The sequence below is a fragment of the Lissotriton helveticus genome, chromosome 2_1, assembly GCF_964261635.1.
Source record: "Lissotriton helveticus chromosome 2_1, aLisHel1.1, whole genome shotgun sequence".
Lineage (NCBI taxonomy): Eukaryota > Metazoa > Chordata > Amphibia > Caudata > Salamandridae > Lissotriton > Lissotriton helveticus.
Window position 1 is genome coordinate 131371868 of NC_136059.1, and position 144179 is coordinate 131516046.

The 144179-nt window shown below is 41.8% G+C and overlaps 1 protein-coding gene across 1 annotated transcript; it reads left to right on the plus strand.

Moving 5' to 3' along the window:
- Positions 1–34582: 34582 nt before the first annotated feature.
- On the plus strand, positions 34583–106652 carry LOC144820075 (uncharacterized). Its single transcript, XM_078677727.1, has 4 exons — positions 34583–34657; positions 63950–64043; positions 100088–100552; positions 106159–106652. Exons 1-4 carry the CDS (start codon positions 34583–34585, stop codon positions 106650–106652), a joined length of 1128 nt encoding a protein of 375 aa, XP_078533853.1.
- Positions 106653–144179: the final 37527 nt, after the last annotated feature.

The following is a 144179-nucleotide window of genomic DNA, read 5'->3' on the forward strand; positions in this document are numbered from 1 at the left end:
GAAGATGTGAAACACAAGTCAATCAATCAATCAATCATGGTATTTGTAAAGCACACTACTCACCCATGAGGGCTTCAAGGCGCTGAGAGGGGGGTTCGCTACTGCTCAAAGAGCCAGGTCTTGAGGAGTCTTCTGTCTGCTGTAAGTGGGTAGGTAGGGTGTTCCAGGTCTTGGCCACGAGGTAGGAGTAGGATCTGCTGCCGGAGGTTGTTCGTTGGATGCGGGGGACGGCGGCGAGGGCGAGGATGGCGGAGCGGAGCTGGCGGATGGGGTTGTGGAAGCTGAGTCTACTGTTCAGGTAGGCTGGTCCGGTGTTGTGGAGTGCTTTGTGTGCGTGGGTGAGGAGTTTGAAGGTGTTCCTCCTGTCGACGGGGAGCCAGTGTAGGTTTGTCAGGTGGGGGTGATGTGGCCGCGGCGGGGGACGTTGACGATCAGTTGGGCAGAGGCATTTTGGATGCGCTGTAGTTGGGCAGAGGCATTTTGGATGCGCTGTAGTCGTCGTAGCTGTTTGGCTGGGATTCCGGCATAGAGTGCGTTGCCGTAGTCCAGCCTGCTGCTGACAAGGGCATGTGTCACAGTTCTTCTTGTTTTGGTCGGGATCCACTTGTAGATCCTGCGAAACGTGCGGAGGGTGTTGTAGCAGGAGGAGGAGACGGCGTTGACCTGTTTGGACATGGATAGGGAGAAGTCGAGGATGAATCCTAGATTGAGTGCGTGGTCAGTGGATGTCGGTACTGTCCCGAGAGTGGTAGAGTGGTTGACCACCAGGAGTCGTCCAAGGCCGAGGGGTTGGGTCCGAGGATGAGGACCTCCGTCTTGTCCGAGTTCAGTTTCAGCTGGATGCTTCTCATCTAGTCGGTGATGGCCTTCATTCCGTCGTGGATGTTGGTTTTGGCGGTGCGTGGGTCCTTGGTGAGGGAGAGGATGAGCTGAGTGTCGTCGGCGAAGGAGATGATGTTGAGGTTGTGGTGGCGGGCCACTTGGGCGAGGGGGGCCATGTAGATGTTGAACAGCGTTGGGCTGAAGGGGGGGCACTGGGGGACGCCGCAGATGATGTCGGTGGCCTTGGATCAGAATGGTGGGAGGTGGACACTCTGTGATCTGCCACAGAGTAAGGATGTGGTCCAGTTGAGGGCCTTCTCTTGGATACCGGCTTCTTGGAGGCACGTTTTTAGAGTGCGATGGCAGACCATTTCGAAGGCTGCCGAGAGGTCCAGGAGGATGAGGGCTGATGTTTTGCCGTTGTCTAATTGGCGCCTGATGTCGTCCATGGCGGCGATGAGGGCAGTCTCGATGCTGCGGTTTCGCCTGAATCCGGATTGGGACGGGTCCGGGATGTTGAATTCTTTGAGGTGGCGGGTCAGTTGCATGTTGACGATTTTCTCGATGACCTTCACCTGAAACGGCAGCAGGGAGATGGGCCGGAAGTTCTTGAGGTCCTTGGGGTCCGCCTAGTGCTTCTTGAGGAGGGCGTTGATTTCGGTGTGCTTCCAGCTTTCCAGGAATGTCGCTGTTTTGAAGGAGATGTTGATGACCTTCTATAGTTGGGGGGCGATGGCTGCATCTGCCTTGTTGAATATGTGGTATGGGCATGGGTCAGTCGGAGATCCTGAGTGGATGGAATTCATAACCTTGCGTGTCTCGTCGTCGCTGACGTTGGACCAGGAGGTAAGGCGGTTGCCGTTGTTGGTGTTCGGAGGAGGGTTGGAGTCTGACGTGGTCGGGTCGGTCATGGTGTTGAAACTGTCATGGATGTCAGTGATCTTGCGGTGGAAGAAGATGGCCAGTGAGTCACACAGTTCCTGTGAGGGCGGGATGTCATTGGTGTTGGCGCTGGGGTTGGATAGTTCATTTACGATGCGTATAAGCTCTTTGCTGTCGTGTGCATTGTTATCCAGGCGGTCTTTGAAGGAGGACCACTTGGCTGATCTGCAGAGGTGGTGGTGTCTGCGGGTGGCATCCTTGTGGGCTGCGTGGTTGTTAGTTGTACGTTCGTGGAGCCATGTCTTCTCCAGTTTCCGGCATGCGTGCTTGGAGGCCAGGAGCTCATCGGTGAACCAGGTGGCTCTCTTGCTGGCGTGGCTGTTGAATGGTTTCTTCAGTGGGGCGAGGGTGTTGGCACAGGTGTCGATTCACTGTCTAAGGTTGTGGGCTGCGGCGTCTGGGTTGGTGGGGTCGGTGGGTGGGTTCTGGGAGAGGGTGGTTAGCAGCTGGTCTTTGGTGACTTTGCTCCAGCCGTGGCGCGGCAGCTGTTGGGTGCGGTGGTGCGTGGTTGGTTTTTTGAAGGTGAAGTGAATGCAGCGGTGGTAGGTCAAGTGGGGTTCGGTGGTGTGGTCGAAGGCAACGTGGGTTCTTGTGGAGAAGACGGCGTCCAGCGTGTGCCCAGCAGCGTGGGCGGGTGCAGTGATGAGTTGTCTGAGGCCGAGGTTGGCGAGGTTGGCGATCAGCGTGGTGGAGTTGACGTCGTTGTTCTCGAGGTGGAAAGTTCGGTCCCCGAGGAGGATGTAGTCCATGGAGGCGAGTGCGTGGGTGCTGGCAAGGTTGGCAATGGAGTCGATGAACAGGGCCCGGGGTCCGGGGGTCTGTAAATGAGCGTTCCTCTGAGGCTGGTGTTGGGGTCGGTGTGAATCTGGAAGTGCAGGTGTTCGGCATCGTTGAGGGTGTCGTATGCATGGGTCGTGACCTTGAGGGTGGGACTTGTGGACGATGGCAATTCCTCCTCCGATGCTGTTGGCGCGGTTCCTGTGGGTGATCTTGTAGCCAAAGTGTGCAGGTGGATAGAAGACTGCATGTATAGTGCATATAGGTTTGAAGCAGTCTATGTACCAAGGCCTACTATAATTCTAACTACTGCATTTTAGTGTACAACCCTAACTCATTTTGCAAATACATAAGCAATTTACAGCACTATTTGCTAGAACATTACATCAAAAAAGTGACACAATACAACCACAAAGAGGCGCAAGGGGCTTGTAAATCTGCCCCAGACAGTTTACAGCAGTGTATATATACTGACTGGGAATTGAAGATTTGAAACACACGTCTGATTCTAGACAAGCAACACTATTAATTACTGTGGAAGGGCTAAAATGACTGCACACATTCCAGAAATGTAAATACTGCATTTTAGTGTATAACTATAAATCATTTTCCAAATACAAACCAATAACTGGTTTCTAATTCTATCAAAACTTGAAAAAAGGAAAGCTTTTTAAGCAGTTATGTGTCTGCCATCACAAAACGTACAAAAATACTACTCTCAGAATAATTCCTAAATGCACACAGATGCACAGTGTGATTCTAGACAAAAAATATAAGACCTTGCATTTTACCAAAACACATTTACTAGTCTAGAAACGGTAAGGTGACTAAACACATCATATATATATGACTGCTGCATTTTACTATACAATCCTGATTCATTTTGCAAATACATAACAATTTGCTGAGTTATTGGCGCCAACATTACATCAAAAAAGTGACACAATAGAACAAAAAAGAGGCACAAGGGGCTTGTAAATCTGCCAAAATACCAAATTGTAGGGGGGTCTGAGTGGGTTAGTTTATTGACCGTAGTGCCTCACAACCCTAGGCATATCAATAAATACAAAAGGAGGCACCTAGTCAGAAAAAGTGTGTGCTGTCGTGGAATAAAGTTGTGTGGAATTACACTCGGCTGAAATTCCCATCAGACCACCATTGTGGCGGATCAATCGTCATCTGGGATACGGATGGTATAGTCCAAGTCTCACCCAACACATCAGTTTATGGTGTAGAGACAGGAAAATCGTGATTACCTTCTAGCCACAGTGTATTTCAGAGTGGTATTGATGAGTGTGCAGTGCTCAGTGAGAGAATGTGTGAAAGAAGTGTTTAAAAATAACTACCAGAACAGAAAATATGTTTATTAAGCACTGTTCTAGTGTCATAATTAAAACAAGCGCTGTACAGTTCGAAAATATAACTATAATATAGCGCTGTGCAGTGTGGTCGACATGTTTCAGCTGTCAAGGATATTACCCAGCTTTCGTCAGGACCATGATGTCAAAGAGAGGCAACTGCAATATAGAAAATAATAACAATTCAAATGATAAACAGTACTCCTACCAGGAACTTGGAGCCCCAATGTTAACTGGAGGAAACTATAAATGAATCGTCCTTTCCCAGCATTATGTGGGAAGTTGAGGCCCCGCTCTATGCGTCGATACCTCTGGCAAGCGTCCACCAAAATACCAAATTGTAGGGGGGTCTGAGTGGGATAGTTTATTGACCGTAGTGCCTCACAACCCTAGGACCAAAATACCAAATTGTAGGGGGGTCTGAGCGGGTTAGTTTATTGACCGTAGTGCCTCACAACCCTAGGACCAAAATACCAAATTGTAGGGGGGTCTGAGTGGGTTAGTTTATTGACCGTAGTGCCTCACAACCCTAAATCTGCCTCAGAGTGTATGCAGCAGTGTATGTATAAAGACTGGGAATTGAAGATTTGAAACGTAAGTCTGATTCTAGACAAGCAACGCTATTAATTACTCTTGAAGGGCTAATATGACTGCACACATTCTAGAAATATAAATACTGCATTTTACTGTACAACCATGAGTCATTTTGCAAATACAAAAGCAATAACTGGTTTCTAATTCTATCAAAAGTTGAAAAAGGATGGGTTTTTAAGCAGTTATGAGTCTGCAAACACAAAACATACAAATATTGCGTCTCTCAGAATAATTCCTAAATGCACACAGATGCACAGTGTGATTCTAGAAACATTTTTTAGACCTTGCATTTTACCTAAACACATTTACTAGTCTGGAACCAGTAAAGTGACTGCTCACATTCCATGTATATAACTACTATATTTCAGTGCACAACCCTGACTCATTTTGCAAAGACATAAGCAATATGTTGCATTATTTGTGCCAACATTGCATCAAAAAAGTGACGCAATGGCAGCACAAAGATGCGCATGAGGCTTGTAAATCTGCCCCAGTGAGTTTGCAGTAGTGTATTTATACTGACTGGAAAATTGTAGATTTGAAACACAAGTCTAATTCGAAACAAGCAACACTATTAACTACTCTAAAACTAGAAAACTGACTGCAAACATTCTACATTTTTTAGTACTGCTCTTTACAACACAAAGCTTACCAAACAAAGCTGACTCACCAAACACATTAACTTACCAAATGCTTTTATCACAATGGCTATCCAAATGCAGACAAACTCAGAATGCGATTCTACACAAATAAACTACTCCTTGCACTTTAGAAGGATAAACACATTACTCTTATTAAAAACAAAATGCACCACATACATCCCCTTACAAGTAAACAACTCACCTTTCAAATTGATTTGTAGATTAAGAAGAATGTCAGTCACACAGCAGATATTCTTATCATTCTTATACAGAATCTCTGTATGTCAAAACCAGAAAATGGCAAACTTTCCCTCTCATTCTACACATATACATGTAAATAACAAATCAAATTGCTTCCCACATTAATTCAAAAGCAAATACACATTTCTATTGGTTGAACATCTGAACCCATTCCAACTGACAAAATTTTGAACCCTTCCCCCAATTTGCTGTCTGCTGTTACCATAGTAACCGATCATGCAAAACTCAACGGACCATAGAGGTCAAAAGTTCAGCACACTGTAAAACACTCCTCCTCAACAAGTTTAGACTCTGCATAGGTACTTACTTATCAGTACCAATAAAGTGAAAGGCTCTTGTTAGAACAAACCAACATCTAAACACATAAGCTTGATCGATATCTGAAAAATATATATATATATTTTTTTCTTGCTTAGGTACTCATACCGGACGCCTTAGAAACCTCGCTGCATACGTGGTAAAGTCGCGCTTGGTACGCATGCCCTAATTTTACTGTAAAAAACAATAGCCCCTATCACTAATGTTTATTATCCCTGGGGACCCCATCCCCCGGAGCTCATATAAATCGTTGGGGACTCTGGGGGGAGCCCCAATGCCCCCACGGTCCCAGCCGGCTCCCCACATCCTTCGGGAGCCGGCAATGCCTTTCGTCAGGGAGAGCAGCTCCCACTGAGGAAAAGCAATCTGCTTTCCTATTTGGAAGCGAGAGAAGGTTAACATGCTCTCTCTTCCAAATAGGAAAGCAGTTTGCAATGACAGGGTGGGAGCCATGAGCCTCCTGCCCTCTCATTGCAAACGGCAGTGTCCCGGGGGTGGGCAGCCCGGGACACTGCAGGAGCCGGCCCTGGGGGATGGCGGTCCCCAGGGCCATCTTGGGCTCCAGGAGGGGGGCCATCAGCCCCCCTCCAACACTTTCAAGAAGCCCCGGGGATGGCTGTTCTCGAGGCTAAGGGGGCCTCAAAGCCCCCCTTAATTAATATTTTAAAGCCCAGGGGGGTGGTGGTCCCTGGGGCTGGGGGGCCCCTCTGGCCCCCCACTACAATAAACGCTTTGCCACCGGGACTTGTCTTCGCCGGGGGCTAATTACCATGAAAACAACCTTTGGTTTTTTTTATTCACTTGATATGCGTATCCTACACGCATCCTGCGATTTGAAAAATAAACAAAAACATTTTTGGCCTTTGGGGTTCTTATGGGACCCCCAGAGCAGGCCTATGGGGTCAGGAAGTCCTATGGCAAATAGCAAACTTCTCCTCTCAATCTACACACTCAATCTACACACGTATACATAAAAATAACAAATCACATTTGTTCCCACATTAATTCAAAAACAAACACACATTTCTATTGCTTGAACATTTGAACCCTTTCCAACTGACACAACTGTCAACCCTACCCCCATTCTGACTTCTGCCTGTTACCTTAGAAACACTTCATGGAAAACTTAACTGAGCATACAGGTCAAAAGTTCATCATACAATGTTGCAAATCAAAACAGCAAGTGTGCTTGACTTTTCAATATACTAGCTTATGTTATGTAACGTTCTTTTCTATCAGTTTTTGTTAACCAATAAAAATCAGGCTTTTAAAAAAAGGAAACATGCACCCTAGTTTTCTGTGTAGGATGTTGTCAAACAACCAATCATTTATTTTCTTTTTTCAAAACTGCATCTTATCCACCATTTCAGAACAATCCTACTTTTCAAACTGCCATTTCATTTACAGAGACCATCTGATTGAATTCAGACCTCCCTTCAAGATGCTGAGAGTGTGGATTGTTGGACCCAGCTATATTTTCTGGAGCCAAAGGTACGCAAAACAGAAAGGAATTCAAAAAGACCTATGTTTACCAAACGTAGACATTAAATGGTTTGGACAGAGAGGGTTAAAGTGGCACCAATTGATGCCATTGGTGAAATCCTTTTTACATCTCCAACACCCAGACATCATAATTGTGCATTGTGGTGGCACTGACCTAGGCACTTTGACTGGGGTAGGTCTGGAAATGCTTATAAAGGACACCTTTGCAGAACTGATGTCACTTTTCACCCAAACTGCCACTGTGTATTCTAACATATGCCAAAGACAGAAATGGAACTGGTCCAATCAATTTTGTCCACAGATTGCGAAAGCTAAGAAACATGTGAATAAATCTGTTTCTGCTTTTCTCCGAAACTATAGAATGGGGTCCATTTACAACAACAATCTGCGTTTCAATATGCATGGCATCTATAGGAGAGATGGTGTACATTTTACAGATGAAGGGAACAAAGTCTTCCTCATAAACTTTAGACTCTGCATCGGTACTTACTTGTAGGTACTGAAATCTTTCAATAAACAAAAGGGCTCTTTTTAGAGCTACCCAAAATGTAAAATAACATAAACTTGATAAATATCTGAAAAATATTTTTCTTTTCCTTGCTTAGATACACTTACCGGACGCCTTAGGTATCAGGCAGCATATGTTGCACGGTATGCATACCCAACATGTGCACACCAGAGGTTATAAAGATATGTGGAAGGGGGCTGCGTGGTCCCCCTCCTGAGGCTTCTTTTAGCCCCGGGGACCCCATCCCCTGGGGCTCTGCCTCTTTTTTTTTTAAAACAATTTTGGGTTAGGGGGACCGAGTGGCCTCATTTTTAATTTTTCATATATATACATTTTTTATTTGGGGAGGGGGGGCGCATGCCACTCCTCCCGGGCCACTTCTAGTCCCAGGGACCCCATCCCCCGGGGCTGACCCTCTCCGTTGAGGACCGTGGGGGGTCCCAAATCCACCCACGGTCCCTGCTGGCTCCCAGCGTCCTGCGGGAGCCGGCATTGCTTTTCTACATTAGGAGCAGCTAACATGCTGCTCCCCATGTAGAAAAGCAATAGGCTTTGGTTTTTGGAAAAGAGAGCAGGTTTCCTGCTTTCTCTTCCAAAAACCAAAGCAGTTTGCTATGATAGGGCAGGAGGCTCCAACCCTTCCATTGCAAACTACAGTGTCCTGGGGTAGGTACCCAGGGACACTGCAGGAGCCGGCCCTGGGGCGTGGCGGTCCCCAGGGCCACCACAAGGCCCCCCTCACAAAATTTAAATGCCCCGGCGGTTGGTGGCCCCCGGGGCTAGGGGGTCAGTCATGGACCCCCCAATTTAAAAATGTTGTGCCCCAGGGTGGTGGCGGTCACCAGGGCATGTAGGGGAGCTTGAGCTCCCACACAGGTTTTTTTATTTTTAAAAAACAAGAAGCCCCAGGGTAATGCTCCCCGGGACTGCAGAAGGGGCTGTCAGTCCCCCATACATAATGTTAAAGCCTTGGGGGGTGGCAGTCCCCAGGGCTGGGGGGGCCCTCTGGGCCCCCATTATTAAAAAAGGTGGCGGTCCCCGGGGCTGCAGGGGGCTGTGAGCCCCCTTCATACGTAACAAAAAAGCCCCAGGGGTGGCGGTCCCCAGGGCTGGGGGGCCCCTCTGGTCCCCCATCATAATTAAATACCTTGCCCCTGTTATTTGCCCCCGTTGGGCTAATTTAAAAAAAAGAAGGCTTTGTTTTTATTTTATCCACGTAATACACATATATAATACGTGCATCCCGCGATTTAAAAAAAATAAATAAAAAACATTTTTGGGCTTGGGGGTCCTTTTGGGACCCCCTGAGCAGGCCTAGGGGGTCAGGTTGTCCATGCCCCCTTTGCGTCTTTTGCACACTTGTTTTTCAGTTTTCTTGTGCCTTGGTTCTACCGAGACACAAGATGGCTGCCCACACTTCCCGGTTTGGAGTGTTGACAGACAGTTGATAGCCAATTAGCATGCAGCTCGTGCTCGTAAGGGTACCCGTATGATCCTCGGAAGATACGCGCACCCTACTTCGTCGATAGATATATCTATGATTTTATGATTGATTTTCTCAGGAACTACTGTACGATTTACACCAACAAAAAGCGTGATCTGCAAAACCAAACTCTACCTTTTTGCCAAATTTGGTGTAATTCCGTTCAGCAGTTCGGGCTGTAGCCGCGGCTAAAGGTCCCTTTAGAAAATTGCATAGGGAAAACATGTTTTGGGACCCCCAGTTTTTCTAATCCCCCCCTTGATGAATCACCCCCAAACTTTCAGGATAGGAGCGGAGCGTCCCATCTTCTTGGAGAACTTCGCGAAGATTCGTCGACCGGCGCCTAAGTTATTCCAAATAGAATGTTGCGGATTTCCTACGGAAACTAGGTCCTAACTATAACTACCTACTGGCGACCGCCAGTAGGTAATATATGTATATATATATATATTCACTGAAAAAACCATAGGTTATAGACCATATATAGTTAGGAATTAGCATTTAGAAAACCTTATTTTACTCACACAAAACCATTGAAATTCCATATATAGTTAGTTGCACTAACTATATATCGCGCACCCGCAATCCACTGCTGATGATGTCACATATTACATCATTCATGACATGGTCAGTGACATCACTGATGACATCACTGATGACATCTCAAATGACATCACTGATGACATCACTGATGACGTCTCATTTGGATTCATTCTTGTGCTAATACGATAAACCTCTTCAGACTCTAATATAACCTTAGATACACTCAGTGTATACAGACACTCACACACTGCCACTCATCCATGGAGTTACTCACACACCCAGTCAGTCATGCAAAGAAACAATCTCACCTCCATTTCTTCAACTATACAGTTATACACACCTTACTTATTGAAACATATACTAACACATATTTACTCTCTTATACAATCCCTGATACAAGTTCACAATGATCGATACAACCACTCACTCAGTGGCTCTCATGCACAGTTATTTATATATGCCAACTCTCACATGTACTGTGTTTTACATATGTACTTACTATGACATGTAGCATTGAGATATCCATTCACTCATCAATACACTCATGCACACAGTCAACTGCCCATGTAGCTGTTTCCACATGCACTCTTGAACTCATACACCTAGTGAATAAACTGCTCACACATCTATGCACAGAGTCACACACCTTCCAGCCACCCCCACACAAACTCAATCTCCCATAGAAATACTTGGGCAACCAATTAATAACACATATAGCCTCTCGTATAGCTAATGATCAACACATGCAGCAGTTTACATCACAACAGACATAATGATGCACAAATTAAGACAGTTTAGTCACTAACCCATGCATTCAGTGAGACACATTTAATCACTCACTCATACAGTCAGTCACGCACCTACTAAATCCTTCATCCAGACACTTATACATCCACTCATTCTTCAATATCTAAGACATATTTTAACTTTACAGAAACATACAGTCACTGGATGTTGTCATCAGTGATGTCATTTGAGATGTCATCAGTGATGTCATCAGTGATGTCACTGACCATGTCATGAATGATGTAATATGTGACATCATCAGCAGTGGATTGCGGGTGCGCGATATATAGTTAGTGCAACTAACTATATATGGAATTTCAATGGTTTTGTGTGAGTAAAATAAGGTTTTCTAAATGCTGATTCCTAACTATATATGGTCTATAACCTATGGTTTTTTCAGTGAATTTTCAAGGTTTTGTAAATGCTAATTCCTAACTATATATGGTCTATAACCTATGGTTTTTTCTGTGAATTTCATTGGTTTTTTAACAGCTAATATCTGTAGCTGTAAAATGTATTCTTCTTTAAATCCAAAAATATATTTTATATGTTTATGAATAATTTTTTTTTTAAATATTTTTTTTTCTTCGTTCCCGCTTCGCGAATCGGGAAGCTTCCCGTTAGCTGACCTTGATGCCGCGAAATAGACCGCGAGCCGGTAAACGTTTCTTTACCGCAAGTGCCGCGTTAGAAAACAACATCGTGACGCCTCCCGTCCGCATGACGTTTCACGTTGTCGCGTGATACGTCATATGACATGCTACGTTAGCGAACTGGTACGCGAAGCGAGTCGCAAAGCGCAGGTTTCTGGAAGCAAACCGGGAGGCCCTGCAAAGCGCTTAACGTAAACACAGCAAGTCATGTGACTTGGTAATAACACTTTTCATTGGTTCATTTCACTTTTGGTTTCCTAATGATGTAAGACTAGGTCATATAATCTAAAATGAACACTTTTGATTGGTTGAGAACTCTTGTTTTTCCCAAATGATGAAAATCCCTCCTTCTTTCCTCACTCTGACTTTCATCATTGTGAGAGAAAGACCCTTTGTGATCACTGAGCAATGGCTTCTTTAGTAGCTTCAGCTGGTGCTTCCCCACCACCTCCACCACATCCAAGGAAGAGTGGACCACCTGCTCAAGTTGTAATTCAACAAGAATAAGAAGAAGAGGAACAGGAGGACGAGCACGAAGAGAGGCAGTTTTTGCCTGAGCAGCCCAGGACGTCTCACCGGAAAGAAAACTTCATTTGGCAATTTTTTAAAATTCCCAAAGGTCAGAAAAAAGTAAATGCAAGATACGTAACTTGCCTTATATGTCAAGATAGACTGTCCAGAGGGACCGACAAAAAATACAGTTTCGGAAACTACACAATGCATCGCCATATGACTAGGTGGCATCCTAACAACTACAGTGCTGCACAGTTTCGGAACGACCTAGATAATCTCCCTATTATGGCCAGAAGATCTGTTGTACCGGAAGTAACGGGACCAGAGAGCAGGGAGATGGTGCCAAATATACAAATGAGATTTGGTGATGTAAAACACATCTGCGCATTTTGCGATGGATTCATTTCCTACGGAGAAAAAGCATCACTCTGATCAACAGAGCTATTGACTATCATATGCAAGTTTGTCCGAAACGCCCAAAATAATAAATACTTCTTTTTTTTGTTTTGTTGCTCCTGTTGAGCCCTTTACAATGAATCGTTTTCATTGCCCCCTCCAAGAAAAACCCCAAAAAATATAAAACTGTTCCGAAAAATTCAAAAACAGTAAAAAAATGTTCAGAAAAATAAAAAAAAAAGTTATTTTCAGAACTACCTCCCCGTTATTAAAAAATTGGTACAATATTTGGAACTGTGCCAACCTCTATTTCTCTTAGTTCGCTTCCCAGTTCGCTCGCGGGTACGCGAACCGGAAGCGACCCAAAAACAGTAAGTATAAGGGAAGGAAACAGACACTTATGTTAAAAGAAAGACAGCTATAAGGGAGTAAACTAGAGATACCATTACCCGTAATCCACTGCTGATGATGTCACATATTACATCATTCATGACATGCTCAGTGACATCATCAGCAGAGGATTGCGGGTTTTTTGGCAACATGCCTTATCCACGGTTTAATAACGCTGCCTTTTGCTTTATATAAGTTTTCAAATTGTATGAAATATATACCAATAGGTCGTTATGAACCTTTAGGTAGTGCTTTTCTTCATGAGGTCTGGTCGCTTCCATACACATACAGATGTTTCAAAGATGATCAAGAAGTTTATCTGAATGGAGAGGAATGCACTGAGACGCCAGATCATTCACTAATGTGTAGGCACATACAGTTACACGGTTCATGCAACAAACACCGACCAAATATGGCTTGCGTGTTGCAAGGCACGCCAGTTCCTGCTATCATCCCCACGTTCAAGTTGTTGGAAAATGGTAGTTATTTGATGCTCAATAATGAAGATTGTTCTGAGTTAATTAAAAGTATTCCTTTTATCGTAACAGTAAGTGAACGGGTTATTTGCTGCAGAAATGTTCTATTTCCTCCCACACATGAACATAGGGAGTTTTCAATCTGGCCACAAATACCAACCTTGAGACACGTTTCAACGGCATGGCAAGAATAAGAGCTCTTTTGTCTCAGAGAGAGGTGGCCTTGAGTTCGGCCCGTGAAACTTTCGTACTTCACATAGCGAACACCCATACAGAGGTGCAAAACCTTTTTCAATTAACATTTGCCTTTCAATTTCAGCAACATGTTTCCGACTATCTTTAACGCATCCTCCACAAAGTCCCTGGTGCACTTTTTGAAAGTTGTTACCAGTGGTCTCGTGACTTCATTTGAGAAAATCTTTGGAGTCATCCCTGCTTCCTTTCATTGTATTTTCTGCACTCTGGTTCGTGGATTGGCATTTTTACTTGCATTACCAGCGGACGCTCTTGTGCTTTTTTACATTTTTAAATATGGATGTCCCTCCTATGCAACCTCCGACCCTGCAGCTGCTGACACTGTTCCGCAATCGCATGCTAGAATATTATGGCACAATGCCGTTGGTGATATTAAGCACGGCATATGGATTATCTTTTCGGTTCTCCTACTTCACCTGTGTCCAGCCTGTATTTCACTGCCTGACCTGTGATTTCGATTGGGCCATTGATTTGTGTCTCTGCGGACCGGTTTCTCCTGACGTCGACTTTAATCAGCTGATGACTCCTATCATTACTCACGAGTTGGTTTGTCCTGGCGAAAGGATTATGGCTGTGGCATTGATGCATGGACTACTTGGTCCCTGGAATTTACTGGCGGCAGCACAGTCTTTCTTGGAAGAGAGCTTTCTTGAAAACCCACGAGCTGTCCTCTGATGGTGATAGAGGATCCGGTGCTGGGAGAGCACGTATGTTCTTTTCCGCTTTTAAATTGGATGGCTGAACTGTTTTCGGATGAAGACGGTGACTTCCTATTGGAGGCTGTTGCAGCTTATTTTGCATACACAGTTATGTCATAGACCTTTTTCATGTTTGATATGCTGAGTACTAGCATTTCATTGACAATTCATTGACTTATTTGTCAAGTTTTTATTATTTACCTTGCCTATTGGCTTAAGACTCGATAAAGTACTTGGCTGTTTTATTTTTCTTTAGCATTAAATTTTCCTAGTTTTTAATGCTTTACCTTGCGGACCGTCCACATATAAACTTGCAATCTGCTCTCATGAGATGGCACTTCTATTATCTTATTCAGTTCGTTTCCGGATCATGATGAGGTGTCATCTAGGTCCTGGATATCTTTACACCGTGTTAAGTTAGCATGGGCTCATTACCGGTTTAAACGCCATTTTTCCTTTTTTGCAACTTCTGCACACAACACTTAGTTGTTGCTTTAGCTTTCCACCTAGTAGTTCATCGTGGTTTACATGAGAATAATATGTTATTGGTCTACTATCTGCTTTACTTGTTAAACTATATCTGTACAGCGAGTGCTAAAGTTTCAAGAACAACACGATACAGAATTGTTATGAGGTCTGATCTCCACGACTTCATACTCATAACATAAGTGCAACTTCTGCCAATTCTGGGCATGAGGCGGGTTTTATATTGCTTTGCCGAACACACATACACAACAGTTGATGCGGTTCACATGAAGAGAGAGCTGGTGTATGCTGATGTGATTCCTTCAAATCTAAGACACTAAAGTATGGGCACGCCCTAAACCAACACAAAGAGACCTTCTTAGCAAATAATATAATATGTGTATTAGGGAGGGTGAGATATAAGCAGCCGCGGGCCGTGGAGGGAGTTACGATGGGGCAGGGAGGCGGGGAGGGGGAGAAGCAGGGTGGAGCCCTCTCTACCTTGCCCCTCCCCCTCCCCGCCTCCCTGCCCCACCGTAACTCCCTCCACGGCCCGCGGCTGCTTATAAGTGTTGCTAACTCTTATTCATTTACAGCATGTTAACATACTGTCACCATTCGCTTTTTAAGTACTAGTAACTATGCTGGTAATTTTGCTACTGATAATATGTGTACTTGTATTCTCCACCCTGCTTCTCCCCCTCCCCGCCTCCCTGCCTCACCGTAACTCCCTCCACGGCCCGCGGCTGCTTATAAGTGTTGCTAACTCTTATTCATTTACAGCATGTTAACATACTATCACCATTCACTTTTTATGTACTAGTAACTATGCTGGTAATTTTGCTACTGATAATATGTGTACTTTTATTATCTAAGGTACTACGCCTGAGAAGACGGCATTAGTAAATAAACATTTCAAATACACATCTGTTCTTCTTAACTCCATGTTCTGGTTTCTAAGAAATCTATAACGACCGACTGTTCATGAGTTCCACGTATCCTGAGGTACTATAAGTTCATATTCTGGATTGTCTAAACATTGAGAGTTTGTTATATCCAATGTGACACTGTACCTAGCTTGCTAAGGAGTTTTTGATTACTAACGTGAGTTTTGGGACACCCTAATTCGCCGAGGTTCCAATCCTCTGTCCACAGTTCTGTGTGAGAACAGAAACCCTGCGACAGGGGCACCCCCGACCCTTGCTGGAGCTTCATCACACTTGCGATACAACTCCAGCAATGCGCCACCTTTACGGCACAGATACATCACGCATCTGTGCTGTTTTTGCCCCATGATGCGCCGCATTGTAAATGCAGCACACCATAGGTGACGGAACAGCGGCACAGAATGACTAACACATCCCTGGTGATGCGCCAGTCATCATAAATGTATCCCTATGCTTCTTATCTTGTTAGAGATGAACCGCCATATATATCATCAAAGTTTTTTGCATTTCCTAAATAGCGAACTTTAAGGAATAAATAGCGATTCTTTACCATTCCTAGTTTGCGATGAGCTATTTGCTAATTAGCCGAATGTAGCCCAATGAAGCCCAATGTAGCCCAATGTAGCCCAAAGATGGCCGCCAGACACACAAAAAAACAAATGTAGCCCAAATATCAGCCAGATGTAGCCCAACTATAGCCCAGTGACAGAATGACCAATCAGCTTCGCAAACCTCCGTTACGCGAAGCGGAGCGCTGTTACAGATATATATCTTTTTTTGAACGTTAATTTCTCAAAATCCACTGGAGCACATATATTGAGACCTAGCAAAGGCACATCGGGCTACCAGTCCCTAATATTTTGCCAAGTTTCGTGCAAATCCATTCAGCCGTTCAATTATTATTATTATTTATTTTTTTTGCCCCGCGGGGCCCTTTTAAAACCTCCACATCAAACCTAGGGGGTCAGCGAGGATCTACTATGCCCCCTTATAGTTATTTCCCCCTTTGTTTTGACCTCCTCTTGTCTCTCGATCCTACCGAGAGACAAGATGGCGGCCGCTACGGACTGTTTGGAATGTTGACAGACGCCGGAGAACCAATCAGCTTCGCTTCACAAAGCTCCGTTGCGCGAAAAGTCCGCGAACCAGAGCGCTGCCCGGTCCGCTGTTACAGATATATATCTTTTTTTAAACGTTAATTTCTCAAAATCCACTGGAGCACATATATTGAGACCTACAAAAGGCACATCGGGCTACCAGTCCCTACAATTTTGCCAAGTTTCGTGCAAATCCATTCAGCCGTTCGGGCTAAAAGTGAGGCCAACCGCCCTATGGAAAACTCAATGTTAAAAACACGTTTTGGGACCCCCCTTTTTTCTCGGCCCCCACTGGACGAACCCCCCCCAAATTTTCAAGGGCTGCTCAGAAACAAAATGTGCCATTTTCCTGAAAATTTCAGCCAATTCCGTCCACAAACGCCAAAGTTATTAGACATAGAATTTTCAAAAAACCCATAGAGAAAAAATCCTAACTATATATACCTACTGGCGACCGCCAGTAGGTAATATATATATTCCACTCCAAGAAAATATTCCGTCACTCCGCTTGGTAAATTAGGTTTCAGTTTATTAAACACACTGTGATTGCCAACGCGTTTCGAACATAAAGTTCCTTCTCACGGCGGTGTCAAACAGTAGTCCCTTTTCACTTTCTAAATTTATGCAGTTTCGTTATTGGTGATGCATGCTGGGGTATGTAGTTTATACATTCATTTGAATAAAAACTTTATTCAAAGATCACTATTTACTGTTCATATTTTTTGTTTTTTAAAAACATTAGGACATTTTCACATTGTTTTCCGCTGGCGTTATGTATGTCGCTATCATTTAACCATTGATTAAATGAACAATTTGGGACTAAGTGCCCTGTTATGCGATATATGCCGAGCAAGTATGATTCAATTTACATAAACTCCTCAAGCTTATAATTGACATTTTTATACGTCAAATGCGACTAAGCAGTGTATAACTGTGCACTTATGGGTAAACTTTAAACCTTTAACATTGTTGTTATGTTTCAACAAGATTGCGAATGCGGACAGTTTCAGTCTATATCTAGGGCTGAGTGCCCTTGCCACTGCTGTAATATAGTCGCTATTCAAGCACCAATAACTTTGATTTAACAACCTCTGTTATCTATTGTACATTAATCATCCTAGACCAGCCCACCTTTTTCGTGCCTCATGTTACAGGTTGATTCATTTACTCCCACAAGAGTTAGTGGGTTCATTTTGAGAGATGCTCCAAATTAAAGATGAAAATAAAGTTCCTCGTCCCCATTCAATCCTGTGGGCTGTTTCGTTTTGAATCTCATGATCAGTTTAGATTCCAACCGTCGTAGTTTCAATTTTCTGTCTCCTCCTCGTTCATGTTGATAAATTGTCGCTAGACCAGAGTATTGGATATCCATCCAAGTTTTGTTTGTGTGGGTTGAGATATGTTTTGCCATGGCATAAGTGTGGTCCCCATTTTGTATAGCACGTATGTGTTCTAAAATTCTCTTTTTCAAAGTACATGTGGTGCTGCCAATATATCTCTTCCCGCAATTACATTGAAGCATATACATCACATGTGTGGTTTCACATGTGATGCGGTCCTTTATTATGAAACTTTTTCCTGCTGGATCTTTGAGATTTTTCAAATTCCTACCTATTTTACAAGCCTTACAAACATGACATTTGGTAAATCCTTTGTTCTTGTCCTTAAGCCAATTGTCAGTTGTTTTTAGTTCAAAATGGCTATGCACCAGATGTGTAGAAAGATTGGGCGCTCTCCTATAAGTCATTAATGGACAGTCACCTATGCTTTTGCCTATATCTGGATCCTTTTGGATTACATGCCAGTATTTTGTAAGGATCATTTGGATCTTGTAACTTTCTTTGTTGTAAGTTATGATCATACGTGGTGATTCCTCTTTCTTTCTTGTCTCTGCATTGTTCAATTTGCTAATCTTCTCTCCTTTCGTTAATAGGGTTTCTGTCCTTGTTTTCTTTTTTGCTTCCATTTCTCCTCTTAAGATATCGGACTGTTTATAACCCCGTTGTGCAAATCGTGTTTTTGTTTCCATGAATTTCTTCTCCATCTCACTGTTTTCAGAACAGTTTCTCGTCATTCTGAGAAGTTCTTCATACGGAATGCTTTTTTTGAGTTTCTCAGGATGAAAACTTTGCCCATGAAGTAGACTGTTGGTGGCAGTTTGCTTTGTGTACAGTGGTTTGTATTTTATTGTCTTTAACATACACTTTGGTGTCCAAAAATTCCACCTCCTTGTTCCTTAATGAGTACGTGAATTTTAAGCCCACCTCATTGTCATTCAGTGTATTGAAAAAAGTCAGAAATTCTGATTCCGTCCCCTTCCATAACAGGAAGAGGTCATCAATGAAGCATAGCCATAGCGCTACTTTCTCCATGTGATGGTCATTTTCTTCTCTCCAAGCTATGCTCCTCTCCCACCACCCCATCATGAGGTTAGCATAGCTTGGAGAGAAGGAAACTCCCATCGCTGTTCCACACTTTTGCACATATACTTTTTTGTTGAAGATGAATACATGGTTGTAAAGACACAGTTTGATCATATCTATCAACATTTTTGAATGTTCAAATTCATTGATGGGACGTTGTTGCAAAAAGTATTGGATAGCTTTTATGCCTGTCTCATGTTCAATTGAGGTATATAATGAGATGACATCTATTGTCACTAATAGGTAAGTGGGCTGCCATTGTGTGTCCATCAATATGCGAAAAAAATCCCCCGTATCCTTCAGATATGAGCTTAGTGTTGGTACAATTGGGGATAGGAAGTGGTCGACATATACAGAAATATGTTCATACAGACTGCCACAGCTGGATATAATGGGTCGTCCAGGGGGTTTGTTGAGTGTCTTGTGTATTTTCGGGAGGAAATAAATTGTGGGGGTAATTGGATATTCCACCATCAAAAACTTCCTTTCCTCTTCCGATATTAGGCCTCCTTCTTTCCACGATTTCAATTTTTTGCCAAGTTCTGACATGAATTCTAGTGTTGAATTTTTTTGGAGACGTTCATAATTTTTTATGTTGTTTAGTTGGCGCATTGCTTCTTTTATTTTTTTTTTTATTTTTTTTATTGAAACACGACAAAAACAGATCAAATAATTCATATTGACATATACATATATCACAAGATACACTTAGTAATATATAAGGGCATTTGACAGAAATCAGAAAACTGAATAATATGCCATTAAGCAAAGGAACACATGACTATACACTTAAAATAACATTTTCTCTTTTATCTTTTCCACCCTTCAAGCCTCGTAGAACTTTTAGTCCTAATTTCTTTCTCCGCCTTGATGCGGAGATCGAAAAAAGACTCGACTCTAACTTATAAAGTTTGTACAATCGTGCTTGCCACTGTTGGAATATAGGCGGCTTTTCTTGAAGCCACTCTGTGGCAATACAAAGACGAGCCACAGTCATTGTGAAAAAAATAAAATATCGAAAACGATGAAATTCATTAGTTCTACAATCCTTAGGGATCTTCCCTAACATCATCATAGAGGGGGTAATCTTTAGATTAACCTTAAAAATTAAAGACAAAAAATTTTCAATATCCTGAATAAATCTTCCTAATGTGGGGCAAGAAAAAAAAATATGTACACTGTCTGCATTATCAGCTTGGCAACAAAAGCATTTGCCATCAAAACCTCCTCTCCATTTTAACATTCGAGCAGGTGTATAATACAAATCAAATAAACTTTTAAAAAATTGAGCTTTCAGGTTTGCAGACATCAAGACCTCTTTAGAGAGCAAAATCAAATTCTCAACAACAATCTCATTATCTCCCAATAATTCCGCCCACTTTGCCTGTATTTTCTCCAGATCATCAGGCTTCACTAGAATGAACATATGATAAAGAATGCCGATTTTAACTTGTCGTGCAACTCCCTCAACAATAATAATCTTTTTTAAACATAATTTATGTCTTATAAAGTAATCCCGTATTTGTAAAAATTTAAAAAAATAACTTCTAGACAAGTCAAACTCTTCGGACATTTCAGTAAATGATTTGCATTTGCCTTCATTTGATAAAAAATCCCCCAAACATGTCACCCCTTTTTTTTGCCAGTTCCTGGCAGATCCATCCGAAAATATAAAAGGTAATGATCTAACAAAAAAATACGGGGTATAGTATGATAGTTTCCCTATATCACAGGTACGGGCCACCCATTTCCAAATTTTATGAGCACTAATGAGCACCTTGAATCGGGTCCTCTTGTAGTAATTACCATCGATTTCAGTAAAACAGATTTGTCTTGCATGTGTTCCTATCAAGATCTCGAATATAGAAGGATGATTATGTACATACTCTGTAGAATCTCTTATTAACAAAATTTTCATTTTTAACAAAAAGCATACTATATAATAGAAGAAAAAATCGGGTACCCCTAATCCGCCCCTTTCCACGGGCAAAGTAAGATGCTTCATCGCCCGCCTAGGTTTACCAGGACTCCAAATAAATTTCCCACAGAGTGACTGTAGAGCCTGCAATTTAGATTTTGGAAACTCTAAGGGAATGGACCGGAACAGATAAAGAATTTTGGGGAGGACATTCATTTTTATAATATTAGTCCTACCTATGATGGTAAGGTATAACCGATCCCATTTCTCCAGAGAACTCTTGATTTTCTGAAAAACATTGCTCCAATTTACATTGACCAATTCATCCATGTCTGATTTAATCTGTATCCCTAAATAGGTAACCTCTCCGACCACCCTCTCATCTTCCCAAGTTATGGCATCTGAACAAAGAATCTGAGTTTTGGCTGCATTAAGTTTATACCCAGTTGTCATCCCGAAGTCTTTAGCCAGCCTCTCAATCTCTGGGCTGGCGGTTTCAGGTGTGTCTGTTACTCCTGCTATGTCATCCGCATATGCGAATACTGAAAAAGAAAAGTCAGAAATAAGAAAGGGTGGAATTAAAGGGTTTCGACTTAATAGTTCAATAAAAGGGTTAATATATAATGAAAACAATAACGGGGAACAAGGGCAGCCTTGACGTGTCCCTCTAGTGATACACAGTGAGTCAGAGAGTCCTCCCGAAACAGATATTTTTGCTGTGGGATTAAAATAAAGTGTTTTTATGGCTTTAACGTATTTTTGACCAAAACCCATTTTATCCATTAAAGTCCAGAGATACTCCCATGACACTCGATCAAACGCTTTTTCCGCGTCTAATAGAAAAAGCGCTAATTTCCGTTTGTTCACCGCAGCCAGATCGAACAACGTGATAATTTTGTTAATGTGGTCAACAGTACTTCTTTTAGGAATGAACCCATGTTGATGTCTGGATACTAATAATGCCACAACCCCGGATAACCTATTGGCTAATATCTTCGAATATATCTTGTTATCCACATTTAACAGTGAAATAGGTCTGTATGATCCTACGGAGTCAGTGGGCTTTTCTTTTTTGCAGAACACAACTATCGTTGCTTCAGACCATGTAGCAGGGGAATTACCATCCTGAGCAGCTAGTATTACCTGATATAAATCATCCTTTAAGATGTGAAAAAAGCGTTTATAGATTTCAGCGGGCATTCTATCTGGCCCCGCAGCTTTACCTACTGCAAGTCCGTTCACTGCGTTCTCTACTTCTATCATAGTTATAGGTAGATCTAATTCCCCAGCTACTTCAGGGTCTAACGTCTTCAACTCTATCAGCATTCTATCGTACCATTGTTCATCCCTATGTACACCATCCTCCCTGGCATAAAGATTTGCATAAAAAGTTTTAAATATTTCTAGGATACGTTCTGGGTCAGAATGAGAGTCACCCCGGGAATCCTTCATTGAATTTATGTTTTGGGCGGACTGCTTCATTCGAAGCCTAGTAGCCAAGATTTTACCAATTCTCTCCCCGAATTCATAAGTCGTCAATTTAAAAGATAAAAATTTCCTGGCGATTTCCTTATCCCAGAATCCCAAGATTTTTGTCCTAGCCTTAATTACATCATTTTCCTCTTTAAATAACCCTGTATTGCCCAATGCAACCTTTCTAGTTAAATGAGTCTCAGCTTTAATCAAAAGTTCGTATAGATTATCCAGCTCTTTCCTTGAGTTCTTACGTTGCCTGGCTACAAAGCTGATACATTCTCCCCTGAACCCTGCTTTAAATGTATCCCATACTACGGGAATGCTGGCAGTACCACGGTTTTCATCAAAAAAGATTTGAATCCAGCCCTGCATATGTTTAATGAATTCAGAATTTAACCCTAACTTCCTATCATATGAAAAGCTGGATTGTATCTTTCGTTTAACTAAGTGATGGATATCTACCACAATAGGAGAATGATCCGAAGATACCCTAGGATAAATTCTAATGTTAGTACCTTCTAATAAATTTCGGGGTAAGAAAAAATAATCTAATCTCACAAGCTTTTTATGAGGATGAGAATAAAAAGTAAATCCACTATCCCTCTCTCGCAGCATACCCCAGGCATCCACCAATGCATGATCTTGTAAAAGATTCACTAGTGCCTTATACACCCTAGGCTTGCGACCCTTATAAATTGCATGCGAATCCCTTAGAGCACTATTAGTCAGATTTATGTTGATATCGCCACAAATCACTATGGGATGTTGAAAATTGACTAATTTCGTGTTGATCTCTACTAATGGATCAGGGTCATCTAAATTAGCCCCATATACCGAGACTAATGTAAGTTGACTATTTCCAGTTTTTAATTCCACAATGACCCATCTGCGTTTTTATCTTCTAATTTACGACCTACTGTTATTAAATTGTCTTTGATTAATATAGCCACCCCACGTGTCATACTAGATTGTTTCGAAGCAGATACCAACGCAAATCCTAAGTCTTTTAGAATCTACCATTTAACCCATGGAATATGCGTTTCTTGTACACAAACGACATCAGGTTGTATGTATTTTAACTCTGCAGCGACTTTGTGTCTTTTTATTAGATTATTTAAACCACCAACATTCAAAGAACATATTCTCAAACTATTTCCCGCCATTTCAACTCAAAATCATAGTTCCCAATTTTGCAGTTGCTGACTCATAACAATAAGCATAATATCCAGAATTCATCCTTTCATGAGAAACAGAATACTCTTCAATGTGACGCCCTTTTTTCTTTTTAGTCGTATCTTTTCCGTGTATTTCCACCATGTCTTTGTCGTGATCAATTTTTTTTCCCCCTTTTTTTCACCCCCCCGTGCCCCAATACCACCCCAAAAACCAGTCCACCCACTCACCCCCCCTGTCCCCCCCTGTCCCCCACCCTTCATAGAGGCTTTAGGACTTATGGTCCTGTGATGAAGTTTGCCGCTCCCCCTACCGCCCCCCAACAGAGTTTACTGGACTTCATATTTAACAACCCCTTAAATCCATCACTAAAGGTGAGAAGTTAACAACTTAAAACATCAGATTGAATTTTTAGGCATACATCCGGATTTATAGAGACAGCAAGAATTCTCTAGCAGCAGTTTCGGTCATAAAAAACCTGGTGCTTTCTTTGTGAATAACCTTGAGCTTTGCAGGAAACATTAAATAAGCCTGCACACCTTTACCTTGAAACTGTGTGATAAGCTGTCGAAACTGCCATCTTAGCTCTACAGACTGCTTACACAAATCCGGTCTAACAAAAAATTCGCAACCAAGACCCTTACATTTTTTGTCCGGGCGAGCTTTTATGAATATCGCCTCCCTTGCTTGAAAACTATTAAAGGCTACTAATATTGCACGTGGTTTTTTGTCTCTCAGATTGGCCCTAAATGGAAATCGGTGGGCCCTCTCCACCTCTCGGTCCCAGTCCCATCTCTCAGACTCTGGTATAGCCGCCTTCAAAAGAGACACTATAAAGCCATGTGCATCTGACCCCTCCTTTCCCTCCTCAATTTGCAAAAACCTCAGATTGTTCCTACGTGATCTGTTTTCAATGTCAGTAAGCTTCCAAGTAACATCTTGCTTCGTCGCCATATGTAGCTCGATATTTTTTCGCTGCTGGGCCATCTCATCTTCTAATGAGGATATACGTGCTTCTGCCTCAGTTGCTCTTGCGACGAATTCAGTATGAGACTTGACTAGTCTTCTCACAGAGCTCTGAAGCTTCTTACATGAATTCTGTACCTTAATGCTGTCCTCGCGGTTTTCTTGTCTATGCTGCATCATAGTCTGATAAATCAAGTCTAGTGAAATATCCTCTGTGTCCTCAGTGACCAAGCCCGTATTGGTATGCCCAGTGTTGCTGATAATGATAGTGCCATCTTGTTCTTGCTCTTTACCACTCATGTCCAATCTAAGTCTACGAACGGTGCTTTGATCAGGATATTCTCTATCAGGATATTCTCTCTCTGTGTTTTCATCTAAGCTGCTATGAGCACTATAGCCACTCTCCGCCTCTAAACCACCATCTTCCATACTCATCCTTGTGGCATATAGCTCTACCAAACTTTCCGAAGAGGACATAGAGTGATCTGACAATGAGAAAAAGTCCGCTGAGTCAGTATCCCCTACAGAAGGAACACCCATATCCGAGTTTACCGCTGTTACGTTCTGCTTCTGAAGAGATGCAGGGAGGGAACTCACATCGGTACAATCTGTGACCGTATGTATGGTCAAATCCTCTGAAGCCCTGAGAGTACCTCCATTAGCACTTTTATTCAGCACTCTCTGCGTATCTTTCTCCTTATCCATTGTGATTATTTCAGAGCCGGAGATTAAACTGGGTGCCTGCAGGATCTCAGGAGCACTCCCTTGGTCATTAGCAGCTCCCTGCACCTCTACCGCAGCTCCCTGCACCTCTATCGCTTCAGCCAGCGGTTGCTTTTTCTTTAAGGTCGGATTTTCCACTTCTTTGTTTTTCAAGGAGTTGAACATGCCAGGAATCTTTCTACGAACGACAGCCTCCCCCTCTCTCCCTGTTAAATTCTCCACTGAGCTCGCTAACAATATTCCGTCCGTACTCACTGTGGGAGGAGGGGGGGTTGAATCTCCAACTGATACCGCTGGTCCTTTACTCGACGCAGTCTCGACAAGGTCATTCAGCTCTGTGCCGGCACCCTGGCCTCGCGCTCTCCTCCCCTTCAGCCGCATGCCTTTACGCGAAGTGTCCGGAGCAGCGTTTGCGCTCTGCTCACTGTTCTCCTCGCCACTCTCCACACTGCCCTCCTCAGTTCTGCCTTGCTTCTTCGAACGAGGGCGGGTCTTCCACCAGGTGAACTGTGTTAGCCGATCAGCCAACAACTGCCAAGGCGGCGTATAGCGTGTCCTAAGCGGATGCCGACGCCAGATCCAAAACCAAGTCGACCCCAGCCAGGACATGAGAGAATTTCCAATAATATGTCAAAATATTTTTTCAAAGGTCCCGTTTCCTTAGCATTTTCGTCCACCGTTTAATTTTCACCTTTCTTCTCCGCTTCTCACGATTAAGAAAGTCCGCTCTGCGGGGTCCGGCAGGAGCCACAAACTATGCGTCCGACTCATCTTGGCGCATTGCTTCTTCTATGTAATCAGATTTCTCCATGATTACTATATTTCCGCCCTTGTCGGCCGGCTTGATCTCTATTGCTGCATTCGTCTTACTCAGATTTTCTCTTTTTCGATTATCGTTTTGTTTCATCTTTTCCAAGTCTCCTAACACTAGTTCGTAAAAAATTTCAATTTTATTACCTGGATACAACACCGGGCAAAATTTCTATTTATTTTTGAAATCTGTCGATCTTCTTTTTCCCGTTGTGACATTCATGTCTTCCAGTATCTGGGTGTCAGTTGTTTGTGATGTTGTTGTTTCATTGGCTAACTCATAGGCTGTACAAAGGCATAGTATTTCCCCTATGTTATATACACTTGAAACTGGACTATTTTCATGATTGCTCAAATCCGGGCTGATGTCTTTTTTTGGTGGGGAATTTTGAGAAATGTTTTTTAAGCTTAAGTTTTCTTATATACTTGTAGATGTCGATTTTTGTATCCACAGTGTCCTGATGGATCTCAGGACAAAATGACAGTCCTTTATTGAGAAGTTTTCTTTCGCTTTCAGTTAGAGTGTATCTCGATAGATTGATTATCAGGTCAGGTGGTGTCCTGTTACTGGAGTGTAGTTTATTAGTTATTTCTTCAGTATCGTACGGTTCCTCAGATTGTAACCGCTTCCTTTTACACCTTCCTCTCCTTGTTTTGCGTCCTGTCCTCTTGATTGAAAGGAGACCCTTCCCCTGGCTTTTGTTCGATAGTTGCCTCTGTTTTTTTGGTTTTCGTTTGGGCATCTGCTGTTCTTGATATAGCAGTGTAAGTTCATCTAAAAAAGAAAACTTTTTTGTGCTCCTTACTCGCTGTTCCCCATCGCTGACCTCAGATTCCGTTTCACTCCCAGAAGGGGCAGCGTTCAACGCAGTTGGTGTTTTCCATTGTTGTTTATAAGTGTCGTATTTCTTAGCAAATGTCAGTATGGTACCATATTCATAGTCGTCTTGATCTCTATGAAACTTTCTTTGCTTCCTGGTTTGCACTTCTTCCTCATGTTTGTCAAGGTTTTTTTCCATGTCTGCTCGTAGCTTTTTCATTATTACACTATCTTCTTTAAGGGCCAGAATTTGATCTTCAACTTCCCTAATTTTTTCATGGAATTCATCTACGTCCTTTCTCGCATATTTGATAATGATCAACCTCATATTCCCCGAGCATCCCATATTGTTGATGCCCCACTCTTCCAACATTTCCGGTTTCGTGTCGGGGTGATTAGGAAGTGTAAATATGCGTAGTCCTCTCGGGACCATTTGACATTCAATATATTTTTCCAGGGTGATTATTTCCCATGACCTAGAAATTTCTTTGCGCATCAATTTTTCTAATTGGACAAACAATTGTTTTGAGGTAGTTGCTGTCGGTTGTGCTTCCTTGTCAGTTTGTTCACTGCGTTCCGTTCTGCCTGTACCTTTCTGAAACAGATTTTCAGCCTTGGATAGTCTTTTAGCTGCGCGTTCTTCCATATTGGCGGATTTTGTACAATAGTTGTTTAAATTGTTTCAAATAAAGTTCAGGGCAATTGTGACAGTTTATTCTTGATAATTTTCTTTTCCTTTCACAGCCTCCTGGTTTAGGGGGCCGTAAATCACAGTATACTTCAAATGTTTACCAAGCGAGGTCTAATTGAAGAGAAATTGAAGTCTTACTCCTCACGGTTTCAGTTATTCGGTAAACTTTCCGTTTGATTAAAGACCACACTGCGGCATGCGCGGCATTTAAACCCCCACTTGTTTGCTCACCTGGGAGACTCCCGAACGTGTCCGTGTCCTCCGACCCAGCACTTCGGCGCTCGACCAGTTTCCGTGGTGGGGATATTCTTTGCCGTTTAGTATCAATTCAGTTGTCTTCTATCTGTGTGTCGTGTCACTTGCACATCGATTCCAGTTTGTTGTGGATTTCACGCCAAATTATGTTGAAAACACTGACTGCATGCCGGGCTCTCCTCTGTTTGTAACGTACCACCACACGAACTGTCCTGTCGCAGAGGGAGCACCCAGAGTTGGTGCCACAGGGTCTCGAAAATATTCCGGCACTCCGCTTGGTAAATTAGGTTTCAGTTTATTAAACACACTGTGATTGCCAACGCGTTTCGAACATAAAGTTCCTTCTCACGGCGGTGTCAAACAGTTGTCCCTTTTCACTTTCTAAATTTATGCAGTTTCGTTATTGGTGATGCATGCTGGGGTATGTAGTTTATACATTCATTTGAATAAAAACTTTATTCAAAGATCACTATTTACTGTTCATATGTTTTTTGTTTTTTAAAAACATTAGGAAATTTTCACATTGTTTTCCGCTGGTGTTATGTATGTCGCTATCATTTATCCATTGATTAAATGTACAATTTGGGACTAAGTGCCCTGTTATGCGATATATGCCGCGCAAGTATGATTCAATTTACATAAACCCCTCAAGCTTATAATTGACATTTTTATACGTCAAATGCGACTAAGCAGTGTATAACTGTGCACATATGGGTAAACTTTAAACCTTTAACATTGTTCTTATGTTTCAACAAGATTGCGAATGCGGACAGTTTCAATATCCAATACTCTGGTCTAGCGACAATTTATCAACATGAACGAGGAGGAGACAGAAAATTGAAACTACGACGGTTGGAATCTAAACTGATCATGAGATTCAAAACGAAACAGCCCACAGGATTGAATGGGGACGAGGAACTTTATTTTCATCTTTGATTTGGAGCATCTCTCAAAATGAACACACTAACTCTTGTGGGAGTAAATGAATCAACCTGTAACATGAGGCACGAAAAAGGTGGGCTGGTCTAGGATGATTAAATGTACAATAGATAACAGAGGTTGTTAAATCAAAGTTATTGGTGCTTGAATAGCGCCTATATTACAGCAGTGGCAAGGGCACTCAGCCCTAGATATAGACAGAAACTGTCCACATTCGCAATCTTGTTGAAACATAAGAACAATGTTAAAGGTTTAAAGTTTACCCATATGTGCACAGTTATACACTGCTTAGTCGCATTTGATGTATAAAAATGTGAATTATAAGCTTGAGGGGTTTATGTAAATTGAATCATACTTGCGCGGCATATATTTAGATCTAAATGTGTTTATTGCAAATGGTAAGATTGAAACATCTCTTTTTCGTAAAAGCACGGCAGGAAACTCGGTGCTATATTCAACCAGCAACCATCCTACCCCTTTAGTACAGAGCATCCCCTATGGAGAGTTGCTCAGGTTAAAGCGGAACAGCACTCGAGACTCAGATTTCAAAATTGCAGCATTAGAATGCATCAGTAGATTTAAATAACGTGGTTATGCCACGGATACTCTAGAGAGAGCACTAAATAAAGTAAAGTCAATACCGAGGCAGAATTTGTTGCAAGCAAAGGATAAAACTACTGATGCAGGCAAAGCAGAGACAGGGAAGTTCCGGCTGGTAACCCCGTATTCAGCAGAAGCCAATCATTTGAAACATATGCTAAGGAAGAATTGGCACATACTAAAAACCGATAGTATCATAAAGAATGATATACCAGCCTTTCCACTAGTGACTTTTAAGAAATCTAGATCTCTAAAAGACATGCTAGTTCAAAGTCATCTAAGAAAAGTGGGAAAAAAAACAATACACTTGCAGATTTGAAAGGTTGTCATCCATGTTATAAATGTAAAGCTTGTGCGCACAGTAAAAAAGTAAAGAGCTATGAGATACCAGGAACAGGGATAATAAAAACCATCAACAAATATCTCACCTGCAGTACCCCATATGCGGTGTATTGTCTTAAGTGCCCATGTGGACTATCATATATTGGGAGCACTATCAAACCACTCAAACTGAGAATCTTGAAACATTTAAGAGCAATTGATAAGAATGATCAGGTGTACCCTGTGGCACGCCATTTGCAAGAGAACCACTCTAGTAACAGACATCAACTACAGTATTTTGGTTTGGATTATATAGCCGACAGCCCTAGAGGTGGTGATAAGCTACACAGACTAAGAGGATTAGAATCCCGATATATAATAGACTTAATGATCAAACACCCTAAGGGATTGAATGCAGGAGAGGAATTAGCATCACATATTGGTTTCTAAACAAGAAATACGAAATAAGGACCAATAATAATGAAGCTGTTCCCTAGAATACTCAGAAAGGTGAAATGAGACTGTTCCCTGGAACACTCAGAAAGGTAAAATTAATTACTGATCGATATTTCGCTGTGTCAACATGGAATGAAGAGAATTGTTGTGTTTTTTTGATTTTTTGTTTTGTTTTGTGATTTAGAACTGTATCTTATGAATTTTCTGAAACTTATGAATTCACTGAAACTCTTTGAAACTTGCAGTGTTTCGTTGGTTAAAAGATTAATGAACTTTATGCAATCTGATTTTGAGCAAACCCTGATTGAAATTTATTTTTTGTTAAATGTATTTTGTGGAAACAAATTTTGACAAGGGACTTTGGCCGATCCACGGCTTAATGAAATAAGAGAGTTGTATGTTATGTTATGTTATGTTAAATGTATTTTTGAGCGCACAGCTGCCCCAGCTAAGGGGCGTCCTGGCGCTATATCAGAAAAGGAACATAACAAACAATAAGATAGGAAGCTAGTAGGGCAATGGGAAAAGATGAGTTTTCATAGCTTTCCTAAAAACGAAAAGGTTTGTGAAAGCAATCGGGTACTGAAAGAATAATTTATAAGAACGAGATGTCGGATGTACTAGCTTTAGCATCTCTATATTATGGCAGTGACACTTGATTTACGTGCCAGGAGAAAGCATAACCGATACACGGCTTTATGATTGGCAATCTATCCGCTACATTTTAGGTGAGCCAACATTTGTTTGTAATTCTGCATCGCCATGCCGGCTGACGCTGTACGGGACAGAAAGCAGGCGGCACTTGGGCTGTTTGATGACTCCCCGGCTGGGGATGTTATCAATGCGGGGGACGCTACAGCAGTTTCAAATCCTAGCAATACCCTCAAATCCTAGCAATACCCTCAGAGATGTTTACAAAAGACTGGAAAAGTTGATGAAACGGGAACTTTCCAAATGGTGGGAACAAGGTTCTTTGACTAGGCATCTTGAGGTCAATCGTATCCCTCGTGGTCTACGAATTATGCTGGCCCCATCTTATGAACAACCTGACCCCGACATGTTGGATGAGTGGGCCCAATGCCATCTAGACTCATCTCGCAGACTAGTCACCATTTTGGTAAAATATGCTGAGAGTGACCGTGTCAAGGTGCAACAGCAGGTAGAAGCTATTAATGTGGAAATTGTGGAACTGGAAAAAGGATCAGAGGCGGAATCCACGAAATTACGAGATGATATGATTATCAGATTAAATAAAGAGGAGGAGATAATCAAAAAAAGAAAGGCGTACAAATTCTTACGCGACAAAATGGACTATCAACAAGGTCGCGTATTTACTTTTTCAAAAAAGTATGATGTCATCAAAGCCGCCAATATTCCGCCTGACCCAGGCAACCATTCAGTGGCTATCGCTGGTACTTCAGCCTTGTCTGCTTATTCGTCTGGTTCGGACATTAGTTCCGCTCCTGGTAGTGGCTCTGATACAGATGGCACCCTATGAGACCCCAGGTTGGGGTTTACAAAATTCTCCCTGGGGCAGGAGGTCAATTGCCTGAGGCAAGACAGGCGGACCACTCTGCGCCCACGGGCAGCAAAGCAACAGCCAGACAAAAGCGGAACTACAAGCGACAACAGCGCCGCAAAGCAAGACGAGGGCGTTCAACCAAGAAAGAAAAAATGATATCCCAAAAAACGCTGGACCAAGTCGAAGTAATGGAGATAGATGAACAAGGGATGGTGGAGGGTCCAGCAGTTATCAATCTGACCCCCATCTTGTTGACTACCTCTGACATTGAAATTCTTTCTTTAGGTTTGACTTATTGTCCGGCGAATAATTTCAGTTATTCCAGAACTAGAATTGAGCTCTACAAATATATCCGCAAACTGAAGCTGAAAAAATACTTTCTGACGCACCATCAACCAACAAAACCTGCTGTGATAGGTGGAGTATCGACCACATTAGAGTCTATTGCCAATGATGCCAATTTACTCAAAAATTTGACCTCTCTGGGTATAGAAGGGGCGTTGTCTGAGACACAAGGTGTGGCTGTGGTCTACAATGCGCCATGTCCAACCAAGTTTAAACCTAAGTCGACTTTTTCTCCAACATCCCTACATGATAACCTGGATGTATTCCATGAGTTGGTGATTAATGATATTAAGCGGTTACATATCTCGACTCTGCGATCCAAACATCAAACAAAGATTCACAATACCAAGTATTTCAATTTGGTCAACAAAATCCAGACCGATAATTCCATCATAGTACGCCAAGCAGACAAAGGTGGTAATGTGGTCCTTTGGCCGCGTACTCTATACTTGGAGGAAGCATATAAACAACTAAACGATGTTTCGTGTTATAAAAGATGTGAACTTTCGGAGATTAAATTGGCACACAGTAATCTTCATAGTTTGTTGTTGGGGTGGAAAAGTACCGGCCTCCTAAGTTTGGATGAGTTCAAATTTTTGAAGAAAGATTTTCCAGTACTGCCGGTATTCTACCTAATCCCCAAAGTGCACTAAGAGTGATACAATGGTTTTTGAGTAATAGATCTGTGCAATTTGTGGAACACAACAAAATGTTAATTGCTATGATTTCATTCTGTTTGAAAAATAATTATTTTTCTTTCAACAACCAACTTTTTCAGCAGATCAGAGGTGTTGCCATGGGGGCCTGCTTCTCTCCCAGTTATGCCTGTCTGCACATGGGTTACTGGGAGAGGCAGGTCCTCTTGGGTGAGCACTCTTTGATCCTGTCTGAACATGTGCCCCATTGGTATCGTTACATCGACGATATTCTGTTGATTTGGCGGGGCACCAAACAGGAGGCAATTGACTTCATTGCACTACTCAACATCAATGCTTACAACTTAGAGTTCACCCACAACATGAGTCAAACATGCATAGATTTCTTGGATGTCAAAATTGTAATTTCAAACAACAAATTAAATACCACCTTTTTTCGAAAGCCAACTTCGGGTAATACATTGCTCCATGCTACAAGTAACCATCCGGCACATTTAATCCGTAGCATTCCTTACGGGGAAATGTTACGTATTCGCCGTATCTGTAGCACAGAAGATCAGTGCACATTGGTGCAACAACAAAGCAAAGCCCGTTTTTTTGCCAGGGGTTACTCTCTGGATTCAATTAAATCAGCTATCAGCAAGGTTAATGCTATGTCAAGAGAGAAAGCATTGCAACCTAGAAGACTACCCAATTTGGAAATAGATCAAGCCAACCAACCGGTGAGACTGGTATTGACTTTCAATCGCCAGGTTCAGGTTCTCAGGAAAATTGTCACCAAGAACTGGAATTTGATTAGTTCCGATCCTGTGATTGGTCATCTCATGCCAGGAAGACCTGACATTTCCTGTAGACAATCCTATTCTCTGGGTGATGCGTTGGTTAAATCAAGTCCTGAGGTGGTCACAAAAATCCCCTGGTACAAAGCAATCAATGGCTTCAAAAAATGCTCGGTTTGCAAAGCCTGCAAACATGGCACTAGTGTGACTAAGTATTTAACTCCGTTTTCTGATGTTCCACGTTTGATTACAAAACAACTGACATGTAAGACCAAGTACACAGTGTATGTGCTGGAGTGTCCCTGTGCCCTGCGGTACGTTGGCAGTACGAAGCTGCAGGTGCATAAGAGGATACTCCAGCACATTAGGGCCATCAACACTGACGATTCCACCTATCCTGTGGCTCAGCATTTCAAGGAACATCACAACCAACAAAGTCACATACTGAAATATTTTGCCATTGACTCGGTTCCACCGTTACGGAGAGGTGGTAATCGTAAAGCAATCTTGAGGGCTCTCGAGACTCAGTACATCCTTGAATTAGACACGAAGGCCCCTTGTGGCCTTAATACCAGTGTGGACTTTTATACTCACTCGTAAATATCTGCTAGCTTGCACTTGTTATTTTTGATTACAGCTTTGTTTACATCTCATATTTGGGGTTCACAAAATGAAATTGCTATGAATCTGTGTTTGAAGATCTCCCCCATATGAAATTGATCTTTGATCCATTCATTGATTGTACTCTCATTTTCCATCTAGGGAGGAATTCATTTTTAGCCTTTATTATTTGTCAACACTGCTCACGACATCAATTATTTTTATTTTTCACTTATGGTTGAGCTAATCATATATATGTGATATTTGATCAGTATTTTTGAACTGAAGGCCACAGAGGTTCAGAGTGACAAGTTAACTTGATATGACATGTTCGATTAACCCACTTGGGTATTATTAATATTTCGACCATCATAATTAGAGTGTTTACATATATCCATGTGGAGGAAACCGGGATTATTTAACACTGTGTTAGTTTCCCTGGTTGTCTGTTTATTACCAGACTTTAGAGAGGATATTATTTAGATGTATATATCGCTCTTTTATATTTTCTCCCTTTACTCCCACACTCTTCTTTCATTGACTGTGACCGAACAACTTTTGCATAGTTTGCTTGGAATTATTTTATTATAAAAATATTCCAATTAGTTGTTACACACTAGTGTCATATTGTGGTGGCTGTATACTGACGAACTTTGTTCCACACGATTAACAACAGTGATAACATGTTGACTGCTGAAACTGTACATGTTGTTTATTTCTATTTCCTGACCTCTGTGAAGAATCAATCACTTGATCCCGTAAGTTTGCACTAGCACTTTAAAAGTGGGTGGTCTGATTCCCAGCGTCATGTGACCAAGGCCTCTGGGCAGGCCGAAACGTTATGCGGGTGGCGATGCATTCTACTTGAATAAAAACACCTTCTTCACCTGATGGCTGGGTCGGCTTTCGTTTTTTGCTGGATCGGTGGTGCCCTGAGACACTAGGGAGTGCTGGTTCATGACGGACGAATGCAGTTGTTATATATATATATATATATATATATATATATATATATATATATATATTACCTACTGGCGGTCGCCAGTAGGTATATATAGTTAGGATTTTTTCCCTATGGGATTTTTGAAAATTCTATGTCTAATAACTTTGGCGTTTGTGGACGGAATTGGCTGAAATTTTCAGGAAAATGGAACATTTTGTTCCTGAGCAGCCCCTGGAAATTTGGGGGGGGTTCGTCAAGGGGTGGCCGAGAAAAAAGGGGGGTCCCAAAACGTGTTTTTCCCATGTTAATTTCCATAGGGCGGTTGGCCTCATTTTTAGGCCGAACGGCTGAATGTATTAGCACGAAACTTGGCAAAATTGTAGGGACTGTTAGCCCGATGTGCCTTTGCTAGGTCTCAATATATGTGCTCCAGTGGATTTTGAGAAATTAACGTTCAAAAAAAGATATATATCTGTAAGCGTGCTCCGGGCAGCGCTCCGGTTCGCGTACTTGACGCGTAACGGAACTTCGCGTAGCGAAGCTGATTGGCTCTCCGGTGTCTGTCAACATTCTAAACAGTCCGGAGCGGCCGCCATCTTGTCTCTCGGTAGGATCTAGAGACAAGAGGAGGCCAAAATAAAGGGGGAAATGACCATCAGGGGGCATAGTAGATCCTCCCTGACCCCCTAGGTTTGATGTGGAGGCTTTAAAAGGGCCCCGCAGTGCAAAAAAAAAAAATATAATAATTTTGTTTTTTGCGTGGGGAGCGCCCGGTCCGCGAACCGGGAAGCGTTCTGGGGAGCGTACTATAAGGAAAAAAGAATGATAGACTTTTAAAATACTGTATGTTAATTGATTGTTGGTTTTGTTGATTATTTTTTAATTTCTTTATTTTTTAAGCAATTATTTATTATTGTGATTGTGTTTCAAAATTTAATAACATTTCTAACATTTCACTGTCTGAAATGTCGTCATTTTCATTGAACATAGCTTGTAATCTCTGAGTGTGTAAAATGTCCTCATTTTGAAGGAGGTCATCTACTGCTTGCACACATTGCAGTAGTTCTTGGTCCCAAGTTTCATCCATAAATTCTATATAATTTGGATCAATTAATTCTTGGCTGCTCTCTTGCAGGACAATTTGAAATGAAACTTTCTGTTCGCCTTCCATGTTGCCTGAAATTTGGATAAAAAAAAAATATATTAGTAGAGATAGGGCACTGTTGGGATTAATTTTAGATAGGCAGTTTTTATCAGTGAATTTATCTTTGGGCAGTGTATAGTATCAGAGTCGAAGTAGGAATAGTGTATGTGATTTAACGTAAGTAAATTCATAATTATACAAGAGAAACCTAACTCCATCCATAACTATAACAGAGAAGTCTATCTAAATCTATAACTACTACAGAGGGATAGTATATAACTATCAGAAAAAGTTTACCATATTAACTGATAGTGCACAATATACTTCAGTTTTTAAAATAACAACTTACCTTTACAAAGAAGTTGAAGTGATTAGTGAAAATCCAATTGAAATGTACACCAGGAAGTAGTAGTCAAAATGGCTGTGTTTCCTTCTCTTCCTTTATATATCTTCAGGTATATAACCAATCAAATGTCAGGTAAAAAAAGTTGAAAATGAAAGTAACATTTTCATTGGTTGTCAATTCCAACACTTCAGATGTGTTTTGTGAAGTAATTTACCTCACGGCATTTAGAGAGGTCTACAGGCTAAATGGCTAAATGGAATTTCAATCAAATTTGTGAAAATGATAGGGATTGGTATGTAGTATGAGCTAATCTATATTTGGTGAAAGTGTCTCCAGTCGTTTTTCTGTAAATTACTTTCCCACCTTTTTTGATGGAGCGCTTCCCGGGGAGCGCCCCGGTACGCGAACTGGCGAGCGCCCCGGTACGCGAACCTGAAGCGTTACGGGAGTCCACCATTTTGTGTTTCGGTCGAATTAAGATACAAGATGGAGGGCAAATAATGTTCAGAATGGGTAGAAGGGGGCACGGTAGACTTATCTTGACCCCCTAGGTTTTCTGAGGGTGGCTGAGGAGGCCCATATGTGCGAAAAAAAAACATTTTTTTTTTAAATTTCGCGAGGTTAGCTTTCGGTCCGCGTACCGGGTAGCGCCCCGGGGAGCGTACTTTGTTGAAAATTAGTGAAAAAAGTTAGAGTAAAATAATAATTGTGAGTGATCAGATGTAGGGTAGCTCTGAGAAGAGCTTTTGGGTTTATGGTACATTTAGGTACTTATAAGTAGGTACCAATGCACAGTCTTAAATTCAGAATGAAAATTCTGTTGCCCTCATCTGAGAAGTGAACTCCATCTCCTCTGTAGATATCTTGCATGTAGTAACGCAAGTTATTGTTGTACAGGGAGCCCATTCCATGGTCTCTCATGTAAGCTGAAACAGATTTGTTTACATGCTTCCTCGACTTCTCAATTTGTGGACAAAATTGGTTTGACCACCTCCATTTCTGTCTTTGGCATATATTTGAATATACCAAGGCAGTCTGAGGAAAAAGTGCCATTAATTGCTCAAAGGTGTCCTTTAAAAGCATTTCCAGACCTACCCCAGTCAAAGTGCCCAAGTCATTACCTCCACAGTGCACAATTAACAGGTCAGGTTTTGGCAAATGCATAAAGGTTTTCACCAATGGTATCAATTGGTGACATTTTAATCCTCTGTGGCCAAACCACTTAATTTCCACATCTTGTAAATGGAGGTTAGGTACATTTCTGTTATCAGCATACCTCTGAGCCCAGTAGATGTAACTATGTCCAACAATCCAGACAGAAAACATGGTGAGAGAAGGTTCTGCTGCAGTCAGATGAAGTGTGGCAATGAAATGGCAGTTGAAAAAATAAGAGTTTAAAATGAAAAAAACTGTGGAGTTTCTGTGTTAATGAAGCCGTAACAGTGATTGGTGGATTTTTTTTTCACAACCGGAATGATTGGTGGCATTTGATTGCTGAAAACAGAAAGTTAGGGTGCGTGGATGAGTTCTTTGAAAGATGTATTTTGAATGGTCAAGAAAAAATCATTAAATGAAAGATTGCACTGGATATGCAGGTGCACTGAGAGTTCAGAGTTCAATTGAAACATTGTTGTGTGAACTTGCAAACACCAGAGGTCTTCCAAGAGGTGGTTGCTATGCAAAAAAGGCAGAGAGGGCAGAGGGGGGAAGGGTTTTGATTTGAAAAAAGTGAGGGAAGAGTTTTGATTGGGTGACATGAGAGATATGTGTGAAGAATTACAGCATTTCTGTGCTTTTGATAGCTGCAGACTCTGGAGTGCATACCTTTTGCTCTGCTAAAGACAAAGTGGTGTGTTTCTGAGACTGTTTTGAAACTCATAAAGTATTTGCTAAGGTGAGAAAAGATTTATTTAATTTACATAGAGAATAGTGTGCTTTAAGGAGAAAATTATGAAGAAAGTTGTGTTTTTAAAATGTTGCTTTGCCTCAAGTGTTTTACAAATAGATTTTGTTTCTTTGAGAAATTGTAATTGGAGAAAATGTGAAGTATTAGTACTGACAGGGTGTTTTTGTGCATAGGAGCTGTGCAGTGTTTTCAAATTATGACTTGAAAATCGTTTTTGAGGAAAAAGAATGCTTTTAACATTTATGACAAGGACATAATGGTGTATGCTTCTTTATAAGGCATTTGAGTGTCTCTGATGTTATTTTTCCCATTTTAATGTAAGACCTTTCCCCGTGGTGCAAATTCCTTGTAAATATGCTCCCACCTGTGCTTGGCAAATTTAGATTTTGAATGTTTGAGTTACATAGCCATGTTAAAAGTGACCCTAAAATGCTGCAAAGGCAATCAAAAAACGCTTCCATGTGTCTTAAGGACATTTTCAGTCATTTCCCCATGTGCAGTGTTTTCAAATTATGACTTGAAAATCGTTTTTGAGGTAAAGGAATGCTTTTAACATTTATGACAAGGACATAATGGTGTCTGCTTCTTTATAAGGCATTGGAGTGTCTCTGATGTTATTTTTCCCATTTTAATGTAAGACCTTTCCCCGTGGTGCAAATTCCTTGTAAATATGCTCCCACCTGTGCTTGGCAAATTTAGATTTTGAATGTTTGAGTTACATAGCCATGTTAAAAGTGACCCTAAAATGCTGCAAAGGCAATCAAAAAACGCTTCCATGTGTCTTAAGGAGATTTTAAGTCATTTCCCCATGTGCAGTGTTTTCAAATTATGACTTGAAAATCGTTTTTGAGGTAAAAGAATGCTTTTAACATTTATGACAAGGACATAATGGTGTCTGCTTCTTTATAAGGCATTTGAGTGTCTCTGATGTTATTTTTCCCATTTTAATGTAAGACCTTTCCCCGTGGTGCAAATTCCTTGTAAATATGCTCCCACCTGTGCTTGGCAAATTAACATTTTGATAGTTTGAGTTACATAGCCATGTTAAAAGTGACCCAAAAATGCTGCAAAGGCAATCAAAAAACGCTTTCATGTGTCTTAAGGACATTTTTTTTTTTTTGAAGACCTTTATTTGCATCATTAGGATAAACATGTACGGGCCTACAACCAATCCGGCCGGCCACAAATCAGAGACAATCAAGAGGCAAAATAGGCAACACAAGGCCAGGTGGCAGGCAAGCAAACATAATCGAACAATGCTAGAAATGGGATAAGCAGCAATAACGGCCCAACATCATAATCATTGAAGTCTATTTTATAATAAGGGGACAAGGCTCATGGCTGACTCACAAATACGGAAAAACCCAAGAACAGGATTACACCCATGCCAAAATGAGAGGAGGAGGGGGGAGGGGGTGGGGGGGGGGAGGAGGACGTAAGGGCATGATACGACCGTAGCACAAAACAGACGTAAAATGTAGTGGAGAAGCATACAAGTGCTACCAAGATCTAATGACCCCCACCCAATAACACGCTAACGGAAGCAAGGGGAATGAAAAAATTTACGAATCAGCCCACTTCCCACAGTACGAGCCTGGGAAAAAGGGGGAAAGGGGGGGGGAGAGAGAAGGGAAGGGGGGAAAGTAGGAAGGAAACAAGGGAGAGGAAACCAAAAAAGGACAAAAAAGGGGGGGGGGAAAGGAAGGGAGAAGAACAAAATAAAGAAAAATAAAAGAGAAACACAACCGTGCGAAATGGGCGCCACCCCGGGCCAAGCAACCCACGGCTAATAGTACAGAAGAAAGTGGTAGCTGGCAAAAAGAAGGGTATGGCAGTCGCAACGAAGCATCGAAACCGGGAAAAGTGGCAAAGCAATAGACCCCAACCCACCCAAGCCTGAGAAGCGAGGACAGAAGTGGCACCGATATAAAGGGATAGAAAAGGGCCATAGAACCAAGAGAAAACATCTGAAAGACCCCACCCACCCGTCCCACCCCGCACCCCTGCAGAAGGCTACGGCCTACCCTCCAAACAGCGTGCCTGTCGCCCTAATCCGAAACCCGAAATATAGTGAAAGAAAAGTAGAGGAAGAAGACAAAAATAGAAGGAAAGGGAATACAAAACAAAAATAAATCGTGAGGGAGGAGCCAGAGGATATGAGCAAACACATTCAGCCACGACCCTCCCCGGCCAACAAATGAATAAGTATCAAATCAGTACTACACCTTCGCATACAGCAAGAACCACAGGGAGGGGGAGGAGGGAGAGATCGTAACGTTTCACTGTGTCGGGAATACAAACATCAATGCGACGGGCAGGTAGACCAGCAAACTATCATGTCGTGCAACTCACCCCCAACCCTTCCTGATCACGAAACCAACCCAATAAAGGATAATGTGAAGCGGACCACCCAGCAAACAATAATCATAACGTAGACCAGAGTCACGGCAATGATATAAATCAGGTAGAGCTTTCGTACGGAGGGAATACAAAAAGTCAATTAAGCAAGTCAATTGTAGCAGGAACGACAGGGCAAGCAAAGGCAAGCCGGAGTCCGGGTGCGCAGTTCGACAGTACAAAGGTATCCCTCCAGAACAAAAGTTCGAATCCAACGAAGCGGGAGCAAACAGCGGCCCACCATGAGTCCCAGGTACCCGGGAAGGAGCAGATCTCCGCGGCGTGTGGAAGTCCTCGAAATCCAGGCGACGAGGAAGCAGAGGGTCAATAGTCACCGGCCCATCAAGCGGTCGAAGAACAACAACAGCAACTCCTGGCGCAGCCGAAGGGGGCGAAGCAATGGCGACATCAGGACGACAGGGGTGCATGAAAGAGCGGCGGCCCAAAATGGCGGCGAGCCGCACGGGGTCAGCAGAGGCACCGGGGGCCAAGACAGCGTACAATGACATCAAGGCGTCCAGGACATCTCCGGGCGTGGGCGCTCGAGTACACACCCAGGCATCTGCACAATCCGGCCGGCAAGGAGCATCGGTGCAGAGCGGAGTACCCCCCACGTTGTCGGCAGCCATCTTGTGAGTTTCGCCGCCCCACACTCCACCGTGGGCCCCCAAACAGTTCCCAAATGTAGGACTTTACAGACCCCCGGAGGCTCCCAACAACGGCCTCACCGGCACAGGATGGGAGAGCGCCCGATGGGGGGGGATCCCCTCCGAACAGCGGCAGGCCTCAAAGGCGGGAGCCAGTCGCGGGGTCCAGGACCGCCGGACAGGACAAAGGCGAAGGGACCCCTTCACACGGTCAGCCCCCAACACAGCTCATCCCCCTCCAGCCGCACGGCCCAGTCATCGGGCCGGTTCAGGATCTCCGGGGCACACGCACAACGGTTCCCACCAGTGGCTCACTTTCGCGGCCGGGGCCGGCAATCTCTTCTCCGCCGGTCGGGTCCCGCAGGAATCTCTTCTCCGCCGGTCGGGTCCCGCAGGCGAGGTCCCGGTCCCGAGCGCCCGGAGGCCCCAATCTCACCGAGGGCACAGCCGCGGATCCACAGCACCCAGGGACCTCCGGATCAGACGGTGAGTAAGAGTGGATTTTTAAAGTTCGAATTCTGTATGGAAGTAGCGTCGCAGTGCAGGATATACGGCAGGATAGTCGAAGTTAGCCGGAGGGCCGACGGAGCCGAGCTAAAAGGCGGCCATTACGTCCGCGAGCTAGGCTCCTCCCTCTCTTAAGGACATTTTAAGTCATTTCCCCATGTGCAGTGTTTTCAAATTAAGACTTGAAAATCGTTTTTGAGGAAAAGCAATGCTTTTAACATTTATGACAAGGACATAATGGTGTATGCTTCTTTATAAGGAATTTGAGTGTCTCTGATGTTGTTTTTCCATTTTAATGTAAGACCTTTCCCCGTGGTGCAAATTCCTTGTAAATATGCTCCCACCTGTGCTTGGCAAATTTACATTTTGATAGTTTGAGTTACATAGCCATGTTAAAAGTGACCCAAAAATGCTGCAAAGGCAATCAAAAAACGCTTTCATGTGTCTTAAGGACATTTTAAGTCATTTCCCCATGTGCAGTGTTTTCAAATTAAGACTTGAAAATCGTTTTTGAGGAAAAGGAATGCTTTTAACATTTATGACAAGGACATAATGGTGTATGCTTCTTTATAAGGCATTTGAGTGTCTCTGATGTCATTTTTCCATTTTAATGTAAGACCTTTCCCCCTGGTGCAAATTCCTTGTAAATATGCTCCCACCTGTGCTTGGCAAATTTAGATTTTGATTGTTTAAGTTACATAGCCATGTTAAAAGTGACCCAAAAATGCTGCAAAGGCTTTAAAAAAACGCTTTCATGTGTCTTAAGGACATTTTAATTCATTTCCCCATGAATGTAGGTAGGCCTCACCTTAAAGAAACCTCTGGATAGGCCACACCTTATCGTCATCCTGAATTAATCATTTAAAATGCTAGGGACAGATTTATGATAGGTGTATGCCTCTTTTGCGCCACTGTGCGTCACTTTTGTGACGCAGTGGCGGCGCAAAAGATTTGCTATGTGGTGACAAAATTACAAATTGATGCATCTAGGCAGATGTGTCATGCTGTAAAAAAAACGTACCACATGAAACCGATGCAGCAGTGATGCAAAAGGTGCACCATGTTGCAAGACAGGCCTCACTTCATCTCCAACAAGATAAGAAGCTTAGGGATAGATGTATGATGACTGGCGCATCCCCAGGGATGTGCCAGTCATCCTGCGCCGCTGTTCCGCCACCCATGGTGCGCTGCATTTACAATGCGGCGCACCATGGGGCAAAAACAGCACAGATGCGTGACGCATCTGTGCCGTAAAGGTGGCGCATTGCTGGAGCTGCATCGCAAGTGCCATGCAGCTCCAGCAAGGCTCAGGGGTGCCCCATCTCCATTTAATCTGCAACCCTGAGTAGGCCTCACCTTAAACAAACCTCTGGATAGGCCACACCTTATCGTCATCCTGAACCAATCATTTAACATGTTAGGGACAGATTTATGATAGCCGTGTGCCTCTTTTGTGCCGCTGTGCGTCACTTTTGTGACGCAGCGGCGGTGCAAAAGATTTGCTATGTGGCGACATATTTAAAAATTGATGCATCTAGGCAGATGTGTCATGCTGTAAAGTCCTGTGCCACATGAAACCTGCGTCAGTTTTCATATAGGTGTTTTGTTGCAAGGTATGCATTAATTTGCAAGAAAGCCCTGTAAAACTAACACAGTGAAATTTAGAAGATTTCACTGACTCAGCTTTATAGCATTGCTGAATCAAATCATTACGCCTGTTTGAAACAGGCATAAGGAGTGATGCACCATGCAATGTGTGGCTTGCTCCTGTGCATTGCAGTAGACATGTTGCGCTTACGACGTGATTCCTGCAATGTGCTGCTTTTGCGGCACAGATGCGTGACGCATCTGTGCTGTTTTCACTCAATGGTGCTCCACATTGTAAATGCGGCACACCATGGGTGGCAGAGCAGCGGTGCACATTAACTGGTGCATCCCTGGGAATGTGTCAGTTAACATAAATCTGCCACTTTACATTTAAGTATGAGCAGGGGACACAGAGTTGGTGAGGCTTATCCAAGGTTAAGAAGAGATGAGTCCTGTTCACTGAAAACTTGGACATAGGCCTTACCTCCTCAGCATCGCTGGTCATGGCTAAATAATAGCTGCAAAATGTTACTCTTGTTAAACAATTTTACTATTATAGTCTCTGAGATTTGTGCCTTACTCTGCAACATCTCATTGTTGTTCTCTTTCTTTAAAGATAACGACAACATCAACATGAGCGACAATCAGCAATCAGTTGATCTTGACCTCATAATTGAACTCGTAATTGAAACATCAGTGGAAGTAGATCCCTTGGATGATTTAAATCCTGAGGATGAAGAAGAACATGATGAGGATGCAGATTTGTCAGAATTGTATGACATAGGGTGGGAAGCTGACGTGCTTGAGCCTATGGAACTATAAACATTTATTTTTAAAAATTTATAATAAATGAAAAGTAAAAATGTAAACCGTTTCATTTAAAAATAAAGACACCTTCAAAAACAGGTTATGTGTAGTGTCTTCAATAAAATATTAAAATATGCTCATAAAATTAGATCAGATTCACATATAAAACAGCACAGGTAAAATGAATATGAATTCCATTTCTTTTCTGCATTCTAAATTTGCCAAGCACTAAAAATGTCAAGTAGTGTGTTAAGTTTTTGATGACTGTTATTGATTTACTGTTTGGTAATAGTGGTTAATAACATTTTTTATTATATTTTACCACAGATTCAACTGCAGATCATTTCAAGATTTCAGCATGCCAACTAAAGAAAGACTTAGAAAGGCTGCAAAACGTCAAAGACAGCAGGTACATGATATAATGCAGCAGTCCTCTAACAAAAAAACTTGTCAAGTCACCAAGAAAGCACCGGGTAAGAGCACAAAAACATTTATAAGAAATATTTGTAGTAAAAAAAATATTACTACAGAAAATGTTTCAGTCTAGAAAAAGAGAAGCATTTTAAACGGAAAGGAAAGGCCAATCAAAAATGTTACTGCTAGAGCAAGAGATAACTCTGTGCATGATAGTAGAAGGAAACAACAGTTTAGGGACATTCGTAAACGAATGTTCCGCAACAGGATAATTGGCAATCTGTTAAAAAATATTAAGAAAGGTCAACAGAAAGTGGTTTTTTTATAAGAGAAAAAAAAAAGTTGGGAAAGTTATTGATCAGGCATTTGAAATTAAACGTAAGTTATTTATTTTGATAATCAATAGAATTAGGAAGCTAAACAAGGCAATTTATGATTTCAAAAGAAATAGTAGATGGAAGAGAATAGTTAATCGTAGTAATTTTTGTGAAGTTTTTTCCGGAGAATGGATGCATAGTTTAAGTTGTGAGGCATTTTTTAATGAGGAGAGTTATTTCCAGGATAATGATTTGGTGCATGCAGTTGACACCAGTGGTCGAGCTTATGAAGTGAAAGATGGTTGTCCAGTTGAAAAAGAAAAACTTGTGACAACAGAGACAGAAGAGGTGTTAGGTAATGAGGTTTTAGGAAGACGTCCTAAGGGTCCTGTGTACACCTGGAAGTGTAGTAGTTTTTGCAGTGTGCGACAGGATTCCATCAATTTGCTTTGTGATTTTGTACGGACATTTAATAAGAAAAGTTTGAAGCAGAAAATGAAGTTGTTGCAAGAATTAGATCCTTGCAGAGTGAGAGAAGTGACAGGTTTGCATGGTCATTCACTGGCTTGTCTTTCCAGGAGAGTATGCCAGAGTGTTTTTCATCATTTCAGGATGCTAGCAGTGCATCATAATAAAGTGAGGAAATTAGTTAGAATGTTGTATTATGCTAAGAGTCCAGCAATTATGCTTAAACAATTATGTGCTGCTCTTTTGCATGGTTCTGAAATAGATGTGAAGAATATTTGTGCAGAAATTGAGTTTTGTTACTTTGGAAGTAAAGAGGAGAATGTTGAAATTGACCAAGAAGAAGAGGATAATGTGGAAGATAGTGTACAGGTTTCCAGTACAGATAATTTTCAGAGGGAAATTGCGACGTTTCAGGTGAAATCAAGTGAGAGGCATAATTTCACTTGTGTGTGTTGTCGACGCACTTATTATAAGAATCAGACTAAGTTAGTGGATTTATATGCAAAAAGTGAAAGGGAAAATAATAGTGAATGGAAGGATTTCACAACATATTTGATGGTAGAAAATTGTTTTGATTTGGGATCGGATCAACGTGTGTGTACTTATTGTTGTAGCAAATTAAATCAAAACCAGATGCCTGCTAGAGCAGTTCATAATAATCTGGAATTGGTTGAGATTCCTTCTGAATTGAAGGATTTAAATACTTATGAATCTATTTTGATTCAAAGTATCCATCCCTTTCAGGCTATTGTAAGAATGGAGCCAAAGACAGGGAAATTGCCTCCATCAGATTTACAGAGAGGATTAAAGGGAAGAGTTGTTTATTTGCCTCTAGATTTGAAGAAAAACATTAACACAATTGGAGTAGAAAAAGTGGAAGAGGACCCTCTGGTTATCTTAGTTAATGGGGTTCCGACAAAGAATAAGAAAATATGGCAAGATTTAGTGAATGTTAGGAGAGTCAAAAAGGCAACATTGTACTAAAAATAATAAGTACTATAAGAATATATATGTTGCAGAAGAGGAAGTAAGTGAGGAAGAGGTTAGCGATTTGTGTGCTGGTCAAATTGAGAAAGTAGAACCCTCTACTAGTGAAGAAATATATGAACATTATAGTGTTCATCCTTTGCATTCCAATGAAGTCATGGGGAATGCTATTGAGTTGTTTCAAATGAAACAAGCCAAAGGGAGTCCCATTAGTGTTTGGGAGGAAAGTTTGGAAGCTCGGTGTTTCCCACAGCTTTTTCCAACAGGTCAGGGAGGAAGATATGATGAGCGACCTCATCAAATTCCTGCTTCTGAATACCGGACTTTGCGATTGTATGCAGGAGATACTAGGTTTCGACAATGTATTCCCTATTTGTTTCATATCCTGTTTGAAAGCGATCTGTCTGGACTGTCATATGCAGTGAACCACATCTTGAAAAGTGGTATACACATGCAAAACATCTCGGCAAGTGACTTTATGGATAAAGTCAATGTCCAAGACAGTATTTTGGATTCTCACCTGATTAATCTCATGGCGTGTCAGCGTGGTACTAATGAGTACTGGTACTGTCGTCATGGTGATTTAAAATGTATGCTGAGGAACTTAGGAACTCCCACATGGTTCCTCACTCTGAGCTGTGCCGAGTATGGCTGGGAAGACTTACTTGAATTTCTACGAGAGGCAAATGGAAACATCGAAAACATTGAATTCAAGACACCCGGAGAACTGTGCTCTTTGGATCCAGTCAATGTATGCCGGTACTTCAATCATAGATTTGAAGCTATGATGTCTTTCATCATGAATAAGAAGAATCCACCTCTTGGAGAGGTGTTGGATTTCGTCTGGAGAAAGGAGTACCAAGCAAGAGGTGCTCCTCACATACATATGCTGTTGTGGATCAAGGATGCACCTACATTTGGAACAGATCCAGAAGACTCAGTGATGAGTTTCATACAACAGTATTCTACGTGTGCTGTTCCAAACGCAAAGGAGAAGAAAAGCCTAAGAGAAAAAGTTCTACGTTTCCAAAGCCATCGTTGTGGAAAGTACTGTCGTCGTAAATTCCGAAACAAGGACAAGTTCTACACCAAATGTCGTTTCGGCTTTCCACGACCGGTGATTTCTAAAGGAAGAGTAAACAGTTTGATGTCTTCGCTGCGACATAATGTGATGAAGAAATCACCTAAAAACACATACAATTTGAAGAGGAACGAAGAGTCCAAGTACATCAACGACTACAACCCGGTGATTTTGTCCATGTGGAATGCTAACATGGATATACAGTTTGTGGCTGATAACTGTATGGCTGTGGCTCGGTATGTGACATCTTACATCACCAAAAAAGAGAAGATAGAATTGAAGGATATGTGGGAGGACATTTCCCATGAAAAGAGCCTCAGTAAGAAGTTGTACAGTTTCAGTCTGAAGATGTTGTCGCATCGAGAAATCAGAGCTTACGAATGTTCTGACCGGTTGTCTTCAGCAAGTCTCTATGCCAAATCTAGGAGTATCGTTTGGGCGAGTCTTGGTCTTGCTGCAACGCGTAATCGAGTTCTGAAACCTGTGCGGGAAATTGAGTATTTGGCGGAAAAGGAGCCAAACAGTACCAACATTTTGAAGAGCAACATGTTGGATACATATTATCCAAATCGAAGCAGTCACCTCGAGAATGTTTGTCTGTATGAGGTTCTTCAAAATTACATATTCAAGAGGAACATCAAAGAAGATACTGAGAAAGGAGTGTATGCTGTAATTGGAAGTGAGGGATGTCTGGTCAAGCAAAGAAAATGCCACTTGGTAAACCATCGAAAATTGAGTGGCGAATCTCCTGAAAAAAAGTAGTTTTTCTATTTAGCACTTTTGCAACTTTTCAAGCCTTGGCGTACAGAAGAGGAACTGCTTGGAGATTTCCTCTGTTACGAAGACTCTTTCACTGCCGCCAAGGAGACCATAGAATGTCCTGCTTTTCCCAAATATGTAGAAATGTTGAATGTGGAAATCGAGCAGGAAGCAACGATTGCAGCTGAGATTGCCAGAGACAGTTCTCAGGACAGTCAGAGTTCTGCTTCATTGAGTCAGGATCCACTAGGAGGACCTGTTATCGAAAATGAAGCTGCCACTGCTATGAATGAAGTGGAAAGAGCCATGGCACATGCTCAGGAGGATGCGGTTAACTTAGAAGAGTTGGAAAGACAACTCAACGTTGAGCAGAGGAAAATATATGACGAAGTTACCATGCAAATTGATCATGGATTAAGTCATGAGAAGAAAGAGTGCTCATGTACGTTGTTGAAGCCTGTCCGACTCTACGTGAGTGGAGAAGCGGGAACTGGAAAAAGTTTCCTTATTAAAGCAATTTCATGTTATTTGCAGGAAAGGACTGAGTCATCGCTGTCTTGTGTTGTCACCGCTCCAACTGGACTGGCAGCACATAACATTAAAGGGATTACTTTACATCGTTTACTGATGCTGCCAGTGGAGCATGACAACAAATTACAATATCACAAGCTATCTGGAGATGCTTGTTGTGAAGTTGCAAGAATCTTGAGGAAAATGAAACTTCTTATCATTGACGAAGTAAGCATGGTTTCCAATGTCATGCTTGCCTTTGTGCATTTGAGAATGCAAGAAGTTCTCAAAACAGAGTATGATGTGTTATTTGGTGGCAAACACATCATTGTTTTCGGAGATCTTCTGCAGCTGACACCAGTGAAAGGGCAACCTGTGTTCAAAATGCTCACGCATGAAGATACCAGGAAGTGCCTAGGGAGCATTGGCAACATCAATATATGGTTAAACTTCAATTATGCTGAACTGCATGAAAATATGCGTCAGGCGAAGGATGAAGTTTACAAGAATATTCTACAAGATGTTAGAATAGGAAAAGTGACCGAGCATGGGAAAGAAGCTTTACATGCACGATTACTGTCAAATATATATCCAGAACAAGATGTTGTGCCTGAGAATATTTTTCAGAAAATTACTGAGAAGAAATCTGGAATATGTTTGATGCCAACTCTTGCAGAATGTGCCATCTTAAACAACAAAATGTTGAATTTAGAAAAGCAAGAGATTGTGAAACTGGAAGCTATTGACAGAGTAGAGCATATGGGATCAACAATTATTTTGTCTGAGAATTTGAAATCAAAATTGGATTCTTTAGAGAAGACTATATCTAAAACTGCAGGTTTTGAAAAGAGTCTGAATGTGTGCTTGAACTGCCGTATAATTTTAAGAAGGAATTTACATGTTGAAAGAGGTCTGGTAAATGGATCAATGGGTAATGTTGTTGATTTTGTGAAATACAGAAATAGAGATGGAATTGAATTTTTAAAAATTAAATTTGATGGCATTGAGGAAGTACAGCTAATTGGTTGTTGTTCTGCTAGATTTTTGCTTGTAAAAGACTTATATGTTCGCCGTAAGCAGTTTCCTGTTTGCTTGACATATGCGGTGACAATCCATAAATCGCAAGGTTTAAGTGTAGACAGTGCATTGGTGAATATTGGCAGTTCTGTGTTCAAGGAGGGTATGGCATATGTGGCATTGTCAAGAGTTAGAACTTTATCGGGATTGTACTTGATTGAGTGTGATGTCACAAACATTTGTGCGGATCTAGATTGTGTTAAGGAATACAATAGGTTGAGAAGAGAGTATGCGCCACATTTGCCTCAATATCCTTTGTTTGAGAAACGTGTGGTAGGCCGGAAACGAAGAAATGTGACCAATACTGGGGAGGTTGTAGCAAAAAGACGAAAAGTCGATGAACCTGAAATTATAAGCAGAAACAAAAAGGATTCTGTTGAAGATGTTGTTGGTTTTCAATTTGAAAACACTTCTGGTGTCAACTGCTATGCTAATGTAGTGGTTAATGTTTTGTTTTCTCTAGAAAATGTAAAAGAAGAGATTGTGGTCAATTCTGATCAAAGATTATGCAGTTTGTTAAATTCTGTGTTAGAGAAATGTAGCACTGATAGAACAAAAATAGAAAGTGTGTCTGAAATTCGAAATCTGTTAGACAGATGTTCAGGCCAAACACAATTCTCTCAAAATATTCAGCAAGATTGTCAGGAGTTTTTAATGTATACGCTTGATGTATTGCATGCTGAAGGTGTAGATGTAGATCACCTGTTTGGGCTTTCTTATCAATGGCAGCATGACTGCGAGAACTGTAGGGTATCAAGTACTACTAGTGTAGACTCAGAAAGATTTATATATTTAACTTTGCCAGACAGTAAATCAGTCTCCTTTAATAAGCTAGTAAAAGCAGCTGATCACAACATGGAATGTAGCCAATGTAAATCTGAAATGATTTCAACATTATTTATACGAACATATGGCCAGTATGTCATTTTAATGTTCCAACGATGTAGGCCTGATGGAACAAAATTGACAACTTTAATTAAAAATTTTGTGGCTTCACAGTTGTCAATATCAGGAAGGACTTTTGTAACTGTAGCAATTATATATCATGACGGTCCTTCAATAACATCAGGACATTACACAGCTTATTTAAAGTCTAGAAATGGCTGGTCATTCTGCAACGATTCTGTTTTAATTTTCAAAAAAAATTGCCGTATGACCTTAAAAATTCTTACCTGGTGTTTTTAAAACCAAAATTTTAGGGAAAGAATCTCGGGATGTGCTCTGAGGAATTTCAAGAAGTTCTAATGGCTCCTACACGATTTGGCCTTGAGGATAAGTGTAGTACAGAGACATAACTTCTTACCATAACACTGGACGTCATGGAAAAATAAGTGCACTTTGAATGAGTTCAGAACAACTATTTCTTTTTATAAGCTAATTCAAGCAGCCAATCAAAACATGGAGTAGAGGGAATGTAAGTCTGCAATGCTGTCTACTGTTTTATATTGCTTTGTGATTAAAAGTGATGTAGAGAATTAAATAATTGTAGTAGTCATAGAGGTAGTGTAAGTCTGCTTCATAGTAAGCAGTATCAGTGTCATAGGAAATGTAGAACATGAGTGAGCAAGAAGGGTAAGATATTAGTAGTCCAGGATTGTGAAAATGATCTTCAACATTTTAATTCTGAAAGTTGCGGAAATACAACATGACGGGATTGGCTTACAAGAATTCCAAGAGTTATAAATGGCTCTGACATGATTTGGCCTTGTGGAAACGTGTGGTAGAGAGCGAGAAGTCATTTATTGTATGTAACATATTTTTCAAAACGATGGAGGTTTTCTTTCAGAAAGTGGCGGGCTGAAAGTAATAACAGCACAACAGAGTGTAAGCTGTTCATAGGACATCCTTCGACGTCATGGAAAGTAAGTTAACTTTAAGGAGTTCTGAATTCTGATTTGTTATGTTGTATGGGTTTTTTAAACACAATCATTTTGATTGTGTTTTTTTTTCCCCGCTGTTATATGATGAATACCTTCAAGTCCCTGTTTTTAGTGAAATTTGATACATTCTGAGAGCAGCAAAAATAAACCATTTAACATGTATAATTAATTCTGTACTGTTTGCATTTATGATGTACATGTAGAACTGTGTAGGAGGCATGGAGAAGGTGAGGCTTCTGTAAGTGTCAAAGTTGTTGCATACAGTGCTCATATTCTACGTAGTCTTTCATATGATAGACTACATTTCCACAATGAGATACCTAAGCAAAGGAAACACAGGTGATATGATTGTGGAATGAGCAAAAAAAATTGCACGTCTTTTCAATTATATTACCTGTGTTTTCTAACATTACACATCACATTCTGTAGATGAGGTTTAGGCCTGTTCCTGGAGACAGAGGAGGTCTGACATTTGTTCAAGAGTGCAGTGGACATGACTCACTTCGTTGGTAGGCCTGCACATGTATTATCTCCTCTGTATTCTTCAACAAACCTAAATTTCATCTGCAACTCTGAGTAGGACTTACCTGAAACAAATCTGTGGATAGGTTACACCTTATCGGCATCTTGAAACAATCATTTAAAATGTTAGGGTCAGATTTATGATGGCCGTGCGCCTCTTTTGCTCCGCTGTGGGTCACTTTTGTGTAAAAGATGCACCATGTTGCAAGATAGGTTTCAGTTCATCTCCAGCAAGATACCATCAGTTTAAAATGTATATAATTAGCACTGTGTAGGGGGCATGCAGAAGCTGAAGCTTTTGTAAGTGTCAAAGTTGTTGCATGCAGTGCTGCACTTCTGGGTACTGTTTCATATGCTGGACACATCTGCACTATGAGATACCTAAGCAAAGGCAACACAGGTGATGTGATTGTGAAATGAGGAAAAGAAACTCCACATTTTTCAATTACATCACCTGTGTTTCCTAAGTTTACGAATGACATTGTGCAGATGAAGTTTAGGTCTGTCCACGGACACAGAAGAGGTCTGGCCTTTGTTCAAGAGTGAAGTGGACATGACTTACTTCATTGGTAGGCATTCACATGTATTATCTCCTCTGTATTCTTCAACAAGCATACATTTGATATGCAATCCTGAGTAGGCCTCACCTTAAACAAACCTCTGGAGAGGCCACACCTTATCGTCATCCTGAATCAATCATTTCAAATGTTAGGGACAGATTTATGATAGGTGTATGCCTCTTTTGCGCCACTGTGCGTCACTTTTGTGATGCAGCGGCGGTGCAAAAGATTTGCTATGAGGCGACAAAATTACAAATTGATGCATCTAGGCAGATGTGTCATGCTGTAAAAAACCCGTGCCACATGAAACCGATGCAGCAGTGATGCAAAAGATGCACCATGTTGCAAGACAGGCCTGACTTCATCTCCAACAAGATAAGAAGCTAAGTCTTCTGTAAATGTCAAAATTGTTGTATATACTGCTCAACTTCTATGTACTCTTTGATATGCTAGACTCCATCTGCACTATGAGATACCTAACCAAAGGCAACACAGGTGATGTGATTGTGAAATGAGGAAAAGAAACTCCAAATTTTTCAATTACATCACCAGTGTTTCCTAAGTTTACGAATGACATTGTGCAGATGAACTTTAGGTCTGTCCACGGACACAGAAGAGGTCTGGCCTTTGTTCAAGAGTGAAGTGGACATGACTTACTTCATTGGTAGGCCTTCACATGTATTATGTCCTCTGTTCTCTTCAACAACTCGAAATTTCATTTGGAACCCTGAGTAGGCCTCACCTCAAACAAACCTCTGGATAGGACACATCTTATTGGCATCCTGAAACAATCATTTAAAATGTTAGTGTCTTGCGACACTTTTGTGAGACAACAGCAGTCCAAAAGATGCACCATGTTTTAAGATAGGCCTCACTTCATCTGCATCAAGATACTGTTAGTTTAAAATGTATATCTTTAGGACTGTGTAGGGGGCCTGGAGAAGCAGAAGCTTCTGTAAGTGTCAAAGTTGTTGAAAAACTGTTTGTCCTTCAATCTTTTCCCTTGTCTTTTCTAATTTTTAAATACATGTTTTAATATTTTTCAAATGTTTGTTCTCTCTTTCACAGATTGAAAGTATAAAAATAAAAAGTGAGTAAGTTAACGACAATTATAAGGTAAATGTTTTGTACTCTTTTCGTTACTTTTCTATCACATTCACCTACTATTAGTTCCACAGCTTCATTTCTTTAACCCTCAGTTTCCTGCCTTTGCTACTTTCCTCATTCCTTTCTCTATTACCTACTTACTCAACTCCTTCCACTCTTTTTCTCAGTCCCTCTCTTCTCATAGTTCCTCACTCTTGTTCACTCACTCCGTCTCTATTACTCTTAGTGTCTTTGACTGATCACTCTTTCACTACTTGTTCATAATGCTTTCTCTGTGTACTTGAAGCACACTAAGGGGCATATTATGAACACAGCCAATACAATTATTGCTGTTTTTATTGGCAGAAAACTGCTGCAAAAGTGGTTTTAGCGGCAGTTTTCTGCCGCAAAAGCGGCTTTAGCGACACATTTCTGCCGATAAAAGCTGCAAAACTTTTATTGGCTATGTTTATGATATGGCTCTATGTTAATTACATTTCTTTGCTGTTTCAATTAATCTTTTTCTGTTATTTTTTCTTTTCCGTTTTCTGTTTTTTCTCTCTGTTATTCCACATGTTTTAATCTTATTTTGAACATTCACTCACATTCTCCAAGAAACTCTTCTTTGTTATTGTTCTACTCTCTTTTTTTTCTTTCACTTCCTTTTTTATTTTGTTTTTCACAATTATACCCTCTTCCATCTTTTCTTCGGTAAATAGATCTATTAAACAGTATCTCTGGTTTACTCCCTATAGCTGTCTTTCTTTTAACATTACTCTCTGTTTACTTCCCTTATACTAACTCTTCTTTTTTTTTTTTTTTTTTTTTTTTTTGGTTCGCTCCCGGTTCGCGAAAGCGAACGGGGAAGCGAACCAAAAGAAATAGAGCTTGCCAGAGTGCTAAACATTCTAGCAATTTTTTTTGAAAGGGGAGGTAGTTCTGAAAATAACTTTTTTTTAATGTTTTTGTTGTTTTATATATATTTTTTTTTTCTGAACATTTTTTGTTTTTTTTGTATTTTTTGAACAGTTTTATGTTTTTTTTGGTTTTTGATGGAGGGGAAACAACAAAAAACAGGCATTGGAAAGGGCTCAACAGGAGCAAAAAAAAAAATTACTGTCTGCGGCGTTTAGGGCAATTGTGATTTTCATAAGCTCGGTTAATTAAGGTAATACTCATATTACCACAAGACAGTAATGCACCACAACACAAGCAGGTAAACTTCATATGGACAAAGTTGTCCTGAATGTTTGGCACGGTTTCCCGTGCATCTGCTGCTGTCAAAGATATCTGTGATGATGACCTGGCCACAGGAGTGGTTGGGTTGTCCTGCTGGTCACGCATCTCTGCCCGGCTGTAGTTTAATGGATGCCACCTGCTCATATGACGATGCATGGTGTAGTTACCGAAGCTGTATTTTTTTAAGGTGCCTCTAGATAACTTCTCCTTACATATGAGGCAGGTGACATATCTGGCATTTACTTTCTTCTGCCCTTCAGGGATCGAAAAAAACTGCCAAATAAAACTGGTTTTCCGATGAGAAACCCGGGGCTGCTCTTCTAAAAACTGTGGTCCTTCTGTCTCCTCTTCCTCTTGCTCATCCTCTTCTTCCTCTGTGTTGCTGATGAACTGGGGAGGTGGTCCTCTCTTCCCATGAGGAGGTGGTGGTGGTGGTGGGGGTCCACCAGCTGAAGCTACCAATGAAGCCATTGCTGAACTATCAAAAAAGGTCTTCCTCTCACAAAGATGAAAGTCAGAGTGAGGAAAGAAGGAGGGGTTTTCATCATTTGGGAAAAACAATAGTTCTAAACCAATGAAAAGTGTTATTTTTAGGTCACCTGACCTAGCCTTACATCATTATGAAACCAAAAGTGAAATGAACCAATGAAAAGTTTTATTAACAAGTTACATGACCTGTTACGCTTATGTTACGCGCTGCGGAACGCGCCCCGGATCGCTTCCGGGTCACTGCGCTTTGCGCCTCGGTTCGCGCTCCGGAGCACTTCTGGGTGCGCTAACGCGGCGCGTCATAAGACGCATTACGCGGCAACGCGATATGCCGCGCTTTCGCGACGCACCCCTGATCGCTTCCGGGGAGCTGCGCTTCGCGTCTCAGTTCGCGTACCGGAGCACTTCCGGGTGCGCTAACGCGGCGCGTCATAAGACGCATTACGCGACAACGTGATACGTCGCGCTTCCGCGACGCAGCACGATGTTGATTTCTAACGCGGCAGTTGCGCAAACGGAACGTTTACCGGTTCGCGGACCGGGTCGCGGCATCAAATTGAGCTAACGGGAAGCTTCCCGGTTCGCGAACCGGGAGCGAAGAAAAAAAAATATTTAAAAAAACATTATTAATAAACATATAACATATATTTTTGGATTTAAAGAAGAATACATTTTACAGCTACAGATATTAGCTTTTAAAAAACCAATGAAATTCACTGAAAAAAACATAGGTTATAGACCATATATAGTTAAGAATTAGCATTTACAAAACCTTGAAAATTCACTGAAAAAACCATAGGTTACAGACCATATATAGTTAGGAATTAGCATTTAAAAAACCTTATTTTACTCACACAAAACCATTGAAATTCCATATATAGTTAGTTGTACTAACTATATATCGCGCACCCGCAATCCACTGCTGATCATGTCACATATTACATCATTCATGACATGGTCAGTGACATCACTGATGACATCTCAAATGACATCACTGATGACATCTCAAATGACATCACTGATGACATCACTGATGTCATCTCAAATGACATCACTGATGACATCACTGATGACATCACTGATGTCATCTCAAATGACATCACTAATGACATCACTGATGACATCACTGATGACATCTCAAATGACATCTCAAATGACATCACTGATGACATCTCATTTGACATCACTGATGACATCACTGATGACATCTCAAATGACATCACTGATGACATCACTGATGACATCTCATTTGACATTACTGATCACATCACTGATGACATCATTCATGTGATATTATGATGAACCTCTTCAGACTCTTATATAATCTTAGATACACTCAGTATAAACATACACTCACAGACTGTCACTCATCCATGGAGTTACTCACACACCTAGTCAGTCATGCAAAGAATCAATCACACCTCCATTTCCTCAACTATACAGTTATACACACCTTACTTATTCAAACATATACTAAAACATATTTACTCACTTATACAATCCTGGATACAAGTTCACAATGATCCATACAGCCACTCACACATTCACTGGCTCTTATGCACAGTTATTTATATATGTCAACTCTCACATGTACTGTATTTTACATATGTACTTACTTTGACATGTAGCACTGAGATATCCATTCACTCACCAATACACTCATGCACACAGTCAACCGCCCATACAGCTGTTTCCACATGCACTTTTGAACCCATACATCTAGTGAATCAACTGCTCACACATCTATGCAGAGAGTCATACACCTCCCAGCCACCCACTCACACACTCAGTCTCCCATACAAATGCTTGGGCAACCAATCAATAACCCATATAGTTAATCATATAGCTACTGATCAACACATGCAGCAGTTTACAGAACAACAGACATAATGATGCACAAATTAAGACAGTTTAGTCACTAACCATGCACTCAGTGAGACACATTTAATCAGTCACTCATACAGTCAGTCATGCCCCTACTAAATCCTTCATCAAGACACTTATACATCCACTCATTCTTCAATATGTAAGACATATTTTAACTTTACAGAAAAATACAGTCACTGGATGTTGTCATCAGTGATGTCATCAGTGATGTCATTTGAGATGTCATCAGTGATGTCATCAGTGATGTCATTTGAGATGTCATCCGTGATGTCATCAGTGATGTCACTGACCATGTCATGAATGATGTAATATGTGACATGATCAGCAGTGGATTGCGGGTGCGCGATATATAGTTAGTACAACTAACTATATATGGAATTTCAATGGTTTTGTGTGAGTAAAATAATTCCTAACTATATATGGTCTATAACCTATGTTTTTTTCAGTGAATATATATATATATATATATGTATATATATATATATATATATATATTTATATATTTATATATATGTATATATTATTGCTCCACTGCCAAAAAACTTGACACACCAGCACTCGCAGTAGGTTAAACCTTGTCGGGTTTATTGAACAAAAAAACAATGAAACAGACGCTTTTCAGCACTTGCCTTCATCAGTGTCAGCTGGCGGCGGCGAGGTGGAAATTCATAAAGGCAAACATAATCAAAATAAAAAACGGACCACTGTCCAAATCATAAGCGCCCTCTTGTAATGGCAAAAACCAAATTACAATTTCATCAATTCAAGTATATCAGTTCAGATTACTGTTGGAAAAAATACATGTGGTGTTTACTATTACATTGCACCAAATAAATAATGACATCCCTGTCTTAAGCCCTGGATGGGCAATCCTTACGGGACAGTTAATTCAGTGTCATCTGAATTAATTAATATATCACAATCCCACAGTCTCTGAAGTGCACCTGACTTATTATCTCATGTATTGATATGTCACGGGGAGAATCTAATTATATTGAAACATGCGGCAACCATAGGGCCCTGGAAGGCCAAACAGTGAAAGATTTAGACTATTCATAGTTTATTCTATAATCACTGTCTGTTCTAAATAGAAGTATACATTATATCATGTATCATATAGTCCTCTGACTCCTTACTACCTTGGTTTCTTCAATTCATTCATAACAGATACTCTGTCATCGACACAGCTCATAGTGACTTTCTTATATCATTGATTGCAGGTGCAATGTTAATTATTTCCCCGCATTGAGACCTCCGGGTGACTTTGTTTGGAGTTCAATGATGTACCTCGACTCCAAGCGTCTTAGCTTCCGCTTGTAGTCACCCCCTCTCAAATCTTATACAATGCAGTCTAGGCTACAAAAGCTAAGAAGAGTTCTATCGCTATTATGGTTGCGTGGCAAAATGGCGAGCCATCGGGTAGTTCTCACCTTATTAGCGATGGCCCGTTGGTGTTCTAGTATTCTTAGCTTCACTGCTTTTGTTGTGCTCCCTACGTAGCGGTGTCCACAGGGACATTTCAGGCAGTACACCACATACGTGGTAGAGCATGTTATAAATTTACGGATTCTGATCTTGGCTTCCTTGTGGGGTACCTGGTATGATAACACTCTCTGACTCGTACTACAGGCCTTGCATTTACCACATGGGTATGACCCATGTTATATATAAACCTTCTTAAAATTTTTGGTGCTTGGCTCAGGCCTACACTGCGGTCGAGCAGGGCACACAATAGAGGAGGTGTACGGACCACCAGGACGGGCCATCACCGCAGGCTCCACACCCGCTCAGCACTTACAATGCCCTTACCTCAGTGGACCGATATTCACAGTTTGATGGCTGTCTACCTGTGCCTGCCCTAGTGCATCCACTGCAAACAACTCTTAAATGGCGTAGAGCATGTGTGCACGGTCTTTTTTATTGGCAGGATCACATATCCTGTGACGCCTGTGTTGAATGAGTGTGGTGTGGGTGTATAGCAGCCGTGAGGGAGTGGCTGTGGCATGCTGAGAACTAGACCTGTGACCAACAGATCACTATAATGAAAATGTGGGCCATGTTGTGTTGTTGTCCTTTCTTGTAAGTGTAAGCGGAGTGGGCTGGCGTGGCGTGTGCCAGTGCTGAGTGAGGCTGTGAAGAATGACTGCAGAGCTATGGGCGTGGCTCCGTCATGAAGTACATGAGGAATAAACTGATACGGGTGTCCATGTTATAGTGCTGCCATCTCCCGGGTTGCAAGCGCAAATGTTTCATTATGTGAGTGAAGTCTCACATCATGGCCAACATGGAATGTACGGGGAATCACTGACCCTACATTCATCCATAGTTCCACACATGAAAGATGGGGGACATGACGCAATTCTGTGGATATGAATGTTTATTGCACATTCACTGAAGTGTTGTAGCTGTAGCAATACAGGGCCATGGAAAGTTCGGGTTGTAGTTTTTGGGATAAGGAGGGCAGCCAAATCGAGCAAAGCTAGTGTTCGGAGTTAGGCTGTGCCAACATATGTACTTATGTGGTCCGTCGGCTAGACTGCTGACATTGGTGATGGAACCCGGGGTTTAAGCCTCGGGGTCGAGTACACATCCTGTGATTGTGGGAAATCACTTAATCTCTGTGTGCTTCAATGTGTAATGTAATACAGGGCTCATGTAAAGCGATCCAATACCTTCGGGTCGAGTTCGCGCTATATAAATATGCAGCAAAAAAACAAATCTGGCAATCCCCAAGCACTTAAAAATTTACTATACACTCTCCTTGCAGTACTATAATGAAACAGCCTCTACATACGTACTTGTACAATGTGCGAGACAAAGTTACATCACTAAAGTGTTCCCCACAGCCAGAGGTAACATGTCGCATAAGCTGTCTACAGCACAATGTAACGTGGTAGGGCCCATGGGCAGCATCTTGCATACATAATGAACACACGGACACAGATATGCATTTGAACTTGGTATGGGCACGTGTGCTTGACTCCTTTTTATTTTTATTTTTAGTCCAGTGACATGTGTGCTGGATGCATGTGGGCTGAGTGTAAGCCTGTACTCCGGGAATGGTTGGGGGTCTTAACAAGTACAAAAGTAATTATCGGATGATACACAGAGATTCAATCATAAAGGGTCTATGACTTGTGCTGCAGTAAGGTAGAGGCACTAGATGTGAAATTATACACAAAAGATTCTTTTGTAAAGAGTCCATGACTTGTGGTGCACTGAGGTAGGAGTGGCAGATCTAAAATCATACACAAAGCATTCTATCATAAAGGGTCCATGAGTTGTGGTGCACAGAGGTAGGGGCATCAGAAGCAATCAGTGTATGTGGAGCCAGCAATGATACGTGGTCCGGGCTTGCCGCACTGGGAGCAATGTCTTTTGCCTACTGGACTGCGTCATCTGCAATTGCAACTCGAACAAGAGATTAAACATCTATGGAATATATTGCCGAAACATGTAGGTTTTCAGGGACGTTATAGTTCAAATTGTGAGCTGTGCTGTCCGCAGTGTAGAGTGCCATTCAGTGTTCGTTTGGACTTGCAAGATGAATTTGGTTATTGTACTAAAGCTATACCTGATATAAAACAAGTTCTTGAAGCAAGGATACTAAAAGGATATTGTGTCGGTTTTGAGGGACGTTTTACTTAGTTACGTACTGCACTCTGCCATTATTAAAAGAAGAGTCAATGTAATTGTGAGCCCTGATGTCTGCAGTGTAGGCAGAGTTCAGCAAGGGCCACCAGTCATGTGACATTGAGTACTGCTGCACAGGTTTTGGCAATTCAGCGTGTTCGCAGACAGCGATGATAAGTGATACACTAAGATAGTGGCACATGAATGAACCAGCTTGTGTGGGGCCTGTGATGATGCGTGGTGCGATCGGGCCTCACTAGTAGCAATGTCTTTTGCCTACTGAATTCTGCCTTTTTAAGTCCACGTGGCAATGATTTATGGTGCACTGAGTTAGTGGTACCTTTGGCGCTCAGTGTGTGTACACTCTGCGATGATGCGTGGTCCGAGGGTGGCTGCACTGTTAGCAATGTCTTCTGTCTAATGAATTCTGCCTTATGAAGCCCACGTGGCATTGACTTGTGGTGCACTGAGTTAGTGGTACCTCTGGTGCTCAGCGTGTGCAGACTTTGCAATGATGCGTGGTCCATGGGGCGGCACGGGGAGCAATGTGTTTTGGCTACTGGACTGCGTCATCTGGAATAGCCACTCCACCAGATTTGTGAGCCCTGCTGTCCACAGTGTAGACAGGAGGCACAATTTGCGTTGCTATTAATCTTGAATTGTGAACCATGCTAATCCCAGTGTAGGGCGGACACTACAAGTATCAGTAGTATATGTCCACATGGAGAGGTTTGTGCTTTGCATAGTGAGGTCTGTCCAGCACATCACCGCTACACTTGCGTCCTTCACACATACTTGATTCCCACATCTTCCAACATTCAGCTATTGAGCGACTGAAGGGCCATGGCGTTTTGGGAAGGTCCATTGTCCTGTTCTGCGCTGCCTCAGTGGAAGTAGGGGGGTGTGGTCAGGGGGAGGTCCTGGGGGTGATGGCGGTAGGTGTTGTGGCCTTCTTGGGTGTCAGAGCTGCATGATCAGTAGCTCTATGACGTGTTGGAATTTAGATGTGGCTCTGAGTTGGGCTCCAATTCACACTGTAGCTAGTCGTCCTGCTTTACACCAGTTAAAGGCTGATGTTAAATTCTTACTGCTAACTCGGCTTATCGCCTGCTTTTTTGATCGCATTGCAGATTGGGCTGGTTGTTGGAAATATGGGGAAGTGGTGTTTTCATGTTTTTTTTTTTGCATGGGAAAGCCTACTCTGCATATCATTAGCGTTAGTTGTGGCTCTCACTTGTGGCTATTTTTTGGGCAGAAGGTATTGATGGAAAAGTGGTGAGATTTGCAGTTTTCACCAGGTTGAGAATGGGATGATTATTTAAAAACACTGAACAAAAGATAGGTTTAATCAACATTATAATTAGAAATTAGCATTTAAAAAACCATGACATTAATTGAAAAAAACCATAGGTTTTTATACAAAACCATAGAAATTCCCCCGTTATAGTTAGTTGAGCTAACTATAACTCATGCCCCCGCAATGTACTGCGGATGACATCACATATTATATCATTCATGACATGATCAGTGACATCACTGATGACATCTCAAATTACATCACTGATGACATCATCCATGTGAAAATGTGATGCACCTTCTCACACCCTGATATAACTTTTGATACACCGTCTCCAAAATACAGAATACCATTTTTGAAACCATGGACACACCAATACCAGTTACTACATATGTAGTCACTGATTTTAAGGTCTACACATACATCCACTCATTCACCCATAGATTCACTCATGCATGCAGTTAAACATCAATACAACACTATCAAATGCACTCAAACACCTACACAGAAACTCATACCCCAGCACTCACCCATAGTTACTCACACACCTAGTCACTCAGGCAAACAATCAATCACACTTCCATTTACTGACCTATACAGTTATAGACACACCACCTCACCTATTCAAACATATACTAACACATATTTACTCTATTATACAACCACTGATTCAAGTTACACACTCATCCATCTCACAATCACTGACTTTCACATATAGTCATTTTTTTACACCAACTCTCACAAACACTGCCTTTTTCATATGTACTTAGTTGGATATGTACCACTGACACATCCATTCACTCACCAACAGAACCATACGCACACTCACCCACCCATACAACTGTTTCCACATGCACTCTTAAACTAATACACCCAGTCAATCAACCACTAACACATCTATGCACAGAGTCACTCACCCCCTACCCAACCACACACAGACTCAGTCTCCCATACAAGTAATCAGGCAACTAATCAATGACCCATATAGACACTCATGTAGCTACTGACCAACTGATACAGCAGCCTATACAATAATATACAACTGATCCAAACATTCGCACAGTTTAGTCACTAACCCATGTATTTAGTGAGACAAATTTAATCACTCACTTAAACAGTCAGTCACACACCTACTAAATCCTCCATCCAGACAAATATACATCGACTCATTCTTCAATGCAGCTGGGTATATACATAATACATATTTAAATTAAACCACCTTCACTGGATGATGTAATCAGTAATGTTATCAGTGATGTCATCAGGGATGTCATTTGAGATGTCATCAGTGATGTCATCAGTGATATCACTGACCATGTCATGAATGATGTAATATGTGATGTCATCAGCAGTGCATTGCGGGGGTACAAGTTATAGTTAGCTTAACTAACTATAACGGGGGAATTTTTTTGGTTTTGTATGCGTGAAATGTCCAACTAACTATAACGTTCCTGAAACCTATGTTTTTTTTCAGTGAATATACATATATTTATATAGCTTAACCTTAAGATGTGACTGCTTGAATCTTCTACTTAATTGACAAAAATGATTTTCTTAAAGTTTTTCAGGACCTGGGATTCCTCCAGTGGAGGGAAACTCATCAAAGCCATGGATTCGCCACAACTCTTTTCCTTTCTTCTAACCGTGATCACAGGTTAGTGACCTCATAAGACAGAAGTCACACAAATGTGCATAAGTCCACTATCAATACTCACCAGAGGGATTAAATACTAGGTAATTAATCATGTTATATGGACAAGTGAGATAACAATTCCAATCCTACGCATAATGGACCCTTGCAAATCTCCGCTTAATCAATCTTGCTACATAGCTGCACTCTTGTGTAGCCACTTTAAATTGCATACAGCATTTATTTTTGGTAAAATGATTTATTTAATTAATGAAACAGATTTGGTTGAATATATGGAGTTGAAAATACATTGCTTAACTTTACCCCAAACTATGGGGCTTATTTTTGAGAGGGTTGTGCCACATTTGCACCATGTAGTGTGGTAGATGTGTGATAAAAACCTTTAAGTCAGATTCTTGGAAACCACACACAGCCACTTTGCGGGGCTCTGAGTGGCTTCAGAAATCTGGAGTAATGCAACACTATGCAAATCGCTGCTTTGGATTACTTTGCCCTGGGCTGGCATTCCATGAGTGTTGTGTGGGTGTTGCCAGCCAGCTCCCATATATTTTGATGCATCCTGGGATTTATAAGAACTTGCAAACCTGGGAATGCACCAAAATCTTATGACTTCCCTGGGGAGGGGTATGAAGAATAAATATCGCTATTTCTTCTCATTTCTATCTCTTTCCATGTGTGCTGCACCTTACAATCTTCTGCACCAATGGCATTCTGCAGCACACATAGGAGGAATTTGCCTCCCAGGATTATTTTTCAACAGGACAGTGTCCCTTCTTGCTCAAAAACAATCCTGCATGTAACAAAGACACCCTTCAGCCATGGTGCCTGCAGTGGCACTAGTATGCCAAAAGGGTGTTAGGTAATGGAAAGGAATGCAGCACATTGCCTTAAATAGGGCACATTCCTGCCATTTCCCTGTCACACAGTGCACACAGTGCAGCCTGGAAAGTTGTACCAAACAAGCATTTTGGGTACATTACAGTGCAATCCATAGGACATATTCCCTGGGCTTGCATTTCACCAGAGTATATTTGTACACAATGCTGGTTTACCCACTGGAAAAATCCAGCCTGATGCACAAATGCATATTTTCCCTTTTCTTTATGTTTTCTCCCAACTACCCTCCCTCCTCCTCTTTTTAGAGTTTTGGGGTGATCTGATCTCCTTCCCACTCTGAATGGGGCTGAAAGAGTTCTTATATGAGATTTACTCTGCATTAATGGGAGTATGAGGTTGCCCCCCACCTTTTACGTACACTGAATACTGGGTCCACTGTCCCTGTACGCTGGAGCTGTTATAATACAGGTGACATCAGACACTATTGTCATTTAGATTGGGTACATGTTCATGCTCAGTCTATAAATTTGCAGGCCCTTCATTTGCATCTACATTACTCTGTTATCTCTTTCATCTACATTCTCATTTTTAAAGTCTGCAGACTGTTGAGAAGTGAATTGCAAAGTGCTTTCTCAGCACTGTGCTCAAAATCACGGCTCACCCTTGCTCATTTTGCCGAGTTCTCAATGCCATTCCTGCAAGGGGAGGCTGCTCCTCTTTACTTCAGGGCCAAGCCGTTTGCAGCACAAGCCAATTTCCCATGACAGTAGGGGCAAAAATGCACAATGACAGTAATAGCTATAAAAAAAAAGAAAGTACACTGAGAGTTAGAGCATTCCAGGGCTCTTGCAACTCACTTGGGGGACGTGGACTGGTCCCCTGCTTCTGATGAATTCAAGCCCCCCTAGGGGGTCCATTTGAGGATCATTATTCTGTACGTTGATCCACAGACATTTTACGTATATGTCCCTTTTTATAAGCTCTTCAATAGCCCATGTAAAGCTCTTGGTTGTTTACAATGATGTGGTGGGCACTATACAGATGTTCAAAATAAAAAGATAAAGCTCTAAAGATTCCCAGTTTCCAATTATCCATGCAACCTCATGTTAGCAGATACAAACACTGTTCACAATTCTGACACCTGAATAACGAGTAGAACACATTTCCTTGATCTGGTCCTTCTCCTGCTCCCTTCAGACCCACCAGTTCTGGAAATCTCCTGCCTCATTTTCTAACTTGAATGTTCACTTAGTCTTGCATTTGACCTCTATCCATACCCAGGATGGGGTGGTGCCTGCTAGAAGTCTTTGAATGCCCACAAACAAACAATAATGTGAGTCTTCCCGCTGACCAGCTTAATCAGTCCATGAACAAGTACATTGACCAGTCCTGTGAACATCTTTATTTTAATGAATTAAGGCATTAGGATATCTATTCATGAGTTTAGAATCACATTTTATGAATTGCAATCATTTCATTAATTCTTTATTTCGGTTAAGTAACCATAAAAGAATACAATACAATAATAAAAACATCATCATGTACATCATATGCTGGTATTCCGAAGGGATCACTGACATAATATCGACCTCACAAATATCGAGATACAAAAATATCAAGTCAAAAATATCGATTGACAAAATATCGACTCCCTATCTTCAAACAGGTAAGTACCAAAATATCGACTCCAAAATATCGACTTACAAAAATATAGACTGTCAAAATATCGATTTTTTTAAATGTCTTAAAATTAAGTTAAAACTAATATAGTAATAAATATATTTAATATAAACTTAGAAATAATTATTAAAAAAATGAAATTTTAATAAATAATTTATATAATTAAAAAAATTATATCACCAAAAATAATACATATATATATATATATATATATATTACCTACTGGCGGTCGCCAGTAGGTATATATAGTTAGGATTTTTTCTCTATGGGTTTTTTGAAAATTCTATGTCTAATAACTTTGGCGTTTGTGGACGGAATTGGCTGAAATTTTCAGGAAAATGGCACATTTTGTTTCTGAGCAGCCCTTGAAAATTTGGGGGGGGTTCGTCCAGTGGGGGCCGAGAAAAAAGGGGGGTCCCAAAACGTGTTTTTAACATTGAGTTTTCCATAGGGCGGTTGGCCTCACTTTTAGCCCGAACGGCTGAATGGATTTGCACGAAACTTGGCAAAATTGTAGGGACTGGTAGCCCGATGTGCCTTTTGTAGGTCTCAATATATGTGCTCCAGTGGATTTTGAGAAATTAACGTTTAAAAAAAGATATATATCTGTAACAGCGGACCGGGCAGCGCTCTGGTTCGCGGACTTTTCGCGCAACGGAGCTTTGTGAAGCGAAGCTGATTGGTTCTCCGGCGTCTGTCAACATTCCAAACAGTCCGTAGCGGCCGCCATCTTGTCTCTCGGTAGGATCGAGAGACAAGAGGAGGTCAAAACAAAGGGGGAAATAACTATAAGGGGGCATAGTAGATCCTCGCTGACCCCCTAGGTTTGATGTGGAGGTTTTAAAAGGGCCCCGCGGGGCAAAAAAAAATAATAATAATAATAATTGAACGGCTGAATGGATTTGCACGAAACTTGGCAAAATATTAGGGACTGGTAGCCCGATGTGCCTTTGCTAGGTCTCAATATATGTGCTCCAGTGGATTTTGAGAAATTAACGTTCAAAAAAAGATATATATCTGTAACAGCGCTCCGCTTCGCGTAACGGAGGTTTGCGAAGCTGATTGGTCATTCTGTCACTGGGCTATAGTTGGGCTACATCTGGCTGATATTTGGGCTACATTTGTTTTTTTGTGTGTCTGGCGGCCATCTTTGGGCTACATTGGGCTACATTGGGCTTTATTGGGCTACATTCGGCTAATTAGCAAATAGCTCATCGCAAACTAGGAATGGTAAAGAATCGCTATTTATTCCTTAAAGTTCGCTATTTAGGAAATGCAAAAAACTTTGATGATATATATGGCGGTTCATCTCTAACAAGATAAGAAGCATAGGGATACATTTATGATGACTGGCGCATCACCAGGGATGTGTTAGTCATTCTGTGCCGCTGTTCCATCACCTATGGTGTGCTGCATTTACAATGCGGCGCATCATGGGGCAAAAACAGCACAGATGCGTGATGTATCTGTGCCGTAAAGGTGGCGCATTGCTGGAGTTGTATCGCAAGTGTGATGAAGCTCCAGCAAGGGTCGGGGGTGCCCCTGTCGCAGGGTTTCTGTTCTCACACAGAACTGTGGACAGAGGATTGGAACCTCGGCGAATTAGGGTGTCCCAAAACTCACGTTAGTAATCAAAAACTCCTTAGCAAGCTAGGTACAGTGTCACATTGGATATAACAAACTCTCAATGTTTAGACAATCCAGAATATGAACTTATAGTACCTCAGGATACGTGGAACTCATGAACAGTCGGTCGTTATAGATTTCTTAGAAACCAGAACATGGAGTTAAGAAGAACAGATGTGTATTTGAAATGTTTATTTACTAATGCCGTCTTCTCAGGCGTAGTACCTTAGATAATAAAAGTACACATATTATCAGTAGCAAAATTACCAGCATAGTTACTAGTACATAAAAAGTGAATGGTGATAGTATGTTAACATGCTGTAAATGAATAAGAGTTAGCAACACTTATAAGCAGCCGCGGGCCGTGGAGGGAGTTACGGTGAGGCAGGGAGGCGGGGAGGGGGAGAAGCAGGGTGGAGAATACAAGTACACATATTATCAGTAGCAAAATTACCAGCATAGTTACTAGTACATAAAAAGCGAATGGTGACAGTATGTTAACATGCTGTAAATGAATAAGAGTTAGCAACACTTATAAGCAGCCGCGGGCCGTGGAGGGAGTTACGGTGGGGCAGGGAGGCGGGGAGGGGGAGGGGCAAGGTAGAGAGGGCTCCACCCTGCTTCTCCCCCTCCCCGCCTCCCTGCCCCATCGTAACTCCCTCCACGGCCCGCGGCTGCTTATATCTCACCCTCCCTAATACACATATTATATTATTTGCTAAGAAGGTCTCTTTGTGTTGGTTTAGGGCGTGCCCATACTTTAGTGTCTTAGATTTGAAGGAATCACATCAGCATACACCAGCTCTCTCTTCATGTGAACCGCATCAACTGTTGTGTATGTGTGTTCGGCAAAGCAATATAAAACCCGCCTCATGCCCAGAATTGGCAGAAGTTGCACTTATGTTATGAGTATGAAGTCGTGGAGATCAGACCTCATAACAATTCTGTATCGTGTTGTTCTTGAAACTTTAGCACTCGCTGTACAGATATAGTTTAACAAGTAAAGCAGATAGTAGACCAATAACATATTATTCTCATGTAAACCACGATGAACTACTAGGTGGAAAGCTAAAGCAACAACTAAGTGTCGTGTGCAGAAGTTGCAAAAAAGGAAAAATGGCGTTTAAACCGGTAATGAGCCCATGCTAACTTAACACGGTGTAAAGATATCCAGGACCTAGATGACACCTCCTCATGATCCGGAAACGAACTGAATAAGATAATAGAAGTGCCATCTCATGAGAGCAGATTGCAAGTTTATATGTGGACGGTCCGCAAGGTAAAGCATTAAAAACTAGGAAAATTTAATGCTAAAGAAAAATAAAACAGCCAAGTACTTTATCGAGTCTTAAGCCAATAGGCAAGGTAAATAATAAAAACTTGACAAATAAGTCAATGAATTGTCAATGAAATGCTAGTACTCAGCATATCAAACATGAAAAAGGTCTATGACATAACTGTGTATGCAAAATAAGCTGCAACAGCCTCCAATAGGAAGTCACCGTCTTCATCCGAAAACAGTTCAGCCATCCAATTTAAAAGCGGAAAAGAACATACGTGCTCTCCCAGCACCGGATCCTCTATCACCATCAGAGGACAGCTCGGTGGGTTTTCAAGAAAGCTCTCTTCCAAGAAAGACTGTGCTGCCGCCAGTAAATTCCAGGGACCAAGTAGTCCATGCATCAATGCCACAGCCATAATCCTTTCGCCAGGACAAACCAACTCGTGAGTAATGATAGGAGTCATCAGCTGATTAAAGTCGACGTCAGGAGAAACCGGTCCGCAGAGACACAAATCAATGGCCGAATCGAAATCACAGGTCAGGCAGTGAAATACAGGCTGGACACAGGTGAAGTAGGAGAACCGAAAAGATAATCCATATGCCGTGCTTAATATCGCCAACGGCATTGTGCCATAATATTCTAGCATGCGATTGCGGAACAGTGTCAGCAGCTGCAGGGTCGGAGGTTGCATAGGAGGGACATCCATATTTAAAAATGTAAAAAAGCACAAGAGCGTTCGCTGGTAATGCAAGTAAAAATGCCAATCCACGAACCAGAGTGCAGAAAATACAATGAAAGGAAGCAGGGATGACTCCAAAGATTTTCTCAAATGAAGTCACGAGACCACTGGTAACAACTTTAAAAAAGTGCACCAGGGACTTTGTGGAGGATGCGTTAAAGATAGTCGGAAACATGTTGCTGAAATTGAAAGGCAAATGTTAATTGAAAAAGGTTTTGCACCTCTGTATGGGTGTTCGCTATGTGAAGTACGAAAGTTTCACGGGCCGAACTCAAGGCCACCTCTCTCTGAGACAAAAGAGCTCTTATTCTTGCCATGCCGTTGAAACGTGTCTCAAGGTTGGTATTTGTGGCCAGATTGAAAACTCCCTATGTTCATGTGTGGGAGGAAATAGAACATTTCTGCAGCAAATAACCCGTTCACTTACTGTTACGATAAAAGGAATACTTTTAATTAACTCAGAACAATCTTCATTATTGAGCATCAAATAACTACCATTTTCCAACAACTTGAACGTGGGGATGATAGCAGGAACTGGCGTGCCTTGCAACACGCAAGCCATATTTGGTCGGTGTTTGTTGCATGAACCGTGTAACTGTATGTGCCTACACATTAGTGAATGATCTGGCGTCTCAGTGCATTCCTCTCCATTCAGATAAACTTCTTGATCATCTTTGAAACATCTGTATGTGTATGGAAGCGACCAGACCTCATGAAGAAAAGCACTACCTAAAGGTTCATAACGACCTATTGGTATATATTTCATACAATTTGAAAACTTATATAAAGCAAAAGGCAGCGTTATTAAACCGTGGATAAGGCATGTTGCCAAAAAACCCGCAATCCTCTGCTGATGATGTCACTGAGCATGTCATGAATGATGTAATATGTGACATCATCAGCAGTGGATTACGGGTAATGGTATCTCTAGTTTACTCCCTTATAGCTGTCTTTCTTTTAACATAAGTGTCTGTTTCCTTCCCTTATACTTACTGTTTTTGGGTCGCTTCCGGTTCGCGTACCAGCGAGCGAACTGGGAAGCGAACTAAGAGAAATAGAGGTTGGCACAGTTCCAAATATTGTACCAATTTTTTAATAACGGGGAGGTAGTTCTGAAAAGAACTTTTTTTTTTATTTTTCTGAACATTTTTTTACTGTTTTTGAATTTTTCGGAACAGTTTTATATTTTTTTGGGTTTTTCCTGGAGGGGGCAATGAAAACGATTCATTGTAAAGGGCTCAACAGGAGCAACAAAACAAAAAAAAGAAGTATTTATTATTTTGGGCGTTTCGGACAAACTTGCATATGATAGTCAATAGCTCTGTTGATCAGAGTGATGCTTTTTTCTCCGTAGGAAATGAATCCATCGCAAAATGCGCAGATGTGTTTTACATCACCAAATCTCATTTGTATATTTGGCACCATCTCCCTGCTCTCTGGTCCCGTTACTTCCGGTACAACAGATCTTCTGGCCATAATAGGGAGATTATCTAGGTCGTTCCGAAACTGTGCAGCACTGTAGTTGTTAGGATGCCACCTAGTCATATGGCGATGCATTGTGTAGTTTCCGAAACTGTATTTTTTGTCGGTCCCTCTGGACAGTCTATCTTGACATATAAGGCAAGTTACGTATCTTGCATTTACTTTTTTCTGACCTTTGGGAATTTTAAAAAATTGCCAAATGAAGTTTTCTTTCCGGTGAGACGTCCTGGGCTGCTCAGGCAAAAACTGCCTCTCTTCGTGCTCGTCCTCCTGTTCCTCTTCTTCTTCTTCTTGTTGAATTACAACTTGAGCAGGTGGTCCACTCTTCCTTGGATGTGGTGGAGGTGGTGGGGAAGCACCAGCTGAAGCTACTAAAGAAGCCATTGCTCAGTGATCACAAAGGGTCTTTCTCTCACAATGATGAAAGTCAGAGTGAGGAAAGAAGGAGGGATTTTCATCATTTGGGAAAAACAAGAGTTCTCAACCAATCAAAAGTGTTCATTTTAGATTATATGACCTAGTCTTACATCATTAGGAAACCAAAAGTGAAATGAACCAATGAAAAGTGTTATTACCAAGTCACATGACTTGCTGTGTTTACGTTAAGCGCTTTGCAGGGCCTCCCGGTTTGCTTCCAGAAACCTGCGCTTTGCGACTCGCTTCGCGTACCAGTTCGCTAACGTAGCACGTCATATGACGTATCACGCGACAACGTGAAACGTCATGCGGACGGGAGGCATCACGATGTTGTTTTCTAACGCGGCACTTGCGGTAAAGAAACGTTTACCGGCTCGCGGTCTATTTCGCGGCATCAAGGTCAGCTAACGGGAAGCTTCCCGATTCGCGAAGCGGGAACGAAGAAAAAAAAATATTTTAAAAAAAAATTATTCATAAACATATAAAATATATTTTTGGATTTAAAGAAGAATACATTTTACAGCTACAGATATTAGCTGTTAAAAAACCAATGAAATTCACAGAAAAAACCATAGGTTATAGACCATATATAGTTAGGAATTAGCATTTACAAAACCTTGAAAATTCACTGAAAAAACCATAGGTTATAGACCATATATAGTTAGGAATTAGCATTTAGAAAACCTTATTTTACTCACACAAAACCATTGAAATTCCATATATAGTTAGTTGCACTAACTATATATCGCGCACCCGCAATCCACTGCTGATGATGTCACATATTACATCATTCATGACATGGTCAGTGACATCACTGATGACATCACTGATGACATCTCAAATGACATCACTGATGACATCACTGATGACGTCTCATTTGGATTCATTCTTGTGCTAATACGATAAACCTCTTCAGACTCTAATATAACCTTAGATACACTCAGTATCACTTGTCATAAATTTAAAAACAATTCCTTTTCCCCAAAAACGATTTTCAAATCATAATTTCAAAACACTGCACATGGGAAAATTACTTAAAATGTCCTTAAGACACATAAAAGCGTTTTTTGATTGCCTTTGCAGCATGTTTGTATCACTTTTAACATGGCTATGTAACACAAACATTCAAAATCTAAATTTGCCATGCACAGGTGGGAGCATATTTACAAGCAAGTTGCGCCACAGAGAAAGGTCTTACATTAAAATGGGAAAAATAACATCAGAGACAGTCAATTGCATTATAAAGAAGCATACACCATTAATTTTCCTCAAAAACGATTTTCTAGTCATAATTTGAAAAGACTCCACAGCTCCTATGCAGAAAAACACCCTGTCAGTACTAATACTTCACATCCAATTACATTTTCTCAAAGAAACAAAATCTATTTGTAAAACACTTGAGACAAAGCAACATTTGAAAAACACAACTTTCTTCATAATTTTCTCCTTAAAGCACACTATTCTCTATCTAAATTAAAGACATATTTTCTCACCTTAGCAAATACTTTGAGTTTGAGAACAGTCTCAGAAACACACCAATTTGTCTTCAGCAGAGCAAAAGGTATGCACTCCAGAGTCTGCAGCTATCAAAAGCACAGAAATGCTGTAATTCTTCACACATATCTCTCATGTCAACCAATCAAAACTCTTCCCTCACTTTTTTTCAAATGAAAACCCTTCCCCCCCCTCTGCCCTTTCTGCCTTTTCTGCATGGCAACCACCTCTTGGAAGACTTCTGGTGTTTGCAAGTTCACACAACAATGTTGCAATTGAACTCTGAACTCTCAGTGCACCTCATATCCAGTGCATTCTTTCATTTAATGATTTTTTCCTGACCACTCAAAATACATCTTTCAAACAACTCATCCATGCACCCTAACTTTCTGTTTTCAGCAATCAAATTCCACCAATCACTGTTACTGCTTCATTAACACAGAAACTCCACAGTTTTTTTTCATTTTAAACTCTTATTTTTTCAACTGCCATTTCATTGCCACACTTCATCTGACTGCAGGAGAACCTTCTCTCACCATGTTTTCTGTCTGGATTGTTGGACATAGTTACATCTATTGGGCTCAGAGGTATGCTGAGAACAGGAATTTACCTAACCTCAATTTACAAGATGTGGAAATTAAGTGGTTTGGCCACAGAGGATTAAAATGTCACCAATTGATACCATTAGGGAAAACCTTTATGCATTTGCCAAAACCTGACCTGTTAATTGTGCACTGTGGAGGTAATGATTTGGGCACTTTGACTGGGGTAGGTCTGGAAATGCTTTAAAGGACACCTTTGAGCAATTGATGGCACTTTTTCCTCAGACTGCCTTGGTATATTCAAATATATGCCAAAGACAGAAATGGAGGTGGTCAAACCAATTTTGTCCACAAATTGAGAAGTCGAGGAAGCATGTAAACAAATCTGTTTCAGCTTACATGAGAGACCATGGAATGGGCTCCCTGTACAACAATAACTTGCGTTACTACATGCAAGATATCTACAGAGGAGATGGAGTTCACTTCTCAGATGAGGGCAACAGAGTTTTCATTCTGAATTTAAGACTGTGCATTGGTACCTACTTATAAGTACCTAAATGTACCATAAACCCAAAAGCTCTTCTCAGAGCTACCCTACATCTGATCACTCACAATTATTATTTTACTCTAACTTTTTTCACTAATTTTCAACAAAGTACGCTCCCTGGGGCGCTTCCCGCCACCCTCAGAAAACCTAGGGGGTTAAGATAAGTCTACCGTGCCCCCTTCTACCCATTCTGAACATTATTTGCCCTCCATCTTGGATCTTAATTCGACCGAAACACAAAATGGTGGACTCCCGTAACGCTTAAGGTTCGCGAACCGGGGCGCTCACCAGTTCGCGTTCCGGGTCGCTCCCTGGGAAGCGCACCATCAAAAAAGATGGGAAAGTAGTTTACAGAAAAGCGACTGGAGACAATTTCACCAAATATAGATTACCTCATACTACATACCAATGTCTACCATTTTCACAAATTTGATTGAAATTCCATTTAACCATTTAGCCTGTAGACCTCTCTAAATACCCTGAGGTAAATTACTTCACAAAACACATCTGAAGTGTTGGAATTGACAACCAATTAAAATGTTACTTTCATTTTCTACTTTTTTTACCTGACATTTGATTGGTTATGTACCTGAATATATATAAAGAAAGAGAGAGAAACACAGCCATTTTGACTACTACTTCCTGAATTACATTGCAAGATCATTTTCACTCACAACTTAAACTTGTTTTTAGAAGGTGAGATATTATTTTATAAATTTGAAAACATTTTCAGATAGTTATATACTATCCCTCTGTAAGAGTTAGACATTGAGAAAGGCTTCTTTATTATAATTATGGATTGATTTAGGTTTCTGTGGTATAATTATGAATTTACTTAGGCTTCTTCTACTATCCCTCTGTAAGAGTTAGACATTGAGAAAGGCTTCTTTATTATAATTATGGATTGATTTAGGTTTCTGTGGTATAATTATGAATTTACTTAGGCTTCTTCACAGGCACTTTTTAATAGTGCTACTTCACGCCTGAAACCATACAGTGCCCATAGATTACTTCTCTGTTATAAACTCACAAGTACCTGTCTGAACTTAAACCCAACAGTGCCCTATCACTACTGATATATTTATTTTTTATGCAAATTACAGCAATAAAATGGAAGGTGAGCAGAATGTTTCCTTCAAAATTGTTCTGGACAGCAACAATGAACAAGTTATGGAACCCATTGATGACTTAGAATTCATGGATGAGTCACGGGACTATGAATTACTTCAATGTGTAGAATCTGTCGATCATTTACTCCATTATGATGACGGTCAAATGTGGGAACTTATGTTCACTCAACAAGAGGACATATCGGACAGTCAAATGCTAGACGTTCTATTAAATTTTGAAAAACAATCTGAAAAATAAAATTGTATGTAATATTAAAAAATTGTTTGAGTCTTTAATCATTTTTATATGTAATTCATAAACTAGTTAAATGTTAGAAATGTTATTAAATTTTGAAACACAATCACAATAATAAATAATTGCTTAAAAAATAAAAAAATTAAAAAATAATCAACAAAACCAACAATCAATTAACATACAGTATTTGAAAAGTCTATCATTCATTTTTCATTATAGTACGCTGCCCAGAACGCTTCCCGGTTCGCGGACCGGGCGCTACCCACGCAAAAAAAACCAAAAAAAATTATTATTTTTTTGCCCCGCGGGGCCCTTTTAAAGCCTCCACATTAAACCTAGGGGGTCAGGGAGGATATACTATGCCCCCTTATGGTCATTTCCCCCTTTGTTTTGGCCTCCTCTTGTCTCTCGATCCTACCGAGAGACAAGATGGCGGCCGCTCCGGACTGTTTAGAATGTTGACAGGCACCGGAGAGCCAATCAGCTTCGCTACGCGAAGTTCCGGTACGCGTAAAGTCCGCGAACCGGAGCGCTGCCCGGAGCGGGCTTACAGATATATATCTTTTTTTAAACGTTAATTTCTCAAAATCCACTGAAGCACATATATTGAGACCTAGCAAAGGCACATCGGGCTACCAGTCCCTACAATTTTGCCAAGTTTCGTGCAAATCCATTCAGCCGTTCGGGCTAAAAGTGAGGCCAACCGCCCTAAGGAAAACTCAATGTTAAAAACACGTTTTGGGACCCCCCTTTTTTCTCAGCCCCCCCTTGACGAACCCCCCCCAAATTTCCAGGGGCTGCTCAGAAATAAAATGTTCCATTTTCCAGAAAATTTCAGCCAATTCCGTCCACAAACGCCAAAGTTATTAGACATAGAATTTTCAAAAATCCCATAGGGAAAAAATCCTAACTATATATACCTACTGGCGACCGCCAGTAGGTAATATATATATATATATATATATATATATATATATATATATATTCACAGAAAAAACCATAGGTGCCCATGGGGAAATGACTTAAAATGTCCTTAAGACACATGAAAGTGTTTTTTTAAAGCCTTTGCAATTTTTTTGGGTCACTTTTAACATGGCTATGTGACTCAAACAGTCAAAATCTAAATTCACCATGCACAGGTGGGAGCATATTTACAAGGAATGTGCTCCATGGGGAAAGGTCTTATAATGTAATATGGGAAAAATGACATCAGAGACAGTGAAATGCCTTATAAAGAAGCATACACCATTATGTCCTTGTCATAAATTTACAAACCATTCCTTTTCCCTAAAAACGATTTTCAAATCAAAATTTGAAAACACTGCACATGTGGAAATGACTTAAAATGTCCTTAATTCAAAATTTGCTATTCCTTATTTTGCGATTGCACTGAAGGATTTGCAAATTTTGCGATTCCTTAAATTCAATGTATCAAACAAAAAATATGTAAAAAAAAACATTAAGGATTTGGAAACTACCACCAACTTCTAGTTGGTGGTAATTTGCGAATTCTTTTCAAAAAGCTTTTTTTCCAAAAAACAAAAGGTGCCATATGACGCCAATACATGTCCTTAGGGCATGTATGTGCGCCATATGCCCCCACATTTATTTTTCAGGGGTGCAGCAGGGTGTTCTTGAGACACCCCTGCACCTTTGGAAAAATTCCTTATTTGCGATGAGCTAATTGCTAATCACAAATTGCACCTTCATTCCTATGGGCCTCCTGGCCCATGGAAATGAATGGGTAATTTGCAATTAGCAATTTGCTCATTGAAAATTAGGAATGGTAAAGAATCGCTATTTATTCCTTAAAATTCGCTATTTAGGAAATGCAAAATAGTTTGATGATACATATGGCGGTTCATCTCTAACAAGATAAGAAGCTTAGGGATAGATTTATGATGACTGGCGCATCACCAGGGATGTGCCAGTCATCCTGCGCTGCTGTTCCGCCACCCATGGTGTGCTGCATTTACAATGCGGCGCAGCATGGGGCAAAAATGGCACAGATGTGTGACGCATCTGTGCCGTAAAGGTGGCGCATTGCTGGAGTTGTATCGCAAGTGCGATGCAGCTCCAGCAAGGCTCAGGGGTGCCCCATCTCCACAATGTTGCGTCAAGACCTATGCCTGCTTAAAGCAGGCGCAGGGTTTTGACGCAGCTTTCTCCTATCTGATTGTAAATGCGGCACACCATGGGTGGCAGAGCAGCGGTGCACGTTAACTGGTGCATGCCTGGGGATGTGCCATTTAACATAAATCTGCCCCTTTACATTTAAGTATCTGCAGGGGACACAGAGTCGGTGAGGCTTATCCAAGGTTAAGAAGAGATGAGTCCTGTTCACTGAAAAATTAGACATAGGCTTCACCTGCTCAGCATCGCTGGACATGGCTAAATAATAGCTGCAAAATGTTACTCTTGTTAAACAATTTTACTATTATAATCTCTGAGATTTGTCTCTTACTCTGCAACATCTCATTGTTGTTATCTTTCTTTAAAGATAAAGACAACATCAACATGAGCGATAATCTGCAATCAGTTGATTTTGACCTCATCATTGAACTTGTAATTGAAACATCAGTGGATGTTGATCCCTTGGATAATTTAAATCCTGAGGATGAAGAAGAACGTGATGAGGATGCAGATTTGTCCGAATTATATGACATAGGGTGGGAAGCTGACCTGCTTGAGCCTATGGAATTATAAACATTTATTTTAAAATTTTATAATAAAAAAAAAGTAAAAATGTAAACCGTTTAATTTAAAAATAAAGACACCTTCAAAAACAGATTATGTGTAGTGTCTTCAATAAAATATTAAAATATGCTCATAAAATTAGATCAGATTCACATATAAGATAGCACAGGTAACATGATTATAAATTCCATTTCTTTTCTGCTATTTCTGTATTCTAAAATTGCCATGCACTAAAAAATCTTATATGTAAAAATGTAAAGTAGTGTTTTAAGTTTTTGATTACTGTTATTGATGTACTGTTGGGTAATAGTGGTTAATAACATTTTTTTATATATTTTACCACAGATTCAACTGCAGATCATTTCAACATTTCACCATGCCAACGAAAGAAAGACTAAGAAAGGCTGCAAAACGTCAAAGACAGCAGGTGATTGAAAAAAAGCAGCAGTCCTCAAACAAACAGATTTGTCAAGTCAACAAGAAAGCACCGGGTAAGAGTACAAAAACATTCATAAGAAATATTTGCAGTAAAAAAAATATTACTACAGAAAATGTTTCAGTCCAGAAAAAGAGAACCAATTCAAATGGAAAGGAAAGGCCAATCAAAAATGTTACTGCTAGAGCAAGAGATAACTCTGTGCATGATAGTAGAAGGAAACAACAGTTTAGGGACATTCGTAAACGAATGTTCCGCAACAGGATAATTGGCAATTTGTTAAAAAATATTAAGAAAGGTCAACAGAAAGTGGTTTTTTATAAGAGAAAAAAAAAAGTTGAGAAAGTTATTGATCAGGCATTTGAAATTAAACGTAAGTTATTTATTTTGATAATCAATAGAATCAGGAAGCTAAACAAGGCAATTTATGATTTCAAAAGAAATAGTAGATGGAAGAGATAGTTAATCGTAGTAATTTTTGTGAAGTTTTTTCTGGAGAATGGATGCATAGTTCAAGCTGTGAGGCATTTTTTAATGAGGAGAGTTATTTCCAGGTAATGATTTGGTGCATGCAGTTGACACCAGTGGTCGTGCTTATGAAGTGAAAGATGGTTGTCCAGTTGAAAAAGAAAAACGTGTGACAACAGAGGCAGAAGAGGTGTTAGGTAATGAGGTTTTAGGAAGACATGCTAAGGGTCCTGTGTACACCTGGAAGTGTAGTAGTATTTGCAGTGTGCGACAGGATTCCATCAATTTGCTTTGTGATTTTGTACGGTCATTTAATAAGAAAAGTTTGAAGCAGAAAATAAGGTTGTTGCAAGAATTAGATCCTTGCAGAGTGAGAGAAGTGACAGGTTTGCATGGTCATTCACTGGCTTGTCTTTCCAGGAGAGTATGCCAGCTTGTTTTTCATCATTTCAGGATGCTAGCAGTGCATCATAATAAAGTGAGGAAATTAGTTAGAATGTTGTATTATGCTAAGAGTCCAGCAATTATGCTTAAAAAATTATGTGCTGCTCTTTTGCATGGTTCTGAAATAGATGTGAAGAATATATGTGAAGAAATTGAGTTTTGTTACTTTGGAAGTAAAGAGGAGAATGTTGAAATTGACCAAGAAGAAGCGGGTAATGTGGAAGATAGTGTACAGGTTTCCAGTACAGATAATTTCCAGAGGGAAATTGCCACGTTTCAGGTCAAATCAAGTGAGAGGCCCAATTTCACTTGTGTGTGTTGTCGACGCACTTATTATAAGAATCAGACTAAGTTAGTGGATTTATATGCAAAAAGTGAAAGGGAAAATAATAGTGAATGGAAGGATTTCGCAACATACTTGTTGGTAGAAAATTGTTTTGATTTGGGATTGGATCAACGTGTGTGTACTTATTGTTGTTGCAAATTAAATCAAAACCAGATGCCTGCTAGAGCAGTTCATAATAATCTGGAATTGGTTGAGATTCCTTCTGAATTGAAGGATTTAAATACTTATGAATCTATTTTGATTCAAAGTATCCATCCCTTTCAGGCTATTGTAAGAATGGAGCCAAAGACAGGGAAATTGCCTCCATCAGATTTACAGAGAGGATTAAAGGGAAGAGTTGTTTATTTGCCTCTAGATTTGAAGAAAAACATTAACACAATTGGAGTAGAAAAAGTGGACGAGGAACCTCTGGTTATCTTAGTTAATGGGGTTCCGACAAAGAATAAGAAAATATGGCAAGATTTAGTAGATGTTAGGAAAGTTAAAAAGGCAACATTGTATTTGAAATAAAATAATAAATACTATAAGAATGTATATGTTGCAGAAGAGGAAGTAAGTGATGAAGAGGATAGCGATTTGTGTGCTGGTCAAATTGAGAAAGTAGAAACTTCTACTAGTGAAGAAATATATGAACATTATAGTGTTCATCCTTTGCATTCCAAGGAAGTCATGGGGAATGCTATTGAGTTGTTTCAAATGAAACAAGCCAAAGGGAGTCCCATTAGTGTTTGGGAGGAAAGTTTGGAAGCTCGGTGTTTCCCACAGCTTTTTCCAACAGGTCAGGGAGGAAGATATGATGAGCGACCTCATCAAATTCCTGCTTCTGAATACCGGACTTTGCGATTGTATGCAGGAGATGCTAGGTTTCGACAATGTATTCCCTATTTGTTTCATCTCCTGTTTGAAAGTGATCTGTCTGGACTGTCATATGCAGTGAACCACATCTTGAAAAGTGGTATACACATGCAAAACATCTCGGCAAGTGACTTTATGGATAAAGTCAATATCCAAGACAGTATTTTGGATTCTCACCTGATTAATCTCATGGCGTGTCAGCGTGGTACTAATGAGTACTGGTACCGTCGTCATGGTGATTTAAAATGTATGCTGAGGAACTTAGGTACTCCCACATGGTTCCTCACTATGAGCTGTGCCGAGTATGGCTGGGAAGACTTACTTGAATTTCTACGAGAGGCAAATGCTAACGTAGAAAACATCGAATTCAAGACACCCGGAGAACTGTGCTCTTTGGATCCAGTCAATGTATGTAGGTACTTCAATCATAGATTTGAAGCTATGATGTCTTTCATCATGAATAAGAAGAATCCACCTCTTGGAGAGGTGTTGGATTTCTTCTGGAGAAAGGAGTACCAAGCAAGAGGTGCTCCTCATATACATATGTTGCTGTGGATCAAGGATGCACCTAAATTTGGAACGGATCCAGAAGACTCAGTGATGAGTTTTATACAACAGTATTCTACGTGTGCTGTTCCAAACGCAAAGGAGAAGAAAAGCCTAAGAGAAAAAGTTCTGCGTTTCCAAAGCCATCGATGTGGAAAGTATTGTCGTCGTAAATTCCGAAACAAGGACAAGTTCTACACCAAATGTCGTTTCGGTTTTCCACGACCGGTGATTTCTAAAGGAAGAGTAAACAGTTTGATGTCTTCGCTGCGACATAATGTGATGAAGAAATCACCTAAAAACACATACAATTTGAAGAGGAACGAAGAGTCCAAGTACATCAACGACTACAACCCGGTGATTTTGTCCATGTGGAATGCTAACATGGATATACAGTTTGTGGCTGATAACTGTATGGCTGTGGCTCGGTATGTGACGTCTTACATCACCAAAAAAGAGAAGACAGAATTGAAGGATATGTGGGAGGACATTTCCCATGAAAAGAGCCTCAGCAAGAAGTTGTACAGTTTCAGTCTGAAGATGTTGTCGCATCGAGAAATCGGAGTGTACGAATGTTCTGACCGGTTGTCTTCAGCAAGTCTCTATGCCAAGTCCAGGAGTATCATTTGGGCGAGTCTTGGTCTTGCTGCAACGCGTAATCGAGTTCTCAAACCTGTGCGGGAAATTGAGTATTTGGCGGAAAAGGAGCCAAACAGTACCGACATTTTGAAGACCAACATGTTGGATACATATTATCCAAATCGAAGCAGTCACCTCGAGAATGTTTGTCTGTATGAGGTTCTGCAAAATTACATATTCAAGAGGAACATCACAGAAGATACTGAGAAAGGAGTGTATGCTGTAATAGGAAGTGAGGGATGTCTGGTCAAGCAAAGAAAATGCCACTTGGTAAACCATCGAAAATTGAGTGGCGAATCTCCTGAAAAAAAGGAGTTTTTCTATTTAGCACTTTTGCAACTTTTCAAGCCTTGGCGTGCAGAAGAGGAACTGCTTGGAGATTTTCTCTGTTACGAAGACTCTTTCAATGCCGCCAAGGAGACCATAGAATGTCCTGCTTTTCCCAAATATGTAGAAATGTTGAATGCGGAAATTGAGCAGGAAGCAATGATTGCAGCCGAGATTGCCAGAGACAGTTCTCAGGACAGTCAGAGTTCTGCTTCATTGAGTCAGGATCCACTAGGAGGACCTGTTATCGAAAATGAAGCTGCCACTGCTATGAATGAAGTGGAAAGAGCCATGGCACATGCTCAGGAGGATGCAGTTAACTTAGAAGAGTTGGAAAGACAACTCAACGTTGAGCAGAGGAAAATATATGACGAAGTTACCATGCAAATTGATCATGGATTAAGTCATGACAAGAAAGAGTGCTCATGTACGTCGTTGAAGCCTGTCCGACTGTACGTGAGTGGAGAAGCGGGAACTGGAAAAAGTTTCCTCATTAAAGCAATTTCATGCTATTTGCAGGAAAGGACAGAGTCATCGCTGTCTTGTGTTGTCACCGCTCCAACTGGACTGGCAGCACATAACATTAAAGGGATTACTTTACATCGTTTACTGATGCTGCCAGTGGAGCATGACAACAAATTACAATATCACAAGCTATCTGGAGATGCTTGTTTTGAAGTTTCAAGAATCTTGAGGAAAATGAAACTTCTTATCATCGACGAAGTAAGCATGGTTTCCAATGTCATGCTTGCCTTTGTGCATTTGAGAATGCAAGAAGTTCTCAAAACAGAGTATGATGTGTTATTTGGTGGCAAACACATCATTGTTTTCGGAGATCTTCTGCAGCTGACACCAGTGAAAGGGCAACCTGTGTTCAAAATGCTCACGCATGAAGATACCAGGAAGTGCCTAGGCAGCATTGGCAACGTCAATATATGGTTAAACTTCAATTATGCTGAACTGCATGAAAATATGCGTCAGGCGAAGGATGAAGTTTACAAGACTATTCTACAAGATGTTAGAATTGGAAAAGTGACCGAGCATGGGAAAGAAGCTTTACATGCACGATTACTGTCAAATTTATATCCAGAACAAGATGTTGTGCCTGAGAATATTTTTCAGAAAATTACTGAGAAGAAATCTGGAATATGTTTGATGCCAACTCTTGCAGAATGTGCCAAATTCAACAACAAAATGTTGCATTTAGAAAAGCAAGAGATTGTGAAACTGGAAGCTATTGACAGAGTAGAGCATATGGGATCAACAATTATTTTGTCTGAGAATCTGAAAACAAAATTGGATTCATTAGAGAAGAGTATATCTAAAACTGCAGGTTTTGAAAAGACTCTGAATGTGTGCTTGAACTGCCGTATAATTTTAAGAAGGAATTTACATGTTGAAAGAGGTCTGGTAAATGGATCAATGGGTAATGTTGTTGATTTTGTAAAATACAGAAATAGAGATGGAATTGAATTTTTAAAAATTAAATTTGATGGCATTGAGGAAGTACAGCTAATTGGTCGTTGCTCTGCTAGATTTTTGCTTGTAAAAGACTTATATGTTCGCCGTAAGCAGTTTCCTGTTTGCTTGGCATATGCGGTGACAATCCATAAATCGCAAGGTTTAAGCGTAGACAGTGCATTGGTGAATATTGGCAGTTCTGTGTTCAAGGAGGGTATGGCATATGTGGCATTATCACGAGTTAGAACTTTATCGGGATTGTACTTGATTGAGTGTGATGTCACAAGCATTTGTGCGGATCTAGATTGTGTTAAGGAATACAATAGGTTAAGAAGAGAGTATGCGCCACATTTGCCTCAATATCCTTTGTTTGAGAAACGTGTGGTAGGCCGGAAACGAAGAAATGTAACCAATACTGGGGAGGTTGTAGCAAAAAGACGAAAAGTCGATGAACCTGAAATTATAAGCAGAAACAAAAAGAATTCTGTTGAAGATGTTGTTGGTTTTCAATTTGAAAACAGTTCTGGTGTCAACTGCTATGCTAATGTAGTGGTTAATGTTTTGTTTTCTCTAGAAAATGTAAAAGAAGAGATTGTGGTCAATTCTGATCAAAGATTTTGCAGTTTGTTAAATTCTGTGTTAGAGAAATGTAGCACTGATAGAACAAACATAGAAAGTGTGTCTGAAATTCGAAATCTGTTAGACAGATGTTCAGGCCAAACACAATTCTCTCAAAATATTCAGCAAGATTGTCAGGAGTTTTTAATGTATATGCTTGATGTATTGCATGCTGAAGGTGTAGATGTAGATCAGCTGTTTGGGCTTTCTTATCAATGGCAGCATGACTGCGAGAACTGTATGGTATCAAGTACCACTAGTGTAGACTCAGAAAGATTTATATATTTAACTTTGCCAGACAGTAAATCAGTCTCCTTTAATAAGCTAGTAAAAGCAGCTGATCACAACATGGAGTGTAGCCAATGTAAATCTGAAATGATGTCCACATTATTTATACGAACATATGGCCAGTATGTCATTTTAATGTTCCAACGATGTAGGGCTGATGGAACAAAATTGACAACTTTAATTAAACATTTTGTGGCTTCGCAGTTGTCAATATCAGGAAGGACTTTTGTAACTGCAGCAATTATATATCATGACGGTCCTTCAATAACATCAGGACATTATACAGCTTATTTAAAGTCTAGAAATGGCTGGTCATTCTGCAATGATTCTGTTTTAATTTTCAAAAAAAAATTGCGGTATGACCTTAAAAACTCTTACCTGGTGTTTTTAAAACCAAAATTTTAGGGAAAGAATCTCGGGATGTGCTCTGTGGAATTTCAAGAAGTTCTAATGGCTCCTACACGATTTGGCCTTGAGGATAAGTGTAGTTCAGAGACATAACTTCTAACCATAAGACTGGACGTCATGGAGAAATAAGTGCACTTTGAATGAGTTCAGAAAAACTATTTCTTTTTATAAGCTAATTGAAGCAGCCAATCAAAACATAGAGTAGAGGGAATGTAAGTCTGCAATGCTGTCTACTGTTTTACATTGCTTTGTGATTAAAAGTGATGTAGAGAATTAAATAATTGTAGTAGTCATAGAGGTAGTGTAAGTCTGCTTCATAGTAAGCAGTATCAGTGTCATAGGAAATGTAGAACATGACTGAGCAAGAAGGGGAAGATATTACTATTCCAGGATTGTGAAAATGATCTTCAACATTTTAATTCTGAAAGTTGCAGAAATGCCAAATGACGGGATTGGCTTACAAGAAATCCAAGAGTTATAAATGGCTCTGACAAGATTTGGCTTTGTGGAAACTTGTGGTAGAGAGCAAGAAGTCATTTATTGCATGTAACATGTTTTTAAAAACGATGGAGGTTTTCTTTCAGAAAGTGGCGGGCTGAAAGTAATAACAGCACAACAGAGTGTAAGCTGTTCATAGGACATCCTTCGACGTCATGGAAAGTAAGTTAACTTTAAGGAGTTCTGAATTCTGATTTGTTATGTTGTATGGGTTTTTTAAACACAATCATTTTGATTGTGTTTTTTTTTCCCCGCTGTTATATGATGAATACCTTCAAGTCACTGTTTTAGTGAATTTTGATACATTCTGAGAACAGCAAAAATAAACCATTTAACATGTATAATTAATTCTGTACTGTTTGCATTTATGATGTATATGTAGAACTGTGTAGGAGGCATGGAGAAGGTGAGGCTTCTGTAAGTGTCAAAGTTGTTGCATGCAGTGCTGCACTTCTGCGTACTCTTTCATATGCTGGACTACATCTGCACAATGAGATACCTAAGCAAAGGAAACACAAGTGATGTGATTGTGAAATGAGCAAAAGAAATTGCACGTATTTCAATTACATCACCTGTGTTTCCTATCATTACGAATCACATTGTGCAGATCAAGTTTAGGTCTGTCCAGGGAAACATAGGAGGTTTGGACTTTGTTCAAGAGTGCAGTGGACATGACTCACTTCATTGGTAGACCTTCACATGTATTATGTCCTCTATTCTCTTCAACAACTCGAAATTTCATCTGCAACCCTGAGTAGGCCTCACCTCAAACAAACCTTTGGATAGGACACATCTTATTGGCATACTGAAGCAATCATTTAAAATTTTAGTGTCTTGCGACACTTTTCTGAGACAACAGCAATGCAAAAGATGCACCATGTTTTAAGATAGGCCTCACTTCATCTGCATCAAGATACTGTTAGTTTAAAATGTATATCTTTAGGACTGTGTAGGGGGCCTGGAGAAGCAGAAGCTTCTGTAAGTGTCAAAGTTGTTGAAAAACTGTTTGTCCTTCAATCTTTTCCCTTGTCTTTTGTAATTTTTAAATACATGTTTTAATATTTTTCAAATGTTTGTTCTCTCTTTCACAGATTGAAAGTATAAAAACAAAAAGTGAGTAATTTAACGACAATTATAAGGTAAATGTTTTGTACTCTTTTCGTTACATTTCTATCACATTTAACTTCTATTAGTTCCACTGCTTCATTTCTTTAACCCTCAGTTTCCTGCCTTTGCTACTTCCCTCATTCCTTTCTCTATTACCTACTTACTCAACTCCTTCCACTCTTTTTCTCAGTCCCTCTCTTCTCATAGTTCCTCACTCTTGTTCACTCACTCCGTCTCTATTACTCTTAGTATCTTTGACTGATCACTCTATCACTATTTGTTCATAATGCTTTCTCTGTGTAGTTGAAGCACACTAAGGGGCATATTATGAACACAGCCAATAAAATTATTGCTGTTTTTATTGGCAGAAAACTGGTGCAAAAGTGGTTTTAGCGGCAGTTTTCTGCCGCAAAAGCGGCTTTAGCGACACATTTCTGCCAATAAAAGCTGCAAAACTTTTATTGCCTATGTTGATGATATGGCTCTATGTTACTTACATTTCTTTGCTGTTTCAATTAATCTTTTTCTGTTATTTTTTGTTTTCGGTTTTCTATTTTTTCTCTCTGTTATTCCCCATGTTTTAATCTTATTTTGAACATTCACTCACATTCTCCAAGAAACTCTTCTTTGTTAATGTTATACTCTCTTTTTTTTTCTTTCACTTCCTTATCTATTTTGTTTTTCACAATTATACCCTCTTCCGTCTTTTCTTCGGTAAATAGATCTATTAAACAGTATCTCTTCTTTACTCCCTATAGCTGTCTTTCTTTTAACATCACTCTCTGTTTACTTTCCTTATACTTACTCTTTTTTTTTTTTTTTTTTTTTTTGGGTTAGCTCCCGGTCCGCGTACCGGGAAGCTAACCGGGAAGCGAACCAAAAGAAATAGAGCTTGCCAGAGTGCTAAACATTCTAGCAATTTTTTTTGAAAGGGGAGGTAGTTCTGAAAAGATCTTTTTTTTTTATATTTTTGTTGTTTTATATATTATTATTTTTTTTGAACATTTTTTGTTTTTTTTGTATTTTTTGAACGATTTTATATTTTTTTGGTTTTTTTTTGGGGGGGAAACAACAAAAAACAGGCATTGAAAAGGGCTTAACAGGAGCAAAAAAAAAATTACCGGGGGCGGTTAGGGCAATTATGATGTTCATAAGCCAGGTTGATAGCATTTATACTCATATTGCCACATGCTATCAACGCACCACAGTGCATACAAGTATGTTTCATGTGGCCAAAATTCTCTTGTATGTTTGGCACAGTTTCCCGTGCCTCTGCTGGTGTCAATGAAATTGATGATCTTGATCTGGCCACAGGAGTTGATGTAGGATTTTCCTCCAAATCCCGTATTTCTGCCCGGCTGTAATTAAGTGGATGCTTCCTGGTCATGTGCCTGTGCATAGTATAGTTCCCATAACTATACTTCTTATCCGTCCCCCTTGATAATATATCTTTGCAGATGAGGCAGGTGACATACCTCGCATTCACTTTTTTTTGGCCAGGAGGGATTGAATAAAACTGCCAGATGAAACTGGCTTTCTTATGGGAAACCCGGGGCACCTCTTCGAGGAACTGTGGTTCTTCTCCCTCCTCTTCCTCCATTTCTTCCTCTTCCTCCTCTGTGTTGGTCATGACCTGGGGAGGTGGTCCTCTCTTCCCATGAGGAGGTGGAGGTGGTGGTGGGGGTGCACCAGCTGAAGCAACTACTGAAGCCCTTTCTGAAGTATTGAAGTACTAATAAAGGTCTTCCTCTCACAATGATGAAAGTCAGAGTGAGGAAAGAAGGAGGGGTTTTCATCATTTGGGAAAAACAATAGTTCTCAACCAATGAAAAGTGTTATTTTTAGGTCACCTGACCTAGCCTTACATGATTATGAAACCAAAAGTGAAATGAACCAATGAAAAGTTTTATTAACAAGTCACATGACCTCTCACGCTCATGTTACGCGCTGCGGAACGCGCCCCGGTTAGCTTCCGGGTCGCTGCGCTTCGTGCCTCGGTCCGCGCCCCGGTTAGCTTCCGGGTGCGCTAACGCGGTACGTCACAAGACGCATTACGCGGCAACGCGATACGTCGCGCTTTCGTGATGCGCCGCGGATCGCTTCCGGGGAGCTGCGTTTCGCGCCTCGGTCCGCGCCCCGGGGCACTTCCGGGTGCGCTAACGCGGTACGTCATAAGACGCATTACGCGGCAACGCGATACGTCGCGCTTTGGCGACGCGTCACGATGTTGATTTCTTACCGGTTCGCGGACCGGGTCGCGGCATCAATTTGAGCTAACGGAAAGCTTTCCGGTTCGCGGACCGGGAGCGAAACAAAAAAAATATTTTAAAAAAATTATTAATAAACATATAAAATATATTTTTGGATTTAAAGAAGAATACATTTTACAGCTATAGATATTAGCTTTTAAAAAACCAATGAAATTCACTGAAAAAACCATAGGTTATAGACCATATATAGTTAGGAATTAGCATTTACAAAACCTTGAACATTCACTGAAAAAACCATAGGTTATACACCATATATAGTTAGGAATTAGCATTTAAAAAACCTTATTTTACTCACACAAAACCATTGAAATTCCATATATAGTTAGTTGTACTAACTATATATCGCGGACCCGCAATCCACTGCTGATCATGTCACATATTACATCATTCATGACATGGTCAGTGACATCACTGATGACATCACTGATAATATCCATCAATCGAGGTGATACATAATTAAAAAATAAATTAATACAATAAATATTTTTAGAAAGAATATTTGGCAGGAGACAGCATTTTAAGTACAGTTAGTAAAAGTTTATGTCTAAAAGGTCTGGAACCATTTTACAAGGGGCAATTGGGACTTGAATGTATAAGGGTAACTGCAGTACCAATAGATTTTGTTTAGCACACTGTGAGTTGGTACAGATCCTAGGAGTACTGCTACATTTTTAGGCCTTTTTTCTTCCTAACCATTGCTACTGCAAGAAGGAACCGACTCAGACTGAATGCTATGGTCTGTGAGGTGTCCCCTTTAAATACTCTTTCCCCTTCTTTGATTTTCCGGAAACCTAGAAGAAGACAAATAGGCTTAATCCACTTCCTCCTTGCTTGCAGGTATGCAGGGCATATAAATAAGACATGGGCTTCGTCCTCCTTAACGCCCATATCACATAGTTCACAAAGATCAGTATCACATTTGATCTATATTACACGCCCACTTTGAAGTACTAATTTTTAATTGTGAAATGCCATAACGGTACTTTAAATACAGTCACTTTGCCATTGAAGGTAAAATTTCATCCATAAAACATTCAAATTTACATTCGGTTTTAACATCAAAGAATTTAAGTGTCAGTTTCCCGATTTTTGAGTTTTGGAGGGGGTAACTGTGAATATATTCCCAGTATCGTACCTTCAGTAACTTTTTTGAACGATAGGTAAGAGAATCGGGATCAGTCCAAAAACTATATAGGCCTAGTTTTAAAAAAAAATTTTCAATATGCAATAACCAGCTCACTCTAGTAATATTCTTTCTATGTATGATTTCCTTTGGTGCTGCTCTATAGTCCACTAACTCGTCAGTGGACCACAGGCGAACCCAGTAAAGCAGCGGGCGTAGGGAAGCATGATCGTCAGAGCGTCGTATGTTTAAATCCCAAAAGAAAGGAATTAAAGGAGTACAACCTGGGACAGCTAAAAGTTGTCTAAAAAAGCTGTTTTCCTGCACTGAAAACGAGTCTTTAACTACATGGCCCCACAGTTCTGCCCCATACAAGGTGGCCGATTGAGCTTTGTACTTAAATAGCACAATTGCTGGTGATACTGCCTTAAAGAAACTGTTTTTATGCGTCCTTATTATAGGAGCTTGGTCTTGTATTAAAGTTAGCCTCGATTTTTCTATTTGCGATTCATTTCAAATCGAGGCTAATACCCAAATATTTAACATTTTGGACCTGTTCAATATTCTCATTGTTTACACTAAAAACTTCATTAAAACCCTTATGTGGACTGATGGACATAATCTTAGTTTTAGAGGAATTAATTTGAAGGCTTTTGTCCAAACAGTATGAGCAAAATTTTTTAAACAGATTCTGTAGTCCTTTAGGCATCTGGGAGATTAAAATCGCGTCATCCGCAAATAGTAATCAAAGGTGGTCCTGAGGTCCACAAAAGCTATATTGGGCCAGTACATCAGTCTCCCTCGATAGGAAACTATATTTCATATTCAGGTTGAGATACCTCCCAATTAAATCCTTTACCAAAAACTAGAATATTGATAGGGGCGACAAATGCCTTCATTGCCCATCTAATGAGGAATCCCTTTCAAATGTATGTCCAGCTTTCATCTATATGTAGACCTTTGGGGTCTAAAAGCAGTATTGTAGCAATGAGAATTTTAATGACTAATTGCAGGCTCTCAATTGCATTTTCTGTTGTCACGTTTTTGGGATGGATGTGGGCCATCAGACAGCGAACAAATACGAAGTGAACGCTATGAGATTATATTTATGTTTAAATATTTTTTTAATATTTAAATTGTTTTTATGTGCTGTAATGTATTACGTGCCACTTATTTTTGTACTTTGCTATTATGTATTTGATTCAGATAATCTTGATGCAGATATCACAGCGTGGTAAAATGCTTTACGTTTTATGACCTTGTTTGTCAAAATAAAGGTAATTGAATCAAATAGAATCACATTTAGGGGTATATTTACAAAGAATTGATGTAAAACAGCACAGTAAACAATGTTGCTGTGCTGCGTTACCTTGAGAGATTAGAAATATGGCTGTTGGGCATGACCCATCTTAGTGGATTTTTGCCTAAAACCTTTTGCTTTTTTTCCTCCTGGTTTTTACAGATTTTCCTTTTGTGGCTTTGGACACTGGGCACGTTCCCACTACAATGCAGTATGAAAGTGTGCATGCCCTTCCTACACATGCTAGGAAGAGGTGCGTACCTGATTGGTTTAGGTGCTTTAACTGTGAGTACCCTGTAAAAATGTATACCATATACCCAGGGCAGGTACGGCACTGGCTACTAGTGGAGCACAGCACTGATTGTGCCACCCTCAAGAATTGCCTTTCAAACATGTCGCAGGTCTGAGGGTGAGCAGTTGCCCTTAGGCTCAGTGTGCAATTTCCAACTTCCACTACCATTGGATAACCACTAGGGGAAGCCCAGATGGGCAGAGCAAGTAGTAAGCTAAAGGCAGGGCTGGGACACTTGGGTGTTCCATGCACAGGTAGTGAAGAATCCCATTAGGGTTTCCACTAGCAAGGTGGTCATCTCCTCCCCCGGGACACCACAGGGTTTTGCTTTTTCTCTTTTAGTGGCCTAGGGCTCTGGGCACTTACCCACTATAAATGCAGTGTGAAAGTGTGTGAATGATCCCTTCCTAAACTTGTTAGGAAGTGATGCTGGCAAGGTGTTTTTAAAGATGTGTCAGGCCTGCCATTGCAGGCCTGTGTGTGCGCACTTGCATCTATGGTCTTTTTAAACATGTGTAAAGTCTGCCATTGCAGGCCTGTGCATACGCCATTGCACTTATGCACAGGCTGGCTTTTTTAAACCAGTGGCCAATTCCAAGGGGACCTTTTACTGTCACTAGAGCAGTTCTGGGGTAAGTCTTAAGAGGTGAAGCGTGTGGTAGGTGAAAGGAAGGACAGGTACACATGTTTCTTGCCCAGGTAGTGAAGAATACCTATGTGTTTTCACTACCTACCCTTAAGTTAACATACGAAAATGATTAAAATTAGCTCAAGCTGCAATAAAGCATTGCAGTGGAGTAGCCTCATAGTGTTTCCTATCATTGGATTCACAGTGACAAATGCTCTCCTGTGGTGAAGGGGGATTTGTCATCTGTGCATTCCCCATCGACTGAAAAAAGACTTTGCATATTGAACTTCTATGACAGATATCTGCCATTTGAGGGTGTGGCTGGATAGATTGGAGGAAGAAGTTTTGGAAATTGGCCTCTGGGAGCCAGAGCATTATCCCATAACTGAGATTAAAATCTGCATTCCTCAGCCTCATGGCAGACAGGATTGAAATTATTGGGAGATATCTGTGGTTCAAAGGGAAACCCCCTGAACTACCCCAACCAGAAAGGCACACTACAGTGGAACTACTGGTGCCATACGTCTGCATGGCAGAGTTACACTTGTGGAGACATGGTAACGGAGAACCTGAGACTGCTTAGTGCACACTGTCAGAGAACTCTGCTGTGCACAAGGAAGATTTGTCACATTCTTCCTTGTAAAATCCTCGGGACTGTGCTGATGCTCAAGGGGGTTCACTTCTTGACGGCCCTAAGTCTGGAATAAATAATACACACGGACTAGTGGGATAGTCAAGTGAGGGAAGGAAAGGGTAGGAACAGCTTGGAGGGAGATCTGAGGATGACAAAAACAACACTACATAAGAACTAATTCAGAAACTCTGTGGAACCACTGCATGTACTGTTTAGACTTTGTCTTGCCCCTAAAAGCCTAGAACATACTACCTGAAAAAGAAGAGGTTGAGTGGCCAAATAGCCTGGAGAGAGAAGAGGGCCGTTGCATGTACGCAACATGAACTAGAGACAAAACAAAGAACATAGGTTGGCCAATTTTTCTCTACATCACCCCTTCTTAGGTTGTGCTATAAATGTGAGAGATCCCCCGCCCCTTGTATTACATACCAAAAGACATGTGTGGCATGGCTGTATATGCAATGCAGAAACACCTGTACACCCTCTCTGGTCCCCCTCTCCTAGACAAAATAATTGTGGGGATAAAGAATAACCAAATTCAGCAAAGCAAATGATGATAGGGTTTTCCAATGCAATACAGTCTTGTATCATTCCGGTGGGTGTATGTATATAATCTCTGGTTATTCCAAAATAGAACCTGTGATGTGCCCATCCAGTCCGTAACAAAGAAAATATAAATAAAGCACTAGAAAACGTGATCAAAGTACTTCTGTAAATATTCCTCTCTGGAAAACAGATATGTAATTACTATCCCAATATCCGGCACGCGAGAATACATTGTCACTGGGAAGGAAGCAGCAGCTTCCTGTTGCTCACAGATTGGTGCTTGTCTCCCTGCATGAGACCGTGTTCTGGCTGGTCTCTCCAACAGGGAGATCAGGAGGACTAGACACCCTGACTCGCTCTCCTCTGCAAAGAGAACCAGAAGGGCGGACCTCCGCCAACAGAGGTAAGCACAAAGAAGCGCTTGGGTGTAGAGGAAAAGAACACCCCCAGCCTTCTAACACAACTCCTTCAAACAAGAACAGTCCTGGAAAAAGTGCTGAACTACTATCAGCTCGACAGGTTCCACAGACAGAAACAAAGCTTACTGCGGGCAAATCACCTGAATATTTGGAAGCGTTTACAAAGTCAGAGCTGCCTTTACTCTTTCTTCCGGCGTCATGCCCGAGACACGTGAGACGTGACTCGTGCATTGCACACCAGGAAATGTAGTTTAGTCAAAGGACTGCCCTTCCTGAATAGTTGTTGGCCTAGACGTTCTACCTTCTGCTGCGTGTCCACCTGATGTGTGCCCTCCTAATGCTTGTTTTTTTCAGGAACATCAAATATCTCCGCAAGGGGCCCACAGCATCTAATTGTGACACCTGGAGAGCGGTGCTCTATTAAGTGCCCACATTGTCTGCTGGACCCAAGTGGTAGCGCAGTGTGAGCATGGAGGTAAGAATTGTGCCTGGATCCCAGACTGCCATGTGTGGAGCCCCAGAAGTCTTACCAGAATCTAAGGTGCGTGGCCATTGCATCATGGCGACCATAGCACGCAAAAGGGTCTTGTTGTTGGTGAGCATAAACACTATTTGCAGAACCTAGCGTCGCTTTGTTGATTGTGCCACATCTTTCTCATGTGACACGCTGACAGCATGCTCATTGCGTGAGGTGCCTGATTCACAGGCTTCGACCCATGGAAGTGATGGCATACCCAAAAGAGTTCCTTATTCTACCTCAAGCTTTAGTGTAGTTCCTATATTCCCAATAGGCTCTGCGCATTGGAATAATATATCCTATAGATTTGAAGTAGGACATAGGTCAAATAGGTCTCTAACGAATATACTAAACCTATTTGTGAGTGCCAGCTAGCTCAGAGGTCACTAGAAACTTTCTCGAATTCACAAGAAGGGATTTGTTTCTGACAACCGCCAAAACATGACAACTTTGTTTCCCCAAGAATAAAATGTATCTTCAGAGTCGTTACTCTGCTTCGTTTCTACAGAGTTTGCAGAGAAATAGAGAGACGGGTATTTTCAATAAAAGGTTTATTGAACAGTCTTCTTTCTCATGCAAAGGAAGTGAACTGCTACAATCGTTAGGCAGACTGCAAAGTATAATGCGTACAGCGAGAATAGTATTATAAAATAATACTGTAAGAGAATTGTATGGTTTCTAAGCCATATAAAAATACATACATAAATACAGAGGCTAAAATACTCAACTGGTGCTTCTAAAATAAGCCTACCCCAATGTACCTAACCTAAATCTGGTACGTGGGAAGTAGTAAGGTTTCTCTAGGTTTTTCTGGTATATCTGTCTCGGGACTCAATTACCCAACACTCCGCAAGTGGAGTCAGAAACACTGGAGCTAGATTTCTCAGAAGCACAGGGCAGCTGCCTGATCAGTGCATCAGCTGGAGAGTCGGCTTCCTTCGGCACTTGCTGTAGCGAGCTGCGTCGGGCAAGTAGGTTGTCGAACTGCTCCGAACCACCGTGCTTTGCCATAGCAAGTGAAGGTATATTTATACCTTGGAGGTGTTTTAAGAATGCCATGTTTGACGTAAAGTCGGGCATATGAACGTCATGAATGAACCCCTTGGGAAGAGTTGTTCATTATAAAACTAACAGAGTGATTGGATAAATCAATATTCAAGCAAGGGGAAGACCCTAACGGCTTAAGCTGGTTTTCCAAGAAATCGTTGTGACGTTTGGTGAACGGATGGAAGAACCATGCCTGTATTTGGGTAGCATGGGCTATGCCTAAATAAGGGCTTGATTTTCATGCCTATATAAGGGCAACGTGATTAGTACCTGTATAAGGGCATGAATCGGGAAAATCAATTCAGATTCTAAAATGGTACACAACAATGCGGCCCTGTGACCAGAATTTTCTGGTGCAACTGGCACTGCTTGAATGCTACTTGAATCGATATGTGTCTGAAAGGGTGCCTCCCTCTTCTAAAATGCTTATCTGCTTCTTCCCCATTTATTGATTGTTCCTTTTGAGCCATCAGTGTGGTGGACCACCTGTCCTCTCACGATGCCTGACGACTTCATGTTGCTAGGTACCATTGCCATAACGGGCCTGGGTAGTGAGAGTGATTGACTAGTCTGAAGTAACACTTCCGAGAGCAGTCAGAAGTGGGTCAAACAACTGCATGACCTCCACCCCTGTGCTTTGGAGAACTGGGCGGGTACCGGAAGGCATTCAGTGGAAATTGTTCAGTAAGAAACTGTTGCCGTCAGCCCGCTTCTGCTCTGCATCCTGTGGGTGAACTTCCAGTGTGGAATTAGTCCTGCTACCTTCCCCAACCTTCTTCTCTAGGACCCTGCCAAAGTGTGACTCTGGCTGCGATTGGCCTAGTATCAGGGAAGGGCTGTGTATCTCTCCATTTTCCAAAAGATGTGCCACACTAAGCCAGCGCGCCACAATCAACTGCTATGGGGTTCAACAATCTACCTGTCGAACCACAGTTGGGTTCATTCTTTCATCCTTTCACGCTCATACCCTGCCTAGCACAAGAGACACCAGCAACCAGAACATTTATCCGGGCAAACAATTAAATACATTAATCCCTGCCCGGTTAAGCTGTGCCAGTATCGCCACCAGTGTAGACTGTGCTCAAAAGCTCCAACTGTTGCCAGGACGACACGCCGGCAAAGACTTTTTGGTAACCAACGGCCTCCGTAGTGAAGAGACGCACAGGAATCACCATGGCAACCTCCATGTTACCGGCTCCCGTCCCCGCCCAACCGGGATACAATGCCGTTACTTAACCCCACACGAGACAGGGTGGCTTCGTAGCAGGGCAGCGGAGGACAAGCATAGGTAATCGGCATTTCCGCCACGAAGGAACTGTAAGTAGAGATGCTTCCCTTCACAGGAACGATTATGTTCGGAATTTTATCTGCCGCACGACGCAGCGGTCCCCTAACAAATACTCCCCCGATAACATCATGACCCATGTTTTCACAGAACTCAGTTGAGTAGTGGGGATACCCCCTCCCGCCCTCCGATGTATTAAGACTCCGGAATAGCAGTAAGCCTTGCACCTACAACCGTTATGTGTTTGTATGTGTCTATGTTATTTGTCAGTTAGTCCGAGTGTGTCAAGTCTATTAAGATAGATATGTTACGCACTTTTAACCCTCATTCGCGACCACCATAAAAGAATGGCGAGATTGTGATACCACTACACTTTAATGATACGACCAGGACGTAAGCCTGAATAAATGTAACATACGGCAACAATCACGCTGCCGCATAGCACGCACCTCTTGATCAGTATGCGTGTTTTATCCTGACAATAAGCCCACAATGGGCCGTGTCACACTGTGATTAGCTCACCCCGATATCCACAGTAGTGTTCCTAATGCGAGTGGCAGTAAGCATGAAGATACCAAAGACACGACACTGCACAACGTAACAGGCATGTAACACTGTTCACGTCTGATTGATGTTTGTTGTTTTTCTTTTTCTTCCCACAGGTCTTTTTCACTTTTTTTGACTCACCCAATGTGGCTAGAGTCTGTTTGTACCATTGAGCGATTTTTGCTACATTGGAACACAGAGAACGAGGATAGGGTGTGCCTTTTAGGGGGTTACATACCGTCCAGTTCACTGTTAACCCGGTCCTGATGAAAACCTGGTATATCCCATGCACGGTTGAAACATGTAGACCAACACACATATAAGAGATACTCTTGGCCTTAATACACCCTCACAGTATCTCGCCCCACCTTGTTAACATTGTCCAGTTGCTTGTCAATAAAATGTATCTGTCACTAAGTTAAACCAGGACAATTTTTAACACACTTTTTTCTGCACTGACACTCACGACCTGCTCCACTGTAATTCAGGTGTTGTTGCACACCATGGTGACGCTAGCCACCAGGGTGGACCCCGATGATGAAGCATGTCACCACTAGGTTGGTGAGTGAGGGGTTTTTAACAAAAGGATACATTCCTTCCTTTTGTCAGCCTACCACCACATTAGGAATCTCTCTCTTGACCTTACAATGATGGTACTCCTCCTTTTGTTTATTTAGTCTGTTTATCTCTAACCCATGGGTGTAGTGTAGAGAGGGTTAGCTGAAAGAGTGAGGAGGGCTTAGAGCATTGGATCTGCATAGTACTGTCAACTGACCTGCTGGATATTAGTTGTACCTCAATACGCTGCTGTGTGCCAGAGTACCCCATAAGGACCTGCCTGGTATCTGTGGCACTGCATAACAGTGCAGATTGAGTGATTGCTTTGGAGTGGCAATTTGAGGACTCCCTGGTATGTAATACATCGCTAAGTGGTGCTGTTTTGTTGCAAGGGATCTGTCTCATTAACATTCATGAGGCAGTTCACAATTTGCCACCCATTTTTTTTTTTATTTAGCCCGTTTTCCTTGAATGAGTTTTAAAAAAAAATGAAAAATGGGAACGGATCCTCTTGGGACCCCTTCCTGTTTATGGGTATGTGTTTTGTGACCAAAACCATGCTTATACCATTCTAACATGCTATTAGGAAGGGACACCCTAGGCACACCCCTTCCTAATCGCGACTCGCAAACACTATTTTGTAAGTTACCTATGTGCAAAATAGCATTTGTACATACCACCGCCCTTTTTTTGCAGTCACAAACGGGTCAATTTCCTGTTTGCCACCGCAAATAAAGGTCGTAGACCCCAACATCACTAGGCAGAACTTCCAAAAAGGTATGAAAGCAGTTGCCACCTTGATGAAAAAGAGCTGCCCGAAACTCAACCCAAAGAAAACAGAAGTCATCATCCTTTGCTCTCCCCCTCAGCATGCTATTTTGCCTGGTGGCCCCTCAACTTTGGAATCCGCCCTCACTCTCCTCCTGACAGACCATACACTATGAACTGCCAGATCAAAGCTGTATGCTCGGCCTGCTACAACACCATCTGCATACTCTGAAAAACGTTCATATGGATCCCGTTCGAATTCAGAAAAATTGTCACACACACCCTCATCACTAGTAGACTGGACTATTGCAATGCCCTCAATTCTGGAATCAACAAATGCCTTCACAAGCTCCAGACATGCCAAAAGGCTGCATCCAGACTGATCCTAGAAAGCCCCTGTCACATCACCCAACTCCTCTGGGATCTCCACTGGCTCCACATCAAAAGAAGAATAACCATCAATCTCCTCATGTACGCATACAAGACCCTCCACAACATTGAGCTAGCATACTTAAACAACCGTCTCACCTTACACGCTACCAAGATAGACCTCCGATCAGCCGACCTCTCTCTGGCCACCATTCCACACATATATAAGAGCAGAACGGGTGGCAATTCCTTCTCCTACCTCGCAGTTCTAACCTGAAACAACCTCCCCCTCCACCTCCGGCAAAGCCGTACACTGCTCCAGTTCAGGAAGGACCTCAAGACCTGGCTCTGGCACCTGAGTAGCTGCGCTTTACAAACCCATGATTGAATGATTGAATAGCTGCCAGTCCCAAGATCCATATGGATCCCCTGCATTCTAGCACTGTTTTGAAGCCCAAAAAGTCAGTTGTAAAATAATGTCAAACTATAGTGCAGTACCTTTTGTATTCTGAAATCCAACCTATCTAAAAATATCCAAAAACATGACTGGCTACTCTCTAACCTTTGTTCTTCTCTTCTCCCCTTTCATGTACAGTATTTCCAGGTCACATTTTGGAAGGCATTCCTGTTACAGACAAGAGTTTCAGACAGGCGGTTCTGCCGCCCTTTGAGGATGGCTTAAATTCCTTGACGTCTGTTGCTGAAACATTGCTGAACAGCAACGACCTGCCACAAGTCATTCAAAATGTTCGCCAACTCCTAGAGTCATCGCACAAAAGTCTGTCAATTGCAGAGAATTCATCAGAGGCACAAGTGAAATCATTGAGCAAAAATATAGATGAGCGCTTAGACAAGATAAACATTTTGAATGGTTCCCAGAAAATGCTACAAGATAAGATACAAGTTCTTACAGTGCAACTGTCTGAACAACTAAAAACAGCAAAGAATGATCTCAGGAATGCAACTGATGGTGTAGACAAAGCGACAAAAGCATGGTACGAAGCACAGGCTGCAAAGAAGAAGGTCTTTTTCATATATTCTCGTTATGGACGAGAAAAAGGTATTTATTGCTCTTGGCTCAAATTGAATGTCATAAAAGAGATAACACACATGTATTCATATCACTTAGTCCCAGACAAAACCCAGATAAACACCTAGGGCCAAAATGTCAAAGATTTTATGCAGTGCAGAGAAGTAAAAATTATTGCTGCGCTGTTTTGCGTCAACTAGAGAGAATGAAATGTGCCATAGCTACAAAGGATTGGCATAGTCATTTTCTCTCCATGTGTGGCACACTTTCTGCAGCCACAAATCAAGGCAGGTATCCTTGCACCCTTGGACAAGGGTAAGTGAGCAGTGGGCAGGATAGTTTTGTGCAATTAGGATTTCCTTTCTGCACAAAAATTGTGTTTTAATGCAATTTCCTCTGTTTATAAGTGCTGATGTATGCACCACACATGCAGAGAGGAGGAAAGGAGGAAACATAAAAACAATGTTCTCATTGTGCCAGCCTCTGGGAGGTGTAAAACCATGAATACAAATCTTGATAGATGTAAATGTACTTCAGAATCCATGGGTGAATCCACAGGAGTGTCCATGCACCATCCATTGAGCACTCATTTGATGCAATACTTTTGGGCATATGTCAACACCTTTTCAGGTGTGCTGCTTTATGCAGCACAGATAGAAAGAGGAAAATACCTTTAAGGGTGGTTTTTGTGCAAGAAGGTTACCCTTTCTGCACAAAATCAATCCTGCCTGTAATGCAGGCACCCTTGAACTGTGCTGCACGGGTGTCCACATTGGCGCTAAGCTGCACACTGTGTACCAGCTCAAGAAGAGAGCATGAATGATCCAAATACTTGTAGATATGAAGCATTTCTGATCTATTCATTTAACACAATGCAGTTCATTGCACCATCTTTGCTTGCTACCCTGATTTGCATAGAAGTTGTGTAAATTGTAATATACTACCTTTCTGTAAAGGAAACTAAAAGGAAACTAAAATTAAGTACACTATATCGAGAGTGCAAGATATCCTCAGAGAAAGATAGAGCAACAAGCAGGTACTAGCCGTCTTATTCAGATAGTGTGGGTGAACAGTTAGGCTTATCAGAGGACAGTGTATATATAACATTTATGCTTTGATCTGGATGTGATTAAATAACATCTCTCATTTAACAGTAGAAGATTTGTTTCCTTCGTTCCTGTAAATCATTATTCAGAATTGTCTGTTTTCTTCAAATGCCTATACTGGGACTACTTTCCTTGCAACATTCTTCCAGACTCCAGCACCTATTTTGCACTCTAAGCTCTGCTCAGTGTTCAGGTTTTTGCACACACCCAGTCTGTGATTCCAAGGACTCTGGCATGGATCCTCAGTGCTCCCAAATCATTACCAAGCAAACTAGCAGTGTCAAGGAGACTGCTTTCTCTAACTTACCAGCAACCCCTTGTCAAAGGACACCGTTGCCATAGGATGGTTTGTTATCACATTGTAAATGTTTGTGACTGAATAGGATCTTTCACACATGCAATGATCAGGGGACACTTGATACTGTGATACTGTGTATTTTTGCATGTTATTGGGTCAGACGACTAAGGTGGCTCGGTCCACATCCCACATAAGAGTTACGACAGTGAGCTCTCTGACATGGTCAAGGCCCTCTGATATCCCATCGTGAGAGTGGCCACTGTGTTTACTGCAGAAGAACTAGAGGCATTTTTCTTGTAGGGAAATTGATCAGTTTCTTGTTTTTTCAACCAGTGTGTCCAGATCGGTGCCCAAAGGACCAACATTCCTGACATCAAGCTTCCAAGGATACCAATTCTTCCCCTGGTACACCCCTAGGCAGTGAAGAGTCTCAGGGCCCACCCTTCTGAACAGGCTTTTTGAGCCCTGTTGAAGACTCTATGTTCTCAGGATTACCCTCTATAGCTGGGATGGGGATTTCTGGCCTCTCTCTTTTGGTCTCACCCATCAGTGGTAGTACTGGTCATGCTAGTTTTGATCCAGTGGTTTGATTTCTTCCACAACTCTGGAGAAGAAAGTAGGCCCAGGTATACGAGATGCTGATGTTACCACTAAAAAATGCTCCATCATAATTAAATTGTAAATCCCTTTGTAGTCTATAACATTTTTACCTGTAACCGACCATCAAGTGTTTTTACTTAAAAGTCAACAAATTTGACCCAGAACGGACTCTGGGTTGTTAGATTCTCCCAGAAACGTATTCTATACTCTACAGTGGTAAGACCAAAGACCTTTGTCAGGGCACACTCCAGGAGTTCATAGGTATTAACATCTATCTCATTCAATGTCCAGAGTCTATCATGACATTTTCCTGAGAACAGTTCCAACAAGAGAGTTTCAATGTTTCTTTTCTACTTTCCTAGCTACACAAGCTCTCTCAAAAGCAGTGAACATTTTGGTTATACCATCACCCTCTGCAAATGGGGGAATATCTCCTTTGGGGTGTTTTAGGTTAAAATATTACTCTCTCACTATTTACTTGTTTGCTGTCACCAGAGATAGGTCGTAGGCCCGTTTCTTTCCTTTTCTCTTTCTATTTCGAGGAGCTGGGTTTCTAAACTCAGTAGCTCATTTATGAGCCCTTACAACACTTTTGCGCCACTGGTGTGCACTTTTTGTGGCGCACCGTCAGCGTACAAAATGCGCCATGTGGCACCCTTTTGACAAAGTGACGCTTCTAGGCAGATGCGCCACTTTGTATACCCCTGTGCTATAGTATACCTGCAGCTGGTATAATGCATGCAGGGTGGGCGTTCTCCCACATCCAAGCCTCATAGAAGTGGTGCATTGGATTTCAGCGGTCCACTTCTAGGACGCCATTACGTGAAAACCTTATGCCTGCCTCATGGCAGGTGTACAACTGACGCAGGCCTGTTCACATGGGGCTTGCCCCATGTAAAAGGAACATTGCTGGAGTTGTGTCACACTTCCGACACAACTCCATAAATGTAATACTGACTTATTTGTCATTCAGTGCGAAATGATGTATCATACTGTTGTAATTTGACAGTGATCGTGGTTAGCATCTAGCTGAAGCCATCTAGTTTTCAGCAGCCATCTTGTCTGCCATGTGGTACCATGTGCTCACCCTGTGCTCTGTCCTTCCTTACTGTTGTTTGCTCTTGTATTCTGCATGTGAACAAACTATATTTAGCTTCTTCCACTCTGCACATGCTCAGTTGAGCGTGTAGCTGTCCATGCAGCTGTCTTTAGTCTGTAACAGTCAGGATGTGTTTGCTAGAATTAGCAACTGTTAGCTCCTCCCTCTTGTTGACTGTGCATTTTCTGTATGAGCTTATATGTAAATAAAACCTTCTTTTTGTACTTGTACCGCCTTCTTTTGAGCCCCTGTGTGGGTATGTTCCTTCTGTTCAGTGTGCTACTTCATACATTACCAAAGGGTGGTGTGTGATTGTAGTTCCAACTCATGAGGTTAATAAACTCTTTGTTTTATATTCCAGTTTCTGTGCCAACTTCTATTCTATTGGTCTGAGGACTTGTGAGGAGAAGGGCGAACCCCTATCACTGGTAGGCCTTGCTGAGGCTCACCCCAACAATTCTGTTAGGATGACACATTCATCATGTCGCAAGGAGGGCGCACTGAGAAGTGATGCATCGCTGTTTTCTCGCAGCGATGCGTCACTTTTCATAAATAAGGCCCTCAGTCTCCTGGCCAATTGTTTTAGCTGGAGGTCTTCTTTTGAGGTGACCTAAGCAGTTGCTGAAGGGACTAACTCATGTCCACTCTCAGTATCATTATCAGTGATAATGTCATCATCCTTAAATTGGGTTACCATGTCTGGGTGATCTTTCACAAACTGAACTTACAGTTGTTTGAGATATTCAGTCTTAGGACTTGTGCTCATTCTGATACCGTAGCACTTACAGATGCTTCTACAATGTGCATTGTTAAGGTCCAATAAAGGGGTCATGATCGTGGCTACTGGTTTCAGGCATTATTTCCCTAAAGTTCTGACTTTTTTAGAGATTTACCAAAAATAACTAAATTACTTTGTCCTTAATAAATTACAGATTTTAAAATTTCTAAATGTTTGTTTCAGAGACTTAACCAAGGCCCTAGCAATTTATTTGAGAAATTTTGAAAAAAATGCCAATCACAAAATCGTATATCTAAAGGCAATTTGGGGATTTAATCACGTGTTAACTCATTGACAAAGTAGCCAAGCAAATGAAACGTTGTGTACCCCACCGCTTATCCACCAATCTAAGATACCATGTCTCTGCAGAGTTTACTAAAATGTAGTAAACCATGTAGAGTGTGTGATATATTCCCAGGAGAAGATGACGGAAACAAGCAGCTAATAATAACTCTCTTTTTGTGGTAATGTGGGCGAGCAGTTAATCTCATCAGAGGACAGTGTTAAGCATTTTTTGTAGTCCTCGAGGTAATAAATGTGACCCATACTGAAGGATAAATAACAAGATTCTTTATATATGTTTTTTAGAACCAAGACATAAAATCGGAAATATATGTTATACAGTTCAAGGAACTTGAATAAATACTTGTAGACATTTAATTATGAAGAGAAATGCTATGCAGTTCAAAATATACAGTACTTTCAGTATCTAGCCACTCAGTGGTTGAAACCATCAGATATTTACCATTTCAGTTGTCGGAGGAAGCAGTGGAAGAGTATCGTTTGAATGGAGTTCAGTAGACCATCAACACAGTTACTGTCACGGGTCCCGGCAGCAGATCACTGCCGGTCTATGGATGCCAAAGACTGCCAACTCAGCGGTCGTGGTTGCTGGACAGCTGGAGTGGATTTTGATTGCAGATGCATAGTAGTCACTGGAAAAAGGGATCCACTGAGGAGTTTCAAAGTTCATCAGCACCAATGGGCCACAGGTGTGGTACAGAGCTGATCCCTCTTCTGAAGAGGCAGATGCAGATCCTGCATGAGGAAGGTGTGACCACCTCTGCTCAAATCACCCATTGTCTCTGGATCTGGAGATCTCTTGCTCTCTTCCCATTGGTCTAGAAATATGTCTGGTGATGGCAGGCTGGCTAAAACTAGACCGGGACAACACCAGTGTTTGGTAGGCTTTCAAGGAATTTATGTGTTCTCTATATAATAACAAGCAGTGGGCAGAATTGCCAGAGTTTGATTCCACAGAATTCCATTAAAATTCTGTGGAATTCGGACGGGGCAGAATGGTACTGTTTTCTTAATGCAAAATACAGCCTTACATCCAAACAAGGCTGGAAAAGGGAGCAGTCTCTCCATGTTTAAAAAATATTGTAGACTAAACTTTGTCCTAAAACATAGAGAGACTGCTCCCTCTTCCTTCACAGTTTAGAAACCAACCACTGCAGATTATTTCAGCCAGCGGAGCGGCATAATTTATCAGTAATTCTGTATAATAGGAGTAACTGAGAATTACCCATATATCCATCCAGAGCAAATATTAATAGTTAGCATGTTATTCTAGTGGCAAACATAAAATCCTTTTAAAAAGGTGCCTAATATCTAAATTAGAAACAATTGCAATGATATGCTTTGCCCACTGGTAAGTGCATGGTCTGAATAATCTCTTAATGTATATGTATTCACACACTTTAGTGTTACAGTGTACCGATAAACATGTAGTATTTTTTCCCATTTTCTTAGGTAATATCGCATCCAATAAAGTGCATGAATATACTGAAAAGTCATTAAAAGACCTGAGAAAATATAGATGGCTGGAAAGAATATACAAGATAGCTGTGGAAAAATATGAATCTCAGTATCCAGCCGCTGAGGATGCAATCCGTTCCATGGAACAGCCCATTGCGGCTAAAGCAGTAGAAATTCAAATCCTCCAACAAGATCTAAACTCGGAAAGGACACTGTTTCAAAATGTGAATAATTTCCTAATCTCATTGAGGAAATGCACCAGTTTACTGAGCACTGTTGCTGGCAAGACCAGTGCGGCCAACATGTACCTGGAGCTCAGTGAAGTTCTTGATGGTCTGCTTGGAATCTTGAATGAAATCGTAGTGACTTTACGCCCCCTGGTTGAAAGTAGTACAGAGTACTCACTACTGATCACTGCTAAATTACCAACCATCATAAATAAGCTGGAAGAGGCTAACAATGGGTTGAAAAAAGCTGCAGCGTCCTAAATCAGTGTGTTCCTATAACACTGCAGTTTGTGTGCAATCCCTGTAATCTGCTTCTTTTCATGAATTTTGCTACACAATACCTTTGGGTGGAGCTCTCACATCTCCTAAGTTTCTCTCCTAAATTTGGATTGGGCTGCTAGCTGACCAGGTCCTCTAGCCTAAAGAAGGCATAAAATCAAGCACAGCATCAACTCCCTGCCAGACTCAGTTTTTCCCTATATACAGAAAAGTGCAATCTCATTAACCTCTTCTTCAGTCAATGAATACAGACCATCCAACAGCACATCCACTGCACCAACCCTTCTTCAACTCTTGCAACTGCACTTTGCCCTAAAATCCAGCAACAATAAATCTTTAAATTCCTATCTGACCATCATATTCCCTCAAAGGCATTCTTATAAAGATAGGGATGCATTTACAACATTTTGCTGATGGGCAACACTGTAAGTCTTCCTGCTGCACTGCCTTACAGCAACAGAAAAGGGCAGGAATGTGCCTTGTTGTTCAGATATGGCTCATTCCGGTCCTCTTTCCCTGCACTGGTGCCAAAGTGACTGCCATGCACCAAGGTGCAAGGCTGTCTGCATTGTGGACATTTTTGTTTTTGTGCAGGAAAATACACCATCTTAACAAAAGCAATTGATGGAGGCAATTACCTCCTCTATGTGATATGCTTAATGTAGAGGAAAGAATTTTGGAGAAAAAATATATTTCTCCTTGTTGCACCTCCCCTACTACTCACCATGTGTAGAATTCTGATGCATTCCCAAGTTTACGGAACATTGTAAATCTAGGAATGTGTTAAGTGCCATGCTCTTACATGGGAACACCCACAGTAACGCCCATGGCAGGCCTTCTCATGCCTGTGTTGCCTAACGACATACCTACAATGGCAGGAACAGCTGAATATGGTGGATTTACATTACCTTGTAGCTATGGCACTGCAATGTGTGCCACTGAAGCATCATTAAAAGTGACGTTCTAGTAGTGCAGGGACCTTGCATATGAAACCTATAATGTCTTACCCTCACCCTTTATAATAGCTCACTCAGGGAACTCCCTCTTACCCGTACTCTGCATTGCCAGTACCTCCCTCACTCAAGGTATCTTTTCAGAAGCTCGCAATACAGGCCAGATCCTCCTACTCCTAAAGAACACTACACTGATGAGCTCACCAACTTTCAGTCCATCACTCACATACCATTAATCTATATTCATCTGCAAGCTCATGGGATCTGGCTGATATTGCAGCTGTTGCCAGGCATTGTGTGATCAATCTAAAAAATAGACTTTAAGGAGCACTAACAGGAGAGAGGCTTTGTTGATATTCTGTAGTACATATTTTGATTAGGCATGTGCTTCTACAAAAAGCTGCTTGCCCTACAAACAGCTGTGATAATTTTGTTTATGAAGACATTTGCGTGAGGTTAAACGTTCATGGACACACACATTACATTTTCTTAGATAACAAGATAATTTGCAGTGTTTATTTTTCACTGGCAGCAGCACAGAGTGCGCTAACACTTTTGTGCTTCAGACATCAGCTTTGTGTTTGAGATCCAAGACTTCACTAACCTACATGGATTTCTTTTTCCAGCGTGAAATTGCAACTGTTACCTGGACTTATATGATCATTATAAAAGAGCTTTAGAAGTCTTACTGAGAGTGGGACTCCACCCACACCATGGTTCTCATGACTTTTCGATTTAAATGAGCCAAATATGTGTGCTTGCACTAAAATACTACTTGTATTCTAAAATGTTCAATCACTACAACTGTCTATGAATAAATATTATAATAAAAGCACAATACACTAGGCCTGACACATTTATTGTGTAATGTATGTGCTTAGGTCGATAGACATTTAACGTTGGAATGTAATTAGTCTCTTTAAAAGCCTACAGTTAGGGATATAATATGGAATCTGACATAAGTGCCATAGTAGGCAGTGGTTTTTGTATCGGTCACTCAGTGTACAAACTGTTGATATAGAAGGTTTGCTGTGTCATAACCATTATTGGCGGGAATTTGGACTCACATTATTTTGAAAACCTTTTCAATTTTATGACTATGTGACTGACCGCTGTATTGTGGGAAAGCTTACTTTCAATGCTGTAAGCCTTAGATGGTTAGGGTGAAAAACTATACATCTGTTTGGTGCACTATAAATGATACGTCTAATGACTTGGGTCTGGTGATCTTTTTATGAAACATTATAACAAAGTCAGTTGGTCTAGCTTATTAATTGTGAAAAGCATATGTTAAAGACAGAAAGCATTTAGTAGTTAGTTATCACAAAGAGTTACAGGCTATTGACAGTTACATGTAATCTCACAGATTACCATAGTGGGTAGGGCATATTGCAATGACCACCCACTCTGGAAAAATGTGAGGTGATGATCTTTGATAGACCTTATCTAGAGGGATTGTTTCTTCTTTTGCATCTGTATTTTATTACATATTTGTCATTTTATATCTGCATGCATGATGGTTGTAATTGTATAAGCATTTGAATAAGCATGTCATGGTTAAGGTGTAAATCAATCACAAAAGTTAGAGATGAATGTCATGATTTATTTCATGGTTTCATCTGTTTATCATGAAACAATATAACAAAGTCAGTAGGCCCAACCTACGTATTTGTGAAAATCATGTGTTAAAGACAATAGACATATAAGGATGGATTGATATTCTACTGTGAGGAGCCTATAAACAGGTATATTATTATCTTGGTTGGGCTTGGATTCTACGCTTGAGGTTGATTAACTTGCATCAAGGTCCCAGTTAAATAAGCTACAAGGTCCCAATTAGACTGTGACATCCTGTAATAACTGTTTTTTTATTATGTTTAACTTTTAACTCTGCAAATGAAGTCATGTATAAATGATTTAATTCTGTCTTAGTTCATGTTTTTAACTTCATATTAAGTTATTTTTTTAAACAATAATTTGTGCACTTTAGAAATTGAGACATAATGTTGGATGTGTAGCATGTCTTTTAAGATGAACAATCGAATAAAGACTTCTTTTGACTTGACTTGACTTGAGGTATATTACTAGATGGAAGTTTCACAGATGTAGTAGTAGAAAAGGGTTTTGGTGATGCACCGAGCAAAGTCTGTAAATGTAATGATCCTTGTTAATCTGTCCTATGAGTGATTGTCTTTTGTTTTGTCAATTGAGTTTCTTAGCACCTGTATATGTGTGACTCTATGCCACATAGTTACCATGTGGAAAGCTTGCAGAAGATGTAAAAGACATGATTTGCTTTAGATGTGGCAAAAAGGCCAGCGTATGCAGAAGATGCAATTCTATCATACATTTTGCTACCATCTGCAAGAGTAATTCCTGTAAGTGCAGCTATTTTTACTCCATCATGAATTTTAAGAGGACATTTTTACTCTAGCACTCAGAACATTTCCACACTTTGGAAGGATCAACAAAACAGCTGAAATGAGATGTGGCATTAGTTGACAACTTTTAAACTTAAGAAACCATGAGGTATATTTACTAGACATTCAAAATATAGGACAGCAAGCAAAGTTGCTATTCTTTGTTGCATTAATGGGAGAGAGATGAATATCTAGTAAGACATGGTTCTCTTCACCTCTCACCTAGCACTTTTGAACTTGAGGCTGCCTAGTGCACAAGGAGGAAGGGTTCCTTTGTTATAGGCATATATATATATACATATATATATTACCTACTGGCGGTCGCCAGTAGGTAGTTATAGTTAGGACCTAGCTACCATAGGAAATCCGCAACATTCTATTGGGAATAACTTTGGCGCCGGTTGAGGAATTTGCGTGTAATTTTCAACAATTTCGGCCAGCGCCGCTCTGCTCCTTCCCTGAAAGTTTCGGGGGGATTCGTGAAGTGAGGGCTGAGAAAAAAGGGGGGTCCCAAAACGTGTTCACCCCAGACAGACAGTTTACCATAAAACATTTACCAGAGTGACATAAGACACATGCAAAGAGAGAAACGACACACACAAAGAGAGAGATGGGACAGGTACAAACTGACATGAGACACAGGCACAGAGTACCCTTTAAGCTAAGAGAGGCAAACTGTCAGCAGACACAGGTGACATTATAGAAAAATTTGAAAATATAATTCTTTATTTCATACAGACACTCAGTGTGATCCTTGTCAAAAATGTTAAAGCCATACATTATACCAAATGACACACACAAAGTGAGAGATGGGGCAGGCACAGAGTAATATGACACACAGGCACAGAGTGAGGTGAGACACAGGCACAAAGTACCCTTTAACCTTAGCAATGCAAACTGTGAGCAGACACAGGTGACATTATTGACAAATGTGAAAATATAATTCCTTATTTCACACTGTCACTCAGTGTGATCCTTGACAAAAATGTTAAAGCCGTACTTTTTACCATAAAACATTTACCAGAGTGAGATGAGACACACGCAAAGAGACAAATGACACACACAAACAGAGAGAGATAGGGCAGGCACAGAGTGAAATGCTACACAGGCACAGATTGAGATGGAGCAGGCAGAGAGTGAGATTAATATTGAAACTGTACTGCACTGTTGCTGTGACACAGTTGCTGTGGTATAAACTTACGTATGTTGTAAACTAGTGTTTATATCGTTTACTTATTGTAATTGCTATGTAGTATGTTTGTAGTTTCTTTACTATAGATTGTAGTCATCTATAGAAAGATAAAAGAATAGGCCGACGAAGGAAAGTCGACAAAAAATATATAAACATGATTTATGGTCCAAGAAAACACAAATACAAGATTCATCCAAAACACAATCTTCAGTGAAAAAAAAGAATGCACCTGGTAAGCAAACTAAGGACTTTTTAAGGAAATTAATGAAATGTCAAAAAAAAAGATGTTCTTTCAAAGAAAAAAAAAACATCTCTAAATGGAAAGAAAAAACTGTGCCCCTCAAAAAATGTTAGACCTGTAGGAGATTATTATTATTATTATTATTATGAGTTCTTATATAGCGCTCGATTACCCGTAGGCATCTCGGCGCTTGCCTTGGGAACCCGTCCTGGCTTTTCCCTGTGAGATACCCGTACTGGGCATCCCCAAGGTGAAAGCCAGGCATCCCGCCGCAGGGGGGCCGTAGTGGAGATTAAGCAGGCTAATGCCCAGAGCTGCAGAGTGTGAACCCGTGATTCAAGTAGGCACCGAAGCGAGAATTGTCGAGTCCGTGGATAATTGGGCTCAAGACCCTGCCGCGTCGGGAATTGAACCCTGGTCCCGGGTCTGACCTCTGCTTCAGGGTCTGCCTCCTCTAACCAGTGAGCCACACAGAGATGATAGTCTCTATAGCAATAGAAGGAGAAATCAATTTATTGACATTCGTAGACAAATGTTTTATAACAGAATAGTTTCAAATTTATTAAAAAATTTAAAGATGTATCAAAAGAAGAGTGCTTTTTACAAGAAAAAAAAGCATAGTGAAGATTGTGGATCAGGCATTTAAAGAGAAAAATAAATTATATGGCTCAGTAATCAATAGAATTCGTAAACTAGTTAAGGTAATCAATGTGTTGAAATCAAAATGTAAGTGGAAAAGAGTAATTAGTCAGACTAATTTTTGTGATGTTTTTTCTGGAGAATGGGAGCATAGTTCAAGTTGTGAGCCATTTTTTAATGAAGAAAGTTACTTTCAGGATAATGATTTGGTGCATGCAGTTGACAACAGTGGTCGAGCATATGAGGTGAAGGACGGTTGTCCGGTTGAAAAAGAAAAAATTGTGCCTAGAAATACAGAAGAGGTGTTAGCTGATGCAGTTTTAGGAAGATGTCCTAAGGCTCCAGTGTATACTTGGAATTGTAGTAGTATATGTAGTGTGCGACAGGATTCAGTTAATTTGTTTCTCAGTTTCTTACGGACATATACTATATGAAGTCTGATACAAAAGATGAAGATTTTGCAAGAGTTAGATCCTTGTAGAGTGAGAGAAAAAACAGGTTTTCATGGGCATTCACTGGTTTGTCTTTCAAGAAAAGTATGTCAAAGTGTTTTTCACCATTTTAGGATGTTAGCAGTGCATCATAATAAAGTGAGGACATTAGTCAGAAGGTTGTATTATGCAAAAAGTCCAGCACTTAAGCTAAAACAGTTTAACAGTGCTCTTTTGCATGGAACTGAATTAGATGTGAAGAACATTTGTGAAGAAATTGGGTTTTGTTACTTTGGTGAAAAAGAGGACAGTGCAGAAACTGATACAGTAATAGAAGGTAATGTGGAAGAGAATGTAGAGATTTCAAGCACAGAAATATTTGAACATGAAATTACAAAGTTTAAGGACAATTCAAGTGAAAGGCCTAATTTTACTTGTGTGTGTTGTCGACGAACTCATTATAAGAATAAGACTAGATTAGTTGATTTATATGTAAAAAGTGAAATGGAAAATAATGATGAGTGGAAGGATTTTGCAACTTATTTTTTGGTAGAAATTTTTTTGATTTTGGTTCTGATCAACGTATTTGTAAATATTGTTATAATGAATTAAATGAAAACAGAATGCCTGCTAGAGCGTTTCATAATAATCTGGAGTTGGTAGACATTCCTTGTGAATTGATGGATTTAAATACCTATGAGTCTATTCTGATTCATTGTGTGCATCCTTTTCAGGCTATTGTTCGCATGGACCCTAAGACAGGGAAATTGCCTCCTTCAGATTTACAGAGAGGATTAAAGGGAAGAGTTGTTTATTTGCTTCTAGATTTTAAGAAAAATATTGATACAATTGGTGTAGGAAAAGTAGAAGAGGAACCTCTGGTTATTCTAGTTAATGGTGTTCCAACAAGGAGTAAAAAAATCTGGCAAGAATTAGTGGATGTTAGGAAAGTCAAAAAGGCAACGTTGTATTTGGTAAAAAATAATCACTACTACAAAAATGTATATGTTGGAGAAGAGGAAACAACTGTAGAAGAGGACAGTGATTTTTTAGCTGGGCAAATTGAAAAAGTTGATGTCTCTAGAAGTGAAGAAATTTATGAACATTCCAGTGTTCATCCATTGCATTCCAAAGAAGTAATGGGGAATGCTATTGACTTGTTTCAAATGAAAGAAGCAAAAGGAAGTCCCATTAGTGTTTGGGAAAAAAGTTTGGAAGCTCGTTGTTTTCCACAGTTATTTCCAACAGGTCAAGGTGGACGATATGACGACCGACCTGTTCAAATTCCTGCATCTGAATACCGGACTTTAAGATTATATGCAGAAGATCCAAGGTTTCGTCAATGCATTCCATATTTGTTCCATCTACTGTTTGAGAGTGACGTGTCTGGACTTTCTCATGCAGTGAACCATATACTGAAAAGTGGAGTACATCTACAAAATGTTTCGGCAAGGGACTTTATGGATAAAGTCAAACTGCAAGCAGTGTTTTGGAATCTCAGCTAATTAATCTCATGGCATGTCAGCGTGGTACTAACGAGTATTGGTACCGTCATCATGGGGAATTGAAATGTATGCTAAGACACTTAGGAACTCCTACATGGTTCCTCACTCTTAGCTGTGCTGAGTATGCTTGGGAAGACTTACTTCAATTTCTACGAGAGGCAAATGAAAACATTGAAAATATTGAATACAACACACCTGGAGAACTGTGCTCCTTGGATCCAGTTAATGTATGCAGGTATTTCAATCATAGGTTTGAAGCTATGATGTCTTTTATTACAAACAAAAAAATCCTACGTTTGGAGAGGTTTTGGATTTCTTTTGGAGAAAGGAGTATCAAGCAAGAGGTGCTCCTCACATACATATGCTGCTATGGATTAAAGATGCACCCAAATTTGGAACAAATTCAGATGAGAAAGTGATGAGTTTCATTGAACAGTATTCTACATGTGCTGTTCCAGAAAGTAAAGAAGAAAACAATTTAAGACATCAAGTTTTACGCTTTCAAACCCATCGTTGTGGAAAATACTGTAGTCAAAGAAACAAATCCAAGGACAAGTTCTACACTAAATTTCGTTTTGCATTTCCACCTCCAGTAACATCGAAAGGAAGAGTGAACAATTTTATGTCTTCTCTGCGACATACTGTGACAAGAAAATCACCGGGGAATTAGCAAGATGGCGGCCGCTTAGCTGTGGCTGTTGCGAAGGTGTGGTGAGGGCCGGCAGAAGAACGGAACCTAACACTTTGCTGCCCTAGAGCCGTATCACCTACCGCCATCGGTCCTGTGCCGGATTGGATCGGAGAATGGAGAAAGCAGGTGCCCCAAGGCATGATCACAATGCTCTCCTGTCGTGGTTCTGCATCCTGGCTGCTGCGAGAGCTATCGCCCGTGCTGGTTGCTCTCTCTCCCAGCCTGCAGCGTCAGACATTTGTTGGAGGGCGGAGCCGTGTGAGGAGGCTTCGGTTTCACAGGAGCTCCGGGTGTGAAGCGGAGTGCATCGACACTAAACAACCCGTACACCTGAGTGGGTTTGGTGTGCAAAAAGAACATTTTCGGGAGATTATGGCTCCAAAACTAAATCAAATATCGAAAGCAGCGGCAAAAAAGAAAAATCAGCAGGAGGAGGGCTCTGTGAAAGCTACAGGGGACCACCTCATCAGTACGGGAGAATCTGAAAGGCAAGCAGTTGACTGCAGCATGGACCAGACAGACAACAGCCTCGATACCTGATATGTTTAACAAAGCTGGTAAGGGGAAGGAGCCGGAGGTGGTGTCCAGGACTTTAGAAGGGGAGGTATCCAGTGTGTTGGAAAGTTGTGCCTCGGATAGTATGACTGAAATTCAGACTCTGCTGTCACCACAGGTAGAGATGGATGGCAATTTGGATGGGGCTGTGGATGGGGCTGTCCCCTTAGTAAGTGAGTTAGTGATTGCTGCCCAGGGGAAGCCGAAATCACCAAAACCGGGAATCATTTCCGGAGACTCTGAAGCATCTCTGAGGGAGATAACTGGGCACCTAGGCGTCTCTCAGCCTCAAGTATTGGAACAAGGTCTGAGCGGCACTAGAGGAGGGGAGCAGCATGCTCTCGTGGATCAAGGAGATGAGGCAGGAGGAGGTGGGGATGGGGCTCAGAGTGAAGCCTTCGTCTCGGCATCGGATAGAGTGGAGTGGACTGAGGATGAGGAGGAGGGAGACTGTAGCTCCTTTGAGGACTCAGAGAGTGATCCTGAGATTGAAAAGCCGGCCACCGCACTGAAAGTACCTGTTGTGAGGGTAAAGCATCAGGGGGGGGGCCCAAGGTGAACTACAACTGGATCAGTCAATCCCAGCGATTGCTAGCATGGATATTGAGTCGGCTCAAATGACTCTGTTGGAGACAATTCATCATGAAACTATTACCCACAGGGAGGAGACACGACAAGAAAATCGGAAATCACTGGCTGCGTTGAGGAAAATGAGGGGTGTCGTAAGGAAGCTATCTAAGGCCTGTGTGAATATTGGTGACATAGTTTCTAACCTTGAAGATAGAATTGTGTCTACTGAGACGGAAGTGGAGGTGGCTGTAGCTAAGGTGAACGCTCAAAGCTCTCAGGTTGTTGATATACAATGGAAGCTTAAGGAGATGGAGAACAGGCTCCGCCAGAACAACCTGAGGGTTCTGGGAATTCCGGAGGGGGCGGAAGGGACCGATGTCAGAACATTTATAATCAGGCTTTTAGAAAAGGCATTCCCCGAGCTCACTAGCTGGAACTGGGCCTCAGAGCTGCAGAGAGTTCACCGCACTCCGTTTAAAGTCAGCAGGAACCCAAAGGAGGGGGATAAACCCAGGGCAATATTGATCTTTCTTGGAAACTTCATCCTGTGTCAAGCCATCTCGGGTCTAGCAAGATCTAACGCTAAAAGGAATTGCGATGGGTTTCAGTTCTTTGTAAAACCAGACTTCTGTCATGCGACGGTGGAGAAACGGTGGCGGTTAAGGTGTTTGATTAAACCCTTGCAGGACAAAAAAGCTTCAGGCTTACTTAATAAACCCTGCGCAGCTGAAAATAATTAATGATGGGAAAACAGTCTTTTTCTCCTCAGAGATTAAAGCGAAGCAATATTTGGATTCTATAGGACGCTAGGATATTAGGCTGAATACAGCCAGACTGGGCTTATGACAATTGATTATGGTCTGTTCATTGATTTTGTTGCTAGAATAGGCTCAGGAGGGTCATTTTTCTGTATTATTTGATGGTTGGGGCAAATTGGGTTATGTTAGACTTCATGGTTTTGGTAGGATGTAGGGGGGATTTGATTTAAGCCAGCCTTCACCACACATCGCGTTCCATCACATGCACAGACCAGGTCTGTGCGCTTCACAGAGTAGGGAGGGTGCAGGGTGTAGGGGGGTTTGGGGGAGGGGCGTTGTGTGCGTGGGTCTTCTGGGTTGGGAGAGGGTGAGGAAGGGGGTTGGGGAGGGGTTGAAAAATGGAAAAAGGAGGGATTGGTGCAGTATTGGTTATGAACAAAGAACATCTGCGAAGAAAAAGATATCTGAACAGGTTTTTTATATAGGCTGTTTCACTCAAGTTGATGGCGCACATTAATATTTGTACAATGAATGTGGGGGGGCTAAACGATTGGAGGAAAAGACAGAAATTAGCATATGTGGTGAAACATAATAGAATAGACCTTCTATGCCTGCAAGAGACTCATCTCCCCTGGTCAAAGAGGAATTTGCTTTTCATAAACGGATTTGAATTGTTGGCCTGTACAACACAATCATCAAATATTAGGGGGGTCGCTATTTTAGGAAGGAAAGGTCTGGTAAAAACTAGGAGAGTGAAAATGGACTGCAATGGAAGATGGGTGATAATGGAAATGGAGCTGGGTTTCACCATTTGTGTTGTATATGGCTCTAATGAAGACGATCCGGAAATTTATGATTGTTTAGAAACAGAGTTAGGCAACTGGTCTACCCCTCTGGTTTTTACAGGAGATTTAAATATTTCATCTGAATGGGGTATGGGTATATCGTATCAGGGGAGGAAACCCATAGTTTTTAAAGCTGTATAGGCTATGATTGGCTCACATGGGCTGCAGGATGTATGGCGAGTTAAGGAGACCTTGAATGCAGGCTATACTTACTTTTCTAATCCAGCTCAGAAGTATTCAAAATTGGGTTACTTCTTTGTTTCTGTGTCGGAATCTGAGAAAGTTAAGATCCTTCGACTCCCAAGGGTTATTTCAGATCACAACCCCCTGTTGTTAAATTATGATGTGGGAAGGCTGGATAGATCTAGAGCAAACTGGACATTTGAAAGAAGACTGCTGGCAGATAGTAGATTTGTAGACCAACTGAATATTTGGGTCGGAGAATTTTTTGCGGCAAATAGATACAGCACATCCCGGAACGGGGTCTGGGAGGATTTTAAAGCTGCGTTAAGGGGAGAAACGATTAGTTGCTCTGCCAGGCTCAGAAGAGAGGATAGGGCTGAAGTAGAGAAACTAATGGATAAGCTTGTCACTGCGGAGGAACAGCATATAAAGGATATCGCTTCAGGCGGTAATGGGGAGGTTAGTCAGAGTGTTTTGCTGGCAGTCAAAGCGGCACTGCAAAAAGAGGTTACGCAGAAGGAGATTGAGGAGTTTCAATCTTCAAGGACCAAAAGGTATGAAACGGGAGAGCAAACCGGTAGATCACTTGCCCTTCGGACAAGACAGGAAAGATCAAAGAACACAATCGTATGTATAGAGGAGGAAGGGACAATATATACCGAGGTCAAGGACGTTTTGATGGTGTTTAAAAACTTCTATCAGAAATTATATGAAGAGGACGATTCTGATGGTATCCAGGTGGAGGGATCTATTGATAGCGGTCCCTTTTTGGATGATTTTACAAGAGCAGCCCTCGATAAAGATATTACATTTGCTGAAGTTGTATCTGCCTTGCAAGAGTTAGCGGCTGGGAAAGCCTCTGGCCCTGATGGGCTCCCCCTTGAGGTGTATAAAGCAGTAGAACGCGAGTTTGTTCCCCTACTAGTAGATTAATTTAATGGGATATTGTATTCGGGGGAGGTTCCGGACTCGTGGAAAGAAACTAACGTTATAGTCTTTCACAAGAAAGGGAAACCAGCTGAGAAACCAGTGTCGTACCGGCCAATATCCCTAATAAACGCCGATACAAAACTTTATTCAAAGATCTGGGCGAAGAGGTTGGGCAGGATCATAGGCGGTCTCGTCTCCCCGTGGCAACATGGTTTTGTTCCTGGGCGCGGCACTACAGATCATACATCTAGAGCTATAACTTTATTTGACGCCCAGGAAGCCGCGGGGGGTGGGATGGCCATGATCCTGCTTGACGCAGAGAAAGCTTTCGACCGGGTGGGTTGGAGCTTCCTCTGGGGTATCTTGGCGGGTAGAGGCTTCGGGCCGAATGCCATCAGAGCCATTAAGGCTATGTATAAGAACCCAGAGGCAAGAATCACCGTTATGGGGGAGAAGTCGGATAAGTTTAAGATAAGGAGAGGGACGCGCCAGGGATGTCCCTGCTCCCCCATCCTTTTTTCTCTGTACATCCACCCCCTTATTCAGAAAATATTAGAATGCCCTAGAATTTCTCCAGTGATTTTTTATGGTTATGTAAATAAGATTTTAGCATATGCTGATGATCTGGCGGTCATTACGACGAACCCGCAGCAGGCACTTCCGGTGTTGGTACAGATGGCCAAGGTTTTTGGTCAAGGCTCTGGATACATGTTGAACGAATCTAATACCCAGATAATTTGTTCCAAGAATATATTGAAATCCGACTCAAGATATGTGGATTCTGCTGTGTATTTAGGGGTAAAGATTAATGCTTCAGTGGGTAGGATAGTGGAAGAGAATTACCCCCCTAATAAAATCTATAGAGACCGAATTGAAAAGGATAGATGTTCTTCATCTCTCTCTGTTGGGGAGGGTCAATGCGTTAAAAATGCTGATGTTTCCCAGAGTGTTGTATTTGTTCAGAGCTATACCCCTATTCATTAATGAGAAAATTTTGAAACATCTCGAGTCTGTGTTCATTAGGTGCATATGGCAGTATGGCAAGGTTAGACGATCGACGATCGATTACCGAGGGAAAGGGGCGGGATGGCACTTCCCAATTTAAGATTGTACCATTGGTCCTGTCTCCTGATCCAGATGTCTATTCTGTTCCATTGTGATACTGGCTCGGGGGGAGAAAGTGCTAACCCAGACAGTCAGGGCCCCCCTCCAATTTTCAAATTGCTGTTGGGGGGGAAAGCAACTGGACTTCTGCTGATGGAATTGGAATATAGGTACTATAAGAAGGCACGATTTAAGATCTTGCTTGGGGCATGGCAGGTCTGGAAAGCAATTTTATAATTCTTTCATGTCCCTAAAATCAACCCCTTTCTTCTTCTGGAAAATTCAAGTCTTTTTCCTCAGTTAAGAAGGAATAGGAATCTACGAGTATGGAAGGGTTGGGGGTTAAGACTATAGGAGACCTAATGGTAGGGGACAAGATAATCGGATTTGAGGACATGCAAAGGAGGTATGGCCTTCCTGTAAATCAGTGGCTCACCTATGGTCAAATTTCTCGCATCTTATTGGCTTATAGTCCTAAACTGAAGCCCCTGGTGGATTTCCCTGTGGTTGAGGTCTTGGGAAGAGGCTGTAGGGAGATTAAAGTGGTTTATAACCTCCTGGTCTCGAGGATACGAGACGATGTAGGAAAAGTGGAAAGCGACTGGGCAATAAAATTGGGAAACCCGGATGTTGACCTGGACCTTGCACTGTGTTTAAATAAAAAGCTCTTTCAAGTTTCTAATTTAAGGGCTCAGCATTTTAAAACAGTTTTTAATCTATATCATACACCGGCTAAATTATTTTCCTGGGGTGTCAGGAATGACGACTGCTGCCCGAGATGTAATATGGGGCAAGCTGATCTATTACATATGTTTGTCACCTGTGATCGGCTGGGCCCAGTTCTGGACGCAGTTATGACATTTTGGGAGGGGCTGCTAGGTCATAAGATCGATCTATCCCCAACACTGATGCTATTTGGCTCTGATTCTAAATTGGTTTTGACAGAGGATGAAGCCGCTCTGGCTTTTATGACGGTTGCTGTGCTCAGAATCTTGATCGCGGCCGGTTGGAAGGACGTTACAGCCCCCTCTTATCAGATGTGGCTTTCTAGATTCTTAGGTATATATAATATTGAGTCTTGTCTTTATGATGGGATGACGCCTTTGGGCCCCGGTCAAGAAGTGGCTGGAGGACAGAATCTGAATTGTATATGTACTGTATTGTCATATTTATTGGAAGATCAATTGCATTTTATTCCCACATCATGAAATGTGCTTTTAGATGTTTCAATGTGAGTGATTATTTATTTGTATAGATGTTTTTATGCCTCACATGCGATTAATTAACTGTTATGTCTTTTATGCACCATGAACTTCAATAAAAAAATAAAAATTAAAAAAAAGGACAAGAAAATCACCGAAAAATACATACAACCTAAGAAGAAATGAAGAGTCCAGATACATAAATGACTACAACCCAGTCATTTTGTCCATGTGGAATGCTAACATGGATATTCAATATGTTGCTGACAACTCTATTGCTGTGGCTCGATATGTGACGTCTTACATCACTAAATCAGAAAAGACGGAACTGAAGGAAATGTGGGAGGAAATTTCACATGAAAAGAGTCTAAGTAAGAAATTATACAGTTACAGTCTGAAGATGTTATCGCATCAAGAAATTGGAGCATATGAATGTTTTTATCGGTTATCATCAGCAAGTCTATATGCCAAATCTAGAACAATCATTTGGGTGAGTCTAGGTCTTGCTGCAACACGAAACCGAGTTTTGAAATCTGTACAAGAAATTGAGTATTTGGCGGAGAAAGAACCAGACAGTACAGATATTTTGAAGACAAACATGTTGGATACATACTATCCAAATAGAAGTAGTCATCTTGAGAACGTTTGTCTCTATGAAGTTCTGCAAACCTATACTTTTAAGAGGAACATCACAGAAGATATCAATAAAGGTGTATATGCTGTAATTGGATGTGAAGGCTGTCTGGTGAAACAAAGAAAAGGACATTTGATTAATCATCGAAAATTGAGTTGTGAATCTCCAGACAAAAGGGAATTTTACTATTTAGCTCTTTTGCAACTCTTTAAGCCAAGGCGTACTGAAGAGGAACTACTTGGAGATTTTCTTACTTATGAAGATTCGATCAATGCAACCAAGGATAACATATAATGCCCTGTTTTTCAAATTATTTGCAAATGTTGAACAAGGAAATACAGAAAGAAGCTACAATTGCAGCTGAGATTGCTAGAAACAGTTCTCAAGACAGTCAGAGTTCTGCTTCATTGAGTCAGGATCCACTAGGAGGACCAATTATCCAAAATGAAGCTGCCACTGCCATGGATGAAGTGGAAAGAGCCATGGAACAAGCTCAGGAGGATATAGTTAACTTAGAAGATTTGGAAAATGAACTAAACTTTGAGCAGAGACAAATATATGGTGACGTCACAGAACAGATTGAGCATGGTTTATGTCATGAGAAAAAAGAGTGCTCATGTACATCATTTATACCGGTCCGACTGTTTGTGAGTGGAGAAGCAGGAACTGGAAAAAGTTTTCTGATTAAAGCAATTGCAACTTATGCGCAAAAAAGAACGGAGTCATCGCTGTCTTGTGTTGTTACCGCTCCAACTGGGTTGGCGGTACAAAAGGGGGTGGTGATGGACAGAGCATCTAAATCAATCAAACACTCACACCCAGTCAAAAGATCTGCGTTTAATCCATGACCGTTCTTTAGCCCCCTCTGCCACCCCAGTTCAGACAACTGGGTTGGCAGCACATATCATTAAAGGGATTACTTTGCATCGTTTATTGATGCTGCCAGTAGAGCATGATAATAAATTACAATACCACAAGCTATCTGGAGAAGCTTGTTGTGAAGTTTCAAGAGTCCTAAAGAAAATGAAACTTCTCATCATTGATGAGGTAAGCATGGTATCAAATGTAATGCTTGCTTTTGTGCATTTAAGAATGCAAGAAATTCTTAAAACAGAGTATGATATGTTATTTGGAGGCAAACACATCATTGTTTTTGGAGATCTACTGCAGCTAACTCCAGTGAAAGGACAACCAGTGTTCAAAATGCTTACACATGAAGATACAAGGAAGTGCCTAGGAAGCATTGCAAATGTTAACATATGATTAAATTTCAAATATGCAGAACTGCTTCAAAATATGCGACAGGCAAAGGATGAAGATAATAAAAATAATCGACAAGATGTAAGAATTGGAAAAGTAAGTGATCATGGCAAAGAAGCTTTACATGCACGATTAATTTCAAATTTGTTTACAAACGAAAACATTCTCCCAGAGAATATTTTTAAGAAAATTCCTGAAAACAAATCTGGCATATGCTTGATGCCAACTCTGCAAGAATGTTCAATCTTCAACAACAAAATTTTAAAGTTAGAAAATCAAGAGATTGTGAAACTGGAAGCTATTGATAAAATAGAGCATGAAGGAGCAACTATTATTTTGTCAGAAAAGTTGAAATCAAAATTGGATTCTTTAGAGAAGACAATATCTAAAACTGCTCGTTTGGAAAAGACTCTGTATGCATCTTTAAATTGTCGTATAATTTTACAACGTAATTGACAGGTGGAAAGAGGTTTGGTAAATGGAGCAATGGGTCATGTTGTTGATTTTGTGAATTACCGAAATAGAGATGGAATTGAATTTATAAAAATTAAATTTGATGGTATTGAAGAAGTACAACAAATCAGTCGTTGTTCTTCCCGATTTTTGCTTGTGAAAGATTTATATGTCCGCCGAAAACAGTTTCCTGTTTCTTTGGCATATGCAGTGGCTATTCATAAATCTCAAGGTTTAAGTGTAGATAGTGCTTTGGTGAATATTGGAAGTTCTGTGTTTAAGGAAGGTATGGCATATGTTGCTTTGTCTCAAGTCAGAACTTTATCTGGATTGTATTTGATTGATTTTGATGAGACAAAGATTATTGCAGATCTAAATTGTGTAAAAGAATATAATAAATTAAGAAGAGAGTATGCTCCAAATTTACCTCAATATCCTCTATTTGAAAAGCGTGTAGTAGGCCGAAAAAGAAGAAATGAGAAAAATGGTAGTGAAGTTATAGCAAAAAGAAAAAAAGTAGATGAACCAGTAATTGTAAGCAGAAAGGAAAATGGTTCAGTTAAAGATGTTGTTGGATTTCAGTTTGAAAACAGTTCTGGTGTCAACTGCTATGCTAATGTAGTGGTTTTCTCCAAACTGTACAAGAACAGATTGTTGAAAATCGAGAGCAAAGATTTTGATGTTTTTTGAATTCTGTGTTTGAGAAATGTAGCAGTGATACAACAAAAATACAAAGTGTTTCTAAAATTCGAAATGTTTTAGACATATGTTCTGGTCTAAATCAATTTTCACAGAATATTCAGCAAGATTGTCAGGAATTTCTAATGTATATGCTTGTTGTATTGCAAGATGAAGGTGTAGATGTAGAAAATCTTTTTGGCCTTTCTTATAAATGGCAGCATGACTGCGACAATTGTTCCTTTTCAAGTACTACTACAATAGACACTGAAAGATTGACATATTTGACTCTACCAGACTGCAAATCAGTGTCTTTTAATAATCTAGTTAGAGAAGCAAATCAAAACATGGTCTGTACTCAATGTAAATCTGCAATGCTATCAACATTATTTATACAAAGATATGGACAGTATGTAATTTTAATGTTCCAAAGATGTAGACCTGATGGAACTAATTTGACAATTTTAATTAAAATTTTTGTTGCTTCTCAATTATCAATTTCAGGAAGAACCTTTGCAACTGCAGCAATTATTTACCATGATGGTCCTTCAACAACATCAGGACATTACACAGCGTATTTAAAATGTCAAAAAGGCTGGATTAATTGTAATGATACTCAATTGACTTTCAAACAACGTTTGCCTTCTGACTTACAAAATTCTTACCTAGTGTTCTTACAACTGAATCTTTAGGAAAGGTAATTGCCCTATGAAGATTGAAGCAGTTAATAAAACTTAGTTTGCTGTTCAAAATTACTTTGTGAGTGAGAGTGATCAAGATAATAAAAAACTTGTAGTTGTCATAGAGGTAGTGTAAATGTATCACATAGTGAGTGATGTGAGTATTATAGGAAATGTTAATCATACGTAAGCTAGAGGTGGAAATATAACTATTGTTTCATAATGTAAAATATGTTGGAGCTTTTCTTTCAGAAACTCGGGTAAATGGAAGATTAAGAATACTACTGAGTAATTTCCAAAGAAAATGACTTTCCATATACTATTTTGCCCCGTGGAAAAGTACGTGGATCAAAAGTGAGTTAAGATATGTTTTTTCAAAATTTTACATTATTTATTGAAACGTTGTGTGGGTTTTTTAAACACAAATCTTTTTGATTGTGTTTTTTTTGCCCGCTGTCATATGATGAGTATTATTGAAGTCACTGTTTTAAGTGAAATTCAATATATTCTGAGAACAGCAAAAATAAACCATATAACATGTTGTACAAATTATTTTGTATTATGAAATATATATTATTCTCCCCTTGTCTCACGCTCACTCACCTTTTTCTACCCTCTATCACTCCTCTTAACTCACCCTCACTGCCCTTCTCTAACTCTCCCTCACCTCCCTTCCCTTATTCCACTTCCCTCACTTATCCTCATTCCCCATTCCTTCACTGCCCTTTCCCTCTCTCCCATCCACCACTTTCCAGCTGTCAGTCACTCCCCTTTCCCTTCTTTCCTTTCTTTGCTCCCTCACTAATTCCCCTTCCCTTACTCACCTTACTCCACTTCACCCACTCCTTCTTTCACTCCTTCTGTCCTCTCACATCCTCACTCCTCTTCTCTCACTCTTTCACTCTTAGCCTCACTCTCTCCGTCCTATCACTCCTCTTCTGTCTCGCTTACTCCCTATACCTCACCCACACTCCCTGACTTACCTTTCTTTGCTCTCTCACTCAATCCCTTTCTGTCACTCTTTCCTTCACTACCTCTATGTCCTCACTCCCTCAGTCCCCTTGTCTTAAACTCACTTGCCTTTATCCACCCTCTATCATCCCTCTTTCCTCAACCTCACTGCCCTTCTCTCACCCTCCCTCACCCTTGTTCCCTTACTCCGGTACCCTCACTTATCCTCATTCATCATCCTTAACTCCCCTTCCCCTTTCTCTCCTCACGCACTCACCTTTCGTAGTTCTTCTGCTTCACTCCCCTTCCCCTTCTTTCCTTCCTTGGCTCCCTCAGTCATTCCACTTCCCTCGCTCACCTTACTCCCCTTTACTCACTCCTTCTCTCACTCACTCTGTTCTCTCATATTCTCACTTCTCTTCCCTCACTCCCTCTCTGTTACCCTCACTCCCATTGTCCCCTCACTGTCTTACGCCCCTACATTCACCCTCACTCACCTTCCATCCCTCACTGTCATGAATCCACCCTCACTCACTCCTGCTTCCCTGTCACTCACTCCCCTTTCTTTACTCCCCTTTCTTCCTTTAGTTTTCCTAACTCACATTCCTATAATATCTTACTCTCGGTCACTTCATTTCTCTCTCCTTCTTTTCCTCTCTGTCACTGAATGTATCCATCTGATTATCCTCTTAATAATTTGCTCTCCCTTTACTTCTTTTTCACTCTCTCTAACCTTCACCATTCCTTTGTTTTCCTTTCTGTGTCCTTCACTCCTACTTTATCTCTTACTACCCTTTTACGACTTTTAATCTCCTGCCTTGTCTCTTGTATTGTGAAATATATATTGTAAATATTATAACTTACTTTTTTTTTCTCTTCCACAGATATTAGATTTAGTAAAAATATGTAATTAAGTTTACATTACTTAGAAGGAAAGTTTGACATACAAAATTTACTTTCTCATCACTCTTTTCCTTAACCTCACTACTCTTGTCTCACCCACCCAAACCCCCGTTCCCTTACTGCACTTCCCTCACTTATTCTCAATCCCCATGTTTACTCTCCTTTCCCTCACTCCCCTCCCACACTCAACTTCTTTCAGACCTCCTGCTTTACTTCCCTTCCTCTCTCTTCCCTTCCTTCGCTCCTTCACTCTTTTCCTTTCCCTTACTCTCCTTACTCCACTTCACTAACTCCTTCTCTCACTCCCTCTATCCTCTTACTTCCTCACTCCCCTTCCCTCATACTCTCTCTCTTAGCCTCATTCTCTCCTTCCTCTTAGTCTCTCACTCCTCTTCTGTCACGCTCACTCCCTATAACTCAGCCACACTCCCTCACTTATCTTTCTTTGCTCCCTGACTCAGTCCCTTTCTGTCACTATTCCCTTCACTACCTCTATCCCCTCACTTCCTTACTCCCCTTGTATTACCCTCACTCACTCACTTTTATCCACCCTCTTTCATCCCTCTTTAATCACTCTCTCTGCCGTTCTTTCACCCTCCTTCACCCCCGTTTCCTTATTCTGGTTCTCTCACTACCCCTCATTCCCTATCTTTCTCTCCCTTTCCCTTTACTTTCAACTCCCACTCACCTTCTCTCAGTTCCTATGCTTCAGTCCTCTTCCCCTCTATTCTCTTCTTTCACTCACTCACTCATTTCCCCTTAAATCACTCACCTTACTCCACTTTAATCACTCTTTCTCTCACTCCCTCTGTCCTGTCACATCCTTATTCTCCTTCCCTCACTCCCTCTCTCTTAGCTTTACTACCTCCGTTCCCTCACTCTCTCACTCCTCTTCCGTCACGCTCACTCCCTATAACTCTCCAACACTCCCTCACTTAGCTTTCTATGCTCCCTCACCCAGTCCCCTTCTCTTACTCTTTCCTTCAGTCCCTCTGTCTCCTCACTCCCTCACTCCCCTTGTCTCATGCTCACTTGCCTTTATCCACCCTCTATCAGCCCTCTTTACTCACCCGCACTGCCCTTCTCTCACTCTCCTCAACCCCGTTTCCTTACTCCACTACCTCTCATTCCCCATTCCTTCACTCCCCTTCCCCTCTCTCCCCTCCACCACTTACCAGCTCTCAGTCACTCGACTTCAGTCCCCTTCCCCTTCTTTCTATCTTTTGCTCCCTCAGTAATTCCCCTTCCCTTACTCACCTTACTCCACTTCACTCACTCCTCTCACTCTCTCTATCCTTTCACTTCCTCACTCCCCTTCACTCACTCCCTCTGTCTTACCCCCACTCTCTCCATCCCCTCACTCTGTCACACCCCCTTCACTCACCCTCACTCACCTTGCATTCCTCACTGTCATCAACTCACCTTTACTCACTCCCCTTCTATCATTTGTTCCATGAGTCACTTTCTCCCCTTCATTTAGTCATTTCATCCAAACAATTATGCAGTACACATTCATTGAAAAAAAGAACGACACAATATGTAAGGAATATAGCTATTTTTGGAGAATTGGAGGTAGTTCTGAAAATAAATATTTTTTTCTTCTTTTTTAGTTTTTATTTTTTTGTTTTTTTTACAGAACAAAAACAAAACTAGGCAATGCAAAATTGCTTAACAGGAGCAAAAAACAGGGAAACATTAGGGATGAGGGGCGCAGTGGTGATCCTTTTTCTTCCTAATAATTAATTCTATGCTTTGCTTGCCATAACAAAGCAACTCATCACAGTACTTGGACACAAATTTTAGGTCTGCAAAGTCCAGCTGCACAACAGGTATTAATCTGGCACCTTGATTTCCAGAAGGTGTTGGACCACCAGTTGAGGTACTGCCACCATCTCTTGGGGGATTGCGTGCCAGGTCCCTGACACTCTCCCGGGCATAGTTCTGGGGGTGCCTTCTTTGTACATGTCGAATCATAGTGGAGTTGCCAAAACTGTATTTCTTTCTTGGGTCACCACCTGATAGAATTGTGTGACATATTTTGCATTCCACCTTTGGTGCATTGACTTTCTTCTCACCTTCTGGAATGGTGAAAAACTTCCAGATGAAGTGCTCCTTAATTTTTGGCTGAGGAGGGTCCTCATGTAGAAACTCATCAGAGTCACTGCTGCTTGGTGCTCTTACAGCCATTCTTTTCAAAGAATTCAAGAGGAGAAACAGGGAACAGGTCTTGCTCTCTCCAAAGTGAAAGAGGTAGTGAAGGAAATGGGTGGGGTTTTCATTAGTTGTAAAAAAAACAGTTAACAACCAATGAAAAGTGTTATTTTAAGGTCAACTGACTTGACGCGCTTACGCTACGCGCTCCGGAGCGCTTCCGGGGGGCGCTTACGCGGCACATACGTAGGCGCTTCCGGGGGCGCTTACGCGGCACGTCTGAATGACGTTTTGCTAGATTTTCGGAAATGCCTTTAAAGTTAAAATACGTTTTTTTAAAATCAAAAGTACTACTTTTATAAATATGCCACTGAATGTCTTGCATTATTATTTACTTTAAATACATACTTATATTTTTATTTGCACGCGGGAATAGCGCTCTCGCTACGTGTATTGGTGTGTTTACGGGTGCGCGTACCCTGAGTGCACCGAGCTAAAATGATAAAAAAAAAAAACACAGGAAAAATACATTGAAAAATTAATTTCAGAAAAATATACATTATTTAAATAATTTTATAAAAAATATAATAATTAATAGTTATAAAAAACAGCTATTAAAAAACATAATAATTCACTTTAAAAATCGAAGGTTACAAACTCGTTATAGTAAGGAATTCGCTTTTAAAAAACCTTTGAAATTGACTGAAAAAAACATAGGTTTCACACCAGTTATAGTTAGGAATTAGCACTTAAAAACCTTTGAAATTCACTGAAAAAAACATAGGTTTCACACTAGTTATAGTTAGATGAACATTTTACTCATATAAAACCATTGAAATTCCCATGTTATAGTTAGTGTGACTCACTATAACTCGCGCGCCCGCAATCCACTGCTGATGATGTCACATATTACATCATTCATGACATGGTCAGTGACATCACTGATGACATCTCAAATGACATCACTGATGACATCTCAAATGACATCACTGATGACATCATTCATGTGATAATATAATGCACCTCTTCACACTCTAATCTAACCTTTGATACATCCAGTGTTGAATACAGACTACCATTCCTGAAACCATTGACACACCAATACCAGTTACTACATACACACTCACTGATTCCTAAGTCTACACACACATCCACTCATTCACCCATACAATCACTCATACATACAGTCACTCATCAATACAACACTATCATATACACTCATACACCTATACAGACACTCACACACTGCCACTCAACCATGGAATTACTCACACACCTAGTCAGTCATGCAAAGAATCAATCACACTCCCATTTCCTCATCTATACAGTTATACACACAAAACCTTACTTATTCAAACATAGACTAACACATACTTACTCTCTTTTACAATCACTGATACAAGTACACATTGATCCATACAGTCACTTATGCAATCACAGGCTCTCATGTATAGTCATTTATATATGCCAAATCTCATATGCATTGTATTTTACATATGTACTTACTTGGTAATATAGCACTGAGATATCCATTCACTCACCAACACACCCATGCACACAGTCAACCGCCCATACAGTTGTTTTCACATGCACTCTTGAACACCGCTTTTGAAATCATTAAATCTGAATTGTCCAGAGAAAGGCAAAAAAGGCCTCCCAACTTATTCGTTTCTTAGAAATCCAAATCAACGGATAGATAAAAGAGTGCTAGACCAAGAAAAAGACACTATCGATAGAAATGAAATTGGGATAAATGATTTATGGATTAAGAGTGCCCTACATGGAAATAATACCCATTGACAAGCAAAACATGAAAAAACAATCAAAAACACAAATAAATTCCCAAGGAAATTACGATTTGTTCTTGGAACGTAAATGGTATAACTAACAAATTAGACAAAATAACCGATCTACTCAAGCACTATCAAATAATTTTGCTACAAGAGACCTGGGCAATAACCCTGTTTAAAATACATGGTTATAAAGGATACTACATACCTGCTATCAAGGAAAGCACTTATGGACGCCCATCAGGCGGGTTAGCAATTTTTGTTTCAATCGATCTCAACGCAGAACATTCTGAAATATTTACAAACAGTACGAAACTTAAGTCTATATTAGTGAGGTATTGGATGTACGGACAAAAAAGATCATTGAAGCTGGTTAATACATATATCCCTCCTACAGCCACTTGCAGGAAAACCATGTGCGCAGAACTGTCCACGTACCTGCTGGAGCAAAGGATTGAGGACCCCTTTTATGGATTTTATTATTTCAGGAGATTTCAATCTCAATCTTTTAATACCATTTACAAGGGACGACGTAAAGCTATCACAAGACCACCATTGGTCAATCCCGGTTCAGGTAACTGACCCTTTGAATAAACAAGGTCTCCGACAATTGGGTATACATTTTATAAAGGATATGGAAGCCTTGGGATTACGAACACTCAATGGAAGATTTCCAACAGACTCCCTACCAGAATGGTCCTATTATACCCACAGTACTAAATCCCGTATAGATTATACTATGGTATCACTGAATATCTGTGCAATTGTATATCATACTATCTGAAGAAAGTCTTGGAGAGTGATCATAGTCAGCAAATCATTACCACAACATTGAAAATTGGAACCACTAATTACAAAATGTTAATTTGGGAAACAGAATCTCGAAACAACAAACTAACAAGCGATCTGGCACTAAAACGGCTAGGGGAATGCAGCGAAGAGGCACCATTTGCATCAGCAATCGAACAATGGGCCAGTTTCACCGCCAGATTACCTACTAGTAAAGGTAATTCCAAAATCTCTAGAGATGGCCAAATGACCCAGATAATAAAAAGGGTACCCAATATTAACCTCACACACGCAGTACAGAGAATGAAATGAACCAGAAATAGATTAAGGAAAGAGCTGACTAAATTCCCAGATAAAGAAGAAACTAGAGCTGCCCTGAAAGTGGCAAATAAAAATTTTAAGAAAATAATATGGAATGAAAAAGTTGAAGCCAATAACGCTCTGTGGACTCGTTTAGTTTATGCAAGTAACCTAGGAAATTCGAGGGTGTCCTGGAAGATTGTTAACACCTTAAATAGGCCGGATAAAGCGGTAGTCTCATCAGTATTGACTGAAACTGAATGGGTACATTTTTTAGGCTATCATCTAAATCCACATCCAGCAGTACAGGGACTTCAGGACCAATACCCAGGAAAGGAAGCTGTGATAACAAATCAAGAACCAGTCATAGAAATAACACAGGAGCAGATTGTTAAACTAATAAAGAAGCAGAAAGATGGAGCACCAGGACCGAATGGGATACCCTTTTCTGTATACAAAGATGATCCGGAAACATGGGCAGAAGTACTTGTAAAGGTCTTTAACCCCTTCAGCGCTGCGCGAATTCCGCTGCAGTGCTGAAGGTTCTAAAGAACCTATGGGCTCATGACGGAACGGTTCCGTCATGAGCACAGGACCACCGAAGCTCATGACGGAACCGTTCCGTCATGAGCATGGAAGGGGTTAAAGAAATAGTTAGTAAAGGGGAGATACCTGAAAGCTGGAGAGGTTCTTTAATATCCCCAGATTTTAAAAAAGGAGACTGGGCGCATCCTGAAAACTATCGTTTAATAACGCTACAGAACACTGATGCAAAACTCTTTGCAGCCTATCTGCTAACAATCTTATCCGATTTGGTGAAAAAGAATAACATTCTCCCGCCAAATCAAACCGGCTTCATTAAAGGACTTGGTACATCCTCCAATATCCTGGCACTATCTATTTTAATGGAAAAGGCAATCTTAAACGGCGAATCACTGTTTTATTGATTTTAAATCCGCTTTTGACTGTGTCAACACAGATCTTTTATGGAAAAAGTTACAAACACAAGAGATTCCTCATCCTTTAATATACCTGATCAGTCTCCTGTATACAAAAACGTGGGCCAAAGTTTGCATTGGGAACGGCAGATCATTAGTTGAAGAAATACCAATGCTTGGAGGTGTAAAGTAAGGCTGTGTATTGGCACCTTTATTATTTAATCTGTTTTTAACTGATCTAGCTGAAGAATTGAACGAGATAAATGCCCACCCACCGAAACATGCAGATAAGCACACATCTAATTTGCTATATGCAGATGATGTTATTCTTTTAAGCAGAACAAAGGTAGGCCTGCAAAGGTTAATTACATGTACACAGGAGTACGCAATAAAAAATAAAATGGTAATAAATGAATCCAAATCTAAAGTTATGGTGTTCTCAAAAAATCCAAGATGGAAATATAATATGAAATGGTTCTTAGGTAAGGAAAAACTGGAGCAAACTGAAACCTATAGATACCTAGGACTGTGTTTTGATGACAACGGTAGCTTTAACGCCCAGAAATTGGACATCGCCCGGAAGACAAACTCCCTAACAGGTGCATTTGGTATGATAAAAAAGTCCACCAGCAACTTAACCTACCAGCCACTACTCAAAGTCATATGTGTAAAACTTTTACCCTCCCTAACCTATGGCAGTGAGGCATTAAACGGAAAGGACGCAATAGCAATAAACAAAGAAATCTCGAAAACTTTTTGATCCCTTTTCTGTTTACCTAAAAATGCCTCACAGTCCCAAATTAGACTAGAATTCGGCTTGAACAACCAACTGCATGCACGGAGGGGTAACACAATTAAAGTATGGTATAGGGTGAAAAATGACAAGAACAATTCAATCTCAGAGCTTTTATGGAAAGAAGTAGAGGGCAATAAAAAATTATCTGTTTGGAAGTACCTCGAAAAGGCTTTGGATGAATTTGGGCTTAAGGAGACTTGGATGACCACTATTCCTCAGGAATCTTTAAAAAAAATTGAAAATAAGACAACTAATATCTTATCTGTGAAATGTGATAAAGAGTCCCTGGTCAAAAGGAAACATGCTTGGTCTATAATAAACGGTTACAAAAAAAAGAGTCCGCAACAATATTTGAATACAGCTTGGACTTGGAAATATAAAAATATATTCATGAAAGCTCGATTCGGAATCCTGCCCCCAGAATCTCATGCACTGCAATGGAAAAAGCTGGAAAATAATATATCATGTCGGCTGTGTAACACAGGAGAGGAAAATATTATATATCTATTGTGCCTCTGCCCAGAACAAAAAAATGAAAGATTAACACTTTTAAAAAGGCACTTCAATAAAAGATCAATAAGGACATGTAGACAAGCACTAATCAAGTGTCTTTGCCTGGAAGATATACATATTAACTCTGCCCTCTCAAAATTCTTAATAAGTGCATTAAAAAAACTTGCATTTTTATAACATTAACTATTATACTGTTTACATTTCCAAATTTTTTATCTTATGAAATTATCGCGTATTTCTTTTTTTTTTAAAGTCATTGCCCTTTTACTGTATTACTATAATTGAATTGTTATATTGTGTATTCTCTTTTGGTAAAGATTTTAAATAATCAATCAATAAACATTATCTACATGCACTCTTGAACCCATACACCAAGTGAATCAACTGCTCACACATGTATGCACAGAGTCACACACCACCTAGCCACCACCACACACACGCAGCCTCACATATAAATACTTGGGCAACCAATCAATAACTCATATAGCCATTCATATAGCTACTGATCAACACATGCAGCAGCTTACACAACAACAGACATAATGATGCACACATTCAGACAGTTTAGTCAATAACCCATGCATTCAGTAAGACACATTTAATCACTCACTCATACAGTCAGTCACGCACCAACTAAATCCTTCATCCAGACACTTATACATCCATTCATTCTTCAATATGTAAAACATATTTAATCTTTACAGAAACACTGGATGATGTCATCAGTGATGTCATCAGTGATGTCATTTGAGATGTCATCAGTGATGTCATTAGTGATGTCACTGACCATGTCAGGAATGATGTAATATGTGACATCATCAGCAGTGGATTGCGGGCGCGCGAGTTATAGTGAGTCCAACTAACTATAACGTGGGAATTTCAATGGTTTTGTATGAGTAAAATGTTCAGCTAACTATAACTATAAAAGGTTTTTTTTATAAAATTTTTATTTTTGCAATATATCAATTGAAAATAGAAGGGAGGGTAGACAGTAAGAGGGGAAACAGAAAGGAAAAAGAAAGATAGGCGACACGCCGCCACAAAACCCCACACAGGGGTGCAAAAATAAGGGGGGGAGAGGGCTCATCCGAAGAGGAAGGGTGGTATGGTTCCATAGTCCGCAAGCAATAAGAAGGTCAAGTCCAATATAGGCACCCTCAGGTCGACAAGACCGCCCGAACTCCGCTCACGGCCCAGTGACCGTCCCAAAGCATAGCTAGTCGCCGCAAGAGAGCAGCAAGGAGGAAGAACTAAAGACACTTACCCCAACTCCCCCCCACCCTCGTCCCTCCCCAACATCACCCACCCCCCAGTGGCGGCGACCAACAAACATACCAAACAATCCAGACATCCTGGAAATCAAATTTGGAAAAGATGGAGAGACCGCAGCGTTGACGGGCATACAGCCGAGGGCAAACCTCGGGACAGAAATCGTACAAGTGAGCCCCAATTGTACATGAAATTCTTGTAGTTCCCCAGGAAGATGTCAGAGAGGCGTTCCATGCTCAACAGACGCCACAGTCGAGCATGCCACAAGGAAATAGCCGGGGTAGACGGAGACTTCCACGCTGCAGCCAGAGTCACCTTGGCCGCACCCAAACACAACCACATGACACGCTTATCCGCCCTGGTCTGGTATTCAAGTAGTGGATCCCTAAGCCCTAATAGGACAAAGTCCAAGGAATTCGGAACCGGATACCCCAAAATGTCTCTAATGTGGGACAGAATCTCAGCCCAGAACGGCTGAATGGAGGGGCAATCCCACCAAATATGCTTAAAGTCTCCCAGCATCCCACAGCCCCGCCAGCATCTATCCGAGGTGGTCGGGAATATGCGGTGTAATTTGGCGGGGTACATGTACCAATCAAAGATGAGTTTCATATGGGCTTCTCTGAGGTCAGTAGAGTGATTGTGCGCTGTAACATCTCTCCATAGGGCCCGCCATTCGTTGGCAGAGATGTCCCTCCCCAGAGTGGATTCCCAATGGTCTAGATAACGGGGACGCGGAGACACGGCAGTATCCAATAATAATTTGTACAGAAAAGAAATCGTACCCCTCATGGTAGCAGTGCGAAGAAGAAAGGACTCAAATCGCGACAAGGGTCTGGTGGCAGCATCTATCATGGCAGGTGATGTCGCCCAATGTAGGAGTTGGAGATGCCGAAAGCGTTCCGTCGGGAGGACATCGTAGTCCCTCATACAGTTGTGGAAAGTGAGGGGTACGGCGCCATGAAACAGGTGGGTGAGGGCCCTACAGCCCCCTTTCCTCCAAACGTCGAAGGGACCCTCCGCGAGGGCCGGGGGGAAGGCCGGATTGAAGTGAATCGGGGTGAATGGGGACGGGAACGTGGTCCAACGGTCGTCACCACTTACCGTGTCCCACACCTTCAGCACCGAACTCGTGGGGGTGCTAATGTAAGCATTCTTGGGGCGGTCCGCCTTAGGCTTCCAAACCAGATCCCAGACGGAGCGGCCCGCAACGCTACGATCCATGTGGAGCCAATGTTTTTCCGACTCCTGTTGGGACCACTCCACAATGACCCTTAGTTGATCAGCCTTGTAATACAGATGCATGTCTGGGAAGCCTACTCCCCCTTCCAAGCGTGGGCGCCTCAGGACGTGGAATGGAAGCCGTGCTCGGCCTCCCTGCCAGACAAACCGCAGCATCATGGTCTTCAATCGGCGGAAATAGTCTAGCCCTATCGGAATAGGCAAGGCCTGAAATAAATACAACAGTTTGGGAAGGAGCACCATTTTTAAGGCGTGAATCCTGCCCAGCCACGAGATGAATTTAGGCTTCCAACGATCCAACTCAGTCCGCATCGAGGAAAGCATCGGGGGGAAATTAGCGTGGAATAGGGCATTCACGGATGAAGTCAACCGCACGCCCAGGTATAGCAAGGTTTCCGTCGCCCAAGCTAACGGAGTGAGCTGCCTGGTCACTTGTACCTCCCTGGCCGAGAGGGTCAGGTTCAGGATGAAGGATTTATCAAAATTAACCTTAAATCCCGCGACCGCCTCGTAAGCAGAAAGCACAGAGTGGACATGCGGCAGCGACAGTGCCGGTTCCTTGATAGACAGTAAGACATCGTCCGCAAAGAGCGAGATTTTGTGCTGCTCGCCCGTAAAGGGAAGACCCAGAATCCCCTCGTTGTCTCGCACCGCTAACGCCAATGGCTCAATGCTAAGAGCAAAGAGAAGGGGCGAGAGGGGGCAGCCCTGGCGCGTCCCTCGGGAGTGGCAAAAACTCGCGGATCTATGGCCGTTGATAAGCACACGGGACGTGGGCCCACTGTAATTAGCCTCAATCATCCTCACAAAAGAAGGCGAGAAGCCGAAGGCCAACAGCGTCTGGTGCAGAAACCCCCAGTCGACGCGGTCGAAAGCCTTCTCTGCGTCGAGCCCTACCAACACCGCGGGCATGCGAAAGCGCTCCGCCTTTTCGATGAGGTGTATGACGCGACGTAGGTTATCGTGGGTCTGTCTGCCCTTAATAAATCCCGATTGATCAGGATGAATCAGGGCAGGCATCAGATCCTGTAGCCTGCCCGCCAAGATAGAAGAATACAATTTGGCGTCCAGGTTGAGAAGTGCTATCGGGCGGTAGGACGTACAAAAAGCAGGGTCCTTCCCCGGTTTGGGAATAACACTGATCAAAGCCTCAGCCATAGAATCCGTGGTCCTGCCGTCAATCGCCATTGCATTGAAGAGGGAGACTAGGTAGTCGCACACTTCAGAGGCAAACGTTTTGTAAAAAAGGGCCGTGTAGCCGTCAGGCCCGGGGGCCTTGTGCAGCTTCAGACCCCCAATGGCATCCAAAACTTCCTCCCTAGTGATGGGAGAGGATAGAGACTCGTTCCACTCCCTAGAGACTTGCGGGAGAGATAGGCCCTCCAGGAATCCGGATTGTGCGTCAGGATCGAGAGCATCGCTTGAGTAGAGCGCCGCATAAAAGCGCCCGAAGATGGCCGCTTTGTCCGCGTCTGTATGCTGAACAGAGCCCGCAGGATCCCGAATGCCCCCGATATATTCCTTCTCGCGTTTGTCCCGGAGCTGCCGGGCAAGATGGCGTCCGATCTTGTTGCCCTGGGAATAGGAGGTGCGTCGGAGTCGCAAAAGCGTGAATTCCGCCCTGTTATTATAATGGGCCCTCAATTTCCCACGGACCGCCGTTAGAGGGCGAAGGGTCACCCTGGAGGGGTTCGCCTTGTGGGCCTGCTCCAAAGTAGCCAACTCCAATTCCAGAGCCTCCCTCTCTGCGCGCCTCAGCCTGTTCAGATTCGCGTTGAGAGCGAGGCACGTGCCCCGTAAGGAGGCCTTGCACGCATCCCATGTGGTATACACCGATGTGTCCGACGGCGGGTTAAGAAGGAAAAAATCACCAATTGCTTTGCGTAAGGCCTTACACGACACCTCATCTCGCACTAGTGCCGCTGGGAAATACCACTTGCGCCAACCATCCCCCCCGGCGGCCCAGTGCAGTCCCAGAACCACAAGGCTATGATCCGATAACGAGAGTGGGAAAATGCTAGCCAATTGTACGTTCCCTCGAAGGGCCTGACTCATCAAGATATAATCTATGCGGGAATACGAGTGGTGTACGTTGGAAAAAAAGGTGTAGTCTCTGGTCTGCGTGTGGAGAAAGCGCCAACTGTCGAGCAGTCCTAGGTCACCCAACTGCTTTTTAGTATCGTCTGAAAAGACGCCAGCGTCCGCCCTATGACCTCCAGAGCTATCCAAGCCCCTGTCCCATACCATATTGAAATCGCCTAGCAAAAGTAAATGGCCCTCCACAAAGTCCCCCATCCTGTCCAACAGATCCCGCAGAAAGGCATTCTGTCCCGCATTAGGGGCATACAACACAGCAAAGGTACGCAAGCGCCCCCGTAACAATCCCTTCACCAATAGCCACCGGCCGTCCCTATCCACACTCACTCCCATGGGCTGAAAATGCAGGGAGGCCCGAAAGAGTAGGGCCACCCCCCTGTGCTTTGTGGCCGCAGAGGCCCTATAGATAAGGGGGAACTGCCGATGTCGTAGCCTCAACTCATCCTTCCTAGCCAGGTGGGTCTCCTGGAGAGCCACCACATCCAAATGGTGATCTAGGATGTACTTCCAGAGTTTCTGTCTCTTCTGCGGAGAGTTAAGACCCTTCACGTTCCATGTTCCTATGCTGACAGACATAGGGAAGTATACAGACTCCACGCCATGCTCACAGCCAAACAGCCACGGTGCTCGCATCGGACCCACACGCACCCCTCAAGCCAAGCCCAGAGGAGGTAGATAAATATAGGGACCCCAGGGAAGAACCCCAGCCCCGACCAACCCAGAAGGCCCGCCCGTGCAGTCCGCAAGTCCCGTGTGTCACCCATAGTCCCAGGTAATGCAAGGAATAACAAAGGTGGGTCCCCAAGCCATATACAAATCACAAAAAAAAAAAAAAAACAAGACCATTGCCCAAGGCACTCTCCACACCCACTCGCCACACAACGTCGCCGCCACTCCCCGAACTTCCCTCCCCAACCCAAAAAATCCCACCACAGCACCCAAGGTTAGAGCGCCAACAATCCCACCCCTAACCCCCCCAAGAACAAAGAGTAACAAAATGCAAGTCAATGCATTGAACCTGAACAGCGCGATCTTCAGTTCCAGAAGGTCCAGGTCCAAAAGTTCCCCGTCGGTCCGGGGTTGGGGCAGGGGGGCCCTCCTAGGGACCCCCAGGTCCAAGGTCTGGGGTGTCTTCTCCAAAAGTACTATAGTACCCCAGGGACCTTAGGCCAAGAGCCCCTCCGACGCCACTCCATGAGAACGGGGTCACGCTGCTCCAGAGCTCGTCTGAGATTCCGTCATAGTGGCGGAGGCCACCGAAGCTACTGCCTCCCCTCTCTCCTGCTCCCTAGCTGCCGGATCAGGCCGCCGCCACTCCTGGGACGGGCCCACCCTGTGCCACGAGGAAGAACGACGCCGTCTCCGGAATGGGGAGCCCCGCGGCTCCTGTGATGGCTCTGTGTCCTCAATGCCCAGAAGCTCCGTCGCCTCCCGCAGGGAACGGATCTGACGCAACCGATTCTCCCATCGAAAGATGATCCGGAAAGGATGTCCCCAGGAGTAGGATATGTCACGCTCCCGGAGAAAGGCGGTCACAGGACGGAAGTCCCTTCGTTTCTGCAAGGTCGACGCCGCCAGGTCCTGGTAAAGCTGGGGGTGATGGCCCCTGAAGTGCAGCGAAGCAGTGGTTCTCGCTTTCCGCAATATCTTTTCCTTCAATTGGAAATCATGTACGCAGACGAGGATATCTGGCGGTGGACCCCCTCCCCTCCTGGGCAGTCCCACTCTGTGCACCCTATCCATCTGGACGTCACGCATCTCCTCGTCCTCCAGGATCTGGAGAAACAGCGCTAGGACATACTCACGCAGGTCTCCCGCTTCCCCGTCCCATGGCACTGCCTTGATGCGAATGTTATTTCGTCTGGAGCGGTTCTCCAAATCCTCTGCATGGGATTGCAAGTCCAGATTTTGCTCTGTGAGGCGTATGATATCCTGTTGGAGTTGGTGCACATCGTTCGCAATGCTAAGGTCATGGTCTTCCAACGTCGCCACTCTCTCTCCAATCCCATCCACATCCCTCCGCACCTCCCTGAGATCCGAGGCCAGCTGGGTACGAAGCTCTGAGATGTCCTCTTTGATAGTCGCGAAAAGTTCCTTCATGAAGGCTTTAGTTGCTGGCGCCTCATCGTCCGATGACCTGGAGGGACCGCCGGCCCCTGGCGACGCCGGTTGCTGCGACGATTTGGGGGCGACTTCCTTCCCCGCCTTCCCCCCCCTGCGCTGCGAGTTGGACATGGTTGCGGTCTGCTCCCACGCACTGCCACCTGGGCCCAGGACAACCGCAGCCGGGAGGCCGAGATGTGGACCGGCGATGCACCGCACCGGAGCGGTCCGCTGAAGACACTGTTCGCCCTCTCCGATATGAGAGCACCGGCCAAAGAGCGGTTCTTCTTCCACCAGGCCTCTTCAACGCAGTGATGCCGCCAGTACTCAGGGGCCCTCCGGCCCTATGGAGGCCCAGACCCTAGGGGGGCCAGCGGATCAAGCGCCCCCGGCCTCCAGAACCGCGCCAGTGAGCCGCAAGGTCTCCGCTTCCCCTGGCGCCAGCGTGTAGTCGAAGGTCGTAGCCGCGCCGGCGGGGCTTCCCCCGGGGGGCTGCGTCACAGTCGCACAGGCAGGTCACTCCATACGGTCCATTAGCAGGCCACAGATGAATTAAAGCCCCTTTACTACCACGGTGCAGCCTCCCATTCAGCTCGGCGCCGCTGGCGGTATGTCGGCGCGTAGAGATCCCGCGCCGGCCTCCTAGCCACTCGTAGCCCCCCGGCCCAAGTATGGAAGGCCTCAGTGTGGCACGTGGCTCAGGGAGGGACCGGGCCTCGCCACTATGGTGCTCCGCTGTTCCACCCCCGCCGACACGTTCACCAGTCCGCGGCTCACCGAGGGGGGGGGGAATCCGCTCACTCTACCCCCGCCGGGTCTGTGCACAGCGTCCGATATTGGAGGTCTCAGGGGCTGCCCTCAAGCTCGCCGCCGGCTTCCCCGTCCACTCCCGGCGGCTCCAGTCCCCGGTGCGGTCCGTCAAAGCACCTTCACACGGCGATCAGCCAGTATTCCTCGGCCGGCGCGGTCCGCGGCCCACCGCACCTGTTCAGCGTAGTAGGGTTCACGCCAAAGCCGCTTCGGAGCCCAGGACCGCTCCGCCGTCTCCGGCCTCCCGGGCACGCGAGGCCGCTGCTTCACAGGCCTCGGCTCGGTTCCCTCCGGACAGCTCCTGTCGGGCACCCCTCACCGAGGCGGCGACACCGGAACACTCCGCCAGCAAGCGGCAGCCCCCGCCGAACAAGCAGCACTGGGAGCTCAGGACCCCGCTATAAGCCGCTGTGCAGGATCGGCGTCGGAGAGGCTCGAGAAAGCGTCCTACTCCGACGCCATCTTGGCCACGCCCCCTATAAAAGGTTTTTTAAATGCTAATTCCTAACTATAACTGGTGTGAAACCTATGGTTTTTTCAGTGAATTTCAAAGGTTTTTTAATAGCTAATTCCTAACTTTAACGAGTGTGAAACCTATGGTTTTTTCAGTGAATATATGTATATGTATATATATTACCTACTGGCGGTCGCCAGTAGGTAGTTATAATTAGGATTGTTTACCATAGGAAATCCGCAACATTCTATTGGGAATAACTCTGGCGCCGGTTGAGGAATTTGTGTGAAATTTTCCCAAATTTTGGCCAGCTCCGCTGCGCTCCTTCCCTGAAAGTTTCGGTGGGATTCTTGAAGTGGGGCTGAGAAAACAGGGGGGTTCCAAAACGTGTTTTCCCCATGTTAATTTCCATAGGACGGTCTGACAAGTCTACAGGCCGAACCGCAGAACGGAATTACGCCAAACTTTGCCACATTTTAGGGACTGGTACGCAGATGTGCCTTTGCTATATTTGTTGGAAATTGCTCCAGTGGTTTTCTCAAAAATTAACTACAAAAACACATATATATCTATAGGCGCGCTCTGAGCGCACACCGGTACGCGTCCCGGGGAGCACACCCGGCGCGCCACGGGAGTGCGCGAGCGGAAAGCTGATTGGCTGTCGGGTGTCTGTCAACATTCTAAACAGTCCGGAGAGTCCGCCATCTTGTGTCTCGGTAGAATCGAGACACAAGAGGTGAAAAAAGAAAGGAGGATATAATTAAAAGGGGGCAGAGTAGACACCCCCTGACCCCCTAGGTTTTTCTGAGGGGGGCCTAGAAGGACCCTGAAGGGCAAAAAACATTTTGCTTTTTTAAAAAATTTTCACAAGGTAAGCACTGGGTGCGTTCCCGGGTACGCTCTTCGGTACGCGCACCCTGAGCGCACCACGGGGAAAACAGTGTAAAAAAATAGAGTAAAAAAATAATGTAGAGTGTTTTGGTAAGTTAGCTCTGAAAAGAGCTGTTGTGTTCATTGGGTGTTTTTTGGACCTACAAGTAGGTACCAATGCAGAGTCTTATATTCAAGAGGAAAACTCTATTCCCCTCATCTGTAAAATGCACACCATCTTCCCTATAGATGTCTTGCATGATGTAACGCAAGTTGTTGTGGTAAATGGAACCCATAGCATAGTCTCTGAGGTAAGCAGAAACAGATTTATTTACATGTTTCCTTGCTTTCTCAATCTGTGGACAAAATTGGTTGGACCAGTTCCATTTTTGTCTTTGGCATATATTGGAAAATACCAATGCAGTTTTTTGGAAAAAGTGACATCAATTGCCCAAAGATGTCCTTTAAAAGCATTTCCAGACCTACCCCAGTCAAAGTGCCTAAGTCATTTCCACCACAGTGCCCAATTATGTTATGTTATTTCCATGTTATGTTATTTCCATTTCTAAAGCGCATAGCTGCCCCAGCAAAGGGGCGTCCCGGCGCTATACCTGGGGAAGAAACACAACTCAGTAAAGGCAAAGAATTTGGAAATAGAATCCTAGGATCCAGTAGGAAAAATCAAAATCTTCACCGCTCTCCTAAATGCAAGTAGCTCATCCATCGCACGAATATGGGCAGGGAGAGAATTCCACAGCTTAGGCGCGAGCACTCTAAAGGAGCGCCCACCTGCTCTGCTCTTCTTAAAGCGTGGAACAACAGCTAAATTTTGCCCTGCGGACCTCAACTGCCGAGAAGGGGCATAAGGGGGAATAAGATGTTGCAGAATTTGAGGTGAGGATTGTTTCATAATTTTAAACGAAAGACACAAGGTCTTAAAATGAATCCTCTGAATCAGAGGTAACCAGTGGAGCTTACGAATAGTGTCTCTGGCAGAGCAAAATCTAGGAAGGCCTACCAGCGCCCTGGCGGCCGCATTCTGGACACGCTGCAGCCTAGTGGTTTCTGCCAGATTGGCTCCTAGCAGAAGAGAGCTCGCATAGTCGAGTCTAGATGATATAGCCGCCTGAATTATCAGTTGTCGGGTAGGGGCATCAAAACATTTCAAAATCGGCCTTAGCCCACGTAAAATCCCGAAACAGGTAGCTGCTATTTTCTTTGTGTGGGTGGAAAAACTGAGGGAGGGATCCAGCCACACCCCAAGGTTTTTCACCTCAGCTGCCGGTGTAGGGATAGGGCCTAGTACTGATGGCCACCATTTGTCGCCCCAAAGATTGCTCTGCTTGCCTAAAATCAGAACCTCGGTCTTTTTAGCGTTGAGCTGTAGGCAATTGGCCGTCACCCAACCTGCCACTGCACTAAGACCCTCCCGAAATCTAGTAGCTTCGGGATCTGAGTCCCCGCTGAGTGCAACTGCCAGCTGTGTATCATCCGCGTAAGAGACCATAGTCAGGTCCCAACGCTTAGCTACTGCAGCCAGAGGCCGCACATACAGATTAAACAGCGTGGGGCTGAGTGCCGACCCCTGCGGGACTCCCTGCTCAATGAG

Coding starts and splice junctions, on each gene's coding strand:
- LOC144820075 (XM_078677727.1), top strand. CDS start 34,583: ATGTTGACTGCTGAAACTGTACATGTTGTTTATTTCTATTTCCTGACC. Junction 64,044..100,087: donor TCTTCTAACCGTGATCACAG/GTTAGTGACCTC, acceptor TTTCATGTACAG/TATTTCCAGGTCACATTTTG. Junction 100,553..106,158: donor TCGTTATGGACGAGAAAAAG/GTATTTATTGCT, acceptor CCATTTTCTTAG/GTAATATCGCATCCAATAAA.